This window comes from Pholis gunnellus (genome assembly GCF_910591455.1).
Source record: "Pholis gunnellus genome assembly, chromosome: 11".
NCBI lineage: Eukaryota > Metazoa > Chordata > Actinopteri > Perciformes > Pholidae > Pholis > Pholis gunnellus.
This window is the reverse complement of record NC_136538.1, coordinates 14,110,225-14,240,302: the sequence shown is the minus strand read 5'-3', so window position 1 is coordinate 14,240,302 and position 130,078 is coordinate 14,110,225. Positions and strand designations below refer to the sequence as shown.

Genomic DNA, 130,078 nt, shown 5'->3' with positions numbered 1-130,078 from the left:
ACAGCGTCTTTAGTGGTTTGAATCTAAATTGATTACATTAAACTTAGGACCACTTCAGTAATGTTATCTGACATGTATATATATCATAGACCATTGCACTTGTCAGAGCTCTCATAGCAAGGCTTGATTCACCACCCAACAGTATCAAGAAAAACTATTTTGTTCCCAGTTTTCCTGATTTCACTGGCTGCAACTGGTTTTCCATGTTCCGAAAAAGACAACAAGTGTGTGATCTGTCAGAACAAACTAACAGAGCTGAAAAGAAGCACAAAACAGCCTTTCGAACAGGAAATCTGGACTATGCAAGTGTCATGCATTAGACACAGGCCAAACATGACCCTCCACCCTCCCTACGTTTCATTGACAATGAAAAAGTGAAATATCTTAAGAGATGTTTTGGTTGTTGTGTGTTACATTACAACACCAACAGGCCTTAAGGACAGCTTTACTTTGAGGCCAAACTGGGACTTAAATTTATTTTGGTCTCAGCCTGCTTTTATAGTGTTGTTTGGATGATTTTTTTAGTTTTGGAATGTAGTTTTGTGTTGTTTTCTCCATGGTTTTATTTTGTGGGTATTTGTTTCCTGCGTTTTGGTGATCAGGATGGGGGCAAGAAATGTCATTTACATTTTTATGTATGAATACAATGAATATTTGAACCTTTGTGGTTGTATTCTTGTACTTCTGACTGATGTAAAAGGTTGTCTGTTGATAGAGTTGCTCGGACTGGGACTCTGTCTTCTATCCCTTTACTTGCCCCATGCACAGTGGTTCCCAATCTGATTGGGTTCACCTAAGAAATGTGAGGGGTCCCTTAAAGGGAGATGACAGAAGGAGAACAAATACTTAAACTCTAGACACCACAGTCAAAACTATAAACACCCCTTGCAAAAACATCTTTTTTTAATGCACTGGTCAATTTTGAGATTTTAGGCTATTTTGCTCCAATAACATGTCTTCTTTTAGACTAATGGAAAGAAAACGCTTTGTCTATATGCGTCTGTTTTATTTTTTACTCTATTTGTAGTGTCTCCTCAAAAACCCTTAAAATGAAACAATCTGAGAAAAAGACTGCTCAGAATTTTGATCATGACGCTTCTTCATTTTAAAGGCCAACAAGCAAAAAAGGTTGGTAATAGTGCTGACCTTCCATATAAATGACTTGTATTTAAACACTACTCGTGCTAAGAGGAAGGCCTCTGGTAGAAGCGCGACAGCAATTATATTTCAATAAAACATTAAGCTACACGGACATTGGCCGCTTTGATGGTACGCCACCTTTTTCTAATTTTCTAATTTATATTTTCCTGGTTTAAATGTCTTGTATGTTTATCTTGCAGTTAAATGAGTCTTATTATGCCTCTATTCTCTGTCTGTGATTGTATCATCATGTGTACGATGTGGGCAAATAAACAAAGCCTCTCCACAAGATACAGGGCATTGACAGTCTAATATGGACATTGTTATACTGTGACAAGTACAAATAGATAAAGTTGTATATCAGAAAAGTTGTCCTTTAACTATTTTTCAGTTAACATTTATAAGTCTATGAGGACATCTACTGGCTCAACGAGGACATGACATCCAAAGAGAAAACCAACGGGGAAATCCTATTCATGGTTCATTAAAGCAAAATGACTGAAACCTAAGGAGCCAATTTACAAATCTCTGGTTAATAAATTAGCAAAAACAGTAGCCTATTTCATTCACAAGTAGTCTAACTCTTTCAAACGTGGTCACATTAATAGGGCCAATCACTATCAAATCATGTTTTTTTTTGGCAATGAATCACCGGATTTTATTATATTTTCAGACCGAATCAAATATTTAGGGAGGATCTGGTGCAGTAGTGTCATTTTCCGGTTTCAAGAGTCCCTTGACAAATTAATTCTTCCTCCACTATGTCAGTACTGCTCTGTCTAATAATTGATCTGAAACCGACAAAAAAAAAGACCATTTAGTGTCTTTAGTTTTACTTATTCTGATAACGTATAGAAGCAGCTGAAACAACAGAAGACAGAAAAAAAACAAAAAAATCCCATGGAGTGGATCACTCAGGTTCCAAAGCAATTTCATTTTTGTAAAAATGTAATTCTAACAGTTTTCAAAAAACAACAACATAGAAAACAGCTTACTCCAATATGAGAAAACAAATAATTTATCCCCAATAGTAGATCGCTTTCACGGATTAGTTAATATTGGTGACAGCTGCTGAAGCTTTTCTGAACCGGAAGATGGCGGTGTCGAGCTATATTAAAACCCCCAGATCAGTCTCTCGTTTCGGTTAAAAAGCAGAACAAATATGATCTCTTGAAGTTTATATATGACAGAAGTAGTATGCCTATATATCTTCAGATGTAACGAGAGCTTATCCAGCGTGAAAGTCTTAACTTAAGCGAGATTCTTTGAAAAGCTGAATTTGAACAGAATACATTTACACACTGAAAAGTAACAGGAAGTTGTCGGTAAGGGCCAATAATATATATAAACGCAGCTGATGATAAGGATGAAACCCTGTCAGTTGAACGTAAAGATTTTTAATCATGCGTTTCGTGCTTTGCTCAGTTACAATGTGGATGCGGGGCCTTGAACCTAAACTTACTTCGACTCCCTGCTGTCCAGAAAACAACTTTTACAAACTAAATACAGCGAGAGTTTGTATCAGAGAGGAAACGTTGAAAGATTCAAAAGATTACGTTTCAATTCCGTCATTTAAACCTCAGCTGCATCTTCTGTGGAGCTGTCCACTTGAGTGTGGTGCTGAATCACTTGTGTTTTATCAAGGAACGCGGATATCTGAGTGTGTTTTTTCTCTCTTTGTAGCCGTGTTGCTTCTGAGCTCCAGTTGTATAACTACAAGTGTCCTTGTGTTATTGAGTGCAGCATTCACAGAGTTGTAGCCATTTGTATATCCTACTTTTAGAATCAAATAATCAAATTGCACTTATTAAGTATATTTAAAATTGAGGAGGTTAAATATAACATACACTGGAGGCAAGCACCCATGGCTCTGTCTTGAAGCAATTCACTGGACAGCAGTGCGCAGTCGGGATTTTGTATTTAATCAGCATAAAAGATTTTCTGGAGAGCAGCAGGATTGTGCGTCACAGCCACCGGCGAAGATGGGAGAGGGGGAGGGGGCACCTATGGGAGTCAACAAACTGCAGTGTGGATTCCTTCCACGGCCGACAAAACCAGTCCGGTTGATGTAAAATGATGACTTAGCTCACAGCGTTACAGGTGACTGGAGACAGCTGGGAGCGTCTGGGAGCCGAAAGAGCGCAGAAGACGGACCTAAAAGTGCAAGCGCGCTGATGGAGCCGGCACTGTGAGCTGTAGGTGAATCCCCAACCTGTGAGTGCTGCCTGGGACAAGCGCGTCACCTGGATGACGGGGTATGAGACAATGAAGCAACTAGGGACGGCGGGGATAAAACGAGTCCAAGTCACGGGAGTGGAAAAGCGCGTGCGATGACGGAAGGCGCAAGGGATAGAGAAGAGGAAAAGTAGAGGGAAGTTATCTAGCTCATTAGTAGGGCTCCCGGTGCTGGAAAAAAAACTAAGTAAAAGACAGAACAGATGTGCCAGGCGTGCGCAATTCTGTAAACAAATCAACTGGGGGAAGCCGATTTTCTTTCTTTCTCAAAAGACTTGAGGCAGAAAGGGAGCAAATCATGGAGCCGGAGGGGACCACGGAGGGACAAACTACTAATTTGGCACAATCTGCAGCCAACAAACTGTCCCAGATGGGCGAAAGAACTAAACAATTGGGCAATGTGATCCAAGACCCAGATCGGCAGAAACGGATTATTCTAGTAATAGTCTGTACAGCACTTTTGTTAGACAACATGCTTTACATGGTCATCGTGCCAATTATACCCGATTACCTCGTAGAGCTACAGCAAGCAGCGGATCATGCCCAAGCCATTGCACCGCACACCAACTTCACTAACAGCACCATCCACAAAACAGCCAAGGGGAACTTCGACCTACAAATTGGTGTTCTTTTTGCCTCCAAGGCCATCCTACAGCTTCTGGTGAACCCGCTAAGTGGCACGTTCATAGACAGGGTCGGGTATGAAATTCCACTTTTCATTGGTCTCAATGTCATGTTTCTGTCCACCCTTACTTTTGCTTTCGCTGAAAATTACGCGACTCTGTTCCTGGCGCGCAGCATGCAGGGCTTCGGCTCGGCTTTCGCGGACACCGCGGGGATCGCTCTGATTGCAGACAGGTACACAGAGGAGAAAGCGAGGAGCAAAGCGCTGGGTATTGCCTTGGCTTTCATCTCCTTTGGAAGTCTTGTGGCGCCCCCCTTTGGAGGGGTCCTCTACCAGTTTGCAGGGAAGCGGGTGCCCTTCCTAATTCTGGCCTGTATCTGCCTCCTCGATGGTATATTGTGCCTGACTGTGCTGAAACCCTTCTCTAACCGAGAGAGAGAAAACATGCCAGTGGGCACCCCCATGCATAAACTAATGCTTGATCCTTATATAGCTGTCGTGGCTGGTGCTCTGACAGTTTGTAACATCCCTCTCGCCTTTCTTGAACCCACTATCGCCAACTGGATGGAGGAAAACATGCATGCCAGCCAGTGGGAGATCGGCATGACTTGGTTCCCTGCCTTCTTCCCTCATGTTTTAGGTGTATATCTCACTGTCAAATTAGCAGCCAAGTACCCCCATCTTCAGTGGTTTTACGGGGCTATAGGTATGGTGTTCATAGGCGCAAGCTCCTGTACAGTGCCAGCATGTAAAACCTTTGGACAACTCATGATCCCGCTGTGCGGAATCTGTTTTGGCATTGCCTTTGTGGACACGGCGCTCCTGCCAACCCTGGCTTTCCTGGTGGATGTGCGACATGTGTCAGTGTATGGCAGTGTGTACGCCATCGCAGATATCTCTTACTGCGTGGCCTATGCCCTGGGACCAGTGGCGGCTGGACAAATAGTGCACAACCTGGGCTTTGTCCAGCTCAACTTGGGCATGGGCCTCGCCAATGTACTTTACGCACCGGCGCTCCTTCTGCTGAAGAACGTGACACAGATGAAGCCTTCGTTCTCCGAGCGAAATATGCTACTGGAGGACGGCCCAACAGGACTATATGATACGATTAAAATGGAGCAACGAGAGAAGAAGAGAAAGGGTTTGTGTACAACAATAGACGAGAATGGCATTGAAACATTTGCGCAACGGTCGTGTTCTGAGGAGGAATCCTCAGGAGGAGAGTATGCGTAAATTACCCTTAACTAAGTGTAAACGTATCAAAGTGCCCATGTTGAATTGTGTGCATCTCTTCCGATCTAATCAATTGCATAACACGATTAGGATTGTGTAAATTATTTACTGCTTCTGGTGCCAATTCCTCCGGGTATCGTCAAATCAAGTAGCTTCAAGCTTTTGCAGTAGAAAGGCGCTCGCTGGCGTTTGTTTATCTTTAAAGTGAGAGTATTGTGAAAGAATTGTCGAGATAAATGTTTATTCATTAACAGTATTTATGACTGTATCAGAAACTGACTCATATTCAGGGATTGTGTGTAAATGTATTTTAACAAAATAACAATTATAATGAATGCGTCTTTCAATGTAATCTGTATTGATTTTGCCAGAGTTGTGCTGCTAAACTCAATATGCAATACTGTGTGTCACACGACGTTTTTAGAAAGATACAGCGATGGAAATGAACTGAAATCTGCGTCTTGTTGTCTGATCATTTTGAGTTTATTTTGGATGATGAACTTCTGGAATGCATAGCCTCCTTGTGTGATCTACGACTGTACATACATGTATATTCATGTAAATAATTAAATCAATATTATGTGAATGATACTGTTTGGAAATTATTTATTTAAGCAATTAATTAAATTACTTATACTTAATTACACTTATTGTGGTAGTTGACACATTTATTTTCCTCTACAGGTGAAGGAATCCACACTGACAAAATGAATATGATAACATGATGTCACTTTATAAATTACGGTTGTATTTTTAAAACGCACGTTTTTTTCACTTTGAACGTTCACCTTTGAACATGAATTCATTGAACAATCGAATATTAAATCTACTACGGCCTGCAACTGAGGTATTGCGATGCTTATTAGTTACACATAAATCATATAAAGGGCAACTTCTCCAAATGAAATTTAAAAAAAATAGTTCGGAACAAACTAATGTAGGCTCCTGAAGTTGATATTGTGTGTAAATTCAACAGTTTGTCATAGCGTCTGCGCTGGTTCAGAATGCAAATCTTTGCATAAACGTCATTTAAATCAGTCAAATGCAGTTCGGTGGAATCAATGCGCGCAAACTGGACTGAAAGTGTTGAGAATCCACAAAGCAAAAGAGAAAGTTCATGCAAAATACATCCTAAGTGTTCGTCGGCACAGCGTGTGAGCATCTGAGGCGTTCAATAAGGTGGCGTGAAGATGTAAAGTGCCAAATAAACTTCTCGGCGAATAGCAGGACTTCTGGGAGGAGCCTGGCAGCCAAGAGAGTGAGGTACCCTCTCAGCATCTCTCCTGAGCCAGCGAGGGAGATGCGCTCTTTCCATGTTGGAGATTGAAAGATGCTGAAAATCAAAGAATCAAGGTAGTGAAATTTAAAAGAAATTTCGCCAGAAATGGATTCAAGTCTAAACGGATAAACCTAAACTCCTTGTTTGAGCCCCAGGACGAGTGATTGTTCTTTTCCTTCTGGTGAGTAAAACATTTCTATTTTTAAGTGAGGGTTTATTCAAATGTGTTAAATGTAGCCTATTAGTGCTATTTATGACAATTTTGAAAAATATGCAAACATCTTCCAAAGTGTGCATTCTTTTATTGTGATAGTGATACATTTTATTTATTGAGTAGCATTGTACTTTTGTCTGAAATATTCCCACAGTAGTGCAACGTCTAAAGACAACTGCTCTTAGTTAGACCGTCTAATATAAAGTGACTTGCATGATCTTGATACTGATAACATTTTATTTGTGGACACAGTCTGTCTCAAAGGCTGCCCCTCTGCACCGCCAACATGCCAGTTCTGGACCAAGAGCCCTCCAAAGGTTTAGGAGGCAGAGATGTAAATATATACTTTACTTACATCTATATATGGATAGCGAGTCTATTTCACTGGAATATGCATGAGATGAATGTTTTACAAACAAATAGTAACGTATAATATATAATTACATTAAAGAACACTAATAAGAATTAGACATCAAATTGACTTTTCTATTTTATGAGAATAATTCATGTGCTTTGGTACTTTAATTAAATATTCTCTTTTTCTGAGTCAAGTGAACAATTTACAACTTTGGCAAGCAGCTGAATTAATATATATAAAACAAATAAAAAAATTGCATGTGGCAGAGGACACTCTGAAGTTTTGCATGTCCCACATCGCTCAGGGTCTTCCTAAGCTGCCGCTCCCCGCTCTGAAAGACACACTGGACATGTACCTGAGGGCTATGAAGCACCTGCTCACAGAGGAACAGTTCAACAAGACCCAACATGTGGTGCAGCAGTTTGGAGCACCTGGAGGAGTGGGGGAGCTACTACAGAGCAAACTCATGGAGAGGAGGGACAACAAGGCAAACTGGGTAAATAAAATCATCTGGTCATAAACACACAATAAAGATGCGTGCAAGTCATTTCAAACAAATTGTTTTCAACTAGTCACGCTAAGCATTATAATGAAATGTATTTGATCTTTAATGTTAACATTGAGCACAAATAAACTGCATTTTGTGTGACTATAAATACAATTATGTGTCTGTTTTACAACATTGTTTACAAATATTACTGATGTAAACAAACCCTTCACAGATTAGGAAAACATGAACTGACTTGCAGAGTCAGTTTGTGTAAAATCAATATTAAACCGCCACGTACAGTGTTGTATTTCTCCCCCTTTATCCATTATTAAATCACTATTAATTTGAGATAGTGCCTTTGATCGAATCCCTCTATGTCCGACTGTAGGTGTACGACTACTGGCTGAATGAAATGTACCTGAACAACAGACAGGCTCTGCCCGTCAACTCCAGTCCTGTGATGGTCTTCCCACAGCAGCACTTCAAGGCTCCCATGGACTCTTTAAGGTGTGAGACACTGCACAAAATGAGACAAATGAGTCATGAGGGAAACCTCAGGACAGATCACAGAAGTGCATTGTCACCCAGTTGTGTCCCTTGTTAGCCATCCTCGACAACAGAAACTTTGATGGAGGAAGCTGAAATTGCCATGCATTATAAAAATCAAAAATGTACCACTTGACAGGCCATTTTTGTTTATCAAAGACAAGAGAAATGAGACCGGCTTTGATCGATTATTGCAAATTGAACACTTCCGTGCTATACATTGACAGATAGGGTCATTACCCAGAACACCTTGAGGGCTGCCAGGCCAGGCCAGGCCAGGCCAGGCTAATGGTGGCAAGGTTAACAGACAATGAAGGCTGTGGTTTGGTTAACGTGGCATTGATCTGAGACTGGCTCTTTAACCAGATGATTTACATATAGCATTTATACTGTTAAGTGTAATACAGCTACACAAAAACAAGGCTAAATGCAGGGAAACATTAGCAAAGAGCACAGAGAGCATGAGAAGGAGAGACCAAGTACAACATGCGTGTGTGTGTTTTGGGAAGTATTTTACAATTTAAAAGTTTTTCTTTCCTAGGTTTGCTGCTCACTTAATTTCTGGGGCTTTGGAGTACAAGACTCTTCTTGATTCGTAAGTTATTTTACAATGAGAGGACAAATGAACTTGGGAGATTCAATCACAACAGAATCATTTATTACATATGATTCATGTGTAACTGAAAGGCCTGACAAAGTAATGTATGTCTGTGTGTAGACGTGCCCTGCCTGTGGACTGTGCTCGGGGCCAGTTGGCTGGAACTCCTCTTTGCATGGAGCAGTACTATCGCCTCTTCACTTCCTACCGCCTACCGGGGCCTGAGAGGGACATACTGGTGGCCCAGGAGAGTAGCGTGATGCCAGAGCCTGAACACATCATTGTGGCTTGTAAAAACCAGGTCAGACACAATGAAAAACAAATCCAAAGTTTTCATAGACAAGTTTATCAAAGTTTAACAATTACTAATCGTAATAAAACTGAATTATCCTTTAAGTCTCTGCTGCCCTTCGACATGCACATCCTACCAGATATCAGAAACAATTCTCCTGTGTGCTTCAGCCTGCATTGTATATTCCCAGCTAGTATTAAAAGTAAGACCTGAGGGACGAGTGCACTGAAACATCTACTGTCCAACCTGAACCTCTGTCCAGTTCTTTGTGATGGATGTGGTTATCAACTTCCGCCGACTGAATGAAAGAGACCTGCTGACTCAGCTGGAGAAGGTCGCCAGGATGGCTGACAGCGAAGAAGAGCAGCTCCCACCTATTGGGCTCCTCACTTCAGATGGACGGACAGAGTGGGCAGAGTCTCGCAGTGTGCTAATGAGAGGTATGAAACTCTCTTAAGTCAGGTGGATCTCAGTGTTTCCAAGTCTATTTGCCCCAACAAATTGACTTTTTTTCCCCGTATATATGCTCTAGAGTCTACTAACAGGGACTCTCTGGACATGATTGAACGTTGTCTGTGTCTGGTCTGTCTGGATGACGCCAGTGGGCTGGGGCTAAATGACACAACAAGAGCCATGTTGATGCTGCACGGTGGAGGAGTGGCCAAGAATGGGGGCAACCGCTGGTACGACAAGCCAATGCAGGTTAGTGAGCACAGTGAGCTAGTAAGGCTACTTTTAATGTTGGCCTCCTTAGCATGTTGCACACTGTCCCTTAATGTTTTAAAGAACTTGTTAAACAGCTACAGAAAAAGAGAATGAAGCGAGGAAAGGAATGTATGTAAAGATCTCCTTAATTATTGATGAAAATGACATAACTGAACATATTCATGTTCCTATCACAGTGCCAGTGAATGTAATTAGCCAATCTCATGCCAAATTAATAATTTACATTCAAAGAAATCCTGATAGAGACGTCTCCATTTGATTACAAGCCATCAGCCCGATGTCATTAGCATGAACTTTGATGGAGATGTTTTGATGAAGAATTCAAATGTCTCGAATGAATTGGCTTTCTTTTTAAATTATTTCTTCACTGCAAATTAACTGAATCTTAGATAATCAAGCATTGCAGTTTGGTTCAATGAGAAAATACCACTGACAAAAGCATGACTGCGTCAGTTTGTTGTAGGAGCTGACGGCTGCTGCGGAGTTGTGTGTGAACACTCCCCATTTGAAGGAATTGTCCTCGTGCAGTGCACAGAATATCTGCTCAAATACATGTAAGAAATTAAATGTAGAATGTGTGTGTGATATGATTAGAAAATCCAAATAAGACCATGCTAAAAAAAACATGCCAATTGATATAATATTCTCATGTGAAATTAGGATTGGAAGCCCATCAAAGCTGGTCAGGGCGGCAAGTGTGAGCGAGCTGCCTGCACCACGCAGGCTCCGCTGGAAATGTACTCCAGAGATTCACAAACTCCTCGCCTCTTCTGCTGACAAACTACAGAGGTGTGTGTTTACTCTAGTTTCTGTGAAATCAAATGTATGAGTAGATGCTTTCAGCTTGCACTGCAGCAGGATGTATCCTTATTTGCCCAGACAGGTGAAAAATCTGGACATGAATGTCCACAAATTCTTCGATTACGGGAAAGAGTTCATCAAGAAGCAGAAAATGAGTCCCGATGCCTACATCCAGGTTGCTCTTCAGTTAGCCTACTACCGGTAAGAAAGAGATGATTACAACAGGACTGATTCTCATACGTCACATTAACCCAGAGCACCAAGCTACAAGGCTTTGTCTTTGTGTCAGATGTCACGGCAGACCGGTGTCAACCTATGAGAGTGCTTCTATTCGGCGTTTTCATGAGGGCAGGGTCGACAACATCCGCTCAGCCACACCAGAAGCTCTGGCCTTTGTCAAAGCAATGACTGATGGGAAACTGAGCACAAACGTAAGATACATACTGTCTCATAATTTAAATGAGATTAGCAGTTGTCTTTGCCTTTGAGAGTGTGTTTCGATGTTCTACTTCAGTCTGTTGATGAACTTCGCCATGATAACTATGTTTACTGTAAGTAAAGGGATTTAATAATCTAGTAATTGACTCTTTTTTGTTTACATCTCCAGGATACGGAGAAGAAGGAGATGTTACGAAGTGCCATAGCCGCGCAAACAAAATATACTATTCTGGTGACTATTGCCTAACCTCAAACAGATTTCAATGACAACATTGACTTTACTTGCCAAAGAAAACACAATAACATATGTATTCATTCTCATTTTCAGGCTATTACAGGGATGGCAATAGATAATCACTTACTAGGACTACGTGAAATTGCACATGAACTGAACATGGAGAAGCCAGAAATATTCAAAGACGAAGCTCATCTCATCAGTAATCAGTTCATTCTCTCTACAAGTCAGGTATTGTCATCTGATTTTTAAAACATTAGACTGAAACTATATTTAAATCAGAAGTATCAACCGATTTTACACTTGAAGTTCAGTTTACTCACTACAAGGAGTACTGCTCAGCCTGTGACAGCAGTGGTCTATTGTCCTCTGTGGCGCTGCAACAAGCTTTCTAAAGTCTGAAAATATAACATATAACATAAACTACACTAACTTACGGGACGTTGCGTACTCACTGAGGTGAGATTTTGCAGTATGAATAAAATGAGCGGTGCAGTTATAATGTTTCAAAGCATATAGAGTAGAGACAATGAGTAAAATTGAACAACTTCATCCACACTCTTGTCTTGTCACGGTGTAGGAAATATCGCCATATGTGACAACTTAGCTAATTTTTCTGTAACCCGTGTAGCATTTCAGCATGGTGGAATTAACTAGCTGGCCAGCTAACTAGCGGACAGCTGGCTAATTTGCTAATTCCGTCATGCTTCAATGCTACACTGGTTGCAGAAAAGGGGGCCGTACAGCAGACTTCTGGCCAGTGGCAGCGCTGGGTCTAACTGTCCCTCCGCCTCGTTACTGACAAGGACAAGCTACATAGCTAACTAGCTAGCCATCTCTCTGGAGCTGTGTCCGGTCTCTTCCCAGTGAGCTACAGCTATACTTTACTGCCCCACTGACGTTTGTTGTCACCAAAACAATGAACAACAATTGCCTTGTTTTGTTTTTTTTATCTAATAAAATGCCAAAAAGAAAACAGTCCAATGTCCTTTCTACTCCTATTCTACTTTTATCTTTCAATTAATGTTTTGTTGTATTGGACCAAAAGTTCAGAACACAAAAGATATTCTATAATGTAAGAACAAGAAAAACCTCTTCAATCATCTTCATTTGAAAACCTGGAATCAAATTTGTTGCATATTTGCTTGAAATATGACTTAAAACGACAAATCAATTAACAAAATATTTGGCAATTAATTTTCTTTTAATCGATTAATCGTTGCAGCTCTAAATGAAAGAAACGGCTGAGTTGCATAATGGGAAGTGTAGAAGCCAACATTTTCTCGGGGGTATTTCAGGGTATCTCGGCCTCAGCTGCTTTAGCTTTGATCATTCATTTCTTACTAAAGTGCAGGCGTACCTCTTTAATATATGGCCTAAAAGCAGTATTTGAACACACTAGTTAAACTGCTATTAGTTCAGTACTGAAGGATTTGGTCTTCCCTCAGGTTCCTACTACTGTTGAGATGTTCTGCAGCTACGGGCCGGTGGTTCCAAACGGATATGGAGCGTGCTACAACCCCCAATCAGAACACATTATCTTCTCAGTGTCCAGTTTCCGCGAGAGCTCGCAGACATGTTCAGCAGAATTTGTCAAGAGTCTGGCGCAGGGACTCCTGGACATGAGGGATCTCTGCAATAGATGTAACTTCGGCTCCAATCCAGCACAGCAAAGACAGGGTCAGACCCTTGAGACGCACACGCAGACAGACACAAACTGGAAAAACAAAACACCTCAGAGACCAACTGACCTGACCAAGAATCAGCAAACACTGCCGCAGATTCTGCTGAAGACACCAGACCAGACTAAAGTGGAGGCTCAAACCCAGACTTCATCACAGGAAGAGGCACAAGCTTTGAAGAACGGAAAAAAATCATAGAGAACTGTCAGTGCCAGTGAAAATAGTGGTGATGTGATTTTAAGTGTATATTTGTGCTGTCACAATGTATTCCTGCTGTCATTCACAAAATATGCACTGTAACTGTGAAACAAAATGTTACGTAAAGCTGTGTGTAGTATACTGTAAAATGTATGACATGCTGATGGTAATTTACTTAGAGAATATTAGAGGTGTTTGGTTATTATAGAGGAAATTTTCTGTTGTCACATACAAAAAAATCAAGAAACTTCCGTCAAAATGTGTAGGTTAAAAAAAAAGAAATCAAGCTGAGCTTTTGATTGTTGTTTTGCACTAAACTGAGATGAATCAGCCAAAGAAAAGAGTAAATATATTTTTTGGTGTCGAGCAAAAGTAGTTTGTGAGTTCTGATGAATTACTGATCATCTCACTATATGTCAACTTGCAAATAGCATGCTGCTATCTAATGATTTTCTGAAGATTATGGTAACTTGTTTAAACTAGAATCTTCTATGCAATTTCTATTTGTGTAGTCTATAAATTGTGTCTAATGTACCAACAATACATGTGCTAATAATTACATGTCTATTTAAAAACAAAAGTATCCTTTTATAAAATCACTAGATGCTGAGTTCTGTATTCCATGTGCTGGAAAAAGCAACTGGCAAAGATTTTAACGGGGCGCTGTTTAGCTTATCAAAGAATGTTAAGTGTGATAAAAAATGTTTATTTGTACATTTATGAAAATAATATATCAATTAAGTTATTTATTTTTGTATGATATAATTTAATGTTACAATGTGTAAATGTAAGTATAAAAAGTAAGTATATCAAACTTACTAACCAGAGGTGATCACTGTGTTAATGACTAATTGTATTTATGAAGTACTGTTGAAGATTAAAAGAAAGACACCTTAAGGCTTGTATTCATTTTAATGTTCACAGAGTAGATGCATATCAATACCATGTTTGAGTTTTAAATAATCTACTCTGATTCTGCTTTATTAAAACACATATCCGCCACATTAAGTTATACACTGAGCATGCCAGCAACTGCTCTGAATGTATGGACCAGTTGTATTATGGAATCAGGATGTCCATTTGATCATAACTATATAATTCATTTTTAGCAAGTTTTCTTAAATTATTTATTTATTTTTACATTTGGACAATGCACATTGATCTGCAACATCTGCAAATGTGTCAGTATTAACCAAAAGCCTTGGAATTATGACAAAAAAAAGTTATTTTAAATATAACCAGCATAGTAAGTCATTTTATGTCTTATTTGTGATACATGGTTATAATAAAAACTTTCTTATGTGCAAAAAAAGTCGGAGTCTTAAATCTTACAGTATATTGACTTATAATCATGTTGATATTTGATTTATCGTAACTAGATACATGTAATGTAGTGTTCTAATAAAGAACTATTAGATCACATAGCCTTAAAAAAAAACAATATTTTAAAGTTGAATACAGGTTTTGTGTCTTTTAACAAGAGGAGCAAAGAAATCCTTGGACAGATTCCAGAGAGGTAATGTTTGCAACAGGTGCATAGTGTGCAACAGTAACCCAGGTGAGGTGACAACAACAAACAATGCCGAAAAACGCGCGGGTGACTCTTTTCCATGGACCATATGAATCCAATGGAGTCGTAGAACACAGGACCTTCCGCCTTCAGGGTCTTCTGGGTATGTTTCTTTGCTAGTCCAATAAGGATACCAGCATGTTGTGTCTGCCTTGACTGTTTTAGGTGAGTTCAAACAGTGTCCGTTCAATATGTCTGCAGCCGCTCTGGGATCGCGCGGGCACCAATGCGTCTTGGAAAACACGCGCGAGTGGAACATGGTGGAGCTCGTAGTCAACGGGGAGATCGTCTTCAGCTGTAATGTAAAGCAGCTGGAGTTTGGTGAGTTTGGTTAGCTTTGACCTTCGACCGAAAGCGGAGACTACGTGTTACGTCAATGTGATGTCACTGTGTGACGTTAAAGCAGAGTCATCGTCTGAAAACCTATTAATGCCTTTTCTCTGTAGGTGGAGATGGAAAACTGGACCCACTTTGCGAAGAGGCTGTTACTGCTGTGGAGAACGCTTACTGAAGAGAACAGAAATCATATATATATATATATATATATATATATATATATATATATATATATATATATATATATATATATATATATATATACACACAATATAAAACAGCATTCCGTTCTCTTGTTCAACAACCCAGTCGGCAACAGTTCATTTGTATAGAAATGCACTTATTGGTTGTTGTTTTTTAAATTATTATTATTATCACTGCATTACTAGCTAATCTTATGGTTCCGGTCTTTTTTAGAGGGGCGCATGTGTCACCCATTGCATATTCCAGGGTTATGTTTATTTCATTTTTTGTATTCCTAAATTATGTTTATTATAACAAACTAACTGACACACAGAAAACCTGGTTGTATAATTCCAGCATGTTTACAGGCTAATTTCTGGGCAAATGCTGAATATGCCATATGTAGTCCATTGTGTTCACTTTACTAAATGACAACCTGGGAGAGGACACTGTACATACATGATGCCCTGCTGTGTACGTACACCTTTTCTGAACAACAACTACTGTATGGAATAACAGTAAATGAAAACAATAACACAGTAATAGAGCAGTCACACAGCCTGAAAACTGACTCTAATGTCGGTCACACAGCAAAATATATCTCAAGTCTGCTGACACAAGACTGGTCTGATTTGTTCCGGACCAAGCAGTCTGTAGCAGCAAAACATCTAAGTGTATTTATAAATTTAAAAAAAGAATGTATGAATTCTCGCTTCAAACTATTTTACACTGGTAAGCATCATCTGCAAACAAAAATCATGACCAAGCAGGTTATTAAACTTAAATATATTTTATTGCCTATCTCTTAATGCCCACAACAATATGTGGACATCTTTTTTTCATTAAAAAACTAACACACATAATCCGTCTTTAATTAGATATGTAAAATGACATCTGTGCATGGCTTATGTTTAAATATCCCAGCTGAAAGTGAAAAGGTAAGCTACAGTATAACGAAAGAGGAAACATAACATTTCTGAACACAGTGGTAACTAATACCTGGGGATTTTAACGTGACAACCAAGTGTCAATATTGCTCTGAAAGCATCCAAAGCTTTGCTGTATTTATTATGTGTGCGCATCCCTCAGCCTCCAAAGAGGAAGCTGAGCCTTATGTCCTCAATAGAAAACATGGCTGCCAGTCGCTGTGCCAGCTGGCTCATGTCTCCTGGTGAAGTGAGGTGTGACAATAAATACACACTCCTTCACTTGCAGCTAAGGTAGCCAAAGCAAATACAGGCACTAAACCTACTGATGTGTTGAATTTCAAAACAGTCTTCATACCTGCGATATGTATTTCACATTCATTGTTTAATTACACCAGTTGGTGTTTTGTGTGCATCTCATTGCTTCTATTACTCATCTACAAAAATCAATACAAAAACAAATCTATTCTACTATCATATACTAGTATTCAGCATGGCGGCAATACAGTACTAAAGCTACTCCAATAACCGTGATTGTCACAAATCTTAATTGTGTTGTGTTATTAGAGGTACAAAGAGGGTACAGTTGCTACTTCACTACATAACTGGGTAACAATAATGTGACTTTTATTTGGTGTTTATGTTATAGTTTCTTTTATTTTGAAATGAAGGTGTTGTAGCACGGTTGAGAGGCTGAAAGTCTTTGTGTCTGGTTCTCTTTAGACAAGGCTTTGTGGTGCATACACGCATATAAGCCCTCATACAGTAAATGTCCTGCGATGAGTAGTGTCCATTGAATAAAGTGCAGATCCAGACTACATGTGATCGGACTGTAAATGGCCGATGACAGATGAGGTGTTTAGTGTGGAGTGTCCCTTATCCAAACTGAGGGTAAAAGGACAAATGGTTATAAAGGGTTATTTGAGGCTACACTAATCAGAACGACTTGATTTTACTTGCATGGGACGTGGTCAGAGCACAACAATTTGTCGTTCTATCACAGTGTTTGGAATACTCGAGAGGCCCCTGGGAAGACTAGTGCGTCCAATTTTTTGTTGTGCTTCATGATGCTTTTCACATCATAGTTGTTGCAGGTCGTGAAAGACTGCAAGCTACTATTGATCGGGTTTGAACAATGAGCGCTTACTAAATCTGACATAGAGAGCATCTCAATAAACATAAATGTTGTGCCGTGTGATCCAGGAATAGGTCATTTAGCGCTGTCGATGTTTCTTTCCCATAAGATTATTACGGGTTGAAACTATATTTACTAAAAACACTATGCTCCAGATTGTCACGAAGCTAAAAGAGTTTCAAAATGTGCCAATTTGCACTTAATTTAAGACTTAATAAATAGACCATAATGGTTGGAGATGAAACTGCACCTCCAGTCTGTTTCTCGCTCCAGTTCTCAGTTACAAGTCCTTCCCATGGAAGGCGCTCAGGTTGAACGCTGTGTCCATGAACCTCTTCAGCTCATTCAGGTGGGTGGACTTGTTCCCTGTCGCAGGAGCAGCTGCAGGGTCCCGTCCCACATACCTGAAATAAAACATTGAAGGTTTGTCACCTGATTATTCTAATTTACCTCTGTCATGAACAAATCAGGTGACAAGTGAACATAAACCCTTACCAAACTGGCCTCCTGTTGGCCACCACTGTGAGTAAACGTGGCCGGACGTAATCATAGTAACCCATGTTCTTGTGCTCCTCCTGACACCAGACCAGCTCAGCATTGGTGTATTTCTCTGCCTCTGCTCTGACCAGGTCAAACGGGAATGGAGAGATCTGAGGGGGGAGGTCGAAATGATGACATTGTATCACTCTTTTTTTCAAAATTCAGTGCATGGCATGCGCTGAGGGATTAAACACCTGTTCAAGTCTGATGATGGCGATGTCTTGCTCCAATTTGTGCCGTTTCCTCTCTCTGGCCAGTTCATAGTAGACTTTGCCAGTACAGAAAATCACCCTCTTCACTTGATATGGGTTTTGACTCGCAAGGCCCTCGTCTGGAATCAACCTTTTGAATTTAGTGCCTGCAGACATCGAATATGATATGTAACACAAATCCAGTCCACCAACATTTATGACCGATTTTTTACGTCACATTTTACTGAGACAAAGTAAAACTCCACCTTCAGCGAGCTCATCAAAACTGGACCTTGCATCAGGGTGCCTCAGCAGAGACTTTGGAGTGAAAATGATCAGCTGTGTGGGGAAAAAAAAAGGTAAAAGTTTCCGTCAATGACAAACAACAGATTGATTCTATCATCCGTATCTTTTTTTGCACGCTTTGAAAAAATTCAAGAGAAAAAAAGTTTTTATCTCTTTTCACGCTAATTTGCTGCCACCATATAGCACGCAACATCAGCATTGGGAAAACAAAACATTTCTTTAACAATCAAGTAAATAAAACCCTTTGTGCTCAGTAGACCGAGTCCAGAGTTTTTCATAAAAAACAAACAATATTATCCCCAATTGGCCCCCTCACTAATTTGCTCAGGAAGTCATTTTCTCATGCTTCGCAAAGCATTGCATTTATGTGCAACAGGGGATCAGTTAAGACATTCACTGTGGCTGAAAACTGTGAGAGACTGAAAAAAGAGCTGTGCATATACACAAAAGGAGAAATGCTTTACGTCCCAAAACTTTATACCCAAACTAGCTCTACTTTAGAGGTTTAAATCAGGTTCTGCATCTTTCTGAAAACAGAGATCCTTTTTGATATAGTATTGTACCATAACATAGTAGTTTTAATAATTTGTCTCTTATGATAAAGCAATGAACAGATGTGAAAAGGACATAACCCCAGTTTGCCCCTCTTATGTTTTCATATTTGAGACTCTGATTTCATTCCAATAACAGCCATGACCCACTCAAAGATACATACAAAGCCCAAACTGCTTTTTTTTTAATGTCATCAAGGAAATAAGGAATTGTCTTTTATATATAGTCTTGTCAAATGACCATCTGGACTTTTTATGGTAGTAGGCTTACTGTACGTGTGTGACTTCAATCTATGCTGAATTTCAAATGTAAAATCAATAATTACAAAACAAGCGCAAACTGGAGCTAATTAAGACACACATAAAATATAGTAAAGACGATGTTACACTTTACCGGTTTTCTGAATGGTAGCAGAATCTGCCGTCTGAGCACATGACAGTAATTAGCAGGCTTTGAGCAGTTTACCACAATCCAGTTACAGTCGTACAGCTGCTGGACCTCAAAATCTCCATCGAACTCCTTAAAAAAAGAAAAAGAAAGAGTTACAAAAGCATTATAAAGGTTATTGATTCTGAAAACAGAAATTGAACTTAATGTAGAGTTTCTGAATTACAGAGTTGTCGTGTTGGTTGCAGCCATGTTTTTTTTCTCATAATTTGGCAGGATATGCAGTGCATGAGTGCATCAGTGTACTGTATCTCTCTCTCACACACACACACACACACACACACACACAGGACAGTGAATGTTAATCCCTTTGTGTGCTCCCACTAATAGTTTGATCAATATCCCATTTGAAGATGAATCTGGTAAGCTTTTGCTGATACGGCCCGCTGTGGTTCCCTCCTTGAATGTTCACTCATACCAGCGCACCCTTGGGACATGAGTTTCTGCTGAATACCAACTCTTTGGAGGCCATAATGAAGAGACTTTTCAGCTCTAAAGAAATTGGCAATCATCACTTAAGCCATCACTTATGTAAGTGGTCATGACATCAGCATAGCCAATAAAAGAGGAAGCTATTGGATATTAACTGCAGGTCACTGTGTGGTGGCTTAGAGCTTTTGCATTAGGTAATGATGTTACTCAAATTGGTAACCATTAAGGCAATAATGTAAATTGCACATGTGAACATACAGGGAAGTGATCGGGATCATCTTTGCTCATCTGCAGGAAACGTTCAGGTCGAGCTGATGAATGTTCTGGGCCCTGAGGACAGAAGAGAAGAACAGCATATAACACATGATGACAAAATGGAAGAGAAACGTGTATTACAAAAATATCCAAATTCATCTGTAAATGCTACAGAATGACATCATATAGACTGCTTTGTTTTCCCTTCTCACCATTCCCTCCATCCCATGTGGCAGCAGTAGGACAATACCATTGTGGCGGACCCACTTGGCCTGACCCGGGCTGATGAACTGGTCAATGATACACTGGGCTGTGTTGTGAAAGTCTCCAAACTGGGCCTCCCAGAGGATCAGAGCATTCGGACTCGCCATGGCGAAGCCAAGCTCAAAACCTGGAGTCACATGCATCATTATATGGAGCTACAAAAAAATGACGTATGAACTAAAGCATGCTGTCTGGCTTACCCAGCACTCCATACTCTGATAAGGAGCTGTTGCAGACAGTGTAAGGAGCCTGGTCGGCCCACAGGTGATTCATGGGAATACAGATACGTTTGTCCACCTCTTGGTCATGCAGAACATGATGACGGTGGCTGCAAAACATAAGGGAGGCGGAAACAGAAATGACTGAAAGAGGCATAAATAAACAGTGCTACAGCCGCGCTATCGGCTCTGTGAGCTTGTACTTAGTTACATCTGTGGCTTGAGCTAACATGCTTACAATGAAAATGCTAAAAGGCTAACTGTCAGCAGTTATGATGTTTACAGTGTTAACCATCTTAGTTAAGTGTGATGGCATGCAAACATTAACACAAAAGTCATTTGGATTGATCTTTTGGGGACCTTGACAAGCCATCCAATAGTTGTTGAGATATTTCAGCCCAGATCAAAGTGGACTGACACACCAACAGAAAGACATTACCATCACATTTAGCTGAGATGAATTGATAAAGTTGGATATAAACAAAAACAACCACACAAATCAATTTAAGAGGCTGTGACACATGTATAGAAAGAGAGATGATTATTTTCATAATGGATTAAAAAATGTTTCAAATATTTTTACTTGATAAATTACTTGATGGTTATTAATTATTGAATATTGCTTTAATACATAATTTCACCACTAGTATTTAAAGAAGAGGACAAAAACAAAGTGTAGTATTTATAACAGCAGTCCGATATTGCCATAAAGGATTTGCAGGACTCTGTCTTAAATGACGATGATAAAAACAACAGGGTAAAAGGATTTTTTTAACGGAGGAAATGCAGGGTGCACACACACACACACACACACCCACACTGCACATAAAGGCACTCCATGAAGAGTGCCCTCCTCTCTCCTCATCTTCAGTCAGTATGAGGAGTTGTACAGGAGTTGATGGGAGCAAAGAACCAAGCGTTAACAAACTCTAGCAGTCCACTCGCTCCCACTGCAAGAATCAGCCTTCAAAACCAGCACGATCAGACAATCACTTACACCGCTTTAACATCACTTTAATGACATCTACACTCACACACACACACACACCCACACACACACACACACAGTGCGAAAGGTTATGTAACGGCCAGGCGGAAGAACTGCAGGAAATAACCAAAATCTTTTGATTATTATCTTGAACATGATATATTACCACCTTGAAGACTAGATAATCATGATTTGAGTCCTCTGAATAACATCACCCATAATTATGGACTAATGAAGGCATATAATGTACTGCATAATTGTTGGGTTTGATCCTTGATCCACATTCGTACATACACTTTCTGTTCAAGAAATCCTTTGATGAATGAACAAAATCGAGAGCATCCAGCATTAATTGAGGTAACGCAGATAATTTCACGTTTCATTTTCTCGAACCACTTGCATGCAATCCAAAGAGGAACCAAAAACCTCACGAGAATGAGGTCTTTCTCTGGGATTGCCTCATAAACTGCGTGCCCACTCCTCTCTTCTTCCTTACACAAACACAAAAACACACACACTTCCTCTGCCTGGGGGCCCCATTAGTCAGGGAAAGGGGTGCACGGCGCACGCAACCCACCCAAACACGACGAAAGAATCCATTAGTGCACGCTGTTACGTACATCACAGGAACGCAAACAGACCCACTCGACTGTAACATGCCAATATGCTCAGCTCCTAAGAACTGTGAAGGGAAACAGAGTAGTGGGGGATGAAAAAAAAGTGTAGGTGGGGGAAAAAAGCAGTAAGAGGTGGTAAAGTATACCGGAAGTTCAATGAGAAAGAAAACAAATCACACAATGTGGACTCTCACACGGAAGAGGATTTAAATGAACAACAGGTGATACGGCGATAAAGGGTGGAGTATTTGACTGCTGTCATTTTTGTCAGCCTGGCAAATGACCCTGCTGGAGGGGACAGCGGATGGGAAGAAGTAGATGTCAGTGGTAAATGCGAGGCAGGAGAAAAAGCCCCGTAGCCTCTGGTTAGTTAGTGTGATGTATGTTGCTGTGAGCTGAGAGAGAGAGGGGATGAGGGGGGGGGGGGGGGGTGTCAGTGAAGATGGGCTGGTGGAGAAATGATAGGGGACAGATGAGACAGGCACAGTGAAAGGGGGAGCTGGTTTTGTTCATGTGTCACTCGTCCCTCCATACCATGACAACACCACGTGGGCCTCACAGTTCCCAGGAGACTGTGCTGACGTCTTCTGTCTGGCAGACCCCCCCCCCCCCCCCCCCCCACAATTACTTAATTCACTATTTCTAGGTGATTTACCCTTAATGTCCAGTCAGGCAGGCTGACCCCAACAGAATTTTATTTCAAAACAATACATTTGGGGCAATATCAATTCAAGACATTGTTAGGCTGGGTGGTTGTTTGAAATCAATATCTCAATGTTAAAGATATTTCCCAATACCGATCCAGTGTTTACATTTAAAAAATGTAAAACCCTTCATGAGTAAACAACACTTTTTCAGTTAGATTTTTTAGATTATTATTTTGCCATTTTTGCCTTTATTTATTAAGAGAGGATAGCGTAAAGATGGCGGAGAGAGGGGGTGAGGGGGGTTATGACATGCAACAAAGGTCCCGAGGCCAGAATCAAAATGACGATGCGGTTAAATTACGTCATGCGCTGTAATCATTCGGCTACCAATGCGCTCCAGACGAGACCTTTGTTGAATTATGAAAAGATAATTCAATTTCATCTCGATATGATTTAGCTCTAAGTTTGTTTAGCACCAATTAGCAACACGCCTTGTAAGGAAAGACAAAGTTAATGTGTGACCCAGTAAGTGAGTTCATTCAGCGAGTGATGAGACAATGACTTCAAGCTATAAACGGTAAAAATCAATATTCCTAAAATGCTCTGTTTATTCATTACTATACTGTGGCGGCAGAGAGGGCTCTTCCTAGTGTCCCATATAGTACTATAGACACAAGAAGAACAAAAGATTCATATAGATCCTTGTAGAGGCAACATTGAGTTTTCAGTTGGGTTGACATGGACTCACCTGAAGGTGCCCCGCTCTACATCCTGCCCACTGAGTCGTACATGAACGCCATCTTTGAGAAGGGAACCAAAGGCCATGTACTCTCCTAGAGCCCAGTCCATCTGCCGATTCTTCACCAGGTCAGCTCGGCCACGCAGGATACGAGACACACCTGGAGAACACACACACACACACACACACACACACACACACACACACACACACACACACACACACACACACACACACACACACACACACACACACACACACACACACACACACACACACACACACAACCACACACACACACAAACACACACAAACACACACAAACACACACAGAGACAGAGAGACAGACAGATGAACAAAAATGAAACCAAGGGATTTCTTAGGAGAGCACTGGGGAAGTGAGTGTAAAACGTAATGGACTGACGCACTGTGTCATAAATAACATTAAAAACCCTTGTGGCAGGCTTAATAGTTATAGTGTGCGCCAAATCAGCTGTGCAGGCTAAACACCTGCTGTTAGGAAAGGATGTGTTTACAGGTGAACTCCTTTAATTGACTTGATATCATCCCTGCAGACAACAAATGAAGTAATCGTGACACTGAGGTTTAACTGTTTTAAGGATCTTGATCATTCAGCAGCATGTATCTCGTATCCTGCAGTAATGTGTGCTCTTCTGTCATTGTGTAGATTTCTAGCACAGCATATCAGTAGGACTACTGTCATCAGATAGTCTGTCTGCTCTATTCTCCAGCACAAAGGTACTAAACTCACCAGCATGGATCTTAAAGTCTTCCAGAGGCACTGAGCTGGCTGTCTGGCCAATGTGCTGCAGGACCTCCTCATCCAGTCCTGTGGGGACACAGCTCATGCTCCTGGGCTCTCCCTCAGCTGTGAAGAAATCTACAGAGAGAGAAAGAGAGTGAGACAGCTTCACTGTATCCACAGAAAATATATTTTTTCTTCATTTCAATTACTGGATTGCAAAGGAACAATTTACCTGGCCAGGGGGAGTCGAGCCAGTGTCGAATGAGTAAAATCTTTTCATCCTTGGAGCTTGTGTATGCCTCCTCACATATCTCGTCATATTTGGCAACTTCTTCCTGCAACCAATGCCAAACGCCACATATTAACTGATGCACAGTTTAATTACTTCAATTAAAAGGACTACAGCTAACCAACACTGTTTGTAAATGAGACAGAAAGAAAGAGAACACGAGAGAGAGAGAGAGAGAGAGAGAGAGAGAGAAATATTAGAGGAGAGAAGTCTCCACCGGCAGTAATGGTTCTGTCTTGCTATATTTCAGATGAGTCCAAATAGCAGGCCACACAACAGAAAACAATGTCCATCAAAAGCCAGGAAGTATTTCTCTGACATCGTGGTATAAAAAAAATGTTCAGAATGGATGTTACAATCAAAGTTTCTGTTTTGGACGAAGAGCCTGAGCAATTCCATTGAATGGCGCAAGAATCTGAGCTGTATTTCTACCTCATCGAGCAATATATTCCCTAAATGAGGGATTGTGAGGCTAGGTGATTGAACTGAGGCAGTAAATTGAAACTCAAATACAGCACTGCTGGCGCAACATATCTACTCGAAGGCTAGGGTAATATCTGAGCGTGATTTAATGCACTTTGTCCTGCGGATGGTGAACAGTATACAGTAACGGCTACCAATATACAGTATATTTAACAAGAGCAAACAGCATTAGATCACAAACCTCAAATTCCTGCAGTGTCACCACTCCCTCCGCAATGAGCCTGTCGGAGTACTTTTTCAGCACATGCTGCTGCCGACGGATCTGTTTGTACATCAGCGGCTGGGTGAACATGGGCTCGTCCATCTCATTATGGCCAAACCGCCTGTAACAAACCTGTAAATACACACGCAGGAAATCATGTCTAAGTGTGCACTTACAATTGTGTTTCCTGATAATCCATTAAGACATGGCTGTGACAAACCAGGTCAATGACCACATCCTTGTTGAAGGTGCTCCTCCACTCTGCAGCCACCCGACACACGTACATGACAGCCTCGGGGTCATCGGCATTCACATGGAAGATGGGTGCATTGACAACCCGAGCCACATCGGTGGGGTAGGGGGAGGAGCGGGCCACTCGAGGGTCTGTGGTGAAGCCAATCTGAGAGGCAACAATCACACGCCAAATCATTTAGAGCCACATGCACATTTAATGAAATGATGTTCAGTACAACTATACACGCACATGTAACATTGTAACATATCTTAATATGTCTAAAACAAAACGTTTAACAGCTCATTTTGTTTGTTTTTACTTTGGCATAATTAATGTAAACAACAGATTTGTATGAATCAATAAAACGATATGATTACACCTTCATTTGACAGACGATAGTGAATTATTGTCCAGCCCCAATTATTAATAGTTGCAGAAGTAATAAATATATATAGTAGCAACAGTGATATCATTAGTATTCGATTAGTATGACTGCCATAACATGCGAGTACATTACAAAATGTATGCATTCTGGTAATTGGTAAATGTATCAGGTATGACACCAAACACTCCAATACCTGGTTGTTGACCACCACATGGGTTGTACCATGTGTGGTGTAGGAGGGGAGCTCACTCAGGTGGAAAGTCTCATACACAACTCCTTGTCCAGCAAAAGCAGCGTCGCCATGAATCAAGATGGACATCACCTGTAAAAAAAAAAAACGACATAGACTCAACAGGACAGAGTAGCACAACGTATCGCTAATGGAAATCTACATTTACAGCACCAAACAGAACATAAGCCACCACGCATCCAGTACAATAAGAGTTACCTTCTTTCCTTGAGTGTCTCCTCTGTAGAACTGCTCCGCTTTGGCCTTGCCCTGAACCACTGGATTCACTGCCTCCAGGTGGGAGGGGTTCGCCATGAGTGACAGAGTGATGTTCTTGTCTGTCTCGCGGTTAATCCTCTCGTGGTACATCCCAAGGTGGTATTTAACATCACCTGACCCCTACAGGTGTAGAGAAAGGTTATGAAATAAAGCATCTCCAGAATGCTTTCCTCTGATACTTTTCCACACTGTTCCCTCACCTCATCAGCAGCCTCCAACTTGGAGTCAAACTGACAGAAGATTTGATCCAGGTCCTTACGGATCACGTTGGCCAACACATTCAGTCGACCCCTGTATCAAATATGGAAGGACAAGAATCAGCTGTATGCACGGATTGAGCTAAAATGTGAGGAAATGTGTTATACACAGTACCGATGAGGCATCCCCATGATCACGCTGTCGATGCCAGCAGCGCTCGACTTGTCAATCATGGTTTTAAGGGCAGGAATGAGCACTTCACAGCCCTCCAGACCAAAACGTTTCTCTGATGACCACTTTCTGGCCAGGAAGTCCTCAAAGCTGGACATAAAAACATTTCAGATATAGGGTTCATGGATGTTTTTCTGTACAACTGATGATACAGGTTACACTACTACTGACTGGTATTGATGGTAACTAACTAGCTCTGTAGAGACAATTATTATGAGAACAAATCTGTGATGGTTTAGAGAACTTCTACTCAAGAATTTAGCTTATGTATTTCAGGACCAATGTGTGTGTGTGTGTGTGTGTGTGTGTGTTAATAGGAATGATAACCCTGCAACAGCATAGTACAAACAAGGATACAATAAGAAGTGTATACACATTAACAATAGACAGATCACTTCTAAGAAACTCCAGTAACTCCCGAGATCATTCATCAAAGATGAAAATTAGCTCACATGAAGAATAGGGTGTTTATCTCTCCAAATATATGCATGTGCAAGACTTGTGTTAATGTTATGCGAGGCTCTGATGTGAGCTATAACTAAAAGTGAGGTACTGTGCTGTCATCAAAGTGGAAGTCAGTAGATGTTTATTCACTGCTGACCGCGTGGATCTGATCAGACGGGCTAGCAGAGTCCTCTTCTCAGCATTAGTGAACTGCATGATTCCCGGAGTCTCAAATTTCTGACGGATCCACTGACACTGGTCCACGTTGTTAATGAACATGAATTCAACTCCTATGTGACCACAGTACGATGCCTGAAAAAGAAGAGATAAACAAATAGCATGGTACAGTTTTACGACCCCCCCCCCCATCATCATTAACACATGTAAACAAATATAATACCTCTAGTCTGCGTATGATCTCTTTAAGAGGAAGAGTGTTGTCTGCTCCTCCGATGAAGGTGGTGGGGGGGAGTTGAAAGGTTCTATCCAAGTCAGACTCATCAAGACCGTAGAAGCCTACGATAAACACCATGTGAAACACAGGTTTGCTTTTTTTTATTATTGCTATGTATCAATTGCTATCATGTTTTTGTGCAGTACCACACTGTAGAGGAGGGAAGCTGCCAGCTTACAAGGAGAACTATTCCAGTGACAATCCCAAGATTCAAGCCAAACACCCAGAACACATCATTTCATTAAGCACAACAACGTTCATAACACAAAGACCTGCGTTCATCCAAGTTTAATTCATGATCTGTAATTTCAATATACTTTGACTGAGAAAATCTTAAGTTCCTCCATTACTTCTGATATCATGTGAATGATGTGACCAATACTAAAACAATCATTTGGTCCAGCTTTTCAAGAGTGAGGATTCGCTGGTTTACAGCATTGTAAATTTAACATTGTGAAGTTTCAGACTGTTGGTGGGCAAAACAAGCACAACTTTTTTACATTTTATAGCCAAATAACTAATGCATTGATTTGAAAAAATAATAACCAACTGGTAAGTTGTTTTGATCATAAATATAATTATTACCCGCAGCCTTAATTGAGGCTGCAATCTTATTGAAAGGGCAGCATAATCACTTTTTGGACTGGACCTTTTTTTATGAATCGGACAGTCATGCTCCCTGCGAACATGCAGTGAATTAACTTACATCTTGATCCAAGCAAATTTGTTTTTCATGACAAAAACTGTTGATAATATAGCTTGGTTATGAAATAAAAACAACTTCCAGGACGTGTTTATAGACGGTACAATAGCAGGACCTGTGGCGATACAGCACCCGTATCAGAGGACCCACATAAGTTTCAGTGCTGACAAAGCCCACCTGAGAGAGCTGGTCAAGCTCAAGATCGCAGGCAACATAAGAGGAGACAGGTGCAAATCATATTAGGAACACAGCAAAGACAAAGGGGGCCAAGAATAGACTCTTGTACTATCAGCTGACCAAATAAGGGGCCACGGAGGCTGTCATTAGCTTTCATTAGGGAGCTATAGCCCTGGTAACAATACATAATGCAACGCTATGTCCTGACACACACTGATCACTGATAACAGCAGCCAACAGAAACAATGTCTCTCTCTCTCTCTCTCTCTCCTCTTTACTAGCTATTACTGTAGACTTCGATTGCTTTCAGTGGCCGTCCCGCATCCACCGATCCTCAGTCCGCTAAATGAAATGGAGAATGACAAGAGCTTGGCCTGAGATTAATGACAGCATTAGGCTGACCAGCCCGTATACTGCACAGACTTGGCGGGGAAACGTGATGGGGCCTTTTATACTGAAATACCACTTACACTCTAGAGTCTGAGGATGAGTTATGCAACCCTGGGTGTGTATAATGTGTGTATAGATGCACATGTATGTACTGTACAAACCCTCAATGGGATAAAAATATATATCGTAATTAAGAGGAGGAAACATTTAAATCCAGATATTTTCATTATAAATGGCAAATTAAGCTTTTGAAGTAAACCCGCACATGAGAATATGCTTATGACTGAAATACGTAAGCACAACAAGTATCCTGAGGTAATTAGAAGGAAGGCCTTCTATAGTAGGAATCTAATTAGCATATTTACCGCCTGTGGGTTCTCTCTATTTGCCGTTAGTTAGGAATGGGGGATAAAATAGGGAGTTCTATACAATATCCGCACAAAGCCTATTACAGAAAATGTATAAGTATTACTGTAGACCTGTATTTACATGACAAAACCTTTTACTGTGACGTGTATTGTTTAAATGATACAGCCTGTTTTACATGCGTTTCATGGGGCCTATGGTTATGAAACTACTTGAGTAAATGTAAATCTTCTTTTATTCACAATTTAGATTTGTGGTAGTCTTTTGTGATCTGGATGTCTCTGGTATGATTGCTGGTGTTGTGAGGTTCACCTAATTTATCGATGGTAGTGATCAGGTCAGAGGGAACAAAGGAGTCCAAGTCAGCCTCCAGGATGCCCAGAGGGTCTAACTGGGCAACATGGTGACCACGAATCTACACAGAGAGACAGACAAAGATGTGAAGGAGGAGGGAGAAAAGAAGAGTTGAGGAGAATCAGGTAAAGTAAAGCGGAAGTGACAGGTAGGAGAGAATAAGATTCAGCAAGGGGCTACCATCATGATGCCGAGCGTGAACAGCTGGAGAATAAGCTAACACTCAGTTATAGGTCAGCCTTTCTGAGAAAAGAGCCCCATGGGAGTGCTTTTATGTCCATGTACGTGTGTGCACGCACACACACACACACACACACACACACACACACACACACACACACACACACACACACACACACACACACACACACACACACACACACACACACACACACACACACACACACACACACACACACACACACACACACACTCCCACCAGGATTGCATCAAACTGGGAATAAAAGTGACGCCATTGCCAAAAGACAGAATTTAATAAATCCCTCAGATAGTTCTTCGAATTAATTTGAGGTCGAGGGGAAATGTTACCTCCTGTTTTGTTTAAGTAATCTCTTTGATATTTCCAGTTTTCGAAAAAGCAGCAAGGGTAAGTAGGTTAGAGGTAATCTTGCAATTTGCATAACCTCGTGCAGGGACAAACAAATTGTATATTCCTTTTAATACAGGGACACAGAGTATAAACAGCTTTCATTGCCAGATGCATCTGTTTAGGCAAGTCGAGTGGATTTTGTTTGATGCATTTTTCACACACGTCGGAGAAACAAATAGTCAGCCAGTTGTGGCTCGGGGTAGATGACATCTTAATTCTGTACACAGACACTGCATTACAATTTAAACAGATGCCCATGAGATATGTGATCAATCTTTTAATTTGTAAATAACATAAATGTACATTATACAAGCTGATAGCTCTGTGTGTGTGTGTGTGTGTGTGTGTGTGTGTCACAGCTGGGCCGGGTGAGTGTGGAGTACCTGGTAGGCTCTAATGAGGCTGTGCACGGCCAGGTGGTCCTCCACCACTTTCTGTGCCATGTCTGGTGTGTGGGACAGCGCTCGGCCCTGGAGCAGAGTGGAAGGGCGTCTCTCATCCGCCTCGCCAGACGGACTGGAGGCCTGGATGTTACGGAAGAAGGTGTCCCAAGACTAGAACACACAGAATCAGACAGATCCAGCAGAGGCAAGCAGGTCCATCGCAAACGCGGAGGAGGAGTACCCCTGCTGCTTACTGACAGCTAGGTTGGAGGATGACAGGACGGAGAAACGCTGGACAGAAATCCAAGACATTGCAGCAGTAGCCTCTATTTCATAGATGCCCCAGGCATCTGAGCTACCAGCGCATTTATTAATAAGTGCCCTTTTCAAGACCAACACTGGCAACAGCAGTTCATGGTAATGTAGCTGCTAAACCCACTCCCACCCAACTCTGTGTTCCCTCTAAAAATGTCCATTCATGGGCAAAAACACATTCAATTTGACATTGTCATCTCTTATTCTGTAATGTGGGAAGATATGGCACATGTTGCACTCTGTTACCTCGTGGACGTTTTTATGATCCTCCAGCCAGGCAAAGTACATCTCCTCCACATAGCTGGGGCTGCTGGCCACCGCGGAGAGAACAGGCGCGGCCTCAGACGAGCAGCCTCTCCTGGGATCAACCCAGCGCCTGGCCGGGACACCTCCACACCATCGCAGCCACGGACTCCCTCCAACACACCCACCCCTCAGCACACCCGCTAACGCCCGAAACTGACTCATAGCTAGAGAGAGGCAAAGAGAAAGAGAAAGTTGGGGCTTAGAGAGAGTCAACAATGTTTGCATTACTGGTTTTGATGGTTTATTGCAAACAACCTCTGAATGAGGTATTTCTGAATGTGACGCATCAAACAATATTTCAGCTGATTAATTTGTACGTTACGCACAGAGGCAGAGCGCATATATCGCACTATAATTGGGCACGTTATGAATGAAATTACCTTTACATGCGTATATTTTCAATGGGCTTTCCACTGACCGAAGCAGCGTATACGTAATGACACCTCTGCAAGACTAAATACGGCCAATGGCCTGCGCGTCGCTGCAGCTGCAAGTAACCGCGCGTCGCTGCAGCTACAAGTAACCGCGAAGAGCCAAAGTAGAACGGTCTGCCGCTGCAGCGTCTACCGCTAGTAACTTTCTCACCTTTTCCTGCAGGATGCTTTACACGCTTCTTCAAGCTACAGTGCTGAAATCAATGCCAAGCCTTTGCCTATTTCATCCTGGGTCTATATCCCCTTGACCACTAATCCCTCAACGTCAACATAAATCCTCATAATCTCCCCTCGTCTCTGCGTTTCGCGCGGTATCACGGGAAATAGCACAGTGGTTTCAAATGTCACCCACGTTTTACTTCTTTACATTACATTTACCTTAGACTCGTATTGTTATCGCCGTAGGATGTAAACAGGACAGGTATCAGTGAAGGTGACAGACCCGAGTGCGCGCATGCACGGCTTGACACGCCCCCCGCGTGTCAGGTGGTGCTTCCTGTGCACAGCGAGCAGGTCACGGACCAACACACCATCTCAGGGAAACCGAGAAAGGAAAATAATCATCAAACTTAAATATCTTTTCATGCATTTGTTTTTTTCTTAAGTGATAAAAAAATAAAATAATGTATTATTGTGTTTGTGGGTTTTTATTTGTAACAGCAATCAATGTTATAATCAGACTACTTACCGTAATCTATGAGTCCATGCACACACTTCTCATCCATACGTACATATACATACATCATGCATACGTCTTTCCCCTCAGTATTAATTATATAAGGCAATTAAACTTTTATAAAGGCTGAACATGAGTCATTTGAGCAAGTGGATTCAGATTGATGGGCTTCTACCTTGAGTGGGTTAAACAATAAGATAATTGGCCCTCCCTCCCTCCCTCCCTCCTTCCCTCTGTCATTCCTCCCTCCCCAACCTCTCTCTCTCACTGTCTCTCCTCCCCATCTAGATTTTCATCATTCATACTTGCTGGCACAGAATGAACAGTATTATCAATCATGACAAACACGACCCTGGAAAGGGGAAAATGGAGTGGGCAAGAGCTGCAAGAGGATCTCAAAGACAGAACGGTGTAGGTCTAAATATCAGAGCATCACATGAATTAGAACATCATTATGGGTTTTTAAAATAGTCATTTTTTTTGTCAGTCTCCCCTTTCAACAACAGCAAAATGGAAAATGTAACCATTCAAATATGTATTTACATAATGCACAGCATACTTTATACAAGCAAACAATAAAAACAAACCAGCGCCAAGAACATATTCTCTATGCATCGAGTCTAAAACAACTCACAGTCATGCTGTGTTTCCTGACAGAGTTCCTCCTTTTTCATTATTTGCATTCGTGTTTGCTGCTGGTCTCCGGCTGACCTGGAGAACGTAGGGTCAGGCAATTATGAACTGGAAATGCCATTTTGTTGCAGTGATTTCACCGCCTGACAAAGATGGAGCGAAGACCAGTTGCTTTTTGGCGTTTTATTAATAGTGTTTATCGATGAAAAGACCTGTGCCGCTGGGTAACATTACAGGCTCAGCGTTAAATTACATTCTGTTTTAGAATAATTACATCACTCGACAGGCCCAAACTGGACCAGCGGGAAATTAAACGAGTGAAAATCTCTCTAACCTTCTACTTTTGTTGACATAAATTGTTTTTTTATATATGAATAAGTCTAAATATGTCATCATTGTTGTTGACTATGGTTATTCATTTGCTGGATTTGGCTGGCACATTGTCAATAAATCCAGGAGGCACCAGTAACCCAAATAAAGTTCATGTTCAGGTGACCCCGGCTCGCAGCAGCCATCAACAGTCAGGCCTGCCAAACCACATTGACTTTGTTTTGAGTCCACAGCTCATTGCCGGCCTCAGTACAAAGAGCGGGAGAAGCAGATAATGTGTAATCCACTTACCCTAGCCAAGCCTACACCCCATTTATGGAAGTCCACATCATGAGGGTATTTAGGAGCCGTAATTCAGCCGAATTAAATTTGTCTGAAAGCCCTTGGTACACGTGCTATCACAAAAATCAATCACATTTCCATATGATTAAATAATGTATGATTATGTGAAATTACGTGACAAATCTGTGGTGCCGAGGCACAACTGCAAACATGCACATAAGACATTAATTTCCTCTGATGTCTGAAAGAATCATTTCTGAATAATTACATTACCATCATATTCTGATGTAAATAAACTACATACTGAAAACACAGCAGAATGGCCTCTTGACATATTTTTTGGTTTACATCAAAAGGTGCGAGTTAACTGAAGTGGGCCTATGCAACCAATAAACAGCTGGTCCAATAAACCCCGTGTTATTTTGCAAATGTTTTGCTTGTACTGTCGTGATCCTTTGATCATCAGGCAGTAAATCATAATGATTTCAGCAGAGAAATACCATTTTAACAGGATATACTTTAATTAAGAAATTATAATAAAGAGTACAACCTAAAAAACTAAAGTATATGCAAGACATGTACAGCCTTCCAGTTTATTTATGAACCCATCATTAAATATAACCCACACTGTCAATCAGAAAATACAGTAAAGAATAAAAAACATCGCCAAAGTAAAAGTTGAGTAAAATCATTAACAAAAATAATATTTTGCGAGCAATTATTTCTTTATCTGCTTCCCGTTTATTAATTAGTATATAAAGTACAGTAATATTGCTGTGCTTAACAGCAAATATATTTGAAAATGATTATGTTACTCAAAATATAATCAAAGGTCTGAAGATGACAATCAGCATAAATGAAATGCATCCGTTTCATCGGAGATGATTCTCATACTGGTGAAATGTTATAGTTGGTTTTGACTCATTAAAATAAGGACAATATGTGAGTTGAACATCTACATCCTAGGGTATAAAAGAGCAGCATGTGTTTGTAGAATATTTGATAAATAAATGTTACCCATGCATAGACTACAGTATGGCATCTCATCATCTCTCTGCATTCAGCAACATCACCACAGCCTGGATATGGCAAATAGAGAAGACGACTCATCCAAGAAGAAGCAAACACAATATAGAACAAGATAACTAGGGATCATCATGATCATCATGTCCTGGATTATTAACAATGTAGTGTCCACAACCATGCATATGATGAATATTTGGCAATATTTGTAAAAACAAAATAATTCCACATCACATTTAGACTAAAGAAAGGCCTAACAGCAACCAGGATTTACTATTGCTATAAGTCTCTGAAACATTTCACCACATGTAGGTGACATACTACGAGGCTCCTATAATTCCACCAACGAGAAAGGCAAAACTGTGTGTTTGGTAGTTTGTGTTGGGATCGCAAACTTAAAGGGAGTGTGAGAGAAAACGTGATTGTAAGCACAAGGCTGAGAGCACATTGAGGCTTTTTCGGAACCTGGAGTCTCTTTTACTCGTAGAGACAGAGGGAGGGAGGTTAAGTTGCAGCTCTGTCCGTATTATTGAGAGTCTGATGTGAGAGAGGACATCCCAGAATCCTTAGCAGAGTCTGGGGCGTCGGCGGGTGGAGGGGAAGAGACACTCTTATAGATGAAATCGTAGAGACTGACGTCAGGTCGTGTCGTGCGGCAATTCTTGCACATCAAACTGGAGTACTGGTTCAGAAGGTAGTACAGCCTCCCTGGAAGAGAAAAGAAGAGAGGTGAAGATAGAGAGAGGGGATGGTGCAGGGGTCAAGAGAAGAAAGAAATATGGAGGGAGGTAAAAACAGGATTTGTGAGAAAATGTGGACTATGAGAATAAACAGGTCGTCAAAGTACAAGCAAGAGAGACAGAAACTGAACCAGAAGAAAAAAGAAAAATGAAATCGTGTTCGGTCTCATTTATAAATCAAGCACACATACACACACACACAAGTTGTGAGCTTTTTCTCTGTAGCTCCACTTTAGGAAATGGATGGCTGGAGGGGAATTTCTCTGAAAGGCTTCAATAAATGTCAGCGGGAGAAAAATGAAAAGAGGGGGAGGGGGAGAGGAGAGAGGCTGGGGTCAGCTCAGGCAGTAATCCACTCTGCGGCTGAGGCTGAATGGATGGGCTAAGGAACAGAGATGGCCCATGAGGTGGAATAACTTAACATTGAGATGGACTGCATTCTGTTATTTATGCATACTGTCTCTGTAATGACGCCAGCAAGGACAAACTCCGTGTGCTGTACGAGCCCCATGAGCCCCACACTCCTAACAGTGGCTGGTATCGTTTCCGTTCATGTTTGTTATGCAATTTAGTGACTAGAGAGTCTAACTCCCGAAACAAAAAGACTAAAAACATTTGTGTTTGTGTGCGAGTCTTACCGACGGTGACTTGTCTCTCAGTGAGGAAAGCGTGTATTTTATGAACATCCCTCAAGAGCTGAGCATCTCCAAATGTGAAGTACGCCACGTCTCTCCCGGCCTCTGCTGCAGCCATCAACTGAATCAGGGCTGAAAAAGTGAGAGGGTGAGAAGCTAAAAGGGAAATCCAGGCAAGAACAATTTACCATATTAGCATCATTAGTATCCTTCAGTTTCAGAATGCAATCATAAATGTGTAATTGACCGCTGAAAAGAAGCTGAGGAAAGGAAGTAATTGGTCAATAAGCTGGATAAGGTAGGGCTTCTGGCAGAAAAAAACGCGAGTGACAGGAGCAATTTGTATCCGAAGAGTAAATAATCCACCACTGCTAGCATAGCCTCATCAACAGCACTCAATCTTTTAGCCCTGGCAAATTAGGTCTTAAGACTTTAAATATTTAACATAATGGATATTGATTGCAGATTAAAACACACAAAACGAACATAATTTTCAAAAGGTCTATAATCTTAAGAACGACATAACAGCTTGGTCTTCTGTAACTACCACATCACAGTTCAGCTTCGGGACTGTATTGTAAAATACAGTTATTGCCGTCTAAAAATACCGGCTATGCTAATTCCAGGGCTAAAGGGCGGGGGTCCCCGTAAGCTAATATCATCCTCAGGGACTTTGTCAAATCCAGGGGATCTATTCATAGCGTGTTGCAGAGGAAATTAACAGCTTCAGTACTAAATGAAACTGTACAATAACATACCTATGCTATTCATTAATAATGAAGGACATTCATGAGAATATTTGGGTTTTAGTAAAGCACAGCCCCCATTAATGATAAGTACGAACAACATAACAATTAATTAAAATGTTTGAAGACATTGACTAGAAAAAAACAACTGGTCAAAATGTGCAGTGTGGTTTACTGGAGGGGACAGTCAGGGGCCCCTGCTTGTGAAGAGTGATGTAGTGTAAGCCCGCAGAGAACTGCATCAGCCTGGATTTATGGTGTCCCCTCCCTGTAATCAATTGCCCTTTTAATGGAAAACATAAATGTGTGTCAGCTGATCTATAAAGGGGGGGGCGGGACGGGTGAGTGACACCCTGGGAGAGCCACTAATTGACCAGAGGAGATTGGGCGAGAGCAGGAGCTTCAATGGCTGCGACAAGGAGTCCATCCGAGCTACTTATATTTACCTCCTGCTTGAGAATCCACAGTTAATATTTTAATGTAAGGAATATTACGCATCTACCTATATCAGTGGTACCATTTCAGCTCCTGTGTATGAAAAAGCTTTATTTCTTCACACCTGTTGTTATACACAATCTATCTGGATACATATTTGTAATTCAGCTAACGATACCTTTGAGCCGTGTGTCTCCACCAAAAGCCCCACAGCCCCAGTTGCCTGTGGCTACTGCAGAGAGGAGCTTGCTGTCTGCGTTGGGTCTGAAGAATCCACAGTATGCCTGGGATACACACACAGGGAGTCGGAGGAACGGAAGGTGGGGAGGAAATAGAAACAAGAGAAACTTTTTCAATATTTTTCTACGTTCTATTTGTACAATATGTTAGAACTGTGTTGAGATGTACAGTATACAGCAGTGTTGTTTTCAGTTTGGTTGGTCTAATGTGGGCTGAACATGAAAAAGTCAGTGTTGAATTGCAATAAAGCCTTTGAAAGTGCCCACAGATGCATAATGTGTTGCCTAATTCCTCAACAGAAAAAGTAGAAAACTAGATTCGTTAACTGTTTAATTAAAAGAATACGAAAGCATTGTCAAAAACACTTCGTTCAAACTCAAAAACAAGCATCTTTGTATGAAAGCAAGCTCTAAGTTGTCATATAATACACTTTATACAATCTTACCAAAAACAAAAACACCAAGCTATCGCAGCGAGGTACAGTGGTGTCTCTACCGGTCGTTCTGTTATATTTTAGCGGTTAGCCAAACACACTGTCCAAATAAAAAAAAAATAGAAGTGAGCCAACTGTTTCCCCCCATTGTGTATCTGGCCGCAGAGCAGCGGCTGGGTGTCAGCTGTCGGTATCCCTGAGATCAATTCAGTGGTGTGACACATCACCGCGCCTTAAATGAATATCTTTGCAGGTGGTCCCTAATGATATGTCAAAGTTCACCCCTATGAGCTTTTACTCACAGCATAATGTCCAGCATTATCCTATACGTCACTTACTGACAACAACATCTTCTGGAAGAGTTGACATTGTATTTTATTGTGTAATAATGTAAACCAACTATACTTTTACACAGGTCAATCTATGTGCAAACAGACAAGAATATCTCTTTCGCGCGTTTTTATGAATCCCACAGAACATTTTGGAAAGACCCGCCCTGCACACCTGGTTGAGGGGGAGACGATTGGTTCGGGTTAGGCATTGACCGGTACCTCTGCGAACATAGAGACCTGGCCAATCCTAGCTCCTTAATGCTACGCAGGAGAGGCTTTGCCAGGAAAAGCAGCGGGATTCATAATGAACGCATCTCTCTCTCTCACCTTGTTGAGTTCTCTGACCATCTTCTCAGGGAGAAACTGCTCAAGGAAGTGTCTAAATCTAAGAGCGTCAATGGCCACGATCTCTGTACATCGTCTCTGCCAGTCATCCCTGGAAAAAAAAAAGAAGAAGAGAGATGGAATTGACAATGATTTAAAACATCCACATCAACTTTTCTCAAACTTTTTCTGACTGACCAAACAGTACTATGTGAGGAACAAATACCTGGCAGTCTCATCCTTGTGGCGTTCCTTCCATGTGTAAGTCTCAGCATAGCCAGAATATTTACTGTACTGTTCAGTACCTGCAGAACAAGAAAGAAAGTTGAAAAAAAAGAAGAGATTACTCAGTATTCAGCAGCCAGAGCACCCAGAGGGCCTAAATCCGTTTCAGCGCCTTATTTCTTAAATCACATTTAGTGCTTTCTGTGCTCCCCATGCGAGTACACAGTATCAGCTTGTATTGGATTGTCATAAATAAAGGCCATTGATTTAATAAGTAATCCGCTTTGGGCTTTTAAATAAAAAGCTTTCAGCCATAATATGAAGAAATGGTGAGAACAGAAGAAGCTAACCTTGGCCACATTCCCAAAATGCTTTCAAAACATGAAACACCCGTGACTCATTCATTAGCCGACAGGGTAACACACCTCTGTCATTAAGAAGTTAGCTTCTTTATATACTGTACTGGTGTGTGCTGACGGTTAGAGCTCCAAAGATTTCATCATTTCTTTAATGCAAATACAGCTGTTCAATTCTGAAAGCGATGCCTATTAAAGGCTCCAAACATTATGCATTTGGGATGAGGACGTTTTACTGCACCTCAATGAAGAGCAGGTGCTTAACACTTGATTCATATAGCCATTGAGGTTTTCCTGTATGTACTGGCAGAGTTGCGTATGGTAGTGGAAGAGAAGATCAAATGTATTTTAAAAGCAATGCTAAATGTCTTTTCTTGAAAGTATCTCTTGAAGAGCAGTAATTAAACGCTGCTTTTACTTTCTCAAAATTGTCTTCATTTCATTTTAAGCATGTAGCATCTGTTAATACTTGAAGTCTAAGTGTGAATGATGTTTTTTGATTTGTGCCTTTCTATGTAAAAGTATGACATAGATAATGGCCTGTTCTGGAGCCAAGACATAACCCAACAACAACTGGGCAAATGACTAAATAAAGGTTAGGCTGAATGAACAAATTGAACATTTATTTTAAAGATCCATTCAAAGTTTTTTTCTACAACATTAGTGACTCTTAACGTCAAACAACCGGCTACCCGTATCGCTTCCTCCATCAACAGAGCTGTCCTTCACCTTGATCCTATTTATCCTGGCAACCGACCATAAAAGCCTCCTGGCATACAGGCTTCCATCACAAGATTACATCGTGTCCCTCTAACTTCCGATACGAAAACGCCTTTGGACAAAAACTGATGTGACGTACAAGTTCCAAATGCACTGAAAGACCCAATGTAAGACACCTCTAAAGACAAAGACATACGATTAACTCGACCGAAGAGGAAAAACAGAGACGGAAAAAGAGAGTCTAGAAATAGAGACTAGACCTTAAGAGGAAACACTGAATGCGTGCAAGGAATATTCTGAAAGGTTTAAATGAATCTATGGCGTAACTGGCCATTCCATTAGTGGAGCAATGACCTTAGTTGGGCAATAAATTCCTTTCTGTCCAAATGTAATAAAGTTAAGTGGAGAGGAGGAGGAGGAGGGGTAGAGGGAGGGAGGAGGACGATGACTAACCACTGAAGGTGACTTGGAAGGGATGGGAGTTCCGGAGAAGATAACATGGCGCCACAAAGAAAGAAGCGTACTGAACAAGACATAAGTCCATTTTAACACTGAACAGCACTGGTTGTGTGTGTGCGCTTTGTGGTACGACCCCTGTGGATCAGGGGTATTAACACCATGTTGGCTCTTCCTTTTCTTTACTCTGCTGTTCCAACCAGACTATGTGCAACAAGCAATGCACAGTAGCAGATATGCAAGGTGCAGATATACCACGCAAAGTCCTCGTCTCTTCCTATTTCGTTTTGTCTGTGTTCGGGTTGGGTACCGTTCACATTATAACCAATACTGGTACCCAACTTTTCCTTTTTTTCGGTACTTTACTCTCTCTGTAATTTCAACGTGTTCTTTATTCAGAACATTTTACACAGACCACACAAAATAAAACTGCTCTGTACCTCCCTCTCCCTCTCCCAAACCCATCCCTACAACCACCAGCCTATCACAGTCTGTCAACAGGACATGGCTTGAGAGTGCTGTCATGTGTCTCTCGGAGGAAGCACATGTGAGACGCGTTGCCCTGGTCAGCTTTGCATTTCGCATTTCAAACACTGCAGCGAGCGTCGTCTGCGTCGAGTTTTGGAAAGTGTAACCCCCACCCTTGGAACCGCTTTTGGCTCGCCATTGCCCTGACTCACTGTGACTTGAACGAGCTGCAGCGGTGACGTAGTCCCGCTCTCTTTATTTCTCTCTACACTCCCAAGTTACTCTCTCACCAAGGTGCGGTCTCAAGTACCCAAATTGGGCACTGATTGATTTAATGTAAATCAGTAGAAGCAACGTAATTCGGTCTGTACCCTTAAAAGTCCTGAGTTCGGTACTCAGCCGGAGCCCATGTGTCTCTCTTGCTAGGCACAAGTTCAAAGAATCAACAGAATCAATGAAGTGCAGACATTTGGGAGCACCATCTATATTTGAGTTTCTGCAGGCGCAGCTAAGTTATAATACATGCACTCATGTCAAACAGATGGATTTATCAAACCGGATAATGATGCCTCTTGTGTGATCAAAAGCAAATCTGAAGGCTCATTTTAATGCCCCTGTGAGATACAGGCACAAACCAGGACGAGTGTATATTAAATATTTGCTCGGTCAAGCTAGATAAAGTAGCAATAAAATGAATATGATGCAAGCATCAATCAACTGACTCAACGGAGGATATTTTGAAACGGGGTGAGGAGGCAATGGGATAAAACTTCTCCATACTCTGCAATGACACCACAAACAAAGATAATGAAGGTACCAACATGTGTGTATTTGATTTGATCACATTATGTCCATCCCAACATTTATGTTAATTCATTTGTTTGGCAGTAACTGCACGTGGGGTATTGTATTAAATACGTGCTTCTATGATTTTAATCTGCATTAGCCCTTACTTTGACCAGAGGGAGGATGGCCAGAGGAGGGGGAGGGAGGCGAGTGAACGGGCAGAACACTTAGAGAGGTTGACCCAAGCAGAGTGAGTTGGAGGTTGAAAAATAGAGCAATTCTGCTGTAGAGGAATGACGGATAACGGGGCAGTCACAAGTGAATCAATGCAATGGATTTACACCGCTACTGGATAGAAAGACGGGGGAAGAAATGAATGGAGCCCAATAAACACACGGGGCTCAATGAACGAGAGAAAATAACTCGGGAGATGAAAACAACACTAGTTTAGCCAATTTTATGTGTAAAACTAGAAAGGCATGTGAGATTTGTGTGGTTTCTAGGTAAGCTAACAAAATATCAACCAATATATCACATGGCATGAAGGTGTATTGCATTCAGAGTGGTAGAATCATATATCTGCGCTATTCGTTCTGTATAGATTGTAGCGATGCGCGGATCAGCTTTGACGTCATCTGAATCTGCCTGGGCAACCTCCAGGTCTGAAAAGTGAAGCCAATGCGGAAGTGCCTTAAACTTGTATTCTTACTAACAGCCAATGAGGGGGCGACTCTATGCGAAAATGAACCCACTTCTCACTTGATTTATTACCTCAGTAAACATTGTAAACATGAGTTGTTGGTCTCAATCGTTAGTTTTAAATCGTCCTCAATACAGCTTGATGTTCATTAAGTAAATTATGGTCCCATTCAGAGTCGATGCTTTAGAGTGGGGCTACCTTGTGATTGAAAGGTCGCTCCCCACTGCGTAGTCCGGTCTGGAAGTTGTCTGTGTTGTTGTCTTAGAGCTTTAACCCTTTGACAGTGTGTTTGCAGTTCACGAGAGTTAATTGTAACCTTTAATTTGCCTAAAAATGTCTGTTGAACTTAGCTCAACCCTATCATGTCACTTCTGTTTGCAAAAAAACGACGGCCTAAATGCCAAACTCGAGGCTTCAAAACGGCAGTCCACAAACCAATGGGGGACGCCACCCACCCAAAGGAATTATTTTATCCAATTTAGAGACTCTCATTGGCATGAACACTCCACCTCTAACACTGAAGTAGGCTGGTTTTAAATAAATGAACATTTATCAGAATTTTCCGCATATCAACTCTATTTGAGTCGGGCGTCAAGGTATATTAACAGCCGCACAAGTATATCAGGCAGCCCACTTTAGCATTTATTATTGTTTAATATGTATTTATCTGTATGGGCGACGGACCGCTGCTCTCCGCTCACCCTTTGTTGGACTGACAGGCTTCTAGAGACACATTATGCACACACTAGGAGGTTCATTCCCATCCAGATGACCGCAGTGATTGTTTATAAGAAATATTGCTAGCTATTGTTTCACTGCTTTTCCACTATTCACCAGAAATGTTCATTTTTATGACCTGGCACGCCCAATCCATGGATTGACACATACACGACGACTAGAGCTAGATAACCGTCTTATATGACCAAAATACATTGATTCTGTAACTGTTGAGTCACAAGATGCTAATTGGTGGATAACAGCAGTAAAGAAATATACCATGGCAGCAAAGGCACACTGTCTGTCTGCTCTACAACGGCTCCATTCCCTGCAAAATGTGGGCTAATAAGTACCATGTCACAGAAAGTCTTAACTGGGTGGAAACCTATAAATAACCTGTCCTAAAATCTAGTCTCCGTATGAGAAACTTACTGAATGTGTGTGTAGAGCTCATGGACATAAGGCCAGGACTTGGAACGTAGATGAACTGGCCTTCAGGCTCAGCTCCCTTTTCCCCTCAACAATCTGGAACAATGCCTAAAACACTGCTGATGCTCTAACTCACACCGCTTCACTTGGGGCAGCAACTTGCTCCTAACCCAATGGGGGCAATTCACTGTATTTTCTGGTGGAGTATGATGGCCTCAGACTGAAAAGTGGTGCTGACTCATTTCATACACGGATGCAACCAGCACAAGTGGGTGCTAGAGGTCACAGTCCGATAAAACCACACAAACTTCATCATTTGTAAAAAGCAGAGAGGCACTCTTGAGGTCACCAAAAACACACTCGCCACTTGGCAGAGATTCTGCCCATGACATCAAAAAATGAGCGAAGCCAATTCACTTAGAAAGCTGCCTGACTTATTGCCGAGAATACAATTCATTACTACTACTCAAGGGTCCCATCACTGATGAGGCTGAGCATTGGTGACGCCATGGTACTTGGAGCGCAAACTCCAACCCTGCAGACTCAGGCCACACAGAAGCTGCTGTCTGTCTGCTTATTAGGAATCCTCTGAGCCAACCAAACCTCAAAGACCAAGAACTTATATAGGGTATTTTATTTCATATGCCATTACTTGAATTGTTTTTTAATTCTTGACTTACCTCAATATTGTTCTGTGGTTACTTATTTCATATGAATTATTCTATACTACTCTGATATGTTTATTAATTTATTGTACTGTTTATCTTTTGTACTACATATTTTTATATTTTTATTCTGAAATATGACTTCTCCTTTGTTGACAATACATTTCTGCTTCATCCCATTTGTCAACAACACATGAAGTGAAGACGGGGAAACCGCAAGGAAGGAAAGGAAGGACCAGATCGAGTTCAATAAAAGAAGCATCCGTGAAACATGGAGCTCTGAATAAAACAAAGAAAAGTGAAAAGTGCAGTTTGCTCTTTCCTGTTTTTAAATGTAATTAGTCGATAAAATTGTTCCCTGGTGTACGCTGGTATTGATTTCATTTGATTTACTAAAAGTGAAACGATTTTTCAAGACGCCCAGTAATTAATGCCATGCAAAGTAGAATATGAAAATAGGTATTATGCATGTGTGCGACTACGTACCTGTGACGATGAGGCATTCATTGTATTCCAAAGCTTCAGTAAAGAGGCGCGAGACAATGAGTTCCGGGTTGATGACGAACCTGATCTCTTCCTGGACCAGACCATGTCCTGTTACTCCACCACCAACTAACCTGTTTGCAAAGTCCACCTAATGAAATAATATTACAAGAGAATAAAGTGAAGAGTCAACCAACATGGCACTAAATACCTCAGGTATATTCACAACAACACAAACCTTGATTCAGCAACATTAATATATCGTCTTGCCCATACTATGCAGTTGAGAAGAACTGTGAGGTTTAGCTACCGTCCCTCCCATTACGTGAACATATTACTCTATTAGTGTCTACTTATTATCTGTCATCCATTGTGGTCATTTAACACAGATAAATGTCGAAGGATCACTGCACTGCTTCCTGCTAGTGAATAATCAAATCAGGAAATCCTAGCAGAACAACTCGCATGGAATCTAAAGAGATAGTTAAAATATCTATAAAATCTTCAGTTGATGATGAGCAGTAATGCAGAATCTGCATGAATGTCTGCAGACTGCCTCTATTTTTAAATATGGGATAAGTGGATTGGCATTCCCTCTGTGGTCTCACTATATAGTGATGTATCCACAGGGAGAGAGGAAACACTCCGGCCTTCGTTTGTAAAAACAAGTGGGTACTTAATATTTGTCATCCTTTAGTCTGATAATGGGAAGTACAACCTGTAGTTCAAAGAATGAAAGATGATTTTACAATTACATTGTTCTCAATGAGCCGGGCCAACATATTGGCAAATATAAGCTCATTGCAGATATATCGGTATCGATGTATATGATGGTCAATAATTAACAAGGAATTCACAGAACCAAAATGTGCGAAATAGATAGAGGTTTATGTGATGGGTTTATGGAAAAAACTGTCAGCCGATAAATCATTATCTGGATTCTGGAGCCTCGAACTCAATTGAATTTAAGCCATTTTTAGCCAAATATCTTGGTGTGATCCTGGAGCTTCATGCCGTTTAAGCCCACTCCTTGTTTTTGTGGCATGGATACGAGGAAAGCAGATTCAATCAAAATGCTGCAATTCAAACAGACTGTCAGGGGTGAGGGTTCTGCTCACTGGCCCACAGCTGCGTCAATCTGTGTGAACGTGAGTGTGTTTGCATGTGTGTATGTCGTCTAACCCAGTCGCTCAACTTCTCACCTCCTTCACTGGTTCACCTATGACCTCACCCCCCCTCCCCTCTCACCCTTCAATCTCACCTCCTGACAGAATGACAGCCCACTCTGCTCTATGAAAACTCAACGCACAGCCAGTGCCCAGCCCGCTGAGGTAGCCATCAATCCGCCGGCAGGACTCCTGGCCCACTGGGTCGCCCCAGTGAGATGGCTCACCCTCGTCATCTTTTCCTCCATGCGCCTCCTTTTCCCTCATCCCCCACCCCCAGGGTCTACTCCTCCACCCTTGCCTCCTCTGAACTACTCAAGTGTAAAAATCAGCTGTCAGCTAGAGTAAAAAAACAAAAACACCAGCCGTCCTTGAAAACTGAGGGGAGTGAGGAGATGGGGTGAATCAATGCAGAAATAAAGCCAACAATTTACCCAGATACCCCAAAATCATACACCAGATTTAGATTGTCGGCAGGTTGTGGACAACTATTCAGACAAGTGAGTCTCTTTGACTTTTGAAAGCTTCACACAGGTATGCTATTACTATTTCCACGTTGAGTTTATAGTTAGAAAAGGAAATCATTTAAAAGGGGAATCTTTTTACAAAGATTGGGGGGCACTGGCACGAAAATATACCTTAATTACGCCAGGCTCAATAATTAGTTATACTTGAAGTTTGGTGCAAAAGATGCAAACAAATTCTTACCTGCAGCATCCCGTATCCATCATCCTCAATCGTCCCTTCACAAGTGATGTGTAGGCGCTTCAGCAGAGTCTTGGAACTTAAAAAAGAAAGCAAAACGTTCAGTTATTCTTTGACCAATGAGTAATTCCCTGTATTAAAACAATAAACTAATTCAATGCTAAGGGAGGTGAAGCCGCAACTTGCTCCAGGAAAGTGTGCATGTACTAAAAGTAAACTGATCTAATGCTCTAGAGTTACAATAAAATAAATACAAAATAAATAAATACAATAACACATATCACCTGAAACCTTTCTAGTCATTACTTTGTAGGAACTTTCTTTGTTGTTAGCGTGGTCCTTACGCCACTCGGACCACATCAACACATTCAGATATGTTCATTCAAGTGGTGGGGACATTCTCATTTTTTGATACAATTTAACCAAATTTAAAGAGTCACTGTACACAAAAAGTTTTACTGACCCAAAACATAGCATCAATAAATATTGGACACATTTTAAAAACAAATCTCCTTTAATATGGATTGTTGTGTGTCATTAAATTGTTTAATGAATAATGAAGTAGAGTTGAAAGTAATACCTTTCCCAGTTAGGAGGAGTGTTCAGTGTTTGTCTTGTGAATGTAACAAGACCCGTCGGCTCTTAAAAAAGGAAAAGAAAAAAAGAAAAAAATGTTCATCAACTGAAAAACATGGGAGAGCATTACAGAGAAACAACAGCTGCAACATGATGTGGGGTATCATTAATGCTTACTGGTCTGTGTAACTCTCCTGAAGTAACACAGCAGAGTTTTCAATTTCTCAATTTTTCTCGGTGAAGAACCTTCAAATAACCTGAAAAAGAAAGCAAATGAGAATTTGAGTTCACAAGAGACTATGTTGAATGGAGTATGTGCTACTTAAAATATATATTTGTGTTGATATTAAATTAAACGTAATGTGTTTCAGCAGATGAGAGACATGGATGTTTCACTCAGATGCATTATCTATAGCTCAGTGCACAACCATGCCACAACATGTCAGGAGTGAGGTCAAGCATTTAAACTGGCTTAATGTCTCTCCCATCTCCCTCTGTCCTTCATACAATGGTAATGCCCGAGGCCGTGTTTCACTTCTTTAGAGTTACCATTAAAACTAGGGTGGACTGAGGAAAGGGACAAGGAGGGAGAGAGCGAGAGAAAAGAGAGAGAGCATTGGGTGGACATTTTAAAATCATCCCATACTGGTACTCTCCCTCCATTAAAAAGCGACCTACGCTGATGATTAATCACTGTTAAGCATTCATTTTCCCTCCTGCCACGTTCTGCATAGACCAGTAAAGAAACAAAAACAGAGGGGGCAAATTAAATGGAAACGCAATGCACTAAAAGGCCTTCAGTGAGAGAGAAAAAACAAATATATTTGGCAATTCCAGCATATCAAAAGTCATATTAATTACTTGGTTCCTATCCACTGTAACCTTACCTCCTACATAAAGTGCACCAGGAGACAGAGGATTTCTGACAGTTTTAATAATACCAAAAAGGCTGTTTCCCTGCAAATGAGGTAGGCCAACTTGTGGTCACTTGGTTCAGGAGCAAAAACAGAAGATATATTTCTTAATAATGAGCTTTCGTTCTTGACTAAACTGCTAAACAGGCTTCCTACGTCATCTTCTCATACGGAGGGAAAGAAGCTAAAGAGATAAGTCGGCCTTCTTTCCTCTTCCTCGAATCTATCCATCACTTAACAGAGGACAAACCTTGACAGTTCTGCCAAAACAGCAATCAGCAGATTGCTTGCAGAGAGACAGAGCGCTACTGTAGCCGATAAGCAAAGTGACGGACACTCCCTCAATTACAGGGGGAAAGGGAGGGCCAGTAACGATCCAGGGCCCATTTTAGACTGCACTGGTTGTCTTGTCTCATCTTCTCAGAAACACCAAGACTTTTTTTTCCCCTCTTGCTCTTTCCTGTATTTCACTGCCGGCAGAAATGCTAATAGCGAAGGCAGGCAGGCAGGCAAACCGAGCGCTGGCATGGGTCTGAACAGCCAGCCGTGCAACTGGAATCAATGCTTACATTATTACAGAGCTCCCTTCACTTAGCGTGCCACTAACATTTGATGTGGAAGCACACGCACCCATACAGATGACTGATTGTGCGAGTACGATTAAGATTCAGATAAAATGGGGGAGTTGAAGGGGGGGGGGGGGGGGGGGGGGGGGGGAACAAATCACACATGATCAATATGACCACTCCTGGGATTCATAAAATAATACTGCTCGACCCCCGAGGGAGAGTAGATGGCTAATTAGAGTCTGGATAGCAGTTAGAGCCCATGCAGATTGCAGGGAATATGAAAATGATATAGTATTAAAGCTACCCTTTATGTTCTGCACTATCATAATAAGGTATTGCCACGATGTCGGGCCACAACACCGGAAGTGATCACGCATCACTAACGAGGAGACGGTGCCTCAAAGAAACACAGGGAAATTGAGTTGAGGTGATATCTGGACAATGTCAAGTCAGTGTGTGCTGAGGTGCTTACAGGCCATAAATACTGGAATAGAGCTTGTGTACTTCAGACACAAGAATATAGACTTGACTGACTTCATGCATCACCTCCCTCCGTTCCAAATAACGTGACTGCTCCAGATTGTGAGAAGACCAGTGACAGATAGATAGGTGTGCTGTGTCTTTAAAAAAAAAAGTATATTAAAACAGTTTGTTACAATTAGCCATCCCAGGCTTTCTTAACAGACCACTGGTTCTGAGTGGGTAGACACAGCAAACCCCAATTTAACACTCTGGCTCTGAATCTCCCTCCCACTCATAAAGGCATAACAGAAACATGGAGCTCAAAGAGACTCTCTGCCCACAGTCCCGTCCTCAAGGCTATAAGGTGACAGGGGCGGTCACTGTACAGCAGGCACTAATCTTACAACTATACAAAAACAGAAATACGCTCTTTGACAAAAGAACAAATGAGATACCACATGCTGTGACTGTGTTCAACAGCTAGATCCACCGGCCCAGATGACTGCGTGTAAACGTACTGGACACTAAATGAGTCAAAACTGAGTAATAGAACTCATCTATTAAGGTTTTCAAGGCAGTAGTGCCCCCTTATGGAAATCAGTTTCCTCTGAATGGTAGGATCACTAAAAACGGAGCTCAATCAGAATTCTACCAGTTTGTAACAGATATAATCTACCTACAATAATACGTATCTTTGAATGCATTTGATGCACACGTACTGCGGCTGAAGTCTATTATGCCAATAAAACCTGGGCAACACGGGATGTTCCACAATCATTTAGGACCAGAAAAAAGTGTGATGATGCCAATGACTCCAATCCTGCTCCTGCCCGACAGCATCGTACGCTTCTTCTTGAAGCATACAGACCAATGAGGCAACCTGAGGATTCATATCTGAGTCTAAGATCTACTAAGTCCCCTGCTTAAAGTAATGGCTTACAAAGGGCGAAAAGCTCACGGGGCAAATTTACTTTTGTGAATAAAAAACTAATGACTGCAGCTCACTCCATTTCCCCAGTGAGCTACTGATCATTGTTTCGTGTCTATAAAGTTCTTGAAATGATGGTGTGCCTCTACCTGTAGAAGTTGATCTCAGGATAATTGAAGTACTCCGACTTGCGGGAGTTGCGTCGGGGGAATGTGCAGAAGAAGGCGTTGGCCAGAAGACAGGCTATTTGCTCCTGAGAGAGAGTAAGGGAGTGGTTCACCCTTGACTTCAGTAGGGGAATTGGCTAGAAAGAGAACGAGAGGAAGAAAAAAAAAAGTGACAAAGAGACCGAACCTGAGGGACTGGAGATCAGAATGGGAAACCTAGGGACAAAGAGAGAGATGCACAACAAACACACAAGGTTATGTGTGTGCAGTAGTGTAGGTTTGATGGCTAACGGGGGGGTAGGTAATTAATTTAGCAATATAGCAAGCAGAGGAGACATGGAGAGTTCCATGAGGTAAATGGGTGGTAGTAATTAAGGTCCTGGTTTTCTTGCTCTCCCCCGGGTTCGTTCAGTCAGACACACAGGGCCCATCTATCTTCACTGATTAGGGCTAAAGAGCCTCCCAAGGCTGCGCAGTTAGCAGATCAATAGCAGCTCTAATAACACACACACACACACACACACGCATAAACGTTAGCCTTGACGCTTAATACTGCAAACTAAAGCGGAGAGTCAGAAAGCTTCATCGGCCAACCGCTGAGCATCTTCAACGTTCTGCCCCTTGTTTCTGTCTCCAGTAGCAATCAGAGGGATTTTCCAGTCCTGCCCAGAGTGGGAGCTGATTTAAGATGATTTGATTAAACTGAGGACTCAGAAATAGATAACTGAATTACAGATATACCAATCTTGGAATTTTTGCATCGCTACAATTGATGACGGAGAACGAAAATGAAGACAAACGGGGATGACATTTAAAAGATCTGTGACATGGATCAGCTCAATTTACTGTGAGTCAAAGAGAGGGCCCTGTTTCTCAAAATATATTGCTCGGAGGAGGAACAACTAACGTGTCCAAAGGAATGGAATGATATTTTTCAATTTCATAAGAGGAATTTCCTCAAGTGCACAAGCATGACACATCAGATGGATGAGTGGAAATGAGACGGACCTCTCCTCTCGCAGCCCTCTTTTCTAATGAAGCAGTTCTTGATATGGACCAAAACGGGGGGATTCATTATCTGGCGGTTGTAACTCATGAGCTGGTCTTGTATAACATCCACCATCGAACCATTTGCCTCTTCGCTGACTGCACGCACTTACATCCTTCCTCCTATATCCTTCTACGCTGCTGACCTCTGTTTAACTGTAGTGCAATAGCTCACCACTCAATTACCTCACACAACCCCCCCCCCCCCCCCCCCCCCCCAACATAAACTGTGTACATATTCAAAAATAAGTACACGGTACTTACCATTGTGCAGAGGACAGGAGCATTGAGTGCTAGGTCAACCATAGCTGGTAGTATATCATCAAACAGGAGTTGTAACTCTGGATGAACAAGATACTGGAGAGAGGAGAGAAAAACAAACACACAGCAGAAGTTCTGTTAGATGGGATTTCTCTGCCTCGTTAAGTCAGAGTGACTGATTAGATCTGAAGTGACATACTGGTTTGTAACACCACTGATTTTTTTCCAACCAAAATATTAATGTCTTGTTTGTTTTGCTTGGTTGCTTTCTTTATTAAAATGTAAACAGTTTGTATCTCTTATATTGGCAACTATGTCCTTTTATTTTAAAGTAAACCATAACCATAGTGAGACAAACACAGGGTTCAAACATCATTTTACCAATACACTTTTTCATGCCGCCGGGGCAAATTTTCATGACCATACATTCTCCGAAAAGTCAAAGTATACGTGAAAAAAATAAGAATAAAAAGGCCGCAGTCTGCAGTCACGCCACACAGAGAGTTATTACTGATCTGCCCGAACATTTAAGTATTGTTTAACTAATATAGATTATTCTCAGTCGATCATAACTGAGCCACGCATACTGTATTATACAGGCATATGTGTTTCTCACATTTCTACATTAATATTCCATTACCCTTATTTTATAGAAAGCAGGCTGGTTCAGTAATACCTTACTTTGTATGGATAGATTTCAACAAATAATACTATCAGTTTTTGAACAGTTCACACCCACATAACCTTTCTGTTACAACTGAAAATACAATGACACGTGAAAGCTCCACGTGCAATTTATTTTTCAATAGTTGCAATTATTCTTTTAGGGTTTAGTATTGTCTTGAGACAACCTGGCCCTGAAGAATATGAGGAAGGTTTAAGAGGTGTAATAACTGTTTGACAGTGAGTCTGAGGTCATAACCCAATACCAGTAACCAATATCTAAGGAAAGATGCTCAATTCTCTCACATTCAAGAAGAAAACTCAGTGTCAGTGGAGGTAATGGAGGTTTATTGTTGTTTTAGGGTGAACTTCCACTCCTCAGATATAAATAATCCCAACACTTCAGCGGCGAATGAGGAAAAAGAAATGCTGCAGAGCTGCTCGCTACACAGAAACCAGTTTCAGAAGAAACTACCATCAATCTGGGAGCGAGCCTGCCACGGCCAAGGCGTCCATACTTCAGCCTATAGCTTACCTCAGCATCCATCTGCAATTCCCTCTAAAATAAACACCCAGTTATTCCATCATAGACCCAGATTTACAACGCAATCACTTATGAGTGTATTGGCTTGCTCATCAATCACTTGCCTTATTCTATCAAGGTAAGCAGGGAGGCTTGCGCTGATTAAATGGACTTCTGGAGCAAATGTAAATGACCAGTTGTGGAGAGAGTGGCAGGGTGGCTTCAATTTCAGCAGGAAGTCTTTCGGTGCGTGATTTGGCCGGGGGGGGGCATTTATATGGCTGCAGAGCAGGTCTGACTAAATGCTGTCAGAAGTAATGAGGGGGCAGACATCATAAAGTGCTCGTGTGGGACTAATAGATGGTAGCTGGTGATGTGACAGGATGAGGGTAGAAAGATGATCCCTCAGTCTTTCCACGGCTTCAGCTGCCGGCCACCGCGGTAACACACAGGTTAGGTAGCACACACACACACACTATATCTTCACATCAATACATATGACGGTCCAGATTTACTGCTCCATGGGCTAATCATCGATTACATTCTGACCTTTCATCCGTTCTGGTCTTCATATAAGTTATTTTAATTTCCTGGCAGCTCAACCTACGCAAGTCTCAATCTCACATTTGTATTTAGAGGTCTAGGAATGTTATAGAAAACAAAACGAGTGATGAAGCACAAAAGTGAGAGCGACAGAGCGTGTTGTTGTCTTGCGGCTGAATGTTCAGGTACTATTGTAACATCAGCTGTACGTACTTCTGGACTGCTTTCCTGCTCAGCCTGAAGACATTCATCAGAAAGTGACACAGTGACAGTTTCAATTGGCAGGGGGGGGAAACACTAAGACAATTTACAGACAAGCCCTAATTTGGATAACTCTTTTTTTTTTCTCCCCTATGGCTATTACACGTTGAGCGGCGTGTCAATCATTGGCCCAGGGGCAATGTACCTCGTGACAATTACCCCAGGGCTGCACAAATGTTGCTCTAGATTTAATTAGGTGAGCTTGGCCGAGGAGTAAAACAGTTCAGATTCAAATTCACCACAAACTACGAGGAAAAGGAGTAACATTTTGTTTTTTTCAAAAGGTGTGAGCGGAGGAGCAGTAAAAAGTATTCTGTCAATTACTGTTCAATTGGGTTGTCCAAAGAATGGCTAACCAATTCAGTCTATGCGATTCTTCACTACATTAGAAAGATGGTATGTCTGCTGTAGAATGGCAGCTGTTAATCATTCCTGCTCTACGTGTTGGCAGGATGATCTAAATGCTCCCTTAGTCCGCATCCATTAACTAATAGAAATGTAGGAAGCAGACACAACCAGTAGGTATTTCTGTATCTGCACATTGATATTCCTATATTACTTTTGTCAATTGACTTGTCCTTCTCCTGCTAATACCATCCCTCCTTGCTAAATTCCTCTGCAGGAAATACATGCGGGGATACACTGTGCTCAGGGTAGAGAGCGGAGCCGCTGGAAGGGCGAGTTTCTTGCTGGAGTTTATGGGACCTTTTAATTAAATTGGATTAAGCTATAAAAAAAGGCGCAGGTGGCTATTGATCTATGGAGCTCTCTGCTTTTACTCTGAGAAATTATTTTAGAGAGGAGAAGAAAAACATATTTTTGGAACGGTCTGAATTTAGCTGAGTAATCAACGTTCAGATAACAGTCTGACTGGACTGTAAGCAGGATGAAATGTTCCCACTTAAGAGCTTCCATTAGAATAATGGCCTTGTTCCTAATGGCTCCAACCAAGAAATGAGCCCACCCTGAAAGAGTTTGATAATAAACGTGTAGGTAACCAAACTAGGCTTGGAGCTGAAATGAGTTTACTATCTATTCAAAGACCCCGTCTTCTTCTTTTTTAGCAATTTGGGTGGTAATATGCCGTATGTATAGACTCTATTTGAGTCCAGCAGGCAAACAGTACGACAAATATTGTATCTACAATATGTGAAGGAATTCCTGCAGAAGGACTAACGCTTTATTTGGATATACTAAATGTCTTTACAGTTTTAATAAGTAATGTCATAAGAATCCCACATGGGAGAAAGTTTCTCGAACAACAGGTATGTGATTACAGTCCATGAAGAGGAAAAGAAGTGTTAAAAAATAGGAAGTAGACAGAAAAAAAGAAAGACATTCCCCTGGTTCACCAGCAACAGCTGCCGCCGCTATGCTCTGTGCTCATCTGTCCTAACTGAAGCATATTTGCTCCCGTGAGACTCCGGACGGAGCACACTGATGGGCTCGCAGCCAAACAGAGGAGAGCAGGCTCCCTTTGCGACAACAACTCTAGTTTAGTACGAGCTTTAGCGTCATTCTTCATTAAGGTTCATTTTAAAGACATAATTAATCACGGTGAGTTAGACAAACACTGCCAGAAAAGTTCACAGGGACTGTCAGAGCTGTTAAACACACAAATGGCTGCATTTCACTGGTGAGGTGTTTATTTATTTATTTTAAGTCAATTAAAATTACATGTTTTATCGAAAATTAGTATAAGAATGCATGTATCGTTTTTTTTAAATGATGTTTTACTCCGAAATAATTGGATTTAAAATTCATATGCTTAATGTTCAGCAAAGATGCATGACACACTTTGACTATACAGTGTGATCAGCGGGCTTCAGGGAAGCTGTATTCTTCCTGCTTTATCTTTTGTACAAGAGCAGCCGATAACAAACAGTTGTCATGTTCTGGACAGCTTACCTCTGTGCAAAGAAGGTTCAGGGCAGTGAAGTCCCATTTCTTTGCATGGGTTATGTTGTATCTCAATATCGCATCCTGTGTAGAAGAACATGAAGTTATTTATACATAGAAGACAATTCTTAAATATATTAAACTCTATAGCAGCAGATTAACAGCAAATTTAAAGCACAACAATATTTAGGATCTCAGATTACAAGGCTTCTTTTAATACAAGACAAACTCTGCCACCATGTGGTTGTTTATGGAACATGTTTTGTACATTTTAAACTCCTGTAAACTCCCACTCTGCAGTCACTGATTACAAACTTAACAGTGTTCATCTCTCCTGGAACACAAAGTAAGTGTTCATGGAAAGTAGGCGGTGGCAGAACAGAGGTGTGAATTACTCTGTTACAAGATGATGGATGTAATGTGTAATGTTTGTTGTTTGCCAACATAAAGCGGAGCGGGAAGAAGACGAATAGCTGTCTGTTTCCCTAACTGTAGATTTTTCAGTGGGGACATTTAAAGGCTGTTTAACCTGTCTTAATGAGGACGAAGAGTATGTTCAGCCTAATTCAGCAGAGTCTGGTCCAGCACAGTTGTCTTACCCTCACATCCAGAGAACTTTTGAACCCTCCCTGCAAGGAAGTGTGGATCAGCTCCCACCGACTTTGGAAACCGCCTCCATCCTGATGACAAATTGCCTTTACTAGAATATTCCTAAAGTAACTAACAATGTTGTGGTAAAAACAGTATGCAAAGCTGTGATGCACTAGTATGCCATAGTATAGTATACCTCCATAGGAAAAAGATTCTTCTCAGAGCACGGCATCTTCACGGACACGTCGTCCCACGCATCTTTAAACTTGCTGGGATAGGAAACGGGGACCTCACCCTCTCTGAGGAGATCTGTCTGTAACAGAGAAAAAACTAAATGTCTTTAAAGGTTACTGCTGTGTGGAGAGAAGTGATAATTGAGATAACTGCTTTCTCTTTGCTCATCAAAAAGTTGGCTTTTAGAAACTTATTACAAGGTATGGTAGGTGTTGTGAAATTAAGATGTCAGTGACTTTAGCTCAGTTCATTACTTCTAAAGTAAATGAATTAAGAGATTTACTATAGATCTTATAACTGAATACACAGATAATGGGAATACAAGCCTGATACTTGTTTTACCAAAAGTCATATGTTCCTTTGCGGACTGACTTAACAACTGAAAATCAGCTGTCCTGTCTTTAATGTAGAGATATTTAGAGATTTAGTAATTTAAAAAAAATGTTAGGGGATGATGGAGAGAAGCTCGCATGGGTGGCAGTGGCTAGTTGATGGCGAGAGCAAGTGGTAGCTCCACAGCAGCACTGACAGTGTTCCTGTGGGACTAGTGGAGGACACAGGCTGATAGGAGCTTTACTGACAAGAGGCCCTGAGGGGATCATGGAGGATGGTTTCACTCTCCCTACCACGTTTCCTTATCTGGTTCTCTCTTGTTAAAACACCAAGTGCTGACCCACCACACAATGCCCAGTCCCATTTGCATGCAAGTTGTATTAGTGCCGTACTCTTCACAACATACCACACACAAAGAACACTCACCCTGACTGTGACAGTGTGGTTAGGCATTGCTTTCAGGTGAGACAGAGGGGGGGCACACTGAGGCATTCTGTTCAGCTCCTCTATGGGTGTCCCCAGCCATCTTCTGTCCATGTCATGTGATGCGAGTGAAACGCTGTATAGAACAAAGACAGAACAGGACAGTATGCCACGTGATGAGGACATTGTGAGCATAGTGGAGCTAGGACAAAAAGGTGTGACATGGAAATAGTTCACAAGTACCTTTCAGAAAATGCAACTGGCTGGCTTCCAATTGCTTCCTGGCTCATATCAGATGCGCCACTGTACTCAGCTTTCTCAGCATCGTCCCTTCGCATGTCAACCAGAGGGACTTCTTCTTTCGCAGAACATCCAGAATCAGAGTATTTGTCAAGCTGCTTAGAGTCCTCTGCACAAGCGCCGCCATCGTGATCCTTGTCTGCAGAGCTGTTGCCGAACATGGTTTTACTAACGGGGCTGTCCGGACTCAGCATCTCCACATCACTGGTAGGTGTACTGACACCCTTCCTGGGACTATCACTGAGACAGAGTGTGAGTTTGGGATTTGAAGAGGGTGCAGCAGCACAGGTTGTTTTAACAGGGTTATAACCAGGAGAAGATGACCTTTTAGATTTCTGCCCATTAGAACAGGGTGTTTGATCTGCGTCACTTCTGCTGCCTGCAAGAACAGGTTCATCCAGCCCACTTGCAGAGCCACAGTCCACTGAAGTCTGAGATGCTGCATCATCTTGCATGTTCTCCAGTAGTGCACAGTCTTTTGTTGTGTCCTTCCTTTGTGGTCCACAAAAGAGTTCATCTTTTTCCTCTGTTAAGATTGTTTTTGGATCATCATTCTCTGTGCCCTCTGGGCCCTCTGGCTTGACTTCAGCAGTCACGCTGTAACAGGACAGGAAGAGAACAAAGTGAGAGAAGAACTTGTTAGTAGGCTGAATCTACAGTGTGTCCACTTATGATCATAGTGATGCAGTGTCCCCTTTCCCAGCGTGCACTTTGTTAACAAGGATCTTATATGTGCAGATTGCTTTATTATAAACGTACTCAGAACTACTTGTGGCAGGATTGATTTCTTGAGATTCCATCTCTTCATCCATCTTCAGCAGGTCAGACAAGATGAATCAACAATAGCTGCTGAAGAAAGACAAACGATTAACGTACTAAGAAGCTGCGACAATGTTTATAATTGCATACAAACACGAAGTTATAATACAGCTATATATTGCCCGCTTTCATGCAACACTGGACTTTACATAGAGCCAAATGCAACGCTTTGTTTTGTTTGGTCTTGGACGGAAGAGACACTCCGACCTTCGGACAGCCAGTAAAACTTCACAGAGGTGTGTTAGGACTTTGTTTCGGCCACTTTCTCACGTCACGAGACTGCGGGGCGAGTTGTGGTCTTAGCTTTCGATTCAGCATAAGTGACAGTTTCTACCAGTCACTGTATTACAGCAAGAGCTCGGTAGCCAGCATATCACGATGGAAAGCTCCTTCTAGCAGGTTCAACAAAGCTACAACTAGCTAGCTAACTAACCCCAACCAACCTTACAGTTTTGACATGAGTTATGTTCACTGTAAAACTTGTTTTGGGGTATTCACCATAGTTGTACGATGTTTCTTTCCGAGGGATTTGGTTAGTAGCTTGCTACCTTGATGCGAACACATCTTGCAGGACAAAAAAAACCAAGTCATTTTGAGCTAACTTAGCTTTGATTGGCTACAAATCAAAACGTTAGCTATTATTCGCTAGCTCCAATTCTTGTAACGTTAGATAGCACTGACGTAAATCAACCTCATCGAGCTAGCAGTGCTGTGTCCAATAAAACGAAAAGATACAACTTACAAGCATGTCCCTCTTGGTGTAAGACTTGTGAGATAGCTGCATTACATTATCATTTTCACATACAACTACTTCTCTAACCACATATCACTCCAAATGTTATCTTTCCGTCATTGGTTTACGTTTTCTTAGTTGTTGCAGGCAGCTCCTGTACGTTAACGGTAGAAACACTCAGTCAGCCAATCAGACACGTTCACCAGAAAAAGAGGCGGGACGATGAGTTGGTATCCTAGCAACTTGGCCAAAAAGGAGTTTACTGTCGTGCAACCGTTAAGGAAGCGTTGATATACTAGATAGAAGAGTAAAGTAAAGATACATTACATTTCTACTTCCTCCAAAGATAAAATAGGTGAGGTCCTAAAGGAGAGCTACCCAACAAACAAACAAATTCTTAAGACTGAGGTTTAATTGTGACGTGATTAACTGTATTTTGTGAAAGTGAAAGTTTGGAGCATTTTTTTCCCCCACAGTGTCTCCCTGCAGTCCTGGAGAAAATATAGAAGAAAAGTAACAAAGTAGCACATTGTGTCAAGTAAAGAAATGTATTTCATACAGTAGCAGTAAAACACCTTAGTAGACATTATATTTTCATATTGTACTTAATTTTAGCCTTATTTTATTTCTCTTTTTCATTGCTTAAATTATGCGGTTCTCTTTATTGCAGCCTGGTTTCTAAATTGTGTTGTAATGACATAATTGGTTCTTTTTTAATATAGTGAATTTGACTAAAATACTAGGCTATACATCTAAATAGGTTGGGTTAACCACCATGTTAATGCACTTTATAATATCATAACCTAGAATTCACAGAAGGTGGACCTGGTTTTGATATTATATAATAATAATATAATGTAACTTAATATTGGGAATAACCGGTAACACTCCGATACCGGTAGATAGTTTTCCAACATTTGCACGGATTTCAAATGTGTGAAAAAAATATGAACACCTTCTTCATAACAGATTTTATTAAAATATATCATTCTTGACATTCTTGATTTTTTTGGTCTTAATTTTAACATTAGATATATTTGCATCACAAGAAATATACTGTAATGCTGAGAGTGAAAAAAATAATAGCAGTCAGGTCTGATTATGTGAGGTTAGCATGCTGAAGATCAGTACGATATGGCATCAACAGAGGAAGTTATTGCATATTTCTGAGGGATGGAAGCGGTGAAGAGGACTGTAAATTCTGCAGCAGGAAGGCAGACAACTTCTCTGCAACGCTCCTTAAGAGAAAGGCTTCACAATCTTCATTGAGATGTAGTTCTGTGGATATAGAATAGACATTAATATTAACTCAGATTACAAAACACTGTAGAAAAACAATATGCACAGTTTCAGAAATATAGAAATCAATAAATTATCAGGAAACTAAGTAATCGTACTGGTAGGGAGTAGAACAGGATCCCAAGGAACAAGATGACCAGCAGAAGAAGAATCGCTGCCAAGAACATCCATTTGAATCTGCGCCAAACAATGAACTTCATGGTCTTGCAAGGGTTTATAAACCAGAAGAATGACGTGTCAGGGCGGCTGTTGAATGGAGAAAGAAAGCAACATTCACATTGTTCATGTTAAGCAATTCATAGAACTAGAAAATCATATGTTCCATGCATTTGTATTTCAGGATTTATTACTTGGGTGGGTCTAGTTTGGGATTCATGTTTGGCTCATCTCTGCCTTTCCCAGCAGGTCTCTCTTCCATCTCCTTCTCCTCCACTATTTCCAGTGTCATCTCTACTTTACCCTGCAGAGTTTTAAAACACAGTCTTAAACAGTAACCAGGAAAAAAAGAAAAACTTAACTAGGGACTGTGCTGTTGACATAAACATACACCAAGCACACGTTTCCCATCCTGCTCGATCGTGCATGGCCACCAGCCTCTGACAGACTTTTGGGAGAAAAGTGAGTTGGGCTGAGGTTTCTTTGAGGCGACTGAGCCCGCTCTCCCTGGCAACATCTTCAGACTGCACTTTTCTGGGCTCTTAGCAGGAGAGATCAGATTGAGAAGGTCCAGTTCAACTGTACCTGTAACAGAGATATGGATAGAAAATAATAATTTGTCTCCTATGCAATAGTTCTCTTTGGTAGATCTCTATCAAAGGACTTCCCTTTGTGTTGTCATGGCATAAAACGGGGTAAATAACAATGCTGTTTCACCTAAGTAGTCATCCAGGGAGAATTTGTCATTGTCCCAAATCTGGATGATCAATTTAGGAGGAATCCTAAATTCAGTGTTGTCCAGATTCCAAAAGTGTTCCTGTAAAAGACAGACACTTTATTCAGATCATTACCTGCCATCATACCAGCACGACAAAAACAAATGATATGGTTACAGCAACAGTCACTTGATGCTTCGTTCCTGCTCCACGATCTCACTCACTTTCTTCGAGACAAGACACAGCTGCTCTGCAGGCAGGTAGTCAAACCCAAAGATGAACCTCCAGTTGAAATTTCCATCACCATCCAGAGATCTGTAGTGGACATCAGTCTTCTGCTTGTTGTCCTCCATACCTGGCATCCATCTAGGAAACACGATAATGTTGACTTCAGACTGGCTATTTGTGAACGAGTCCAGTGGGTAGAAAAATGCATATAAAAGTAAAACATATGTAAACACAAAAGAAGGGTTGAGGTAAGAGACAGGACAAGTAATGTACCCTTTAATGTAGATGTCACTCATGTTTTCTCCAGTGATGCTTGTTTCGTCCAGAGTAACATCAGATGTGTTCCAAATGATGGCTCGCAAAACGTACCTATTTTAAATACACTGTTATATTTGATCCTTGAATAAACGATGATAAAACATTATTTAGTCAAGTGTCTCTTACTTCTTGGCTTTGCGTGGAGTGATATCACACGGGGGCCCTGGAAAACCAAGGCTCTTGGGAAAAATGTCCACCCACATTTGAATTTGTCCCTGTATTTGTGGAAAATGATGAGTCTTTTAAACAAAGCTATCACACAACAATTGTAAAATATAAATTTCACAGAGCATCAGCTTCATACGTTATCTCTACTTCTTGTACTTCTACTAAAAAAAGGGTCACTGCTGTTGTTTTAACCTGAGACAAGTTGGGTTGGTGGGAGCTGCACAGGGTCCTGGTCTCCACATGCTCTGGTACCAAGCCCTGGTTTCTGAGGACATGCAGAGCCAGCCTCTCTCTGGCTGGGCCTAAGTGCGGGTGGATCACAGTGTTTGCCTCTGCAAAGCACATGACAAACCATAATAGTCAAGGATGAAAGGATAGTATACTGGAGAAGATGTTAATGGGAACAAAATGCAACTGCAGCACACAAATTAATTACTGTTAAATATTTTACAAGGCAAATATATAAAAAAACGAGACTTGGTCATACAGATAGTAGATAATTATACAAAAAATATGATAATAGGGCATTCAAGACTGGCATTACCAAAATCTTGCAGGTTGTATTGTGTTCCTGAGAAAGACAGGGAGCTGCCATCTCCCTCTGTGCGTGGAGGAGGAACGCCTCTCACTCTGGCCACGTTCTGGAGGATCTGAGAAGGCTTCAGCTGGTCTCTCCACTGATTGATCCCTGAGCTGTAGGAAAATTGTAGCTTTGTTGGTTTGGCTTTGAGGCTTCCTTTGTAGGATGTATCAACTGTGCTGTAGCTATTGTGCTGTGAGAGTACATACTTACACACAGTAAGTCTGTGGCAGGCCACAGCAGGACCTGAAACGAGACAGGACTCTGTTCTCCAAATCGATGACTGTCTCACCGACTTTTTCATCTCTGCTCAGTAAGTCATAGTCATACACAGAAATCTTCAGGTCCTTGTCTTGAGGCAGGAAGCAGGACATCTCAAACATCCTGGACATAAATGGAGGACATATAATGTGTTTGTTGGTCCTTTATGTCCTACACAAACTTAAAAGTATACATTAACATTAAAATTAACATTTTTATATCAATAATTCAAACGTGAATCTTGAATTCTGAAAAAAAAATGTCTTCCTATGCTCCCACGGTGTACGGAGAATCAAAAAACTGAGAAAAAATGAGACTCGGATTATACTGCAAAAGTTGTTAGAGAGTTTGTAAATGGACGTTTTATAGTTTTGCTATAAATGTGGCCCCCGTTTACCTCAATTCATCAAGACTTTTATCAGTTTTTGGATTCTTACTTCACCGTGTAGACATGGAGGCAAAACAAACTTTTCTTCAAGAATTAAAAGTAACACACTGAGTAATTAATACACAGATGGTCCTTTTGGGGGTGAGGTATTCCTTTAAGAGCAGCCATAACCATTTGAACGAATAATAAACGAACAAAAAGTTCAGTCTCACCTCCCAAACTCTGGGTTGAGGGTGTTTGGTTTGTAGTTATCTCTGTCATCCAGTGTTTTCCTTCCCAGTGCAATCTTCACATATGGGTCACACTGAAATGAGAACAGAAAAACAACATTAGCTTCATTAGCTTCAATCATCTTGTTCACTTAATTAAATCTAGAGCACGGTTGTGGTTGTGACTCAATTCTTCATCACAAAACCAGGTTGGTTGGTCAGTTGTAGCATCATATAATACTCACCATGCCATTCGTATCCTTCGGCTGCAGGTCAAGACAGCGCACCACATAAAGTCTGACCAGGCACTCCTGAGGTTCGCTCGCAGGAAGCTCTCTGAACTGGCGGGGTGGAGCTGGCACCCCTGGGTCATCGGGCAGCGGGTAAATCTTGAACGAGCCCTGAATATCACCAAAGAGGACAGCACCACATCTTATCGACAAGCAACAAAATATCAAGTTACTGATGTTGCCACTCAGCTTGGTCAATCTTTTTAAACACTCTTAATTATTAAATATGCTTGCAACAATATAAAAAGAATGATCCATATAATCCAAAGTGAATTCCAGTTCAAGATATAGCAGAACTAAATTAAACATTCAGGACAGGGTGACATACCATGTAACAAACTATCCCCTTACAGACGTACCAATCTGCAGGCTCAATAAATAATACTGTCCACGTACTATGTCTATGAAATTCATAAATCATCCACCAGAGGGCAGACGTGGCTGTCCAACAGCAAAAGCAGAGATTTCTCATGTTACAAAAGTTGAGGTATAATGGGATGCTTCATGACAGGAATATCTCCTGAAAATGTTGCTTCTTTACCTTGAACTCTCCCACCACAGAGGGATCTTCTTCCTCATTTTCAGTCTTTCCTCGCTGAAGTTTGAAAGTGCTGCAGAAATCATTGAGTCCCTGGAACTGTGCATCCTCTTCTAGTTCCCTGTTAAACACCTGAAAACCATAACACAACCACATCAATGACGGTAAATCACATAATGTTGTACTATCTGCTACACAAAACTAAGTCAAACTTTCATTAGTATGAGATTTCGACCTAACTAAACTTCACACCTTAGTTGCAAGTTTTTACAGAAGTCCCACATATGTCTGGTTTTTCCTTTAAAGACCTGAACTAAACTTAGAACCTAACATAACTACTGAATCTCCCTAATGTTTGACTGCTATTGTCAGCCAACGTCTCTCTGTTTTATAAATACACTACTGCAGACTCTTGGGGATACGAGAAACGAGATCAAGGACGCTGTCTGTCACATCTAGCTTGCTGCTGCTTGTAGAACCAACACAAACAAGGAAAAGAGGAAAGATAAAATCAAAAATTGTGTTTTTGCAAAGTGCAACGACATGTTCTTACGTGTAATGTGTCGTATCCCTTTTTCAGGTAAGGCCCACATTTTTGCTGTTCTCCAACGGAGGCATAGAACTTACTCCACCAGTCTACTGCTTCCTCCTCCTACACGATGGAAAATGATGATGAACTTAGTATTTTTAGGGATGTTATCTATCATTAGACTGTAGATCTCTGAAAAGAGAACATCTCACCATTTCTGCTTGAAGCTGCAAAGTGAGAAGCAAACAAAGAATATTTATCAATAAAAGTAAGTCAATGTAAAAAACATTGTCTCCCACCTTTTGTGAGTGCTTTATTATTTACCTCAGCTTTTACGATGGGTCTCTCGTCAATCTCTATGACAACATCTCCCTGGGCAGCAGTTATCATTGCCACTGCAAAGTCAATGGAAACAGGATACAATAAGCCTCTACAGTATGTAGCTGAGTGTGCATTTATCTGCATGCATTTTTGTATGTACCTCTTGCAGACATGCAGACTTCACTGTTAATGCGATACGGATCGCAGCGGAACTTCTCCAAGCAGTCAATGGTGCACTGACCCACTATTGGTTTCCTACCGAATGGCCGGTGGTCGATTACCTTCAGCACAATAGGAGGGGTGTACATCTCCTCTTTGGGCAGAAGCTAAGGCGAGAAAACAATAGTACAGAACTTGAAGGAAAATATGGTCCAGACATGAAACACTTAACAGGTATCTGGATATTTATTCTAGAAAGTTCAAGGGTTTGTACCACTTTGAGCAGCAGCACAGATCCAGGGAAGTTGGGGTTCTTTTTGAAGTGCTTGACTACAGCGGTTTGAACAATCTCACCACCACACTCCACGATCAAACTGGGGGAGGAAACTGTGGCCAACTGGTAGGTCTTCATATTCCTCAAGCCCCAAGTCAAGACCTGGGATCAAAGGAACACATTAACGCACTTAAAAGAAACTGAGCAGATGAGCAGATTAAAGGACTAGCATGGTGGCAGGACACAGGAGAAAGAGAATTACGGAGGAGAAATGCAGTCGCAACAGAAATCTTAGGGTTGGGCTGGTCTTGTCTGATCAAGTAGTGTGCGTGAAGGGAATTTATAGGGGCTGGCAAAGGAGCAGGATGGCGTGATGGTGTACCTCAATCGCAGTGAGCTGCACTACAGGCCTGATTCCCTGGGGAACCATGTAGAGCTTCTCCCCCCTGCGAGGAGGCACCAGGGGCAGATCTCCGTCATTCGCCTGGACGGCAAAGCACAACATCGCCTCCTAAATACCGTTTCATAGTTAAAGTCACAGTATGTTTACTTTCTCTATTTTCTTCTTTACCTTGTTCTTCAGCAGGAGCTCTGCAGCCAGCAGTATCTCACCAGCACTGCAACCTTTTTTGGTGACCGGGAACCACAGCAGCTTAGGGCTGACAGCCACACTGGGGTTCAGTTTCACTACTGGAGGGCAGGTACAGCGACCCAGAGGTTCATCTTTGCCCTGGGAAATAAAGCGCAACAGCACACAGACAATTAGCATAGGCTGATCACACTGTCCATGAACCCCTTTTGCATTAAATTGCAGATTAAATATACAACGTACTACTTGATCACTGTCGCACAGCTCCAACACCACATCAGGAGGGTTGCGGGCAATAGTTTCTGGGTCTCCGTAGATTTCAATGTCTTCAAAGATGAGAGTCTGATCCCATGTGGGGTTCAGGGTGGACCTTATGACTTCGGTGGTCTTGCTCACATGTAGGAATGACACATGAGCGTAGGGATCTGGGGAGGACCAGGAGTATTGATGAACAGTATTTAGCTCATGTGAATCTGTGCCTGTTTAATGTAATTCATACTGTGACTGTCATTTACTCCTCTTGACCAGGCTTGCACTTTGCTTTGTTTTTACCTGAGAAGCTGTCTTTGTCCATGGCACAGAGATTCCTCGCCTGATACACGTACACTCTCAGGTGGTAACGGTAAGACTCTGAAGGGAGATAACATTTATCAGCAAGTTCAACTGTAAACTGTAAAAACGGACTTCATCGTTGAATGTTATCGTGCATCAGGAAGTTTAAAGAAACAATCAGCATGAGGGAGCAGTAATTAGCTTTATCTGGCCCCAACAACTTACGGCTGAAGTGGCAGGAAACAGTGGGTGTGTTGGCACCAAATAGTTTGGCTGCATCCGTTTTACTGGCCTTCTCGTCAACATCGACTCCCTGTTAACAAAACGCAGGGTGAAGTGCTTAAAAGAACAAAATAGAAGAAAACGTAAATGAAAGAATGCAGAACCAAAACAAACTTCCTGAATGATTTGCCAACTTCTGACAGGAACAGGCGTATGCAGGAGAATAATGAGAGGATGTGACTCAGATGGCATAAAGTAACTGTTGTTGCCATGACAACTGCCTCGTTCGGGGAAATTTAAGAAAACAACTCATATGTAGAAGAGTTTCTCAGGGGACTTGAGTAAGACTCACTAATGCCCCTTCCAGCCGGAAGATGGCGGAGGAACCGATGCAGTCTGATGGCACCATCTTTCTTCTCCAGCGGCGGCGCCGGAACGTGTCAGAGGAACGCTCCTTCCTATGGAACTTCCAGCCAATCAGGGAAGAGTGTTCCCAGCCTTCCCCTGGTTCTCGCTTCTGTGGAAGAGACAAGGACAGGAAAAATAATGAGAAACTGCACTGATAACATCTCTCAAATCTACTCTTTATCTCCTCTTCCTCACCTCAATAACAGCCATTTTATCAGATATCTTCCTCCGTGGTCTAATGAGTCTCTTCCTGCGATGGACATGATACATTTTCTCTGATGCAACCCATGATTTGGGCTTATCATCGGGAGGAATGGTAACTCCGTATTCCCAACCTAGTGTCATAAGACACACACAGACATACACACACACCAATTAAAGTATTTCAAACACAATGAATAGAAGCTTTTGATCACATAGTTCAGTTTTAGTGTTCATGATACCTTTCTCATCCACAGCTTTGTCGCTGTCAAAGCTCCAGTCATCTTCCCAGCTCCATCCAGGTGGACACTCGAACTCTGCTGGGCTTTGAACCGTTTCTCCATTCTAGACAACACAGACCCTCATTTTAGTAAATTTACTCTATGTAAAGAATTGCTATTGATATCACTATCAATGCTTATAAACCTGCATTAACTAATTTATTTTGCTACTTGTGGCTTTATAAAATCCAACATGCCCTCTTCCTCTAGCTCATGTTTTATCTTTCTACCAACTCCTGAGGAAAATATCTGGTTCTTTACGTTCACCATCTAGTCGCTCGTTTTGTGCGTTTAACTTTTGTTGCTGGTAGCATACAGTGTGTTTATCAGAGAGGCTTCTGTAATAAAAGTGAATCCAAAAGTAAAGTTGTCGCCCATGAAACTAAAACAAGCTGATGCAAAAATGCTCCAAAGAACTGAACAGCTTGGGTGATAGTTATCTTTGGGTGACCCACTCTACATTACACATTATAAATGTTGAGTATAGCAGCTTTATTTCCTTTTAGCTATAAGTACCCAAAATGATGTTACAATTATTAGTATCAGCCGTAATGCAAACTACATATCATAACCAGGAAGACACAGATCACATCCATAAAAGGTTTGCAGAGGTGCATGTGTTTATCTAAATAAAACCAACAACTATGCAACCTACCTTCAAGTACATGATGGCGCAGGAAAAACAATGATAACATTTCAAACTAACATGAATAGACAAGCTTTTGTCCTGTTATCGTCATCCACATTTTTCACATAAATTCAATGTGTGTTTACTGTATCTGTGTGATAGCAGTAGGTCGTACCACGTCTGTGTAGGGCTCTGCCGCGGGCTTCCACTCCCCACCAGGGAAACGTGTTTCATTATGAAAAACTTCGTCTGTGAACTCTGTGTGGCCGGCATCTGCTTCTGTCAACAGGCTATAGAAAACACCACCACAGCACAAAGTTAATGAGAAGCTTTGTGAGTCACACAGCAGCTATGTAGGACCATGACAAACTAAGTGGAACAGGTCAGGAAGACAAGCTTCAGAGAGCTAGACTTGTTTACATGAGCCTTGGTGGGAGAGAGATCTCCTTAAACCAAAACCCTGAGTGATGCCGAAAATTCCTTTTCATTTCCTGTGATTGTGTTCACGCTGTGGCTGGTACAGATTTATGATTACTGACAATTAATAGAGGACAGAGCTGAAAAAAGAACAGGATTCTGGAGCGAGTGCATATGCTCAGTGATAACAGGATGTTTCTACTTGAAACTATACAAGCCATGAATCACGTACAACTGTGCGAGTGTGTGTGCTTGTGTGTGATAAAGTGAGTTTCTCAAACTTACCATCGCTCTGGGTCAACAAACCAGTCGTCCTCCCAATCCCATCCACGGGGTGGCAGAAAGCGTTCTCGTTTGAGTTTCACCTTTCCAGTCACATCGGAGAACTTGTGACGACCAACCAGGCCGGTAGTTCCCCACTTCCCCAAAACATGGACCTGGTTCTCATACTGCGGAATTAAAGTCAGAGATAACACAACTGAAATCAGATTAAATGTGTATGTATTTAAAAAAAGCTAATGCTTTGTGTAGCTACTGTACCATTTCAGCATACACGCTGAAGTTTCCCTCTGAGAAGCTGTTGAACTTCTTCTCATGGGCAGAGAGACCGAGCCACATGTTGACCCGCAGCTGAACAGGGACCTTCACACCTTTGTTTTTGTCCATGGGGTACTGACAAACCAAAAAGTATTAGTGTGGCAACTCTTTCTGAAAATGTAACAGTGAAATATATAATACAAAATATATGAATGTGTTACTGTACGTTGGCTAGTTTTGTACCTGCATGAAAATGGTCTGGGTCCGTCCACAGTGTTTGCCACGAGCCTGTTCGCTAAAGTTTGAAAACAGGATCTGGTTTGCTGGGACTCGAGCATAAGCTACCCGTTTTTCTCCTCTTAACATCCAGATGATCACATCTGGCATGCTGTTCTGAGGCTGATGGAGACAAACTACATTTCAGTTACATAATTAAGTTGAATTGATGTATTTTTGAGCTACATAACATTATTTTATTTGCATTTCCTGACCTCCTCTGCCAGCTGCTTGATTCTGTCCAACCAGTCCTCAATGTCACCAACAGTAGCCTTGACATCTGTTGCCTCCTCTCTCATGCGATTGGCCATCTCTCTGATATCGACTACAGCAGCATCACGCAGGTTTTTCAACTGGAGATCCAGTGCAGTCACATTGGGTTGGCCCTCTAGCACTGGAAGCTGGAAACTGTTAAGAGTTTGTTAGTGAGATTAATGTTGGATGGGAACAACACAAGGTAAAACATCACCCTAACTAAACCCTAACAACCACCTGCAATTGTATTTGACCTAAAAGCAATAAACACATTAATAACATTTTTCCTAATGATAAGTTACACTATAGCATTACTTCATACAACACACAGGTCCAGTGTGGGAATCAGTCTGGTCCTGTCCTACCTGTTCAGGTCCTCAATCATGTGGTTGATGAGTTTGACCCAAATCTCTGCCAGACGTGTCTCAGACACCTTGGCTAACATGGCGGTTTTTAAAGACGTGAGGTGGGACTCCTAAAACAAATCACAAAGACAGATAAAAGGAGATGACTGAGCAGTACTGCCTGTGTTGAGACGTGCAATATGTGCTACTGTAACTCATTCTCACCAGTCTCTCAGCGATGAAGAGGAGAACGTTGACAGAGTCCTGACGGTGGCTGATGTCTTCCCAGTATGAAGTGAGAATCACTACGGGCTTAGTGTCAGCCCAGGGCAGGTAATAGTAGTGATTACCTGTGGGATAGAAAATAAATATACCCTGTCATTTTAAACACAAGTTGTGGAGTAGACTCATTGACATTTGGTGCACATGTGGTTCTCCTCTTTGGCTTCATGACACTTTAGACACAGATTTACAGCATGGTAAACAGTTTGACATGAGAACTGTCCACTGCTACAGCAGAGGTTGTATTAATATACTTATATATATGGAAACACCCTTGATTATAAAACAGAATAAATCTTCGAGTCATTTTTTTATTCTTTCAGACTGAAGCTTTTCATACCATCAAACACAGCAAAGCCGTACTGGGTGGTGGACGACAGCGGCTTGCAGGTGGAGTCCAGCTTGTTACCATAGTTGCCAATGCTGACCTCAAACTGGATTGGCTCGCCCGGCATCTGGAGCAGGCATGCACTGTGGAACACAGCGCACAGAGAGAACTTCCTCCTCCGCTGGTATTTCTGCACTCAATTCAAAAGGATGTGGCAGTGTTAGAGGTTAGGGTGGGATTACTTCTGTGTCCGTTCTCATCTGGAAATCTATTTCGCTAGACACTCAGCTACTAAAGTAATGTATGACAACTTACAGATTCAAAAGCTTAAGCTTTTATCTTAAGGATTATCATAGAAATCAAATAAATATGGAGACAGCTGTGGTTACAGTACAAAGTGTATACCTGTGCCACTAGGATGTCATCACTGGAGATGTCATCCACATTCTGATCAACCTTCCCATCCAGCTGAGTGGACAGCTCAACAAGGACCCTACCCCTGTAGGCGACCCCTTCACCCTGAAACGTATCAAAATGCAATGTACAGATTGTCATGCAGGTAAAATGTCCCATCTGTCTATACCTCAGAGTACTGAACCGACTGTACTAAGCTGATAAAGTAGGCCTACCTTTCCAAAGTTGAGTTCCTCGTACGGGTCGGGCAGGCCGGTGAATTCTCTCGGGCTACCGTACAGGTTGACATAGCAAGGCCCAAAAGCTGGGAGAAAACCAATCTCTGATGCTGCAGTGCTCACTGTAACATACAGACACCAACATGGACAGTTTCAAGGCTGTAAAGCAATAAGGTGCATGAGAACAAACACTTAATGCAACATGTTAAAAACATGCAGAGGACCATTCTTACGTACAGTCAGACACTGGGTTACACTCAGCCCGTGCGTCTGTTTCCAGTTGGGAAAAAAAACATATATTAAATGTCGTATAGCAATATCAAAATGTAATCATTATAAAAAATACAGATTACATTACTACCTTCAATCTCTCCACCAGAGGAAGACATTTTGCTCAGGTTTAAAAACGTTGTTCCGATGGCATCGTCCTTGGTTAGACGATCCCTGCCAAGAATAAACTGGCACTTCAAATATTGGTTTTGACATCATTGTCACTTGTGCAGCTGTGTATGAATGAATTTGAGTTCTTACCAGTCATAAATAGTCAACTGCACGCGCTCACACATGGACGGGAACTGAAGAGGCAGACAGAGGCATGTGTTGATTTGCGCTGAAGGTTTAAGTGTTTTGGACATTTGAATCAAGCCCATTAGATACATCTTAAAATGCATCTTTCTTACCTTGACTTGGAGATTGATGAGTTGATTCCACTCCGGATTAGCATTTTTCTCAATGCGTTTGGTGTGCAGCTAAAAAAAAGGAAATGCCATTGCTATACACATAATAGTCACACAGTGAGACCATTAAAACATCTTTTTTTTTCTTTTAAGTCAAACATGAAGTACCTTCTTGCCAGCAAAGCTGACTTCCACATATGGATCCACCAGGTTTTTCCTGTCTCCATCCCCTCCAAAGACCTGCTTTACCGTCTGAATAAAGGCATCATCCACTGCAATGACAAATAGGTTCTAAATAGAAGTTTTTCAAGGGGATTTGACTGCATTAAACTACGATGGTTGCAGGAATGTATAGGTCACTTACTCTGTGGCATATCCTCGGCACGGAAGACTTTGAGGCTGAGTGTGGCCCAACGCATTGTGACACCGGCTGGCACCAAAAGATTGCTTTCTATGTCGTCCTGCTCCTCACTTATCCCTTTCCTCTCAGTCTGGACACAGGAGAGGAGAGGAGAGGAGAGATTTTTAAAGTTCCTTTATTTCACTATGGCAGGGAAAAACAGAAAACACTCTAAAACATCACTTGAAAAGCAAAAAATAAACTTAAATAAACCAAACTAATCAAATTAAAGCACCAAAGAACAAATAAACAATCAATCACAATGATCAATATGTTCCCTGAAGGCCTGTACATTGTCCACTGTTTGGTAGTAGGTGTGTTCCACCCTGAGTCGGGCCTTCAACAGTCCCTCCGGAACTTTCACCGGATCCTCACTACCAAGCTCGATTCTTCCGTGTCAGCCCGATGGCCAACTTGGCAGAACGGGATAAAAGGTTCACCAGTGTGTGGACAGCCTTCTTTTTTGTGCAGTATTTTTACTCTCTCTCACATCCACCACTCACATTCAAACGCAACCGGAAACGAGAGGAGAGGAGAGCCTGTCATGGTCTTTTTCAAAACAGATCTGCCTTCTGTGTCCAGCTGAAATAAACTTGATGGTAAGAAAGAAGGTACACACACCGGTGGATCATCTCCGGTGCCCACAACAGTTATGCTGACTTTCAGGTATCCTCTGGCCCCTGAGCTAGAGTCATCAGGATCACTCAGGAGGAGCCATTTCCTCATTATGGCATGACCTGGACATAGATATTCAACACGTTCAAACACCTACAGTATAATATATACAAACAATATACATTTTTCACATAGTATGCATTTGGTATGGAAATACTGACCTGGTTCATCATAGATGTAGCCAACATCCAGCTGGGTAAAGAAGAATAAAAACATTTTAATCATTGGAAAATGTAAAATCTGTCAACCTGCTGGCACTTCAACTGGCATACCTTGAACTCTCCCATTAGACTGTCAGCTCTGAGGGAGAAGGAGTCATAAACCTGTCAAGAAAAACACAACTTACAGTAGATGTAGACATTTTCTGATTTAAAAAAAAAAATTAATGAATTTTATGTTTGCTAAAGAAAATTGCATTAAAAAGGAGTTATCTACCCACCCGAAGACTAATGCTCTCGTCAAACAGCTCTGAAGGTAGCATGTTAACATTGTAGAAAAACATCTGAGGGACATAAACAAGTATTAGTATTTCCCTAGTCACTGTATGCACAGTACATTTTGATGTCAGACACACATTGTTATCAGGGATTGTGACAAACATGAAAGGACTTACAATTTGTTAAGCTGAGATGCGTATGCTTTGGCAAAAGCTGAGACAGAGGAAAATGCATATGAGAGGAGTTAGACAAAGCTGACACTGCCTTTAAGGTCAACTGTCCTATCCCCGCAGCCGACACAGAGAGAAATACCCCAGAGAGTTATTAAAGCTGGTGGGGATTCAGCGGCAAAGAGAGAAGACACGTGGATGTTGACAAGCAAGATAAAAGGGAAAAGTTAGCCGTCACCAATTACTTTCAATAGGATGCGGTGTCTTTTTGCAGACTAATTACCTCGTTGAAGAACGGGTTATTTCCTCTTCTAATTCTGGTCCTGTGGGTCTGTCCGCATACATTCACCTTAACCACTGGCTTGACGTTGTTGCCAGGCAGCTGTCGACCCTCGATAACCCGAAAACGAATCTGAACATTGCAAGCCACAGTGAGGCAGCTGAGCAAACAGTGACAACATTTATCTGGGTCCTTTATGAAAAGGTACCATTGATTCCTTCGGGTTGACATTTTATAGGAACAAAATGATGTTCCCAAAGAAATTCAGCGAAACTTGTCCTGAGCCATAATCAATCGAAGGTTCCCATGTTTGCAATTCTCTAAAATGAGGGATACATGTTATAATTCACTATCTGTTGGCTTCATTGTATATTGGCACTGGTGAAGCCTGCTGTCACTCATGTGATTAATTATAAGAATTTCACCTTGAACTGAAATTTGTGATGATCCAGGAACACATGAATCAAAACTCGAACAATACCTGGAAGTCCTGAGGCTTATTGGCCAAGGCTCTAGTCCTCTTACGCCTGAGACGGACTGGCTTGTGGCTGGGTTTCCCAGGCTGGTTTGAGGAAGTGGGAGCTCCTGGGCTTCCACTCTGCCCTCCTCCCTCCACGTCTGCCTCCCTCTCATCACCCTCATCACTGTCTCCTGCGGAGCAAAACCACAATAATCACAAAATTATCTAAATCAATATTCCCAAAACACTTTTGGGAGTGTGTGATGTATTTACTAACCTCCTTACAACATGACAGATACATTTCTTTAAATGTATAGAAATCTTGACGAAAATCATCAGCGTATGTTTCTAGGAGATACCTTAAAACTTTAAAATTCCTTATTCCTTGTAAAGGAATGTGATGTTTTGTTTTGTTATTTTGGGAGGGAATAAGTAAAATCAGAAACTACCATCTCTTTTCTTAGACTTATCTGTTTACTTACCTGCATCCACATGAGACGTGTCTCCATCTGGTTGCTCATTTGGGTTTACAGTAGTGTTGGCTGGTGGCTCATACCCAATGAGCAAATTGATGGTTGCCTGAACAAAGAAAATGCTTTCTAAATTAGCATTAAAAGTTCTACTGTATATGTCAAACACCAAATATACTTCAACGTAAACTACTTCCTGCAGATCTATACAGATACCATCCACTGCCAGAGCTGAAGCGGATTGAACTATTATATTACGTATCATAAGAAGTATCACATGTTATTGCTGAATGTATTCACCCCAGTAGCCTGTTGTTTCTCATTGATCAAGGGCACATTCTTTGATGGGAGGGACTTCATGTGACCACTGGCCAAGTCTCTCAGCGGGATTGTTGCAGAGCCAATGAACCTGAAAAGCATCACATTTATGTTTCCTTTTGACAGACAATCACACACACACGTCATTAAATGCATCTTTGCAGCTGCAGAGAAACAATAGTTGTTTAAAAAGGGACGAATAGCTAAACTAAACAATAAGAGGAACGCTTTGGTTCCACAGTTTGTGACAAACTTGTGCAATTTACCACATGAGGGGATTCTAAGCAATGTTTGGGACTGAAATGACTCGTTGCTCTGGATAGTTGGCGGTTTCTACTTCCCAATTTCACTTCTTCACATATTATGATAAGCATAGAAACCCCACCTACTTTTCATACCCAACAGATGTCATGTCGCAACAGTGATTACTAACCACAATGGATTACAACACATTGGGCATTTTCTAAAATCATAAAAGCGACATGAAAAACAACAACAAAAGAGCCATTTGTGGGCAGCAGTAGCATCTCTTAAGAGAACAAACTGGATACTTTGCTGTGTGACAAGGGTCAGCTGGTTACACTGGCAAGGCCCAAAGATTATGAAAACGTGCAGAAGAAAAAGCAGAAAGATGGAAACAATTAACATCTACCACAGGCATGTGCTGGCTCAACCACTGCAGAGGACACATGCAAGGACTGGTTTAGACAAATTAACGTTTGTATACATCACTCGCTTCAGAAACGAAAACAAAACTTTAAAACTCTAGTTTCTAGTATTTAGATCTGCTGCACTTAAAAAAAACTATTTTTTCCAACCACAGTGAGAGAGCCAGATAGATACATTCCTGGCACACTGATATATTTTCCACTACTTGGACGTCACTATTAAACAAAGCTAATTTAGGCGTAAAGCAATCTTTAACAAACTTCAACAAATCTCTCTGTTCTTCGAGTCAAATTTATTTTCTAGGTTTTCCTAGATTGAAGACATGGGGAAGAGTTTGTCACAAAGTGTTGCCAAACATATTTCCCTCCAGAATCAGCTTGACTGTCTGTCTAAAGTTTATTTCACTTTGGATTACAGGCTGTGGTACGACTCATCACAAATGTGCCAATGACAAGCCAGCGCAAGCTCTCTTATTCACCCCCCTCATGCGTTGCAGGCAGCGATCATGGAAAAATATCCCTGTGTGTTCGTGGCTGTAGCAGTCACCTCCCCATCCTCCCCCCATCCCTCGTGCCTGCCCCAGAATAATGCATACTACACACAACCAGTCACTAGAGTGAGTCACTTGTTATTATTATTATTACTTCCACATTCTTGTCTGCACTGCAGAAAGAAAAAAAGAGTCAAAATCACACAGATACACTAACACACAGATAAACGATAATAAATTAAGCAGAAACATGATAAAGTGCAGAGTCTACCGTAGGGAGGGTTAGAAAGAAATGACTTTTTTTCCTTTTAAGGTAACAATGCTCGTAAGAGCGAGAGTGCTATTGTGAGGTAGACAAAACAGCCTCTTCACTGACGCTGCTGCAAGTCTTAACACGGTCGCAGTGAGTCCTGTGGTTATACAGCTCAGTTAAGTTAAAACATGCTGCTCTGTTTCTTAAGAAACAATCATACCTACTCTCAACTGTTAAAATGGATAGTTGTAGTATCAGTTGTAGTACAACGGCTAAGAAAGAAGCACTTTCACAGATCACACGTTTACCCTCTCAAAAGGTAAACCTTTGAGGCGTAGTGAGGTTTTCCCTTTCAGTTAATACCTGCGCTACAAAGCAAAACATAGGTGTTTGTTTTTTTTGGGAGGGGGGGTTTCTATAAAGACCGCCTACACGTAGTCATGGGGAAGTGGTTCACATCACAGGGCCTCCTCCACTAAAGTGGCAGTGTGTTTAAATGATCAGGATTTAGTCATACTGGGAGGTATAGGCTGAGGGTCATGTGTTCATTCCCTCCAAAAAAACTAAACAATGCCTTTAGCACACTTTAAGCTAACAATACGAAACACGCAAATGTCGCAATTTCAATGCCTGATGCTTGTCATGCACATACTTGTCTTTGCCGATTGTCTCATAGTCTTTGACAACCACGTTGATGAATGAAGATGCATCCAAGGAAGAGCCTTTCAGATCAAATTCAAGCACCTGTAATTAAAGGGAAGAGACCTTTACACTCAATCATTTAAAACAACAACATACAGTAGTTTAACTGAGGTAATGACAGCAGCTCTCAGGTAAGTCATTTCCAAGTCAACACACTGTAAATGTCTCTCATTACAGTTAACTCATCCTGCACTTACTTCGTTCCATACAGGATTCAATTCATTGTCAATTGCTTTGGTTTTCTTCTTTTCACCTGTAAACACAACAAACAGACCATATTTATATGCAAAAACTCACAATCTGGTTTTACAGTTTTATGTTCTGGAGAGAACGGTCGTTACTTCCTTCAAAAGATAAATAAATGATTGAATCAACATTTTACAATCTGCTGGAAACAGAGGAACACTTAATACACGTAGGCATCTCATTTTGTAAATATATAAAGTCCAAGCTGAAGTCAAAGGAAGTGGCTGTGATCTGTGGACAGAGGGCTTATCTGACCTTATAAGGATGTACTCTTCGTTTTGATTATGAATCACTACCAACGTATTCAAACTACTGTAAACTGCTAATGCATTTAACTGCAAAAGTGATGTAGAAAACCTCCAGGATGACAGAAAAGATGATAGCTTGATAGACTGTGTGCATGAATAAAGAGTAAATAGAGCATACAGCTGTTACCACAGGAAAAAAATATTAAAAGCAATAGTCTCACCTCTAAAGACAATACCAGCGATTGGATCTGGGTGTCCAATTTTCTTTTTGGGAATCCCACAAGCCGACTCCACAATTACACGAAGCATTTTGATAAAAGTCCAAATTCATTCAGAGAAACGACTCATATTCCGTCGCGGGAGAGGGAGACCGCTACAGAGGGAACTGAAACGCACAGATGTGCAGAGGGGTGAGCACTGGATACCAGAGGGCAGCCTTACTCATGAGTCAGAGGAAACACACACCAGCCAGCCTAGGGGATAAGAGTTAGGAGGCGAGAAACACACACTAAGGAAAGGAGAGCCTAGTTGCCTCGTTTGCTTTCAAACGGCGTCACTCGTATAACTGTATATTGCTTGGCATCATTGTGCAGAACTGTGAGTTAAATCATGTACCATCCAGGCAAACCTGCGGAGTTGGTCCTCTTTTCTCTTGTGCTGCAGCGCCCTCTAGTGGCATAATGCATCATCCTATGATGACAGAAATAACGGTTTAATTAAACTAGCAGTTAACCTAACCTACATGTTAAACATGCTAACTTGCAGTAAGCCTTCACTCCTTACTTTGATGAGACATGAACACGATTAAAATTCCCATATAATTAATTCACAAAAACACGCTGCTCCAGAAACAATATTATTGTTAAACATGTTGGCACTGAACTGCTCTGGGAGGACCAGGCTGGAGTTTAGGCGGCAGTGTTGAAAGCAGCCCAATTAACGTTAGCTAACAGTTAGCTAGTTAACGTTAGCTAGCGGTTAGCTAGACCGTTTACTGACTTCCTTTACTACTAAAGGGGACCTGGTGAAATCGTAATTTAAAAATAAGGTTAGTTACCCTAACTAAATGATCATTAGCGTTATGTGATGTCATCTACGAGCATTAAGATGTTGCTGGCTAACAAAACGAGCTTTAAAATGTGAAAGTATCTCTAGGATAAATTGATGTTCAGCTAACATATTGTTAGCTATGTAGCTGCTAACGTTAGCTTAGTAAGACCAGCATCGAAAATCCAGTATAAAGGCAATCAGTTAGCTAACGTTGTGTTAGCGTTACATTAACAAATGTAAAGTTAAGTTAACGATCACTTGTTGCCTAAACAGTCACTAAACTATAGGTCCATCTAGTAAGGTTAGATGTTTGTAGTTTACATTCAGATGAATTATCTTCGGTTACATTATTTTCATTTATTTCTGAGCACTGGGCCATGTTAGCTTAAAAATTAAGCTAGCCAATTTAACTCAATACAATTTTAAAATCAGATCACTAACTCGATGTCATAAGATGTTACCTTAAGGCTATTGTGGAGTTAATGCTTTGGAACTTTAGATTATAAATGTGTTAGTAAGGTGCAGCTAACGCTAAATGTCTGAATTGCATAAAAAAACAAAGTTACTTTGCTAATGACAACATCTGGAGGGAAATCAACTTAAACCCTTTTGAGAATGTTTATTGTTGAAATTGTAAATTCTGACAAAATGTGAAAGTGTATTGTGACATGTGTTAACAGGGGATTGGGATGATGTCACCCATATATAAGCATGCCCTCAAGAAGAAGCTCAAGTCAGAGCTCGATGTGGTCATCAGCAGTCTGAGGAAGGAGAATGACTTTCTGAAGAAGACCCTGGTGGAACTTAATAGGCTAGTAGAGGTAAACTCAATAATACTCTGGTTTTTACCCAACAGAAGTCAACTAGCCAAGGTTACTCACATTGATCTTTTAAATGATGTTGCCACTGGGAGCTGGGAGTGGTTTCAATGCAAGGTATGGATTTACAATAACTTAGCACTAGTAAAATAACTTGTATGTCTCATTGTGTATTTTGCAGAGATTGCTCTCTCTTGAAACTGTCGGGCTTGTGAGTTGTCAGCAGCTCACGACCAGAGACGAGAAGGCTTTGCCGTCAGAGCAGATGAGTAAGAAAGAAGGGAAGCAGATGGACGTAGTGAGTATGAGGAGAAAGAGAAGCATATCCAGTTACTCACGAGAGGTCGAAGAAATCAAGAACAAGCTTGTGAGCGTCTCAACTAGGTGTCAATATCTCGAGAACAAAGTTGCACGGAAGAAGGTATACCACGACTTGATTTTAGTATTAAATGACAAATGTTGCTGCTTAGTGATTTTGATTACCAGTTTTACACCACTAGATGGCAGCAGTTGTTTTGCAGTGTCTCCCATTCAGAAGAGGAGTCCTGTTCACACTTCCTCATACAGAGCATGCATTCACAGTGACTTTTTGGATATTGTAGAGGTCACAACACTTGAGAATGTGTTGCTTTAAATCCCACTGGGCCTGTGTTTCGGGCCTTGGTATGACATGTCACAATGCAGTGTCTTATTAAAGCAGTGGGGACAGTTGTGTAATGCTGTACTGTATTTTCCTGTTTGTCAAATAGGACTCTGCTTCAGATGATTGGGCCTCAACCAACACTGCAATAGAGCTCAAAAATGACCTACGTGAGGTAAGTGTTGTTTGTTGGCCACACATCTGGAGGGAAAAGGTCTCTTCTGTTTGTATTGTTCAGAAAAGCCTAATCCACCTTTCTGGTATTCATGGTTAGTGCCTACTTTGTGTGCGCATTTGTTTCTATCCAATAGTCCTGCAAGACTTGCTTTCTGTGTTTCTCAGTTATGTGCTTCTCTTTCTTTTATTCAATCCCCCGAGGCCTTGGAGAAGAACAAGCAGTGGCTGGAATATGACCAGCAGAGAGAGGCCTACGTGGGGGCAACTCTGGCCAGAATGTTATGGCTGGAGAAGCAGCTGAACGAAGCCAATCAGGCCCGCTTACAGCAGCACAATGAGGACCATTCAGATAGTGAGTGAGACAGTGGGCAGTGGGCACTCACTGCTGGGGCCACAAGGGGCAACAGACTGTCACAACAAGGTGTTTAAGATATCAAGATTGCCGTCGAGTAGCCCGCTATTACAGAATCCGCAGCTTGCAATGCACTAGCAAAATCATGTATTTTATTACTACATGGTGCATGTTGTACGGCTGTCTCTGACATCTGTGATTGTGTCATTTCGATTTTTAGCCTCTGCTTCTCGCGTTACAGAGATGGAGAAAATAAGCCAGATGCAGGAACACTATGAAAGCCTCTTACAGAAAGCCAAAGACGAGCTGGAGGTGCTCAGAGAGAAGTTCAACATGACCAAAAACTGGTATGTCTGCTGCTAACAAATAAAGAATATGTTGCTGCTTAACGTTGGTAGTCAGCTGCAAGACAGACCGTCTTATGTGTAGGTGCGTGGAAACAGAGAGGGAGGCGGAAGAGCTAAAGCAACAGCTGCAGACTGCAAATATGAGCAGAACAAGTGCACAGGGAGATCATCATTGCTCTGAGGATGAAGAACAATGGCTGAGTGCTGAGACCGAAGACCTCCAGGATGAAGAACAATGGCAGAGGGCTGAGACCGAAAACCTCCAGTGCAGACTGGATAAGGAGAAGCGGAGGTCTGCTCTTGAGCTGCAGGTACGTCTTCATTGAACTGTAGAGTAAGAAAAATAAAGAATCTTACCTTCAACATACAAGGGAAGAAAGCAGACCAAATGGAAGTAAAATCTTTCTTTTCAGTCGTCTCTCATGCAGAAGTTTTTTTTAAATCATCAACATGCAGACCAGGAAAAGATTGCAGACCTGGAGCGACAGGTATGAAATCTCACTTTTGGTCCCCTTACTTTAATAAATCATTAGTTTTAACTAAATATTGAGGGATATTTTCAATCCATCCACTCTCAATATTGCCACATTAATTACTTTGTGAGGAGGATCATCGACTCGTGACCTTCAGTCTGTCTTTGTGAATCTAAGCCTCAATCTTCCACAGAAGTGGGCGTGTCAAACTTTCTCACCTCTTTGCTTTTCTTCTAAAGGGAAACTATCTGTCCTCACATAAGCAAAGGATTTACTTCTTTGTGTTATTTAATACCCCACAACTATGCAATACTATATAATAATGCAAACTGTTTACATTTTAGATCAAGATTTCTTCACAAGACCTTGAGGATGAGAAGCAGAATTGTTCCTATTTAAAGAAGCAAATGGTCAGAGTTCTGAAGAAGCTGGAAAAACCTAGAGACCACGTGACACAACAGTCAAAGGTTGGCATGAATAGTGCAAAGTATTAGTAATTAGTAATTATTGTATCCTAACTTCATCAGTGATGAACCTTAAAGCTGCAGTAATTAGTTTTTGTAGGGACAGCGTAAAAACACAGAAAAGGTTGATAAGAGTCAGATGCGGTTTGTTTGAAAAACCAAAACAATAATCCAAAACAAACTGAAAGAGCTAATTTGATCCATTTAATATCAAATATTGATTAGTACAGCTTTACGTTTTGTTGGTCGACCATAACAGTACTTGAAACGTTGATTTAGTTACCCAGAGTCTTATCTGTCATAACTGATTGCTGACTCCATTCATATCAGAGAGACCAGCAGGATTGCACCTCGTGTGAAGCGGCCTCCCTGCGCCCCAGAGACACCCCGACATGGTCCCCTCCCAGCAGCTCGCTGGATGAAAGCTTCCTGGAGTGTCCCAGCTGCCGAGCCGAGTATCCAGCCAGTCGCTACCGAGAACTGATGAGCCACCTAGAGATCTGTTCCGACTGAGCCGAGACGAGAACTTCTTCAATTCTGTATCTTCTGTAATAGGGATTGTTGTTTTCTTTACCTACAGTATACTGTGTAACCAGAGGTACACGTCATCTTAAGGTTATCTTAATAAACTACTTGTTGACTTGCTGAGGTGGTGCTTCAGAGTATTTTGGATTCTTTCTTACTTTATCAGAAGATAGCAGAGCTTTAGCCACGCGAGTAGCAACTATTGGCTGGATTGCGTTGGACTTTGCTACAGATATTCAAGGTCCCTCGAGGATGAATTCTACTGACTTTGCTGGTTCCCTGATCTAACACTCCTACCAGGTCACGGCTTCAATGTGCCCAATTTGGTGCAATACTAACAGTCCAATCAGCGTCAGCTGAGTTTAAGTGTTGAGTGCAGATTAGCAAATGTTAGCATGCTAACAGGCTAATCTGGGATGGTGAACCTGGTAAATATGTCCTGCTAAACATCAGCATGGCTGTAGACTCTTAGTCTTGTTTGTAAGTATTTCAAAAATAAAGAGTTGTGTGTGATACTTTGTGAAATTGTGAAAGATTGTCAAACCCAGACATGACAAAAATACTTTTAGAGAAAAGAGGACTGTGTGTGTTAACTAGTTTGTAAAAAGGTTTTAAATGTGTGGGGGTTGAACAAGATGGAAAGCCTGTTTTCAGTAAAACCACTGATCAATTAATGGATCACTGCTGAGGAAGTAAACCTGGTAATCTAATTCACCACGTAAATACAACAGGTGTGTAACTAATTAGATCTTAACAGATAATTTGAGGTGTACACGGTATTACCGATCAACAGCTCCATTGATTGAAGATTAGGAACTGGATTAAGGCTCAGGGTAGCCGTGTCAATCCCAGTCAACAAACTGTAGTGTGCTGTCAAAGACGTGCTCCACAGTGTGTAAGTATACCTGTGTTTGATATTATTGGAAAACAAATGTGACATTGAAGTAGCACAGAATAGTATTATGTTTGACTGCGCAGCACAAAGAACATCCTGTAATGTTTGATTCCCTTTCAGGTTGATTCCCTTTTACAGAGGCTAGTCACCACCCTCCACCCTTCCTCCTCCTCCTCCTCCCCCTCTCTGGTAACACGCTGTCTTCCTGGTCTCTGTGGCAGCAAATGTGGGAGCTGCAGCCATGGTAATGTGGGAACGCAGACTGCTGACCAACAAGACCATCCTGACCCTCAACTTGTTCGTGGCTGACCTGCTGTTTATCAGCATGATGTTTTAGTCATGCCATTGCCTCATTTTCTGGTGTGAAAGTGTCTATAAGCAGATCTACTAACCAATAGCAGTTTGTCTGTCAACAAGAGTAATTAAGGTTTAATCAGCCGTTTACAATCCCACTTAATCCTGTCTATGGTTTAACCTAACTGCTAGCTCACAGAGGTGGCCCAGGAGAGCAGGACTGTAGTGCAACTATCATTAGGCCTACATTACCTCTGTGGCTGATGGTAGTACAATCATGTAAAACAAACATAACAGATGCTAAACCGTTTTTAAAGTGCTCCTGTTTCTGTGTTTAGGCTCTGAATCGGTTGTGGATTCTGCCCTCAAATCACCTTCTGACAAAGCTTCTCCGTCACAGTATAGGCAATGCAGGGAAACAGGGACTGGACACAAATGCAGATAGATGAGGAAGCAGCAGAATTAATTCAGTAATTTATTGTGAAAATAACTTCAAAATACAGGCAGGTAACGGCAGTCATGTTACATGTAGGCAACAAGAAAATCCAAAAGACTAATAAGAAGAAGTCACAGCACTAGTGGAGGGTGGAAGCTAGACCATTAAACACCTTGTTATGAAGAACAATGGCGAACAAAGAAACTGGGCTGACAAATGACTGATTGTGGTAGTGAGAACAGGTGAGCAGGAGTTCAGTTGTTGTCACGCTTTTTTATTGACAAAATTGTCAGGTAGTGAAGGAAAGGACTGTTTAAAAGATGAGGTTTTTAGGAACAGAGGATCCCAGCCACACTATAAGGATATATAGTTAGACTCTCCCACCCTGCCTGTGGCACTCAGCCCAATGATTCCTACTGAAGAAATACATCTTTAAAAATGTGCCTTCAATTTATAGGGTTCTTTTAAATAAAAAAGGATACCATTTTTAGGATATTTATATTTCGGACATGGAAAACATTACTCAGACAAGAGTCCCATCTTTTTGGCCCCACTTTGATAATGATGGTTCATTTGAAGTATTTTCCCTTGAATTGTATAATTGTGTGAATATACCTGTAATAATCAGTTATTCGTGCCAACTCAACCCGTTGGTTTGCTGATATATTGACTGCCACTTGTGAATAGACATTTCTCGGTCATTGTTTGAATATAATACAATATATATAATACATATAATACAACCATAAACTATAAACAGAGGGTGTTTTTATTCATTTAGACTCAACATGACATCAGGTATTGCCTACATTTCAAATAATTGATCTTAAACGTTTTCAGAAAAGGAACACAAGCATGACTGGCATCGTCCTCAAGAATCCAGGTCCTTAAACTTACCAATATAAAGCTGTGCTTAAACTTAAAAATAATGTACTTATTGCTGCGCGTCACAATTATTTTAATGGCGCAACATGGTCCCTATCCGTAGATAAACACTTTTGAATAATACGGATCCATTTTATTATTTATAGCTAATTATTTCCTGGACCCCCTGATAGTATTACAGACGCCACTTTGAAAATCCCTATCATAAGGCACTTAAACTTTGCCTTGTATTGTTATTATGGTATTGTCCATAGCCGCCTTATATCATACAGCGTGTCCTTTCACCAAAATATTTACTACTTTCTAAAATGAATGAATGAAGATAGATTGAGGAAACCGTCAGGAATGATTGCAGTCTTGACTCCTTGACTTGATCCGTGCCCTCTTCTACAGTGCAGGTCACACTGCAGGCGCCGTAGCTCAGCTAATATCACCTGTTAGGGGATTGGCCCCACTAAAATGACCAGTGGCTGGATTTACAAGTTAAGAAAGCTCAGGGGCTTTATGACTCCTGCGTCACAGTTATTAGTCACCCCTCGGATCCCCTTACCCTGTAAGCCACTCACTACCGCGCTTGTTACTGAGAGCTGTGTCCACAGACGAGTTTTGGAAATATCTCAGTAGGGTCTGCTCTGCCACATCTTCTGGAGGCCACCTCTACTGCTCTGCTGTAGCCATCTGAGAGGAGCATCCTTGTGCAGCTGCAGAAGGGATTGTTCATCCAAACTTGCACAACATGGCAGACAAAGACACTGTAGAGAAGTTCCTTGACAACAACCCACAGTTTGCTAAGGAGTACTACGACAAGAAGGTCAAGGCAGATGTGATCACTGCAGCCTTCAATAACCAGGTCCAGGTCGAAGAACCAGCTTCTTACAAGGAGGTCAGCACCATCCAGGAGGCTGTGTTCATATTTGAGCTTCTAAAGGAGATGCAGGGCAACAACCCCATGGAAAAGGGCATGCATAAAATTCTCCAGAGAATTGCTCTGCTGATCCAGGCTGATCGCTGCAGCTACTTTGGCTACAGGTCTCGTAACGGAGTACCTGAGCTGTCCACGATCCTCTTCGATGTGTCACACAATTCTCCATTTGACAAGAACATAGTGAAACCCAATGCGGAGATTGTTTTTCCCACCGACATGGGAATTGTTGGATTCACGGCACACTCTAAGAAGCCTCAGAACGTCGCTGATGTTAAGAAGGTGAGCTAACGTCTTAATAATAATTGAAATAGACACAAACAAGTAAGACCAAAACAAATAGATCAAAGAATATGGTAAAAAAACATGCTGACATCTTAGAAAACATACAGTAGCTACATCTTTTACATTCATCTTGTGGTCAGTGTACAAGCACACAACCTTCTAACTTGCATCTCCTGTTATTTTCAGAACTCTCATTTCAGTGACTTTGTGGATAAACAGACCAAATATACCACCAAATGCATGATTACGGCTCCCATTATGTGTGAGATGGAACCCATCGGTGTCATCATGGCACTCAACAAACAAGGTGCTGATGAATTTTCAAAGAGTGATCAGGAGGTGAGTGGACAGGGTCACTTTTAATAAGTGGGTATTTATACTAACTGCACTTGGCTGAGAAACTGAAACGATACCATTGAGGCTGCAGGGTTTGTAGTACAAATCCAGTAAGAGGGTGAGATCCATTGGCCAATTTTAGCCCAAAAGCTTTCCTGTCTCTGATCTGGATGCCTCTGTACTTTGAGTCACCGTTATGACATCTCAACTTATAATCCATTTAGGGCAAAGAAGCTCAGATATTTTTTCTGACCTTGTTTCATGGCCTCTTTGGGGCTCTAGAGGTCAGAGGGTCTGTGAAGATCTGTTGGAGAATGTGGCTGCAGTCATTTAAAAAAATGTGAACATGTGGATGCGATTCATAAAGCGATAGGATTCTTTGCTCTTCCATTACAGCTCTTCTATAAATATGTGAACTTTGCTGCTGTGCTCGCTCTCCAAGCCCACACTTCCTGCATGTGGGATATAGAGTCCAGGAGAAGCCAGGTAAAAATAGACAGTAATACATTCATTTGTCCAGTCTGTTGTTGTTTTTCTCAAGAAAACCATGGAACGACATTCCTTTTCCAGCTGCGCTATAAACAAACACACAAATCAAAGTACCTCTATGAAAATGATAGAGCAGTGATACTTTTCTTTGCAATAGGTGTTGCTGTGGTCAGCCAGCAAAGTTTTTGAAGAGTTGACGGATATTGAGAGGCAGTTTCACAAAGCCTTGTACACAGTGAGGCCATATATCAAGTGTGAGAGATACTCTGTGGGACTGCTGGACATGACCAAAGAAAAGGTGCGTAGAGGAAGAAAACCTTCAACCGTTATTAATTAACAATTAAGTATTTAGAAACATGATTTCTGCCTTTTCTGCGCCAGGAATTCTTCGATGAGTGGCCAATTAAACTAGGGGATGTGGAGCCATACAAAGGCCCCAAGACACCTGATGGCAGAGTAAGTACAAAGCTAGGTTTATTCTTGTCACAATAGTCATATCCACCAATGTGTTAAGATTTAAAAAAATATTAAAAAACGTTCTTTTATGTTTAACATTCAGGAAATCATCTTCTACAAGATTATTGACTACTTGCTGGAAGACAAAGAGGAGATTAAAGTTATCCCGTAAGCATCATGCGGCACTGTAGCAACAGTAAAAAAAACGCTTTATTTGCATAATTGTAGCGGTTAACTGGTCGTCTAATAAGAAGACATGCAGTTACTCATCCTCTCTGAACTCACAGCGGCCCTCCTGCTGACCACTGGGCTCTGGTCAGCGGACTCCCAGCATATGTGGCTGAGAATGGATTTGTGAGTTTCACGTTTGTTCCATTCTCTTTTTACAAACCTGCAGTAGATGAATAATTAGTGTCGTTGATCTGTTGTTCTCCAAACACACATGTGATGACTTATTTTAACTTCTAGATCTGCAACATGATGAATACTGCAGCAGATGAGTACTTCAAATTTCAGGTGAGACGCCGTTTACTGACAACTGGCATTGGAATAAATTCGTTACGTCACTAAAATAATCTGGATGTCCTATTTTATACCATTTGACAGAAAGAAGCGGTGGATGAGACTGGGTGGAGGATCAAGAATGTCCTCTCCCTCCCTATCGTCAACAAAAAGGAAGAAATTGTTGGTGTTGCCACTTTCTTCAACAGAAAAGATGAAAAACCATTTGACGAGAATGATGAACAAATTACAGAAGTACGGAAAACTATCTCTCTGTCTTCAGTGGCTCTTCTTAAATCTTGTTTTACTGTTTAAGCATCCCAACATAATGTTTTGCTGATGCTGTTATGATACACTTCCAATGTACTTTAATGTAATGTTTTTATATTTGTATAATTTAACTAACTGTAAGAGAATTAGGTAACAGTTATACAATGAATTGGATTGTTTTGTGTGTGTCCATGTCACTAGGCGCTAACCCAGTTCCTTGGCTGGTCAACTCTGAATAGTGACACGTACGACAAACTGAACAAGACAGAGTGGAGCAAAGATATTGCCCAGGAAATGCGCATGTACCAGACAACAGCCACACTAAATGACGTGCAGAGCATTCTGGTAAGCGGCTGTGTTTACTTCAACCAGCCTGAAAACAGATTTGTGGATCGAGCTCCCTTTAAAGTACCTTTCCCCTCTGCAGAGCACTCACGACAAGTTTGGCTCTGCACCAGAGGACTGTGACCAGAAGGAGATGTACAAACTGTTGGTAAGCTGTGCGATGTGTGGAATACGGTGCTTCCCATAAACTCACTGGGTTTGTGATGACACACTGAGTGCTTGCTCTTGTTTCCAACGCGCAGAGAACCACCATCCCTGATGCCCAGAAGGTGGAGCTGCATGAGTTCCGCTTCAGTGACTTCCCCTTGTCAGAGTTGGAGCTCATCAAGTGTGGCATCCGCTGCTTCTTTGAGCTGGGGGTGGTAGAGAAGTTCAAAGTCCCAGCTGAGGTACAGTAGTAGTCAGGAACTGTATTCATTCCCCTCTTTTTGCCTGTCAGGCTACCTGTGAACCACTCAACACATCAACATGTGTGCATCTTGAAAGCAGAGAAAGACATTTACGTGACCTGAGTCTGAGGTTTCTACTATTTGAACCAACGATGATTTATTGCAGCTCTGTTTTGTTTTGTCAGATCCTGACACGGTGGATGTACACCGTTCGCAAAGGATACCGTGACATCACCTACCACAACTGGAGGCACGGCTTCAACGTTGGACAAACCATGTTCACCCTGCTGCTAGTGAGTGTCATACAAATATCTCTTTCTCTTTTTTCCTATTAGTTGCTCTACTGCTTGTTATAACACAGGGTTGTCCCCTTTGCTTCTCGACAGACAGGTAAACTGAAGAAGTACTACACCGATCTCGAGACCTTTGCCATGGTTGCTGCCGGATTCTGCCACGATATTGACCACAGAGGAACCAACAATCTCTACCAATCAAAGTACGATTTTTGTGGGTCATTGGACAAATGCATTGGTGAGAAACATGATGAAACCATCTAAACGTTTGACTCATATGTTCTGATTCTGGTGGACTCTTGTAGGAGTTTATCCCCACTGGCAAAACTGCACAGCTCCTCAATTATGGAGCGGCATCACCTTGAGTACAGTAAGACACTGATGGAGAATGAGGTGGGTCCTTACATGTTTATATGTAGGTGTTTCATAGTAGTTGTGCATTGAAATAGACATATCTTTTTTTTCATGCTGTACAGTAGCCTGCCAGATTTAGGGACTCTTGGCTGCCGTCTAATTTCTTCTCCTGCTATCGATTCCAGAACCTGAATATCTTCCAAAACCTTCAAAAGCGTCAGTTTGAGACGGTGCAGCATCTGTTCGAAGTTTGCATTATTGCCACTGATCTCGCCCTCTACTTCAAGTAAGGAATGTCAAGGGTGATGTTCCATCTAAGTACACTTTTAATACCTGTTATTGATTTTCAAGGACGTTTGACAAGAACTGACAGCTTTCTCGTCTCTCAGGAAGAGAACGCTGTTCCAAAACATTGTGGGAGCTGTGGAGGCGATTCCAGATGAGAAAGAGAAGATCAGCTACATCTCCAACAATCCAACCAGAAAGGAAATCATCATGTAAATGCAAAGTGTATCATGTGAAAATTTTGACCATTTCTCTAGATTGTCTTGTGTTGAGTCTCTAGTTGTCATTCATGGTGTCGTCTTTTCTGCAGGGCAATGATGATGACGGCTTGTGACCTGTCAGCCATCACAAAGCCATGGGAGGTTCAGAGCAAGGCGAGTTCCCTTCTTAAGACTTGTAAAACGATTACAAAACATCATTCTCCCATTTGTTCTCATTGTTCTACTGGTTCTTATGGTCCTAGGTCGCTCTAATGGTGGCGGCAGAATTTTGGGAGCAGGGAGATCTTGAAAGGACGGTCCTTGACCAGCAGCCTATTGTAAGACGTTTTAAAAGCTAAGGTTTCTGGTATGTTGCCTGCACTGTATATGTTGTCATAAAGTCATAACAATAACCGTCACCTCCCGCTTCTTCTTCTTCTTTAGCCAATGATGGACAGGGATCATTCTGAGGAGCTGCCTAAGATGCAGTGTGGTTTCATTGACTTCGTCTGCTCCTTTGTGTACAAGGTACATATACAAATAAAAACACTAGTTATTGTTAATAAATACTAACATGATATGGTGTGTATTTTCTCATGTTTCTATTTGCCCTCACCCCCGTGTTTGTTTGCAGGAGTTTTCTCGTTTCCATGTAGAGATCACTCCCATGTTCGATGGCCTGACTATCAACAGGGGCGAGTGGAGAGCTCTCGCAGATGTCTACGAGGCCAAGATGAAAGCTATCGAAGACGAGAAGAAAAAGCTGGAAGGTGGAGGTGAAGGTGAGCACTGAAACCACTGCCACCACATCCCCCCTGCTCATTCTGTGTTTTCATTGTTGCCTGTATTCTCACCGTATTTCTCGCTTGTTCCTTTTACAGGTCAAGAAGGTGGGAAGTCAAAGACGTGTGTCGTCAGTTAGACCTCCAGGACGGTCGAGGCACTTTTGAATGTTTTCTGGATGTGTATTTGTACAGTTTGTGTATGTGCATGAGCATGTGTTCACAGATAAGGGAATCCTATTGTGCAAAAAAACCTGTATTATTGTTTTTTTTATATAATGCATTTTATTTATTTATTATACTATATATATCATCTGATACAAGAAGCTATTTTAATTGGCACCAGTCTTTGGCGTAAACAGTTTGAATGTAATACTATGAACACATTCATTCATCTTGTATATGCTAAAAGATTTGAACTTTTAATCATTATAACAATTAAGACTGGATATAATATCGGTATACATAGCTAACTTTCTTTTGCTTTGGACATGATATTAATAGAAATATTAGGCTGCAAATGTGATGCTGTTTGAACTCTTATTTCTGAATATTTGGGGGAATATTTGGTATATACGACAATAAAATGCTCTTATTTTGTAGGGAAAGAGCACACTAAACAAAATTTCTAGTTGTTATTTTTACTTCAAGTAGTGCTTTCAAAATTTCAAGCATATGTCCCGGGCAAATGGGTGCGAGATGTAAGAAGATTTGACTGAATTGGATTTGGTTATAAGCCACCACGAGCCCCTGCTGTCCTTTTTAAATCCCCTGCTTACATAAAGTAGAAATACTGCCGTCCTGCTCATAAGTCAGCATGTGTAGAGTGCATGTGGCATTTACAGGACAGGAAGGTGTCATGTAGAAACTCTGCGCATGTACTGTACAGGAGAAATGGTATTGTTTGAGTGTGAAACAACACATCACCAATGTTATGGTGTGATTTCTTAAAGCTGAAATGTTAAGACTTCTCAAACTAGAGTTTGTGACTTTGCAGACCAATGTCAGACTATATTTTCTGAAGCAAGTGTTTGTTTAAATAAGAACGTTGAATCTCGAATGAATGGAACCTTTGCAAAGAAAGTTGACTCTGTTGTGAATGTATAGCAATAAATACATAGTTATATGTGCAATAGCATCATGTATAACTCGTGACAAATGTCAATAACGTTTTTTTTCAAATCAAATCATGCATGTGTGCATTTTAGCCTAATCGGACTACACAAATTTAGTAAGAATGAAAATATTAATTTTACACTTCATTTCAGTTGCATCACAGGTGTAATGTTTGGATATATTAGCTGCAACACAAAGATTATTGAACAGAAAGAGTTTCCTGATAATGACTTATGGCCTCATTGATGCCTCTGTATACACATTTTCCACCACTAAGATCCAGCTAAAGAGGGGTTTAGGAGACCAGGACTGACCAAACATCACCTTTTAATCAACTGTTAACAAGCTTACAAGAGACCTGTGTCACTGATTTGGAGACTGGTTTGTGTTTTCAGACTGCTGGTATCCATTCATCAAATGCAAACGTTCAAGAGGAATATAAATGCATTGTAATTAGCCACGGTGTGTAGAGTAGCATTCATAAACAAGAAAATAGTGGGGCCTGAACCGGGGATCAAACCACCGACCTTCTGATTGAAAGACGGCCCTGCTATCCACTCCACCCCATGTGGCTCATTACAATCAACATAACATTAAATTTAAGATAAAACTTTAAATATGTTCAGCTCCTTCATCGTGACTTAATTTCCACCTATTCAGTTATTGTGGTTTGAAGTGGAGATTTAACTGCTACTAACTTTCAGCTCTCGTGCTACTAAGGAAACAACAATTTTTATATTTCTCTGCACTAATGGTAAATGACTGTGTGTCAGACAGTTATTGTGAAGGTTATTGATGGAGGTTATGCTGCCATAAGCAATCATCCCCTTAATGCGAGACTGACAGGTGGCCTGTAAACTTCATACTTCATATAGGAACCAGAGAGCATCTCAGTTACAAAAGCCCGCAAATCACTTCGAGGGAGGTAAGCCAGCTTTGTGGACTGACATGACACCTTAAGACATTTTGTAGGTCCAGAGGTCAAACAGAAACACAAGAGTATGTTTACTTAATGTGCTGCTTTCACTGGTGAAGGAGGACTGGAGCGAGTGTGACCTCTTCTATTTCGTACCATGATATGAATGAAAATAAGGATTGTTTTTTAGAATAGTATGAATATTATTCTAAACGTGATCTAAACTCCTTGTTGATAATAATAATAATAACTAATTTAAGATAAATAATTAAGAGAAAATTGGAAAAGAAAGATGCAAGTAAAAACCTTTTTAAAAATCCAGATAGAATACCTTTAAAGAGATGGGAGCTCGTAAATCATTCCACCTCTACCTTGGTTCTATATTTCCCTCTGGTGGGGCACTCAGGGAAGACAGTCAGGCTCTTTGTGCACCTGCTACAACAAAAAGGTGAATGTTTACCTTGGAAACACATTTATTTATAATGCTAGCCTATTTCTTTCGCCGTAGAGACATATTAGGGAAGTCATGCACATGCAGAATGTGTAGTCATATGCTGGTTATCAGTTGCAGAAAGACCAATAACACAGATCTCAAAAGTCCATTAACAGTCAGGCTGTGGTCGAATAACTGCTGGACAGAGTGTGTTCTATTCTGGCGATGAATGACGGCATTTATGAGGCGCAGACATTACCCATCATCTTGCAGCACAACAATTATATCCACTGTTCTCCATTTGGTTTCAAAGCTGCTTATGAAAAAAGATATTTGTTACTTCTGTCCCTTCCAGCTCCTCCATGTCCACAATTCCTCTCTGAATATTTCCTCTCTCTGAAGTATAAGCAGTCTCCTTCAGAGTATCTCCCTTATGGGTAATAGCTTTATTCTTCCAACCTTCCCTCTAGCATACCGTGAAGCAGCTCCCAAAGCATGACCCTGCTCCTCCAAATGCCCTGCTGTCTTTTTTAAAGGCATAATAAACAGACACTGGACATCAAATGGTGTAATCACATCAGAGAGACTGGAGTTCCAGAGCACTATGTATTTATTCAGAGACCTTTTCAAACTCTTGTTTCTTCCCAGAAAGGTCTGACGCATGCAGCCCTTCCAGGAACAGTGAATAAACATATTAATCTTACTTTAATCTCTGGAGGGATCTGCAGCGAGAAATTAGATGGTTAGAAAGAAGACCTAATGGGGCTCCCATGTCATGTCTGGCACAGCAGAAAACAGTGCAATAAAACAGTGAATGCAATTTAAAAAAGGAATAAAGTAGGGGGGGAAAAGAAAGGAGTATATGCTTTGTTATGTGGCTTTGTGAAACACAATCCCGTGCAGAAATGCAGGATGTGAGGATCGACCTGTCCTTTGTCTGTGAGGGGCGTGAGGGGGGATGGGGTCCATTTGACTTCAGCACAGCAGATGTCAGGATGACAGGAGGGCTTCCCCACACCCCTACATCACAGGGCAGCCACATTTTGCATCCACCAGTCGCCATAGAAACCGCGTGCAAACCAGGAAATGAACCCAAAATGTGCCAAGAAAATATGGGAACATTTGAAACAAAACCCGAAGTAATAATGACAATAATATTACAAGCTATATGGCAGGGTGTTGACAGTCTAGTGGAGTACACTGAGCCAATGCTACAGCTGTATTTCCATGATGACAATTAATTTTCCTGGGGTTTCCCACCCGCTTCCCGCATACACAGCCCGTGTGCGTCTGCGCCACAGGCTGCAATCCGCTGGCTCATGTCGGGGCTTCATTTTCTCCAGCTGATTCACGAATATTTACACCGTTCCGTCGCGTTGGCTGATGGGCGGAATCCTCCTGGAGGTCGACACGAAGAGTGTGGCGTTTTGCTGAAATCATAGGCGTGGTTTTGGATGGAGATGATCCGTCTGCTCCCGCTGGGATCCCCACCTGCCCTCACACCGTGTTTGTCACCGCGCCAGCTGGTATTTTTCTGAGCTTCAGCCACTACAGCACGAATTTGATTATATTATATTTTAGTCACAGGGGGGATATCGATTTTTTTTTTGGTCAGGGGGTGTAGTGTAACAGCGCTGTGGACGTACGGGGCGCCCGGTTTAATCACCTCCAGAGAAGAGGCGGTGGCGGCGCACGGCACTTGGCGGAGATAAAGAGCGGACAGCGCGTCGCTTGGCCTCCAGGCAGCAGCAGCAGTGGAAGAGGAGCCACAGCGGAGACTCTGGTTCATGTGCAGGGCTGTTCGACGCGCAGGTCGTGCCCGCAGCGGTTCGCAAGAATGGAAAATACACGCAAGATGCCCAAGAGATCGCCCTGGCTTTGCGTACTTGTAGTGGCGTCCGTTTTACTTGCGGTGGACAGCAAGAGAGCCAGACAGCCTCGCTGCCCCTCATCATGTACATGTACCAAAGATAACGCGCTGTGCGAAAGCGCAGGACTGATCCCTCGCAGCTTTCCGCCCGATGTCATATCACTGTAAGTCATATTATTGTTATTTAATAAAGCATTCCTAACCAGGGCTTTCATAGATTAACAAAACACACTCGTCTCTGCTGGTGGGTTTCAGTGCTGCTTCTGCTTCTGCTGCACAGTAATGCATAAGAAAACAGACAGGGATCACATGTTCGTATGAGACAGTCTGTGCTTTGAAGCTAACCAGTGTGTCTGTCTGTCGTGTGTCCTCCTCCCCCCCTCAGGTCATTCGTCAAGTCTGAATTCACTGAAATCCCGAAGGAGAGCTTCATCCACACGCCTGCCCTGCATCTCCTGTGAGAAATCTCTCTGGAGCTTTTTGTTCTTCAGTCTTTGTTGCATGCTGTCAGTCCCCAGTGAGGTGATCAACGCCATGTTTAATGCTCAAGACATCTCCCTCTCTGATGCCACACATTATGGTAGAATTGATGTTGTAGCCTACAATCTGAATGGGGGAGCTGGACCATAAATCATTTTGGAGAAAATTGCCTCTCTAAATGATTTCCCTACAGACCTTTTCATATCAGGGTAGAATAGGCTCTCTGCCTAGCATTAATCTATGTCTTTCCTTAACATGTATTTGTGCATATTGTGAATTATTGAGAGGGAATCCCTCCTTTTGAATAGGGAATCCCCCTTCACTCCTCTCTCATGGGGTGGAGTACTGACTGACTCACTGTGTTCTTCATACGAACATGCGACGCTGCATTGATCTTTGTCTTTGATGTATTTGGGTTGCTGTGAAGGAGAAATGAGGGAGTTTTCCAGCCCAGGTCCATTAAGCTACTAATGTAAAACCACAGCTTGTTAGTATCCAATTTGTGAGAAGTAATAGTGAAATATAATGGATTTCTCTGCACAGTCTTTTCACAGCCAACAACCTGGAATCTATAAACGAGGATGCTTTCCTCGGTCTTCCTCATCTGGAGTATCTGTGAGTAGATGCCCCAAGTTTACACGCTGTTAAAAAGCTGTTAAAAAGCTGTTAAAAAAACAAGATTGTCTCCCCTCTCATGCATTTATTCAACACCTTTTTCAGGTTCATAGAAAACAACCAAATTAAGTCGATTTCACCGCACGCTTTCCGTGGACTGAAAACCCTAGTGCATCTGTAAGTATATACTGTATTTCTTACTTAGATATTCTTCTTTAAAAAATAGGATGATGTCCTGATTTCTGTTCAATTTCAATACAAAATCGTATCACTTTTTAAAATTGAATGTAGAGAAGTTCTGTTTCTATCAGTAGAAAGTATAATCTGTCTGGCAGGCAAGAACTGCTCCAGTGATAAAGTTTGTTACACAATATTTATTGCCACACAGACATTTCTGTGACACTGTGCAGCTGTTGACATGGTTATGAAGCCAATCCTGTCACATTCACTGTCCAACTTAATGAAGCTTAGAAGCCTAAGGCCCCATTACATGTTCATTTTGTTTCAGATTTAGTAAAGTAAGTAAGAAAAATCTCTTCAAGAGAAGTACTTTTTATCATTTTTTGTAGCAGAGAGAGCCAGACAATTGCTGAGGAGGCAGCTCTAAAAATAGCTTAATGTTTAAACTCAGAATAAGCAATGTTCCTGCCTTCTGTCTCCAGGGTGGCAAGATGTGCCCAAACTCTTTAACAGATATCCTTCTATCCCTCTGCAAGGAAACACATAACACATCCTCATTTCGATTTTATGAGGCACTGGAAGTTCCTTTTACAAATGAAAATACACACAGCAGAACATTTGCATTTAATGAAGAGGGAAGGTATATTGAATAGCTGGTGAAACACAAACAATAAGCAATATATCTGGTTGTTTTTTCCTCTCTTCCAGGAGCCTGGCCTACAATAATCTGGAGACTCTGCCCAAAGATTTGTTCAAGGGTCTTGAGGCCTTGACGAAAGTGTAAGTACAAATTTAATTCCTGCATTATCCGGAAACAAAGAGATAAATTGCACAGTGTTACATAACAAAGTATAATGTAAGCCATCGTGGACAAGTCCTTCTATATATAGACCTCTGTATAATCATTTCTCTTCAGCCAAGGCTTGAAAAATGTGTGGGTGGTGCTTTTAGCGCCATTAAAATTACATGCGGCAGCGAGGAAGAGAGATAGTTAGCAATCCATCACCCACTGAAGATGTTCAGTTCTCCTTTGTGCTCCCTCTTGATATTAATGAGGGCACAGAGTGAAGCTGTGAGGGCCAGAGAGCAACCACATTGAAAAGGCTGAGAGCATTCCCGTTGGAAGTTAGTTTGTTGGTTTTCTCTCTTCAGGGACTTGAGAGGGAACCAGTTCACCTGTGACTGTAAGCTGAAGTGGTTGGTGGAGTGGATATACAGCACCAACGCTACAGTGGACCAGATTTACTGCAAAGGCCCGGCCTCGCAGCTGGACAAGAAGATCAACGACCTGGTGCCGCTGTCCTTCGACTGCATCACCACAGGTGGAACACAGAAAATACTTCTCATTCAACCTTATTTTTATAACAATGATCACAGCTTCTCCTGACTTTTTCAATGTCATTTAAAGCATGTTTTTGTTCCTCTCATAGAGTTCGCTTCCTACCAGTCCCTGAAGTTTGAATCCATATCCGTGGAGGCATTTTCCTTTGGGAATGACCAGTATGTGGTGTTTGCCCAGCCCTTCATAGGGAAATGCAGCTTTCTAGAGTGGGATCATGTGGAGATGGTCTTCAGAAGCTTTGATGACATTGACAGTAAGTAAAAGTCATTTCAAATATGCTGTCATGTGGTTGTGAATGAGCTGTGCGGGTCTAAAAGGAGTGGGGGTGAGATTGGAAGAGGAGCCACTAGATGGAGACATGCATTGAAGACTCTTCTTTCTCCTCACCAGGCACATCCACAGTGATTTGCAAACCTCTGGTCATTGACAACCAGCTCTTTGTCATTGTGGCCCAGCTGTTTGGTGGCTCACACATCTATAAGCGCGACACCTCTGCCAACAAATTCATCAAACTCCAAGGCATTGACATCCTCAAAATCCGCAAACCAAACGACGTGGAGACGTTCCGCATCGATGGAGAATCCTTCTTCGTCATAGCAGACAGCTCCAAGGCCGGCTCCACCACCATCTACAAGTGGAACGGCAATGGCTTCTACTCTCACCAATCGCTCCACCCGTGGTACCGGGACACCGATGTGGAGTACATGGAGATCTCCTCCAAGCCTCACCTGATCCTGTCCAGCAGCTCCCAGAGGCCGGTCATCTACCAGTGGAACAAAACCACCAAGCTGTTTGACAGACGCACCGACATCCCAGAGATGGAGGACGTCTACGCTGTGAAGCATTTTCAGGTCAAATCCGACCTCTTCATCTGCCTGACGCGATTCATCGGCGACTCCAAGGTGATGCGCTGGAACGGGGCCCTCTTTATAGAGCTGCAGACCGTGCCCTCCCGTGGCTCCATGGTGTTCCAGCCCTTCTCCGTGGGCAGCTGGCAGTACGCCATCCTGGGCAGCGATTACTCGTTCACCCAGGTGTACCGCTGGGATGCCAAGAAGGGCGAGTTTGTCCATTTCCAGGAGGTGAACATCCAGGCACCGAGGGCCTTCTCTCCAGTCTCCATAGACAACCGGCAGTTCCTGCTGGCCTCCAGTTTCAAAGGGAAAACTCAGATTTATGAGCACCTGGTCATTGATCTGAGCGACTGAGCGAATGTTCTCTTGACTGGTTGGCTGATTGTTTGGTTATTTGAGTGGTTACTATGTTAAGAGATGGTTGTCGCCACAGATCTAGACAACACTGCAAGTGTCAGGTGATCCTAACTTGAGCAAGGCAGGCATTAATGTATTTTCAACCAAATACGTTTGGCTGAGATGCATATTGTTTCAATGCATGCACCTGAAATTAGGATTAGACCCAATATGTTGCCAAGACATTAATGCATGAGCAGGGCCTCACACTGGCCATCCCATCCTGATGAATGCAACATCCATGCTCATTAATCCATTAAATCTTGCCTGTAGGTTTTTTTCTGTGTTCAGCTTTTAATGTGACTCAGCAATGTTTATACATTTGTAATCTCATATATTTATCTACAGAAAGTAATGACGAAATGGTACTTTATAATCTATTAACGATGTTTAACTGAACCAATCTGCCAAAACAAAATGTTTACATTTTTCTGTCTTTCCACGTGTGCGCTAAAATATTTGTAAATTTAGCTTTTGTAAGTTTAAGAGGGACCACGCCAGTTAGATACATATTTGTTAAGGAGAATGATTTAAAATGATGTTTATAATTTGGAAAATATCAACAGAAATGTGTGAGAATATACCTGTAAATCCTTGCAACTAACGTTTTTATTGTTAACTGTTTGTATAATGTTTAAAGTATTGAAAATTACAGTTTTTCATAAGAAGTATGGAAAACATTTTGGGCACACAGGAACTATTTTCACACAATTGAAGGAACTAAATTGAAACACTGTGGATATTGTTCATAATGCTTTACCTTTGACTAACATGTATGCAAAATACATCAACTGTGTCACGATTAGAATTAAGTTACTGACTAATATCATGCTATGTAGAGTCAATAAAGGTTTACATTATTAACTGTTGCATCTCATCTGAGCTCTCTAATGGCACTGTGTAGCATGGCATTGCTTCAGTGTGAAATGCCGACACCAGGTCCTCAAAGCAAGACAACACGCACCAACACATCTACTTCCCTGCTCAAGGGAAATTGACGTCTTAACTTATGGATTCAGATTTGAAGAAAGAAAATTAAATAGATACAAACAAATAAAATCATTTTTATTTTCTCCAACAAAGTGCACGCCTCAATTCTACAAAGCAGCACATTACAATGTAATGGAATAAATACAATAAAATTCGCTGAATAAAAAAAAAAAAAACGGAAAAAAACACAAGCAAGGAGATACACAAGTACCTGCACAATCACACTGGTGGCAGGACTAAATCAGACTCTTTAGAAAGGCTCCATGAGACCAACTGCTTCTTTCAAGGTGATTGTTTGACTTTTCATCCAGTTTTTTTGGATAAAGACATCCCGTCCTCTGCTTTCTAAAGTAAACCAATTTAAACCCTGCTTTTTGTTAAACTGAGGACTACCAAACCAACATGAAAGAAATACAGGTGCATACTCTCATGTTCATACACATCACCCTGGAAAACTTGTGCAATTGCAGCAGGATCTCCAAATCACCGACCCACCGCTGAGACAAAATAAAGTGAACACATTTTCAGTTTTAACTGAAGTTACTACTCAAGTCTATGTGGTGCAACTTAGTGTTTTTTTCCATAGGCAAATAAAATATAACACAAAAGGCAAGGGAACACATCCCTTAATACTCCACAAAATAATTTAGTGCTCTTTAAATAAAATTAAAAACACTATTTTCATATGGTGGCTCTTAAAAAAATGAATAAAAAAAAAACAACCTCACAGACCAAAAGGATAATGCTTTAAGAGACATCAATTATATTAGGAAAGAACTGAAATCCCATGAAAAAAAGACATTATCGACAATTAAATTCTGTACAGAACGCAAAATCAATATACAATACAGTACCTGCAGATGTTATGCATACAGTACAATTCTCTTTTTACATAGTTTTAGTATGGGCTCCAGCCTGATCTATATACTGACTTAACACAGGTGGAAAAGCGGCTATCTTAGCTTTCAGTAACTTTAATGGTTATTCAGCGAGGAGAGTAGATCTTGTAGTAGGCGTTTAGAAAATGAGATTTGAAAACATTATTGCAGGATGGTCATCTTTAGTTGCATACTGCACGTGTTACATGAATGTGTGCTATGACGAGGAGCAGCGGGCTAATGAGAGAGACAGAGGGCCGGACGGAAGAAAAAAACGGGGGTTTAGCTGTTTTTGCTATCTCTCCGTCACAGAGGTTAAACCTTGCGTTATCTCTCTGATCCACTACCCTGTACAGTACATTCATGGCCAGTATTGCACGTTTACCAGCCGAGTCCACCCTGATTCTGCGAGGTGAGGACCTTCAGTGCTGAATTGTGTAGTGCTGTCCTGTAAGTCAACACTAATCCAGTGATGAGAATAGACCGTAACCAGAGCTCACCAAAGACTGACTGGGACTCCATCTGCTGTCACAGTTTGAGCTCATTGGCAATTTTGCAGGCGATATTCTTAAAGGCGATGGACGTGCCCGATATCCTCTTGAAGCGCACGCCGTTGAGGGAAAGGCGGGGCAGCTTGCACACCTCCATCTCCCATTGGACCAGGTTGTCCTGGCGAGCATCGCCGTGGACACAGAAAAGCAGGAAGCGTTCACGCTGCTCGTAATCGCAGCTGTTGGCGTCAAGAACCTTTCGGATCTCCCTCATCATCTCGGCCGGCTCCATGGAAGAGGTGGTCTTCATGCTCCAGGTAAAACGAAGCGAGCGAGGCTTGGAGTCCCGACTGCCGTCCTCTTTTGTATCACCAGACACACTTCTACACCAACAGAAGAGAGGACAGAACAGAAATAGAGAGTGGAGAGAGGCGTTCAAGGAGGATGAAGTTGGTTACAAGCTTTCTATGAAATCTACGTCTCAATCAAATTCTCACCTCGGTGTTTCTGTCCTGGCACTGGCCTCTCCCTCACCAGGCACCCTGAAACAAACCAGGAATACACCGTTAGTCCCCCGAGCTGATGAACATGAGTTCACCCACCCCACTCCCAACACCACCCCCATCATCACTGGACACAGAGAGGGCATCATGCCAGGAAAGAATCCACACTCCTGGGTATCAGGGTTCAGCACACAATGAGGTGACTTCTTGATGCACACACTATTGTAGCCCCCTTCACAATAACCAAAGGCATCATCCCGTCTACTGAACGCTACCTTTCCTTAATCCCCACTGATCTATAAGGAGTGGAAAAGTGATTCTGCCATTACATGCTTTTTCGCTTAAGATCAGCATGAAGACGAGGGAGAGTGAGTAGAGGAAAGCTAACGACTTGAGGAGCACACATCGTGGCTTAGCTTAGTAAAGGAAATGCCGGTGAGACGTGAGGTTTGTTCTCGAGGCAGTGGACACGAGGGAAGGAAATAGACGGCATAACAAGGGTGTCAGTAGGCAAGGATGTGGTGTAGTGGGCAAATACGTAAGGGTTTAAGGAAACACGGGCCAAGGTCATAGTGGGCACAGTTCTGTTTTGTTTTTTTTGGACAGGGGGGGGAACAGGTGCAGCAAGCGTTGTGTTCTCCTACCTCCGGGTCGACCTGAAAGACAGAGCTCTATGTGGAGAGAGAAGGAGAGAAAGCTGTGAGCCTCAACCAGATGGGCAGGCGTGAAGGTGACACAAGGAGCTGCTGTATATGCATGATGTGGTCCTATGCTTTGCTTGTCATATTGACAGCAAGAGGTAACAGTGTGGAATTATGATAAGCACTAAGCATTGGGAGTGGATCAGAATGTCTTCAGGAGGCAGGGAGCTTGTGTGATGCTTTCTTTGTTTTTACTGCTGAAAAAGCTTCCATAGAGTAATCTGAACACAAGTACTCCTTTAATCTCTTTAGTTTGGTTTTGGGGAATTTTACTATTGTTTTAAGGTTAATCAGCGACAGACAATAACCATGGATGTTTTTTTATGTCTCTACATGCACTTCAAAGCCCAGCTTTAGCCATTTTATTTATTAGCTACTCAATTTGTCCAGTACTTTGGTTTATGACTAATACCTGCAAAATTATTACCATCAGTCTCAGCTGTGCTTTGTATTTTGTGCTAATTAGCAAACATTAGCAGTGCAAACATGCTGAACTAAGATACCAGCAGTGACATTGGTATAGAGGGCTGCAGGAAGGAGTCCTAAAAGGCAAGTTTATTTGTATAGCACATTTCAACAACAAGGCAATTCAAAGTGCTTCACATAAAACCATTAAAAGCATCAAAACTCATTAAAACCTGGAAATGAGTCCATATTCCTGCACATTCGGCTCCCTCGTCTCGAAGTCAATGGTTGTTTTAATGTGTTTTTGGTTAGAAATATGGTCTGTAGTTGTCAGTATATATGAATTTTGAAGCTTTTACATATTCAAAAAAAGGGTTGCTAACAAGAGGCTAAATGAGACTACAAAATGTCATTAACACTAGAACACTAGTGCGCCTTTAGCTTTCTGGTGGTAACATGAAATCATGTAACAGTGGAGTACAATGCTTTTACTTCTGGCTATAGCATTTACGCTTTCAAAATAGTATCATAAGCGCCACAAAGTTCATTTTCTGCAAAAGTGCAATGCTAAATTCCAGGTTGGGCTACATAAATACATGGCCCCTGCAGCACTCTCTTATTTTTATACCTGCATATCAGCTTCCTAGCGTGACGTGAGCATTCAGCTCAAAATGTTGTAGTGCCAAAGTGCAGCCCCACAGAGCTGCCAGCGTGGCTGCAGGCTCTTAGTCTTGTAAATTAATATCTTAAGAATAAGATATCAAGCCCATTAAGATTCATAATGTGGATGCATGTAAAGAGAAGGTTATTAACAATGAAAGCAGATGACATACATTCAAAATGCTATTTGCAACACTTGTGTTTAGTTGGACCAGTCATCAATGAAGAAGTCTAAATTGGCATTTTGGAGCGTGCAGATTGCATAGGCGCACACTCGCAGGAGTATAAATCGGAGTTCAGTAGCAAAGGAACAGCAATTCCTTCAAAACTGAAGCACTCATGAATGCCAGTACTTAAGTCCCTCAGGCATTATAAAGTAGTACACTTTTATTCCTGTGGTGTTTGTGAGAGCTGAGACCTCCCAGTCAAAGGAAATGTGAATACCTTAACTGTTAGGTGTACTGACCTGCGGACAAACTTTGAGGTGATCTTGCTGATGATCCCAGTGGAGGTGCCCCTGCGTTGCTGAGCGAGAGCCCCCGTATCGTGGGACAACGTGGGCGAAGCTGGGGGGCCGTTGTAAGTGGCACTGCGCCGGTCTCTGAGCTGAGCTCCGTGGAAGGTGCTGCGGCTGGTGGTACCACGGGGGAAACGGTTCTTCTCCGGGGTGCTAATACTGTGTGCTGACGGAGAGGTGGATGGACCCCGCGGAGAGGAGCTGCAACATAAAAATCAAAGGAGAAATCACTACATGTGTCAAAAGATCTGCATGCTCGCTATATATGCTGTAATTTAGAAGCAAACCATATTATCAGCATCACTTTCTTTGCCACAAATAGACTTCAACATAGAAAATACGCAGTCCTGACTGTCACAGTTGTTGCAGATGGACAGGTGATGGTCAGGGTGCTCACCTGGCCTTCAGCTCTGTGTTGTCGTCGATGGGGGGCAGTGTGCTCTTTGAAGGATGCCCTGACGATGACATGGACTTGGTGTGACGAGGTCGTGTTGAGCTCATTGCAGTCGACGAGGTGCTCCCTGACACCTCGGTTAAACTGGGGACCAAGGATGAATATATATTTAGTCATTGGTACAGTGGGGGTTTGTGTTATGCACTATTAAATTAGAAAAAACATTTTTTTGACAGAGAACATGGAGAGCTAGATCTCACCCTGCAGTTAACTGTTAGTGTGTCTGTGTTTACCTGCTGTCTTTGCCATTGGGAATAGCTGAATAGCGGTCAGTAGAGGATCGTTCACACACGTATGTGTTCCTGCGAGTCATTGATCCATTGGTCTGTTTGTGGAAAGAGAAAAAAAACTTGTCAAAGCATTTCAAGCATTAGTAAAGCCTGCTCGCTCAAGGACTGAACAAATAGAGGAATAAATGTGTACATTATAGACCCCCCTGCACCTATTTGTTTATGACCATGGTATGTTTGAGGATGGACATGTGTGAGCAATTGTGTCCTCCTCTTCCTCACCCCCACAGCACTTGTAGTTTTCTTCCTCTCCTGCACCCCAAGTGGTGAGGCGGGAACGTCTCCTTTCGACGTGTTGAGCTCCAGCCGGCGCGCTCCGTCCCACTCCTCCCTGTGGTCGCTTTCCACACTCAAGGCCTGGCCACGCTTCGTGTACGATACCGCCGGGGGCACAGACGGACCAACTAGGAGACACGCACATATGAGAACAAACGTATAAACTCTCGATCCGGACATGTCACTATTACAGCTCCAATAGCAGGAATTATCAGACAAAAAAGAACAAACAATAGCGTCAAGCAAAGCCACTCAAAGCCAAGATTTAGACATCATCTGGTCTATGAAACATAAATCTGCACCAAACACTTTGTTTATTCAGTCGCACAGCTACAGAAGCCAAGGTGAGCATGTACAAAGCAAAGCTGCTCCCTCCTCATGCTTTGAGGCGCTGTTCCTCGGGGAGCTGCAGGAAGGCAGCCAGCCAGCAGATGGAGCCAGACACAATGGCCCCACACGACATAGGAGGAAGCTGCTAAACAACCAGTGCAGTGTTGAGTTCGAGTCACTGATTTAAATATTTGGATGGGCTGATTTTGAAAATAAACATGAAGCCAACAAACCACTTAGTCTAGGTTTGATGTGCACCTTGTTTTTCACTATAACAGTTGAAATGTGCTTTAATTATCTCTTCAACTTTTCTGAAGCTCAATCAGCTATTTAGGAGCCTCACTGGAGCTGGTAGAGCTAGTGCCTTGCTAACTGGCACATCAGCAGGGTGATCACAGGCCAATCCTCAGTGACGAAGAGCAACTTCCCCCTACGCAGCACGCAGCCAGCAGCACTCTCAGAGCTGGGAAGATTGAGGTTACTTTACTTGGCTTCTCTACGACACCACCACCACCACCCTCATCATCCCCACCATGATCACTGTAGCGGCGCTGCTTCTGATTGGCCGAGATGCTGCGCGTGACCTTGGGATGAGCAGGAGAAATGCTGGAGCTGTTGTTGATGTCACTGGTCGGCCGCTGCCGCTGACCCAGGATGCTATTGGTGAGCGGTTCGCTCCCCTCGAACTAAAACATAAGAGGCATAGGATGAGGGGTGTGGTCACATGACTTGATGCATTAACCACCGGGGATGATGTCAAGATGATGCAAGTCATACAAACCGACCTCCGGAGCTTTTCTGCCCAGCAGCAGGTAGGTGGCCATGACTTCATCGTACTTCTGGCCCTGTAGACACTCTGTGATCTCATCTTTAGGGAAGCCCATCGTCACCATGAGCTCTGATGGCGGATAGAAGTCAAAATGAATCGCAGAGTCAGTAAACTGGACATGACATGAAGAGTGACATCAACACACTCACACACTCACACACGCTTTCAAACACACCTATTCTGGATAAATCACCGAAGTCCGCCTCCGGCTCGATGTGAGGTTTTAGCTCCTCCTCCTCGTGACCCACATTCATCCAATGGTCTTTCATTATTTGCTAACAAAGAAACAAGACAATTAGAGCTCATGTATGTCCAGTACAATGACTTCAACTGCAATTTCAGATAATTAATCATGACTCACGCCGGTTAATTACACAGCATGACAGCTAAGTGCAAGGCAAATGGCACAAGAGAAATTAATGACTTCTTTCTGAAATCAGCTGGGGCTGAACAACAGCGTGATCAATTGTTATTATTGGTGGAGAAATCTTTACTATTGAACGTCAGCCTGGTCCTGAGTGCAGAGGTGGTGTTGACTCTGTATGTTCTTTGCAAAGAAGAAAACAAGCTACAACTGTCCCTGGTTACATGGATGCACTAAAAGACGGATTCTGTTGAATCAATTCAGTTTTATCTCTTACGATGCTTTAACTTTATTATTTGTGAACGCTTTGATCAAAGAATCATGTAAAGCCACTCTTTGATCTCAGATGAATAATGATTCCAAATTTCCATCTGGCAGACTGTAAAGGGAAATGTTCTGTTGGTTGATAATTAACAACAGCAGCAATTATGTGCTTCCAGATGACGCACAACAATCGTGTTTCCAAGTCATTAGGACTGTATGTTTGGCTGCTGTGCAACACATTTTTGAATGGAGAGCAAATGACTGTGAAGATGCAACAATGCAAATGGCGGTAATACCTCCAAACTGCCTCGTTTGACAGGGTTGAGCACGAGTAGTTTCTTCAGCAGGTTTTCACAGTCTGTGGACATGTAGAAAGGAATACGGTACTTTCCCCGCAGGACCCTCTCCCTCAGCTCCTGAACACCAAGCCACAGACAGACAGACATGAAACCGCATGAGTAATCGCATGTACTGTCCATGCGAATTCAGATTCAAACAAAATGATTCCGATATTTTCATTAATAAAAAATGTCTCAGAGAGGCATTTGTTAATATTACTTTTACTATTGAGACTTTCAAATGCAACAGAGGCAGCTCCGTCCTTTCATCTCTGTCCTGAAGGATATATCAACTGTCTCAGCACGCTTCAAATGCAGAGCTGCAACGATTAATCGATTAGTTGTCAAATATTAAATGAATCGGCAACTATTTGATAATCGATTCATCAGGTTGAGGAATTTTTTTACTCTTATCTTATTTCAGCTTCTTAAATGTGAAAATGTTCTTGTTTTTTTACTCCTCTGTGACATTTACTGAATATCTTTGAGTTGTAGACAAAACAAGACATTTAAGGACATCATCTCGGGCTTTTGGAAACACCTTTTTCTTATTTCTTTGCATAAACAATAATCAATTATAGAGAAAGTAATAGACAGATTAATTGACATAATGATCGTCAGTCCCAGCCCTTTTCAAATGAGCTACGTTGTTTGTCATCTGATTATGTCAAAAAGCAAAAGTGTTTATACCTTTTCTGACCAAATAAAAAGAAGTCTGCCATCATAGAAGGTCTCAGGTACAATCACATTAGTCTTCTGTTTTAAGAATAAACTCTTCAATTAACCCCCATAAAAGGTCTCTGTTGGTGATCAATAAATATTGAGTGATCACAAACTGTAAACAGAAGACGAGAGCAATGCTACAGTTTGTTGTCTGGTAATGTTGATGAAACTATAAAAAAGCGTCACCATTTACAAACACAGGGCATCAGACCGAGCATATCTACATAGTCAAAGTTGAAAGAAAGGTGAAGTCAGAACGTGATTTAAATCGCACCAAAACAGGAAACGCATGCAAGTCATGCAGGGTTAGATAGAGGTGAATGAAAGATGGAGCGAAATTTGAAAGCATAATGTGACCATACCTTTAGACGACTTGACAACTTAATATGAAGCATACTGAGCGCTTTATCAATATGTGTTTGCCAGAGGTGAAAAGCAGCGATGTGTTAACTGGCTGATCAGAAGGAACAGTATCAAACCAAAACAACGTTGTAAGAGCTTTGTAAAGCAACATATTCTTCTGTCCACAGAAACACGGACAGTGATGCATCCCAGAACCAGAACGAGTGCACACCTTTAGATTCTGTCCGTCGAAGGGCAGTGATCCGCTGACCAGAGTGTAGAGGATGACCCCGAGGCTCCACACATCCACTTCTGGTCCATCGTACTTCTTTCCCTGGAAGAGCTCTGGAGCGGCGTACGGCGGGGAGCCACAGAAGGTGTCCAGCTTGCTTCCCACAGTGAACTCATTACTGAAGCCAAAGTCGGCTATCTTGATGTTCATATCTGCGTCTAACAACAGGTTCTCCGCCTGAGGTGGGAAGAGATCATCATGTGGATTGTTAACATATCAGAGCTGACAGAACATGATTGATTATAGATGGTTTTCCCAAGATATACATGCCGGATATGGATACCACTCAGGAGAAATCAGATATCAGATCCTCACCTTTAGATCCCTGTGTACTATCCTCCTCTGATGACAATACTGCACTGCAGACACAATCTGAAATACAAACACACACACGTCATGGAACACCACGGGTATATCAAATATTAAGGAAGAAAACTATTGCAGCACTTTTCAAAACTAAAAGAAATTAAATTTACTGTCACATATGAGCCTGAAAAGTAGCAAGAACCGAGAAAACAGAGAATATCTGGCTGTTTTGCGTGAAAAGTAACTGAAACTAATAATCCATTATCAAAACAATTGCAGATTAATTTTCTGACAATAGACAAATTGTTGAAGCACTGCAACAAAATGTAAAAAAGTATGAATTGTTGTCATGGCTCATCTGAAATTCTGAAGTAAACAAACAAGAGTGCTTTCATGCTAGCAAGACTTTTTGTTAGCAACATTGTGTCAGCACCAAAATTACATTTAAATCATCATTTTTTCACGGGGAAGCAAATCAAAATAGACCATCCTCATCAAGCAAACTCCTTCATCAAAGCTGAAGTAAATTAATTATTCAGATTCACTGTCAACAGCTGGAGAATTTTGATTATGTCCTCTACGACCAAAAGCTCTGGCAGCAAAAGCTCATATTGCATCATGCTAAAGGAAATGTTGCAAACATCCTCAATATTGTTAATGGCTAATAAGAATGTGATTGGTTTACAAAAGGAAAAAAGGGAAAACAGTTTCTACTGCTTCCAAAACAGGATAAGTTTGAGGCTTTTGAATCTTTATCCAAAGTCTAGGAACTGTATTTCTCAGGCAAGCAAATCTTGAGATTCTTCAGGCCCAAATGTCACTTTTAATCATGCTACACACAGTAAGCAGTTGCTATGACAGCTGACAGTTGTAATTTCACCAACATATGCCCGAATAGCATCAATCAAATTAAACAACACACTGTTCTCTGACAGATGCCGCCCACCTGCCAGCTCTCAGCCGCACACACGCTTTACCTTTCTGAATGTTGATCTATCTGTACTGTGAGATACACACACACACACACACAAGCCGCCTACACTGTGTCACACACAGTTCCTCTGAGTCATCTAAGACCATCAGTGGGGGATTATAAACATGAACAGCGTGGACGTGAAAGAACTGGTCTAATTCTGTTCATTTTCAGAGTATAAGTGAGCATGAAAGAGGCCACTGAATTGCTGTTGATGCCTTGTTGCTCTTATAGCACCACTAGGTGTCAGAGCAGCATCTGTTCCCCCACTGTTCTCTCTGGCCAAGCTATCTGCGCTCCATCTCTCCTCTGCAGTTGGTGACGAGGCTTGATCTTGGTGCATGCAGTCTTCCCTCTGAAAGCAGTGAGCGGAATGACGACAGAGGTGCTGATGACTCACCTGTCTGAACTTGGCCCTGGCCTCCTTCTCCTTCATTCTGCCGTGAGCTACTAGATAGTCAAATACTTCTCCTGGAGTAGAGAGAGGAAATATACAATTATCAGTCAGTATATTCACATGTTATATTATCTTTATCACAACTATAATCATGCAGTCACTAGTGCTGTGAGGTGTTTCAGATAAAAGCATCCAAATGGCATGTTTTGCACTTAAATAGTTTATTATTTGTATATGAATATTAGATTAGAGGCAGCTTCAATTTACATGACCTTGTGGTATAAAGTAATGACTGTATTTGTCTGTGTGCTAATTAAGTTGCTCTAGAACCCATAATGTGGAAATGAAAAGCAGGAATACACTCACATGATCAAACAAGTGTCACATATTTAGTGGACGTGCATTGATGCCTCACTCACCCCCACTGGCGTACTCCATCACCAAATAAAGCGTCTTCTCTGTCTCAATCACCTCAAACAATTTCACTGCAGGAAGAAATTGGGAAAAAGGAAGGAGAAGGAAGCGGAGATAAATACATTAGCTATTTAGAAAAGATAGTTTTACTCGTCTGGTGAGAGTTCCCTCATTGCATTAAAAGTCATATCTGAGTCTCAATGAAGTCTTTAGGAAGCCAATACTTTATGTTCAAACATATTAAGTGAAGTCAAGCATTTGTACGTAGCCAATGCACCTGTTAAGATCTTCAAACTGCTGGGTCATACCTCAATTTCTGGGTTAGTAAAAGTCAAAATGTGGTAATGCTCTCATTTTGAAAACAGGATATTAGAGAATTCCACTCAAAAAATATTAATTAATTAATTAATGTACTAAAAAAGCAGGGAAACAAATAGGACAAATTGAAAAATGTTGATTTAAGTGTGAGCTCAGATTTCAGAAGAATAATATTCCTTCGATGCAAGTTATTCAGCACCAAGCGATATTCAACTTGGTGCTGAATATCTGTTTAATTATTAACACTGATCCAAATCAAATGGGAATATTATTGCAGAGCTGCCATCAAGCTGCTTCAGGTTCCTGTTTGAACTTACCTATATTTGGATGATTCAGTACCTTCATTATTCGGACTTCCCTGAAGAGCTGTTGAGACACAGAGGGACATTTAATTAATCCAGAATCATGCAGTGACCCTGAGTGTCAGCTCTGTCTCTTCTGGGAAAAACACACAGTTGGAAAATGTTATCAAGCTCTGATTAGGGAGCTGAGGGAAGGGAGCTGAGCCACAATAAACTCCAAAGCACCACAGTGTGCTGACACTGGATTACACTCAGGAACATGAGAGGACGTGAGGATCTACCGTGGAAAGCAATGTGACTGAAGCAAGTGACAACGTTGCACAAAACTCGACACAAATGATACCAGGATCACAATTCCACTGACACGCTGCAGTCCAGCCAGCTCGCCACTGCAGAGCAGCAGTACAAAGGCTTACAGCCAGTTAGACATCTGCTGCCTAATGTAATCATCTTAAAAAAGAGCAGCATAATCAAGTTGATGCGCTGCCGATCTAGAAAACAAAGCAGAATGTGAGTTTACTATGATAAAGAAGACTCTCTTGTGCTGCAGATGGGGAAAGCTTCTATTCAGTCTTATGAGAAACCACGAAAAGGAAAATCCCCTCCTCTTGGTCTACTTTCTCTAAGCAGCATGTACAACAGCTGAGTGAGAGAAAGGAGAGAATTCAGAGTCCTTTCATTCATTTAAACCGTGTCTCCTCACTCTCGGCGCGGCTGTTTATGTCAGACGAGCTCCCGCAGCCACTTAGAGGTGCTGTTGAATCATTTACATTCTGCCGATTCCCAGTCGTGCTCAGGCTGCGCTCGAGTATTCCATTTCAACGCGCGCCCGGCTGGGATTCAGCATCTACCGCTGCTACCTGAGACGGAGCACAGATTTTGCCATTTGCTGAGCACTTTGATGAAGCAAAAATGTCCGCTGTGCCTCCTCCTGTGTATTGTAAGAGTAGAAAAATGATGTTTACTCTACGTGTCATTACAGAACACGTCAAATTAAAAATGAGAGTGGACATTGTAGTGGTGTGTATGCGTCAGTGTGTGCGTGCAGCTTTTCAAATGGCGTTTTTGGTCTTACATAAGTGCTCGGATAGTCTATGTTTCTGGGTCATCAAACACAGGCATTATACCAGTGTGAGCAGGCCCGACTCTGTAGGACCTCTCAGCTACAGTCTGGTTCAACAACATGCAGGTACTCTCTCTCTCCCTCCCTCTCTCTCTAATTCTTTCCTCTGTTCTCTGTCTCTACTTGCTCTCCTGCCTCTCTTCTGCTTTCTCTCTGACACCTCTTGTCTCATTAGACCCAGCACACACACACACACACACACACACACACAACAGTGTACAGCGAGCTGCTGCAGACGGCTCAAAGAATAGGGATTCTATATTTTTCTTATTGTCAAAAAATCCCAGAAAAAGACAAGAATACGAAAACAAAAAAAGGATTCCCCCCCCCCCCCTTCTAACAAGTGTTGCTTGTGAGGGCCAAAGCCTGAAATGGCTTATTCCTCTGTGCCATAGAGCTCCATTGTTGTCCAAACACAATTAAAAAAAAAAAAGCGAGCCGCATTGTTGCACTGGGTGACATCTGCCTTCGTTACAATGAAAATGGGCAATGTAGTTTATTTTGAATCAATCCCACGTACACTGTCCTCCTGCTCTAAGTACTCAGAGCACCAAATGTGTATTCATCTTCAGCTGAACATAGTCCACAAGGAACGCACAATTTACTTTTGTTTGAATAATGTTGAGTGTAATTTAAACGGCACCAACGTTTTTTGTCAACAAAAATCTTCAATCCCTCAGTGGCTGCTCAGAATAGTGAGATTCTTCTGTGTGGCAAACCCTGCTCCATATTCATCAGCTGCTACGCTGGCCTGAGAGGTTCCCCCCACGGTAACAAAGTCAACTCGAGTGGAAACACACTGACACAATAACCAGAAGATCCTGCAGTACACAAGTATAGGCGCATTAAGTCGCAGCCTTAGATATGCATGCATCCATCCACTCACGTGCTTTAACATGTGACGCATCCTTCAATACAGGACTTCTTTATTATTCTGATCGGAATGAGTGATGGCCTAAAGAGTCAGTGTTTTATCTTCATCTCTTATCGCTTCCTCTCTCTGCTTCTTTTCCTCTCTCTCTCTCTCTCTCTCTCTCTCTCTCTCTTGTTTGCATCATTGCCCTAAAGCCCTTCACATGGGAAGCACGCGTGCAGCCACTTGGAAACATAAATTAGAACAAATCTGAGAAGAGCGGTGGAAAACGACGACAACAAGCAGCCCCCCGTCGATAAAAACTCAATGGGGATGTATGGAGCCACCGTGGAGGCTGACAGGAGGTAATGAGTTTAGGATCTTTGATCTAGTCGAGAATGAATATCAATAATATCTACAGGCGTACAGGGGAGTCACAGCGGGGCATAAAGCAGTTTTCAACGTGGTTTTGGAGAAGGTGAGCGAGTCCTGAATATCTGGGCCAACTTCCTTTGAGGCAAAATGACTTTCTTGAAACTAAAATGAATAAAAAGTATTGATTTAGATGGTGAATTGAGACAGAGATTGAATCAAAAGTATTACAAGAATAGCTGCAACAACAATATGTGTATCGCAAACACGAAAGCACACCGTTTCTAATGCGCCTGGATCTCAGTAGTCTGTGCCAGTGACCTACTTCCAGCCACCCAGGGGCACCCAGACTCCCAAACTAGCCTTAATTACAGCAGAGCCCCCATGCAAAAGGAGCAGAACAGCAGATATCAGACTGGGAACACTTACACAGGAACTGGCTGGACTGTTTCTGTCACAGCAGCACACAGCACAGATTATTGATAGGACGAGTAGCCTGGAAGTCCTCACCCCTCCAATGAGTGTGTGTGTGCATGTTTTCAAATGCCCGAATAAAACCACACATGAATGTAAATAATGTCAAAGGAAGACACAGTGAGAGACAGACAGAGGGAACAAAGGTGTCACTGACATTCAGACAATCTGTCCAGTCCTCCACTCCTGGTGCTGGAAATAACACCTGTCTCTGTCTCTATTGTTCCGATACCGATACAAGTATTGGAAAATACTTCAGATTCAGCCTAAAATGTTGGATCGGTGTATTGGAGAGTGTATAAGTCTGATATCACGTTAACATATCATTTTTCTTATAACTTGTCACTCGCTACCCGAGCCATACGTCCTGCCCGATCAGCACGGTGCATGTGCAAACTAGTGCTACACACCTGTGGTTGAACACTGTCTTGCACGTTGCTTTTTCCCTGATAATGCTGCCTTGTGAACAACACATTTGTGTTGAAAGTAGCAGGAGGAGAGCATTTCAAAACAATATCAAATCGTCTTTTAACTCACAATAAATGTCTCGACAGCGCTGGAAACATCTAAACGCGTGCTTATCTTGCCGCCTCAACATTTGATTTGTTTCATGATACACCTCGGACAACAGCGCTGTCTGTCCAATCAAATTCCACTCGTCTGAACAAGACCAACGCTCCTGTAGCCAATGGGCTCGACAGCATTTCATCGGCTAATGCAGTGTGGCAGGCGCAAGACAGACATAAACAACAACCATTAAAAGAGCGTGACCCCCATGGTGGGCTTTTTGCAACTGGCAGAAAATACACAGAGCATGTCGTTCTGAACACACTCTGGCTGCCTTAAAACCGTGACACTCAGACATAACATCGGAAGACTGAAGGTTAGCAGCACTGTGGCTCTGAGCCACATCTAGAAAGATTTACATTTTCAGTGACGCTGCCAGTGTTTCTGTCGCCTCGTTTACTCTCTTCACTTTCTCTCCTCACGTTCTCTGGCCTGTTTTGCCTCACGGCTCTACCTTTTCCAAATGTGAATGTGTCTCTCATTTTAAAAGCTCAGGGTTTAATATGGTCTGGAACGGCGCATCTATCACGTCTGACTGGTCGATTATATAACCTTTAATATTTCGTTGATGTTGTCATTGTTGAAGCAATGAAAACTCTTATTTACAGATTAGGAGGAGACAGAGAGCGATGGGATGGTGGGATGAGAGCAGCGTTTGCTCAGTGAAAGAGGGGATTAACAGAGAGGCCTATTTTAGGGCAAACATGCATAAAAACCCCGACAACGTCAACATCCCTGACCACAGATGACATGTGATGCATTTCCTGAGGCGGATCTAAGGAGGTGCTTTGGAAGCTCAGCTGACCTCATTTCCTGTTACACTGAAACCACCACAAAGTCACACCGGGGAAGAAAGGACCATAAAGGAACAGACCAGAGCTTCATTCTAGCCTTGTGACTCATTCTGGCCTCTGCTAACCTCTTTTTAAAATCAAATAATCGGAGGGAAACACCAGAACGACAGAGATAAGGTCAGGAAAATAAGTGACAAAAATAGAAATTTTCGAGATTGACTTCATCTCTTTGTCTCTGTGGTTTCTGAATCCTACTCTGAGATTGGTTAGAGGATGTTTGCATGTGTATATGAGTGAATTAATGGCTGCACCAAGGTAACGGAAGGCCTCCATGTGTGTGAAATGTTGCCAAATGTGACTGAAACACACCAAAAAAAACAAGAGATTCTGCCAGCTGGAGCCTTCTGCATAAACCAAAGGATCTCCTGTGTATGTATGTATGTGTCATGCAGGCTTGTGTGTGCGGCTGTATGGGATCTGGCAGAGCACTGGCTGTGCCGACTGAGCCAGATGGTGTGCCCACAGCCTGGCTCCCTCTGAGACCATAAAAAGAGAGATCAGTGGCATTTTGACGGGCTAACATGAAAGAGTCGCCGTTAACGTTGAGTGGAGGAGCGATACAGCCAGAGCAGACCTCTGAAACCGCACTCACCCGCACTGACAAACAAACAGGATCATAAATGCATGGCTCAGTTCTTCCCCAGGTTCATCCTCAGTACAAACATGTTTAATCAACTCCAAAGCCAGAGGAGACAAGGTCATTTTAGACACCAGAATTTCACCAAAGCATCCTTCAATCTCTGCTCTTCATGCATGTAGAAAGCCTGAGTCATCGAATCAATAATTATGACCGTCTGTTGTTTATATCTGCCTCTAGAAATAGCCTGCTCAGATGCAGAGAATGGCACTTTTAACCATGATTATGTACACCGTGGTAGCATCAATTTTTTGTCCAAGAATCCGTGTTGCAGAACTACCAGGACTGTCACTGATGTGAGACGGGAAAACAAATCCATCCTAAGACAGAATTTGGGATGGACGTAGATTCTACATGCATTTATTATCACATTTTCTTGCCACTTTCCTCGGATGAGGGTCAGCATGGCTGACATGACACCCTCGGGGAACAAAGTGAAATTGAGTCTAGACTTCTCCACATGAACAAAACAAGCATGCGGAAAAATAGTGAAATAACTGACATCAGCGTGAGATGTTTACATCGTTGAACACCAAATCTGTAGACATCAAGTACAAGTCTGTTTGTTGAATTAGAGTGGTGGTTTTTAAGTCTATTCCATTGGAACCATAGCTTGTTTTGTTTTTATCAGGTCATCCAATGTGGAAATCATTGCCTTTAACTGCAATTACATGGAAAACCAGCAGCACTACGAACCCCAAACCCCAGGAATGACAACCACTGACTGACTTCCTTCTGAACAAATATTATTTGGCCAATCCAAACAAAAACTGTATTAAGGTGGATGTTAATGCATCACTAGTTGAGCTTTCAGAAGGATAGAATAGGACACTCTGATCCAATGAGACTATTGATTCAACCCAGGAGACGAGTGCTGCATTATAAGACGAGCTTCTGCATTGCAGATGGCACCTCTGTATACCATTACAGCAATCTATAGTGCAGGGCCACGAGCACCGTACAGATATAAACATGTCTTTACACTCAAATACACAAACACACACACACACACCAGATTTAACACATGAACACCAGCAACAACGTTCATACACGCTATTACACCAATAATAGCTCATCCCCCAAAAGCCAAAGGACTTCTCCATATTGACCCTCTCAGGTCAACTGCAGCTGACATCTGAAAGGCTCACTGAATAATTGATCAGAGAGATCCTGATTGGTCGGCAGTCTCACATGATACGTCTGCCGTGACCGTCACCAGGCAGCGGACAACCCGACCCGACGGGGTGTGTAACCTCTCATGACCTAGACGAGACCCAGAGCGGTGAAGTCAGTTTATATTCAGCATCTTAATGCCACACACACACACACACACACACAACGCCTCTAAATCTTCATTAGACCACTGTGCGTGTGCAGATTAGAAACCACACAATAGGCTGTCAAACAAAAGAGCTCGCACAATGAAATTCATCTCAGTCAGATTAGACGAGTACAGAACTCTGCGCTTGAAATTCTCAAAGCGTCTTCGCACTGATTGTCTGACGAATTGCAGTCGGATCCCATTAAGATCCAAGATAATTACAGATTTGCTCGTGGAGAACACAATCATGCCAGAACCCCCCCCGCCCCCCCGATAGTCTCGTCTCACAGTTCAACAAGAAGGATTAAAAGCCAGACCCAAATCTGTCTATTTGTCTCACAATTACACCCTGTTTGATTAGCCAGACTCATTGGGTTAACTCCACTCAGACACATGTGGGATGGCAGACATTTTGGGAAGCAAATTGTTGTTATTGTCTTGCCATTGAGATATTTTCTCAGCCTGGCAGCTTTCAGAGAGATGAAGGCCAAGAGGTCCATCAAGACATCAACTGCCATCTATGTAGGTGTGGCGGTGGTTACAACAGTCCTTTATTACAGTCTAATGAGTCACCGCAGAGGTTGCTTAGCAATCTGTTCATCCTTTACAAAACACTGAAATTAAAAGAGGAGCTACGGGGGGACCATGCCACGATAATGTCCTGACCTCCGAAAAGAAGTCCCGTCTGTCAGCTGGACACCTGCATGAGACTCACAGTAGGTGAAGCTTGTAGCAGCGACCGCTTCCCTTCCACATGCTGTAATCTACCAAGAGGATTGCGTGAGTGTGTGCGTTTAATCAGCAGAAAGAGCTGGATTTGGATCTAGTAATCAGGAAACTGTCCCAAACTCTTCGCTGTAATTGGTTATGACTGCTAGACAAGGGTAAGTGACAGACAGGCAAGGCAGGGGTATTTTTAGCTGCTCATAACCACATACCAACAAAAAGTCAAGAGGGGGCACTGGATTAAAGAAGCCTTGTGGTCTCTCCTGACTACATCTGATTACATTATGTAAAACAGCACATCCTGAGTTCAAAGAGCAAGGAAACAAGAGCGGCAACCACTCTGGAATGACTAATGGAAAGGGCATGACGGCCGTAACCAAGACATTAATGTTACCATGTGGCCATAAAAACACTGACTCACCTTCTGTAAACTGGTGGGGTTCAGCTGGGTTTTGTCTATAATCTTCACCGCCACCTAGAAACAAAAAACAGACAGAGAACGTCAAAGTCAGAAGAAGAAAGGAAGAGGGATGTAGAGATGAAAGATAACGAATTCTAGCTTTAGCATTTGCGTTTTGGTTTGCACAGCGAACGCTCATGTTAATATGAGCTATCCTCATTATTTCACTACTCTGCTGCGAGGCAGCGTTGTCTCAACATGTCACGGTTGAATCAGTTTTATCTGAACACACCTTAAAGCTCCTCTGTTCAGTAATTTGTGAAGGGATGACGCTTTGATTGGCGAAAATAAAGGAAAAAAAAAAAATGCATTCACAGTTTATGTAAATGCATCCACACACAGTCTGTCTCTGTGTGGCAGGCCAGGCCAGTGTTAGTATATGTGACTCTGCAGGTCGGTGATCTACTGTTGGCCGGGCAGATCTTGCTCGGCAGCAGTCTGAAGCATCCATCTCAATAATCGACCCCAACGTGCACACCGACACCGACCTGCTCCCTTCACTTTGTGAAAGCTCAGCAGCTTTCACAAAGCAAAGCTGAGCCCCACTGCAGGCAGACTCACCAGTAAGCTCACACATTATGCTGATAAGAGATTGAAGGAGCAGTTTTTGCAATATCATGTAATTACACTGAAAACGTGTGGCCTTTTGATGTTGCACAAAATTATTTCACAATAATAATAGTTTGACTAAGAATAACTGAATACATTTGAATGTCACAGTTTGCGGTCTGACCAAGCAATTGAGATTGTTCAGCCTTGCTAAAGAGAGCACGGGGGTCTGCTTGGCTTCTTTAGGCCCCGAGGGGAGTTTAGACTCTTCAACTGTGTCCTTACGGACCATTTCACAGTGTTAAACATATTAAATGTGATGGTGTTCTGTTGTGTGTCAGTAGAAATAAACTCAGATCCAAACTGTTTTATCGTCATCCAGCTCAAATGAAAGCGTCTACATAATGAGTGTTACCATGTTGTGCGCACTGTAAGTGATATACACTCAAAAACACCAGCATTCATACTAAATGAGTTTTATGGTGGTGTTGATGTAAAGGGGCACTGTTGTTGAATAAAACAACTCAGCTGAAAAGGAGGAGCAACTCGTGGCTAATAACTCAGGAGGTCACAGACATGCTAGTTGCTCTGTGCTTTGAGCTAAATGCCAACGGCAATGCTGATGCTCCCTAATGTTAACCAAGGTAGCAGCTACTGTGGCTAAGAATAAGAACGTTTGCATAGGCAGCAAGGTCATTTCTTATATTCAATGTGCCCTGTGGAGTTTTCTTGTAAACAGTTGTGTTTACATTCAGTGTTCCTCACCAAAGCCCATGGGGTGTATCCTCAAGCTCCAACAACAACTGTGTTGCATGTTTTTCCACTCTCGTGTAACAGCCGTGTCTTTTAAGTCCAGCATTTTTTACATCCATATTTACAAGCAAGCAGTCCCCCCCCCCCCCCCCCAGTCTTTGCTGGCGCATTGCAGCGCTGTGGTCAAACATACACACCATGTAATCACTATGGAATAAGAGCTAAGGGTTAAGGGTTTTCCATCATATACAATGAACAGACATTGAGTATAAACTTGGTGCTAATCTTTATCACATTATGTTGGCAACTAACATACAGGACAATAAACTACAGATATTGATGTTTGCTATGATGAATAAATCAGACAGATGTTTGAAATAAAACAGGGGCTTACACTTGCTTCAAAACTGTAAACTTGACAAATACCTGGTGCAATATGTTTTTACACGTATGTATTTGTTGTTCTGAGCTGAATCCGGAGCAACTGTTCCACTGATTGTGGCTTCATCTCTCTTTTCAAGCAGGTCCTCCATCTCTACAATGTGTTGCATTGTGAAACTATCAAACTCCAGACTTGTTTTGTCTTTTGTCATTCTATATGTTCAACTGTTCAATACGATTCTGACAGAGATTGCAACCCTGACTTCTGACCTCTAATTACAGTTGAAGGGTATAAATTGCTTTTTGCAGTATAATGATGCCACGTAAGCATTAATAACAACTTAACATAGCAGCGTTACTGTGACTCCGGCTATTATGAGAGCTTAATAAGCATGCTTCAGTTGATGCAGACTCTGACTCTAATCCCAAGCTGCACCGATGACGGGGGAAAACCAGAAAGCAAATGCTGAGTCACGGTGAAGAAAATGCAGGTGATTCCCAATACCTACATTACACGTTGCATTTAATTCCCACCAAACTTGTTAACTAAACTCATTAATGACCGCAAAGGAAAAGAGTCCAGCAGGGAGACGAGAGAGCGGAGTGAGAGACTGCAGAAAGGCTCGCTGTGTGTGGACACGCAGTACGCAGGTGGTGTCTCTTTGCAGCCTGTCTTGGGTGGGCAGGTGCACAGACAGACCTCGCCCACCTCCTCTCTGCTTCCTCCTGTCATAGACGAAACTCAAGCTGGAGGTGCATGCATATGTGTGCATGTCTGTTTGTGTGTGTTTGTGTGTCAACGTATGCCTGCAGGTGTCGGAGCTGTCCTCCTGTGTGTCACTCCATTGTTCCAACTTCCACTATTCCCTTTGCATGAGTCAGAGATATTCTTTACATTTCCTCGACGCCACAGTGCACCAATATTATATTTTGTTCTCAGATTTGATGAGCGAGCGGATGGCACCGCATCATACGCCGGTGTCTGTGTGCACGTGGGTGAGTGTGTTTCCTGTCGAATGGATTTGAGGGTGAATAATACAGCTCCAGTGTGACAGAAGGGCAACCCGCATCACTGTTAATTATTCAGCGCGTTCGTAAAACACAGCCATATGCTCTTCACCGTATGCGGGTCTTGTGATCGCGCGCGCATTTTCAAACACGTAAACGAGAATATTGAGCTAGAGGACACGGAGGGGACACTTAATCATAGCTTCACTTGTGTGCTGAAGAGCTTTACATGTTCTTCTACATCTTGACTTCCGCCTGAGCTCATTTTACACGACCACAGGGTCATGATCTCTTGTGAGCTGAAGGGAACTATTGTAGCAGAGTACAAGGTCCTATCTCATACAAAGAAAAGAAAGGCATTACTGTTGCTAGAATATAGGAATATAATGTATAAGAGTGAACATAATATTCTTTTCTCTTAGCAAGTATTGTGCATACTCTATGCACCAACAGACACACACATAATCTTACTGCCACAGTATACAAAGCCCATAATAAGTTTATTCCAGCAGTCTTTACACAGTTTATACAAAATCGTGCAAATACACATACAGTAAAAATATGTACTGCATATACAAGAGATACTTTATGTATGTGTATTGCTGTCTACTTTGTATGTACTAAATCTAGTTATTTGCAGTTTATTCTTATTAAAAATGTACTTGACTAGTTCACTTTTTTAAATCTACCAGTATTTACTTGCCATAAAGCCTCTATATTTTCATGTTTGCTTGACTTTGTTTAGCTTTGTTGTCTTTTTTATTAATATTGGTGAAAACAATAACATGATGAGGTATCATTACGATACCATTTTTCTGGTAATTGATAAATCAATTTGATAAATAATGTATCATCGCCCTCCCTAGTGGGTAGGAGATAAGGATATAGGTTACAGGCAAACAGCTCAGCATGTGAGTGTGTGTGACTGTGTGTGTGCACATCATGTAGTCGCCCTCTTCAGCAGATAGAGGACACTCAGTCACCTAGAAGTGACTGCTGCTCTCTCCACAGAGCTCTTTTGATGTTTTTCTACAGAGGTAAACCTTTTTTTTGTTTTTTGTTTTAGCTGTTTGCCGATAAAAACGGCTTGCTGGGCACAAGCTCAGACAGCCTCGGTTTTTTAGTGTTGTGTTCTTTCCACCTGTTCTCTTTCTCTCTCACTCTGATCCATGTCTTTGCATTCTGATGAGCCAGCAAGAGCACTCGGGTACACAACGCAGAGCCTGACCTTCTCAGCAAGCAGTGTGCAGCATACTCAATACGCCTGTTTAATATTAGCATTAAAGGACGCAGAATGGATCAGCCTGTTACTGGTTTGACCTGTTAGAATATTCATGCCCTCCATACTCTGATCTGACCAAGAACATAATGAAACAAGTGGCTAAGAAACAGACATGAGAGGATATCTGAGGTGGATCAGGGCTGTCAGTGAGTGCTGTGGTACCTGCTGAGCGAAATACAGTGAACAGATCGCAGGTCACTGTTTTCTCCTGAGGGGAAACAGGAGCTTTAATTACCGACACACCAAAGAAGGATGTCCATCACTCTGACAGGTCAGCGGTGTATGACTGTGTGTGCGTGTGTGTTTGTGCGTGAGGTAGAAAAAGAGAGAGCTTGAGCTGACCTGACAGGGAAAACTAACATGGACAAGTACAATATTGTCATGACAGGAAATCATTCATTTATACAGGCCCAAAAATTGATTTATTAACTTGGAGTGAAATCAACATCTCTCATTTACAAAATACCCGTTCAAGCCGAATCTTTCTGTGAGAGAGTTGATGAAGCAAATAAATATGGCACCTTCTTTTTGTTATACTAAGGTTATGTGGTGGATGTGTCAAATTGTAACTCCAATGAGAAGATGACCTTGCTGTAAGTACACTTTGAATTGTGTCATTCTTTTGTACCAGAACTGAAACAAGTAAATCAAAAATTCACTTGTTCATTGATGGTTTTCTTCTTTGGGTTTTAGACTGTTGGTCGGATTAAACAAGTCATAATTTGACTTCAGCTCTGGGATGTTGCGATGGACATTTCTCTGACATTTTTAAGGCTTTGATTTGCTTTGTATTAGAGCAGCTGGAGAATGACAGGAAACGGGGGAGAGAGAGAGAGTAGATGACACGCGGCAAAGGGTCGCAGGTCACAATCAAACCCGGGCCCCTGCCAAGGGCTCAGCCTACATGGCTGCACCGATTAATCGAGAAAATAATCGGCAGATTAACCGATGATGAAAGTGAGGGTAAGCTGCAGCCCTAACTGTTAACATGTGGAAATGAAAGAGTGAGGTTGACATAGTTTTGGGATGAACAATGCATTGATACCGAAATGACATAAATGAAAACTTGTCTCACCTCTCGTCCAGTCAGGACATGTCGTGCCAGCTTCACCTTGGCGAAATTCCCCTTTCCAATGGTCTTGAGGAGGCGATAATTGCCAATATGGGGGTGCTCCTCTGTGGAGGTGAAAGAGTTGCGGCATCGCGGCAGGCTGTGGCGACTCGCAGATTTCGTCGGGGGGACTGGGGGTTCAACGAAGCCGTCCACCGAAGAGTGCTGCAGGAAAAAGCCACACATGTCGAGATAAGTAACATCCTCATTCCCTGACTGGAACTGTGATTTATACAGACACCAATTCTACAAGTTCATGAACCTCTCTGGCTTTGACACAGTCGGTAATCCCAAAAGGACCCTTCCTCTTGCTACGTTGGCCTCACACGAACAAACAATGCTGCAGAGTGCTGCAGTGGAGGGTTGTGTGTGTGCCAAAGGTGGGATATTTGCTGTGCAAACAGAGATGAACCCATTAACCTAGATCCAGATTCAAGGAGGGGTTCTATGTGTACGTGCATATTTACTGTAATTTCATTTACATGCCGTCACACACAGTAGTGCCCTCCATGCAAGCCCAAAGAGGAACTGTGCGGGAGAGAATCAGGCTCCCTCTTCTCCCTCTGTGACACCGTAACCTCAAAAAGCCCTCATCAGACACAAGACAAGATTCAACGACAAAAGAAAGTAAACTCCTTTAACTTTGTGCCTTTGAGAATACCTACAAAATGTGCAGTACAGAGTCAAAAGTTATAACAACATTACTGGCCCCATGGCCAACCCCGTTAACAAGTGTCCCTATGATATGGCATTTTAAGGTGAATTAGGACCGGCTTGCAATAAGTACAGAGCTGGCACGGGCGACGCACAGTCTCTGCCGGTCTGCTTCCTCTCCTCCACAACAGCTGCTGATGTCAGTCCAGGTCAGAGATCCCATGATCCTCTGCTCCTGAGCACCACACCCAGTCAGAGAATAAAGCCTTGGTCTGGTTACCCAGGCTCCTCTGCTCCCGTTTCACTGGAGAAACGCTATGCCCTGCAGGGCGCGCATCACCTCTGATAGTATACATCCTGACAGAGGGAGAGCTACACTGCAGGATTCAAACTCTCCCCAGTTTGTGTGTGTGTGTGTGTGTGTAAGGCAAGAAGAAGTTTTGATTAGATGCCAGTCAAAGTCAGCGTCCTTGTTTGTAATGCACCAAACCCTCTTGTAGAAATCTGTGTAGCTTGCACTGCCTTACTTATTATGCAGCTGTTATATGTCCACATTAAAGTGATTTGAGTTCCTCCCATCAACTTTAAATCCGATCTGTCATATGGCCAGTTTATCCTTCAGACGCACATGTGTTAACACACAAACACACACTTGGCTTGGCTGCAAAACTCTGTAAATGAACCGAGGAGCATCTGGACAGGCAGGTGATTTGGAGCACTTGATTAATACACAAAGTTTGTTTCACTAGACCATCCATTAACTCAAACACTGACGTAATGTCTTCAGGGAGGCCAGACAATAGCACACACCTGCACAGACCACACATTAATAAAAAATAAAGAAAGTCAGGAGAGAGCTTCTTATATTTTGCTGCACTTAAAGCCACTCGTCTCTCTGAGTAATTAGCTGTTATGCAATGCAGTTCAGCAGCTAGTGGGCCCTGGGGCTGTATGATGGAGTCCAACAGAGGCAGGCTAGGCTGGCTGGCTACAGCCATTGCTGCTGAGGCAGTGCTTTAATAGACACTTAGCAGTCTATGTCTACGAGACCTAAAGCAGCATTAGACTGTTAGACAGATGCAGCACTGATGCATTTCTGAATACTGGCAGATAATGAGCAGAGAGCTGATGTCATTAGGCCTTCGGTTATAAACTTTGTAAATGCATTTTCCAATTTAAATGTTGTCACCTGACAATGAATAACCCAGGTAAGTGTACTCTGAAATGGAGAGACAAAATAAAAGCCCTATTTTAAAAATCTGGGAATAACTAAATAAATAATAAAAGACTGCTTCCAGCTGTTTCCACTGCTTGTAACCGGATATAATACAAGGAGGGTTTAGTCTGTTTCCAGGAAAAGAATCAGACGAACCTAGATATGTCAGAGCCTGTCAGCATACATCCAGAGGTGCTCATCTGGACTGATCTCAACAGATTTGTGTTATTATGCTGTGATTTGAGGGCGCGTGGGTGTACGCGCGCGAGCAGTGGGGTGGCCGTTCATAAACATTCCTTCACACAATGAATGAGAAGTCTCCGGCGGTTTAAGCCATGCCTTTAGCCCGGTGTTAATAAATAGCCTACATGTCTGTATCAGTGTCGTGGCAGCAGAATGGTGAATAATAACACGCTCCCTCCTCCTCCTCCTCCTCCTCTTCTTCAACACTGAGCGTGCAGTTACAACAGGCCCCAATAGGTGATGGATGTCACATTGCGATGCTACCAAGCGTTGCCATTGAAAAGTAGGACAACATCCTCCCCCACCCTCCCTAAATATTGACGTTGTGGACTAGAAAATACCCCCAGTTGCACGAGTGGAGCAACACCATTTTTCTCACAGGCCACATTCATTCTCAACATTACATTCAAGCTTCGCATGTGTCGTTACAGCCAGCATACTGACGCAGTGCGTTGTTCAGGCTAGCCGTGTTGTGTTCAGAAACTGGGGCAGACATACCCAAACTGCACCTTTATTCTAGGTTATTCTAGGCTCCGTGCTAAGATTCCCGTCACAGGGGTAAGAAGAAGAAAAAAAGCCGGAGTGCTCATTGGTCGAGTCGCTCTGCAACACTAGCCCCCAAAAAGCGCTGCTGCCATAAACCTGCACCGACCAGTGCGCAAAATAGCCGTACAGCCCGGATCATTTTCATCCCGTACCCGCGTCCGGTATCCCACCGGTGTCTCTGGATAGCAGCACTTACATTCTCGGTGTCACGCTCGTTCACCGTTGGCAATGGCGTTCTGGTCGACATCTTGTGTGCTTCGCAGGCCGCTCAGCGATGCAGCGGGCTGGGCAGAGCAGAGCAGACAGTCGGCGCGGTCCGTCGGGGAGAGCGGTGCCTCTGTCCCTCTCTACATCCCCTGTAAACACCGCAAACAGCGGCCTTCTACCGCAGCATAGCGCGCGCAGGGCCAGGCCGACACGCCAGATTTTCGTGTTGGCTTTGTGCACTTCCCCTCAGGTAGGCTAGTGGCAGACAGAAAAGGAGGAAAAAGAGACCAAGAGGGAGAGAGAGAGGGAGAGAGAGGTAGAGAGGTAGAGAGAGAGAGAGAGAGAGAGAGAGGGAGACAGAGAGAGGGAGGGGGCAGGCCAGGAAGATGCGTCGGTAGCGGACGGGTCTGCGCAGCGCATCTCAAACCTCCCACCAGGAAGGATGGAGGGACCTCTCTCTCTCTCTCTCTCTCTCTCTCTCTCTCTCTCTCTCTCTCTCTCTCTCTCTCTCTCTCTCTCTCTCTCTCTCTCTCTCTCTCTCTCTCTCTCTCATACACACACTCTCCCTTTGTCTCCTCTTTATAGCTCATTATTCAAGTCACCAGAAAACAGTTAAGCACACAGTTGGAACAGTGTCCCTCTATACTAACTATAGGGCGTGTACAGACTGCCAAACCTGAAGACCTATCATCCAGAGGCTCATTAAGGACACATTAGGATGGTTTTTGTAGTGTGACTGACTAAAATGCTCAATTATTACTGGAATAATATAAATAAATAAAATACCTTATTAGTTGAGTCAACTCCTTAGTTTAGCCTTGCGGTTGGCCATACACGGTATCACAGGTCAGTGATTTGCTCCTTCATAATGAATATGACAGTGTGGTAAACACTGTCCAGAGAGAGGCCTAGTTCAAGGGTGAGGCCTGTGTCACACTGCAAACTGGACAGACTTTGCCATCTGTTGGAAAATCCCAGCATTACACCGCTCATCGTTGTTCCTCCAGTTATGTTTGATCACAGACGTATTTTCTCTCTGAATGAGCAGTGAACAAAATATGAGCGACTATCTGCTGCTAAGAGACAAGCTTAATGTGTCTCATCCTTAAAATCATTACCTGAGTTTTTCTGGGTTATGGTGATGGATGATATGACAGATGTGCATGCGCAGTTTGTCCACTAGGTGTCAGGCTGCACCCACATTGGGCTGTGTTGCACATCTGCAGGGTTTGACATGTTGACATGCAAATAATGCCATCACTCATCTTTTTTTTGTTTGTTGTTGCTTTAATTACCTTCAGCTTTGTATCCTCTATCTCATAAGTCATGAATGCACTGACATGTCATATTGTGATGAGAAACAAGCAGTACAACAGGAGTTGATGTGAGTCTTTTTGTATGAGATGTCACGTCTTCTTTGTCTCTGCAGTATTATTGTAAAATTCAGGCAGACAGTTGCACCTTCCTGGGCGTTACATGACTGATGGTTTGTCTCACCCAGCAGAGAGGCCCCAGCCATAACAATGGACACACAGCATGACATAACGTATCACAATAACTGATGGATATAGGACCTGAAAGCCACTGAGAACATAAGGTCTGTATTTGTGGTTTTGTGGACTCCGTTGTTTATTTTTTCCCCAGCTACAAACTCAGCTCCATGATATCGGCTGAGGGAGACCACCAGCTTCCTTCACATTTAGGTTAATGTTTTGTCTTCATAATGTTTTTAGGGAGAGATACCAGAACAATATCCAAAGAGATAAGATGGGTTCAACAAAACAAAAGGGGTCCAACACTGAATCTTGGCATGTAGATGGGCATTTTTGGAATTCTGCATCTGATCCCAGCATGGATCCGGTCCCAACATAGCAGATCTTATCCCCTGTGAGCTCAAACAACTGGGACCAGCTAAATTATTCCAGCAAGACACATCCTCGTAGTACTAATACTGAGATATTTGGCTGTGTTTTGCTAGAATCTATTTTAAATTTCATAACATTTACCCAGTTTCTACGCAATGAAATGAGATAAATTAAATGTGTGTTCATCAGAATTACTTGTTTACTTGAAAAAGGTAAATTTACCCTAAAAACAATCAATGGAACTTTTTTTCTTTTTTTTAATTGAGCTGAGGCCGTCAGTGCTCTTGTCCCAAAGCATTCACGGGGTTCGTGTCTGGGATTTGCATTCTGTACCTGAGTTGTACTGCTGTGGAATGTAATGGGCACTGACACTGGTTTAATGAGTGCATGTACACCCAGGGCCAAATGCAATTACATGCTCTCACAGGCAACCATCAAAAAAGAGACAGCTGTTAACCGCCATTCATCGCGGATGGTCATGCAGTTAACTGTATTTGCAGGACAGGGGGTGAGAGTAAGTAGTAGAAAGACAGAGAGAGAGATACAGAGGGGGGAGAGGCTAAACTCATTATGACACAGATAATGTAGTAGCATCTGTCAGCATTGGCACTTTACCATAGCTGTTTTTGCCTGACTCAGTTTCACCAGTGAAAGTCAAGCCACGCTTTCCAGTCAGTAACAATGTGTGCACACATCCTGCAGAAGTGTGGGAAACACCACGAACAGCCTCGTCAGGAAGGAAAATCTTTTTTAGAGTTTTGCATTTTCACATTCAGCCCCACTTTGTGCCTCTCAAGCATAACCACTACATTTGAATACAGACCTATGCATCGGAAAAATAAATACATGGTGATGTTTGAAAAGGTTGTTTAACCCGTACTGCTGCTCTGAAGGTATCTTTTATATCATTCAAGTGGTTTTGAAGATTTTCAATGAAACACTAAAACAATATTCCAACCACTGCTATATTTCCTATCCAGGTAGTGGAAATTAAATATGTCCTTGCTATTTTTTTACCATGCAAGAAACATGTTATTATGTATGAAAATATAAAATATTGTAGAGTAAAAAAAAGGATAATATTTTTTTTAATTATATTAAAGCTTGGGTAAGTAACATTGGATAAACCAGCAAGAGTATACGGTAGATTAAAAGACTTATCCGACCAAAGAACCCTGCCCAGTGTTGACAACTCTTTTCCAATTAAAGTAGCTAGCAGCACTAGCCCCAAAAGTTGCTAAAGCTAGCAAGAAAGCAAGCAAGTCACTGACAGCCCGTCCCTTCAGGCCCCCCTCCAAAGCCATTCCCGCAAAACGATCATTATGAACGTAAACAACAAACATGGCTATTGCTAGTACTCACAGCTGTCAAGCTAGCAGCTTGTGGAAGACTCCGGGGATGATGAGTCATTGGACAGGCTTATTGCGGTCCTGCGACAGCCACAGTTATCACTTTTTTTGTGTCAGAGCATTTGATTTACTGATTGCTGTCAGGATGTAAAGAGAATTTCAATAAATATAACAACATTCTTTTCCTAAAATTCATTACCTACC

General features: G+C 42.0%; 10 protein-coding genes across 12 annotated transcripts; 6 read left to right on the top strand and 4 right to left on the bottom strand.

Annotated features, from left to right (window-relative positions):
* Positions 1-3,470: 3,470 nt before the first annotated feature.
* On the top strand, positions 3,471-5,233 carry slc18a3a (solute carrier family 18 member 3a; the record flags this gene model as incomplete). Its single annotated transcript, XM_079169012.1, has 2 exons — positions 3,471-3,505; positions 3,649-5,233. 2 exons carry the CDS (start codon positions 3,471-3,473, stop codon positions 5,231-5,233), a joined length of 1,620 nt encoding a protein of 539 aa, XP_079025138.1.
* Positions 5,234-7,012: 1,779 nt separating this feature from the next.
* Positions 7,013-13,090, top strand: chata (choline O-acetyltransferase a; the record flags this gene model as incomplete). Its single annotated transcript, XM_079169479.1, has 14 exons — positions 7,013-7,060; positions 7,389-7,580; positions 7,963-8,081; positions 8,662-8,715; positions 8,839-9,019; positions 9,273-9,450; positions 9,543-9,712; positions 10,190-10,290; positions 10,397-10,529; positions 10,620-10,738; positions 10,827-10,968; positions 11,145-11,207; positions 11,304-11,441; positions 12,659-13,090. The coding sequence occupies 14 exons, from the start codon at positions 7,013-7,015 to the stop codon at positions 13,088-13,090; spliced, it is 2,070 nt and encodes a 689-aa protein (XP_079025605.1).
* Positions 13,091-14,669: 1,579 nt separating this feature from the next.
* cUnh10orf53 (chromosome Un C10orf53 homolog) lies at positions 14,670-15,171 on the top strand (the record flags this gene model as incomplete). Its single annotated transcript, XM_079169320.1, has 3 exons — positions 14,670-14,763; positions 14,862-14,981; positions 15,107-15,171. 3 exons carry the CDS (start codon positions 14,670-14,672, stop codon positions 15,169-15,171), a joined length of 279 nt encoding a protein of 92 aa, XP_079025446.1.
* A 2,349-nt stretch (positions 15,172-17,520) lies between these two features.
* Positions 17,521-31,397, bottom strand: ogdhl (oxoglutarate dehydrogenase L; the record flags this gene model as incomplete). Its single annotated transcript, XM_079169116.1, has 22 exons — positions 17,521-17,644; positions 17,736-17,890; positions 17,975-18,138; positions 18,238-18,310; positions 19,223-19,348; positions 19,967-20,038; positions 20,176-20,354; positions 20,428-20,555; positions 23,446-23,596; positions 24,209-24,337; positions 24,435-24,537; positions 25,156-25,308; positions 25,397-25,576; positions 25,990-26,118; positions 26,245-26,424; positions 26,505-26,595; positions 26,677-26,823; positions 27,335-27,489; positions 27,578-27,693; positions 29,580-29,682; positions 30,615-30,785; positions 31,176-31,397. 22 exons carry the CDS (start codon positions 31,395-31,397, stop codon positions 17,521-17,523), a joined length of 3,051 nt encoding a protein of 1,016 aa, XP_079025242.1.
* A 2,742-nt stretch (positions 31,398-34,139) lies between these two features.
* Positions 34,140-58,768, bottom strand: parga (poly (ADP-ribose) glycohydrolase a). 2 transcript variants are annotated; one of them, XM_079169443.1, is made up of 18 exons: positions 58,630-58,768; positions 57,828-57,914; positions 57,012-57,665; positions 56,772-56,904; positions 55,975-56,091; positions 55,787-55,867; positions 55,197-55,271; positions 51,302-51,394; positions 49,973-50,127; positions 47,128-47,207; positions 46,955-47,015; positions 46,378-46,453; positions 44,507-44,654; positions 38,725-38,803; positions 38,502-38,610; positions 37,348-37,453; positions 35,992-36,120; positions 34,140-35,321 (listed from the first exon to the last, which is right to left on the bottom strand). In XM_079169443.1, the coding sequence occupies exons 2-18, from the start codon at positions 57,878-57,880 to the stop codon at positions 35,140-35,142; spliced, it is 2,331 nt and encodes a 776-aa protein (XP_079025569.1). In that variant the 5' UTR covers positions 57,881-57,914; positions 58,630-58,768; the 3' UTR covers positions 34,140-35,139. The 2 variants fall into 2 exon arrangements, with proteins under 2 accessions (XP_079025569.1, XP_079025570.1); XM_079169444.1 differs by having other exon boundaries at positions 57,828-57,917; positions 58,630-58,712.
* Positions 58,769-59,576: 808 nt separating this feature from the next.
* On the bottom strand, positions 59,577-77,855 carry myofl (myoferlin like). Its single transcript, XM_079169045.1, has 54 exons — positions 77,723-77,855; positions 77,205-77,260; positions 76,958-77,049; positions 74,876-74,984; positions 74,588-74,684; positions 74,127-74,296; positions 73,649-73,777; positions 73,198-73,260; positions 73,031-73,081; positions 72,920-72,950; positions 72,705-72,820; positions 72,048-72,174; positions 71,852-71,955; positions 71,687-71,755; positions 71,538-71,581; positions 71,368-71,450; positions 71,244-71,276; positions 71,004-71,128; positions 70,780-70,893; positions 70,387-70,564; positions 69,990-70,114; positions 69,786-69,895; positions 69,381-69,573; positions 69,133-69,288; positions 68,893-69,024; positions 68,638-68,801; positions 68,111-68,225; positions 67,269-67,371; positions 67,021-67,160; positions 66,770-66,934; positions 66,421-66,508; positions 66,196-66,273; positions 65,887-66,068; positions 65,626-65,784; positions 65,437-65,538; positions 65,055-65,216; positions 64,782-64,947; positions 64,625-64,695; positions 64,513-64,527; positions 64,325-64,423; positions 63,775-63,903; positions 63,189-63,344; positions 62,947-63,038; positions 62,299-62,469; positions 62,050-62,198; positions 61,698-61,837; positions 61,464-61,552; positions 61,293-61,388; positions 61,016-61,157; positions 60,793-60,892; positions 60,467-60,660; positions 60,270-60,379; positions 60,018-60,165; positions 59,577-59,898 (listed from the first exon to the last, which is right to left on the bottom strand). Exons 1-54 carry the CDS (start codon positions 77,808-77,810, stop codon positions 59,860-59,862), a joined length of 6,159 nt encoding a protein of 2,052 aa, XP_079025171.1. The 5' UTR covers positions 77,811-77,855; the 3' UTR covers positions 59,577-59,859.
* Positions 77,856-79,243: 1,388 nt separating this feature from the next.
* Positions 79,244-82,371, top strand: LOC306702662 (centrosomal protein of 55 kDa-like; the record flags this gene model as incomplete). Its single annotated transcript, XM_079168310.1, has 8 exons — positions 79,244-79,372; positions 79,551-79,667; positions 80,388-80,538; positions 80,780-80,885; positions 80,968-81,196; positions 81,299-81,373; positions 81,703-81,825; positions 82,153-82,371. 8 exons carry the CDS (start codon positions 79,244-79,246, stop codon positions 82,333-82,335), a joined length of 1,113 nt encoding a protein of 370 aa, XP_079024436.1. The 3' UTR covers positions 82,336-82,371.
* Positions 82,372-85,593: 3,222 nt separating this feature from the next.
* LOC306702660 (cone cGMP-specific 3',5'-cyclic phosphodiesterase subunit alpha'-like) lies at positions 85,594-90,904 on the top strand (the record flags this gene model as incomplete). Its single annotated transcript, XM_079168307.1, has 22 exons — positions 85,594-86,061; positions 86,251-86,403; positions 86,797-86,886; positions 87,047-87,187; positions 87,271-87,345; positions 87,449-87,513; positions 87,633-87,699; positions 87,814-87,861; positions 87,952-88,101; positions 88,318-88,461; positions 88,544-88,609; positions 88,704-88,850; positions 89,036-89,143; positions 89,237-89,346; positions 89,449-89,536; positions 89,683-89,783; positions 89,887-89,994; positions 90,093-90,156; positions 90,246-90,320; positions 90,427-90,510; positions 90,617-90,764; positions 90,864-90,904. The coding sequence occupies 22 exons, from the start codon at positions 85,594-85,596 to the stop codon at positions 90,902-90,904; spliced, it is 2,541 nt and encodes an 846-aa protein (XP_079024433.1).
* Positions 90,905-94,973: 4,069 nt separating this feature from the next.
* LOC306703345 (leucine-rich glioma-inactivated protein 1-like) lies at positions 94,974-99,790 on the top strand. The gene is made up of 8 exons (XM_079169287.1): positions 94,974-95,263; positions 95,485-95,556; positions 96,123-96,194; positions 96,300-96,371; positions 97,083-97,154; positions 97,527-97,696; positions 97,805-97,969; positions 98,107-99,790. The coding sequence occupies exons 1-8, from the start codon at positions 95,067-95,069 to the stop codon at positions 98,922-98,924; spliced, it is 1,638 nt and encodes a 545-aa protein (XP_079025413.1). The 5' UTR covers positions 94,974-95,066; the 3' UTR covers positions 98,925-99,790.
* A 220-nt stretch (positions 99,791-100,010) lies between these two features.
* Positions 100,011-126,847, bottom strand: LOC306703377 (serine/threonine-protein kinase MARK1-like). Of its 2 annotated transcripts, none has more exons than XM_079169328.1 (18): positions 126,650-126,847; positions 123,759-123,959; positions 118,672-118,725; positions 111,339-111,387; positions 110,709-110,774; positions 110,293-110,363; positions 108,929-108,985; positions 108,554-108,790; positions 107,215-107,334; positions 106,466-106,565; positions 106,247-106,359; positions 105,949-106,147; positions 105,078-105,259; positions 104,799-104,890; positions 104,509-104,649; positions 104,061-104,312; positions 101,823-101,867; positions 100,011-101,708 (listed from the first exon to the last, which is right to left on the bottom strand). In XM_079169328.1, exons 1-18 carry the CDS (start codon positions 126,698-126,700, stop codon positions 101,363-101,365), a joined length of 2,376 nt encoding a protein of 791 aa, XP_079025454.1. In that variant the 5' UTR covers positions 126,701-126,847; the 3' UTR covers positions 100,011-101,362. The 2 variants fall into 2 exon arrangements, with proteins under 2 accessions (XP_079025454.1, XP_079025455.1); XM_079169329.1 differs by having other exon boundaries at positions 105,994-106,147.
* Between the last annotated feature and the right edge of the window lie 3,231 nt (positions 126,848-130,078).

What these genes read in the sequence shown, in the direction of transcription:
- LOC306703345 (XM_079169287.1), top strand. Translation starts at nt 95,067, where the DNA reads ATGGAAAATACACGCAAGATGCCCAAGAGATCGCCCTGGCTTTGCGTA. An exon ending in CTTCCTCATCTGGAGTATCT is followed by an intron (nt 96,195 to 96,299) that starts GTGAGTAGATGC and finishes CACCTTTTTCAG; the next exon opens with GTTCATAGAAAACAACCAAA. An exon ending in CTTGAGGCCTTGACGAAAGT is followed by an intron (nt 97,155 to 97,526) that starts GTAAGTACAAAT and finishes TTCTCTCTTCAG; the next exon opens with GGACTTGAGAGGGAACCAGT.
- myofl (XM_079169045.1), bottom strand. Translation starts at nt 77,810, where the DNA reads ATGCTTCGTGTAATTGTGGAGTCGGCTTGTGGGATTCCCAAAAAGAAA. An exon ending in CTGTGGTGGGAGAGTTCAAG is followed by an intron (nt 63,345 to 63,774) that starts GTAAAGAAGCAA and finishes GGTGATATTCAG; the next exon opens with GGCTCGTTCAAGATTTACCC. An exon ending in ACTCCACGCAAAGCCAAGAA is followed by an intron (nt 61,389 to 61,463) that starts GTAAGAGACACT and finishes TATTTAAAATAG; the next exon opens with GTACGTTTTGCGAGCCATCA.
- LOC306703377 (XM_079169328.1), bottom strand. Translation starts at nt 126,700, where the DNA reads ATGTCGACCAGAACGCCATTGCCAACGGTGAACGAGCGTGACACCGAG. An exon ending in ATGTCCTGACTGGACGAGAG is followed by an intron (nt 118,726 to 123,758) that starts GTGAGACAAGTT and finishes TTTTGTTTCTAG; the next exon opens with GTGGCGGTGAAGATTATAGA. An exon ending in CCAGGGCCAAGTTCAGACAG is followed by an intron (nt 108,986 to 110,292) that starts GTGAGTCATCAG and finishes TTTGTATTTCAG; the next exon opens with ATTGTGTCTGCAGTGCAGTA.
- parga (XM_079169443.1), bottom strand. Translation starts at nt 57,880, where the DNA reads ATGGATGAAGAGATGGAATCTCAAGAAATCAATCCTGCCACAAGTAGT. An exon ending in CCAGTTGCATTTTCTGAAAG is followed by an intron (nt 56,905 to 57,011) that starts GTACTTGTGAAC and finishes TGTTCTATACAG; the next exon opens with CGTTTCACTCGCATCACATG. An exon ending in AGAATCTTTTTCCTATGGAG is followed by an intron (nt 55,868 to 55,974) that starts GTATACTATACT and finishes ATTTGTCATCAG; the next exon opens with GATGGAGGCGGTTTCCAAAG.